This window comes from Tauraco erythrolophus, chromosome 1 (genome assembly GCF_009769465.1).
Source record: "Tauraco erythrolophus isolate bTauEry1 chromosome 1, bTauEry1.pri, whole genome shotgun sequence".
Taxonomy (NCBI): Eukaryota; Metazoa; Chordata; class Aves; order Musophagiformes; family Musophagidae; genus Tauraco; species Tauraco erythrolophus.
The window spans coordinates 38,118,930-38,263,108 of NC_141465.1; the positions used below are offsets into that span (position 1 = coordinate 38,118,930).

General features: G+C 42.2%; 2 protein-coding genes across 3 annotated transcripts in view; both read left to right on the top strand.

The window, feature by feature from the left end:
• Positions 1-2,221, top strand: part of FUNDC1 (FUN14 domain containing 1) — a 13,462-nt gene extending 11,241 nt beyond the window's left edge. For both annotated transcript variants that reach the window (XM_086608474.1, XM_086608482.1), the window contains exon 5: positions 1,427-2,221. In XM_086608474.1, coding sequence (XP_086464600.1) covers positions 1,427-1,504 — 78 coding nt within the window. In that variant the 3' untranslated portion in view covers positions 1,505-2,221. The remainder of the gene's footprint in view (positions 1-1,426) is intronic.
• A 29,466-nt stretch (positions 2,222-31,687) lies between these two features.
• EFHC2 (EF-hand domain containing 2) lies at positions 31,688-98,407 on the top strand. The gene is made up of 15 exons (XM_086615409.1): positions 31,688-31,738; positions 40,781-40,969; positions 45,526-45,676; positions 54,252-54,475; positions 57,264-57,515; positions 59,078-59,188; positions 59,518-59,656; positions 68,528-68,693; positions 69,729-69,871; positions 75,941-76,137; positions 83,599-83,732; positions 87,624-87,821; positions 88,280-88,372; positions 95,754-95,859; positions 98,312-98,407. Exons 1-15 carry the CDS (start codon positions 31,688-31,690, stop codon positions 98,405-98,407), a joined length of 2,250 nt encoding a protein of 749 aa, XP_086471535.1.
• The last annotated feature ends 45,772 nt before the right edge of the window (positions 98,408-144,179 follow it).

The window sequence follows — 144,179 nt, forward strand, 5'->3', positions numbered from 1 at the left end:
TTCTATTTTCTTCACTTTCAAAGGTGACACAGGAACTTCAAAGTTAATACATTTCTACAACTGATACAGCGTAGGGACTGCCAGTGGCTTTGCCATTTAGCCTGTGCAGATTCTTGGAGAGTCAGAAAGCAGTAAGGTCATGACATGGTGAAGAGTTGAGGGTGCTGTGGTTAAAACATGGTAGCTGCGGAGACCAAACCCACATCATCTTAGTCTGCTGATAACACGATTACTTGGTTGGAAAGGACTGACCTTTCTTTCTGGAGAAAAGCTATAACCACTAGAGTTGTGGTTTTTCTCTCATTTTTATACAGTTTGAAGAATGTCTGTCTTCATAATCTGCCAGTTATATACTAAGCTGAAAAGAGGTAGCCTGTGATACTGATCAATGTCACTTGAGGCTATTTCATCTGTCATTTCAAGACTTTCATTTAATTGTTTTGTCTTTAAAAAAAAGAAAGTATGTTTAGCCTGTTTTTACATATTTTCAAATTTCATACAGATGATCTAAGTTTCTTTCTTAGTAACTGTGAATTCTGACTTGGAATATGTTGCAGACAATGTTAACAGCAGCCACATGTCTCAGATTTAACCTGTATGGAGTTGCACATAGGTTGATAAAAATTACCTTAAATTTTAATGTGAACGCGAAGCGGAAGTTCAACAGAGATGGTTTTCTGGCTTCTGCCGTACCCCAGATAGCTTAACCTGTCCTCCTCCATTGCCCTGCAGAAATGTGTGGGACAGGATGAGGGGTTCGGTTATTTCCTTTTTTTTTCTTTTTTTTTTGTTTCCCCCTCTCCCGATTATGTTGCTTTCTTCTAATTGGGCACTACTAGCTAATCCGAAGTGTTTGAAGTGGAGGATTTATGAAATGGCTTGATATAACGTGTTATACTCTGTGCTGTTGCTTAATGAAATATTGTATACAAATGTTGTCATACATAAGTGTTTTTTGTGGAATTAAGTTTTTAGGAAACTGGCTCATAACGGAGTGAAGTGTATTTCTTTTCCAATGATCTAGTCTTCCAAAAGACAATGGGTTTTTTTAACTTTTTTCATGTGATTAAAATTGAAGCTATGCTAGTGCTCATGCTTTTTTGCCAAGGGAGTTTGTAAAACATCTGTCTTGCTTTAATCAAAACAAGAGTGGTATTGGCATGAAATTGCTATGACAATTCCTCTGTATTTTGATTTTTAAAATGCTGTGTTTTAAATACATTGTTAAAGACAGCTGAGAGTCAGTTCCACCCCGTTGGTGCCGGTAGTTGCCATCTAGTTTTATATATTTTTAAATACGTTGCTCCCAGCTGCACCCCTTTCCATAATTTTAGTAGTCTTGTTTCCAGGCAATTGTGATAAGTATTCAATCTTACAGTCAGACACAACTGACTCATTTCTTTACAAATGTTATTTTTCTTCTCAGTCAACAGAATTCATCAAACAGAACATCGTGGTGTCCAGTGGATTTGTTGGAGGCTTTTTGTTAGGCCTGGCATCGTAAGGACCTGAGTCGTCTCCTCCCGATGGCATTCATGTCAGCAAAGACAGTTATGGTGACACGCTGTCGTAAAGCAGTCTGGGTCACTGGGCCTTCCAGAGCAGGATGAGTGGACTAGCTAGGCAACTTGGAAGCTTTTACATTTCAGGCTATTGCCTCTTGAAGCTTGGCAAAACTAGGATTTGCTGAAAAACTGTGCAGTGTGCTCATTATAGCATTTCTGGGCAAAACTGGTTCATCTTCATCATGACTCTTTTTATCTATGACCTTTCAAGATCTAGCATTTTTTAAAATGTTATTCTTGGGATATAGATATGTAAACCATACTGTAAGAAAGAAAGCTCCAGTTCTATGTTTTCAGTTAAATACTGTTTATTTTAGAAGTATTTTTCTTCATGCTGCAGTAGATAGTATCAATGACTACATCATGTATGTGATATTGTACTTTCAGCCTCAGGGCTGTCCATGTTCTTTAGAAGTCACTGCAATAATCTATTGATCTGTAATACCTTTTTACAGAGTATTAAATAACAAAGAATCATGAGCTCATTAAAGGTGAAAATTAACTTTGACTCTGGCCTTTCTGTACACAGAAAATAAGAAAGTGTCATGTGTCACGTTTGTAGCCTTCAGGCACCTGGTACAAATATTTGCAGAGATATTTGTGATATCCACGTGCTAAGTAAATGCATATATGTTATTTTTCCCAGATGCTGGAGAGGTGGGCCTGTGTGAACCTCATGAAGTTCAACAAGGCCAAGTGCAAGGTCCTGCACGTGGGTCGGGGCAATCCCAAGCACAAGTACAGGCTGGGTGGAGAATGGATCGAGAGCAGCCCTGAGGAAAAAGGGTTGGGAGTGCTGGTGGATGAGAAGCTCAACATGAGCTGGCAATGTGTGCTGGCAGCCCAGAAAGCAAATCGTATCCTGGGCTTTATCAAAAGAAGTGTGGCCAGCAGGTCAAGGGAAGTGATTCTGCCCCTCTACTCTGCTCTTGTGAGACCCCACCTGGAATACTGTGTTCAACTCTGGAGTCCCCAACATAAGAAGGGCTTGGACTTGTTGGAACGAGTCCAGAGGAGGGCCACGGAGATGATTCAAGGGCTGGAGCACCTCTGCTATGAAGACAGGCTGAGAGAGTTGGGGCTGTTCAGCCTGAGAAGAGAAGGCTCCGGGCTGATCTTATAGCAGCTTTCCAGTACCTAAAGGGGGCCTGCAGGAAAGCTGGAGAGGGACTTTTTACAAGGGCATGTAGTGATAGGACAAGGGGCAATGGATTTAAACTGAAAGAGGGGAGATTTAGATTGGATATAAGGAAGAAATTTTTTACATTGAGGGTGGTGAGGCAGTGGAACAGGTTGCCCAGAGAAGTTGTGGATGCCCCATCCCTGGAAGTGTTCAAGGCCAGGTTAGATGCGGCTTTGGGCAACCTGGTGTAGTGGAGGATTTCTCTGCCCATGGCAGGGGGTTTGGAACTAGATAGAATCATAGAATGGTTATCAAGATCTTGATGAACTAGATGATGTTTAAGGTCCCTTCCAACCCTAACCATTCTATGATTCTATGCACAGACACGCGTAAACTCATTGATAAAACTGTAGTACACAAATAATCACTGCAAGTACAGGCTCCGCAGTGGTCTCGTGCTTAATTGCTTTACACTCGGTAAACCTCGGAGGTCGTTTCGGACCTCAGTCGGTGGTGAGATGAAGTTCTGTCTGAGCGCTCCGCGAGGGCCGATACTTCATAGGGCTTGGTGGGATGTCAGTACAACGTACCCTGAACGCACTGAGGGCTGCTCTTGGCAGTCCGTTTTAGCTGAAAACAATCCTCACTGTCATCTTCACCTCTGTTGCCACTGTGTTCTCCCCAACTTAGAGATGATATTTTTTCTTCTACAGTTGTCACTTAATTTGACTTTCGATGTCTAGAGTGTCAGCTATGGAAATACGAGGGTACATTTTGGCTTCAGTGGGCTTATTGGAAGAGTGCCTGTTTCTTTGGAAGCCTGGGAAAGCAAATGGGACTTAATCTGCTCAGTGTGTTTGCTGCCTCTGCCTTTGACGGATCAAAGCAGGAAGCAGATTCTAAAGGAGATTGGAGGCATAACTGTGGACGGGCTGGAAAATTTATTTTCAAGTAGGTTTTTGAGGTGTTTTTGGCAATTTGTTACTCGGTCATTCTAAACACGTTGAGAGTCAAACAAATGCTTAATGCATTTTTCTGCATTTCAAATTTGTGAATGTTTTAGAAATTTCTGCCCCAGAAGGACAGTTTGCTCTGCCCCAGTTTCTCTGTTTTTTACTGTGCCAGCAAGTTAATGTGAAGTGGAGTCTCTCTCACACAGGTTCTATTGGGTTCTTGTTCACGTCTGAACAGCATTGGTGTCAGATGTGCAGGATGTGGGATGAACATCCATCAGCTGGGCTGTGTGTGAAAGGTGTCTGATGTAGTAACCTCGTATATATTTAGATTAGTGCATCTGTGCACTTCGGAGATCTGTATTTTATGTTGACTTCATATGAGCATGCTTGTGGCCAAGGTATGTTAGGAAGCACGTCATGAGTGTCTGTGAGGCTTAAGGGTTAAGTTAAGCTGAAGCCAATTTAAAGAAAACTTAAAAACACCCCAAAACAAAACCCCCAAACCCAAGGAATTAAATGGCCTCGCATACCACGTTAGCATCCTAAATGTTTTTTTGAAGGTGAATATCTAAAGCTATGTAAACACAATTGTTGCAGTTTATTCGAAATGGGAAGCCCAAGGAGGAATGTGCGTGCTGGGTCACCTAGGATTTAAAGAAAAATTACGAAAGATGAAAATGTTAAAACATGAAGGTTTCTTTCCCTTAGTGTTCAGTCCAAAGGATAATGGGAAGGTAACCAGTCAGCTCTTTTCTGCTGATGAAGCTAATGGATTTTTGGCATGTCAAAAGAGTTGCTGAAGCCAACTGTCATGAGTCACCACCCTGACTGGAATGAACTCGACGTTCTGAAGGGCATTAGGAATGAAGTGACCACCTCAGCAGCATGAACCTGTAAACTTGCATTTTCAAAAAGAGTCTGCCTCCTTGAAAGCCTTTCACAGAGTATCTTTCGTGTGCTTGATAAAAAGGCTGCTCATATGACCAAGGAATATATTTCACAGGTAAAAGTAGAACTAAAAAAAAAAAAAAAAAATCTGAACAACTTACATAGTAGTATGCAAGACTGATTTCTGCAGAGGAAAGTTGTTCTACTATTGCTGTTATCTGAGATTCTTGGTAAGGCAATGAATAACAAACTGATTGAATTAAATATATTTGGGGTTTTTACTATTTATTTTTTGAAGCCTTTGAAATAAGAAGCGTAATGTTGTGGTACATGTAGAACTGTCTGAGGGACCAAAAAATAAGGAGAAATGGCATCACTGGAAAGGCATACACTGGTGGTTTGTATTAGGATTGGCTGTACGTAACGCATTCATGACTTGAGAAGAGGAATAACTGCTGACACGGCAGTATCTGCTACGTTCTGATACAGTTCCTTAGGTTGGTGAATTAGAGGGGTTGCTACCAGGAGCTACAGCTAGAGTTGACAGGGTGAGTCGTTGATGGAGTGGCAGACTTTGATAAATACTGAGACGAGTAAATGCAGCTTTTCATGCAAATACCTGAGATTTTATATGTGTCAGCTCAGAACAGGAACTTGTGTATCTCTGTACATCAAGGAATGCTCTATAAAGTTATGGTCAAAAAAATGAATGGGATTACTGAGGACGAAATGGAGCATAACAGAAATACGAAGTTTCTGGTCGTAAGTTCTTCTGTGAAATGATTTCAAAGTTACTATTACCCTCTAAGAAAAATTAATGCAGGCTAAGAAAATTCAGAGATGGGTGAAGTAAAGATTGAGGAGAGTTTTTTTGAGGAGCATTTTTGGGAGGAAAAACCCAAGAACATCCATTTTTAGAAAGCAGATGATTAAGAAGGAAAGTGTTAGAAATATGTAAATTAATGAAAGGCTGAGCCAGCATTTCTCTGCTTTTTGTTGCATAGCTGAAGAACTTAACCGAAAGGTGGAAAACACAAACCTAGCGCAGGGAAACAGCTTTTTGCGTAAGGTGTAATTGGGCTGCAGAATTTATTTCCAGCTATGTCCTACCAAAACCAAGGAACAGGCTCCGTTCAGGGAAAGATGAGGCAACACTGAGGTAAATTGCAGGAGTGCGCAGTTATATCCAAAGATGCAAGAAAAGCAAATTCAGGTTCCTCTGGCCGTAGCTAGAAGAAGAAGAACTTGGTGAAGTTCATGATAAAATTATTCTAGCGATCAGATTATCCTACCTTTGCCTTCTATAGGCTTGTGTATTTTCCTCCCCTCAAACAGTTATTAGCAGTCACTTTTCAATGCTAAGCTAAATGATTGACTAAGGCATGCCATATATCCCTCTGTAGTGAACAGCTGTTGAAACTTTACTAAAGCATGAGTTTTGGAAGAGATTGCTACTAATCATCTGTTTTGTATTATCTTAATGGGATAATCAATTTTCTGAAATTATTTCTTTTTAGTTAAAGCAGCATTGGGCAATAAGTTTTAATTAGAAGTGAGATGAGTCAAAACCAGTCTGATCTTACTACTGAATTTCAAGAGGCCAGGATTTGGCTAAATCTTTGAAGGCTGTTTCTGTTTTCACAGCCATACTGAAAATTAAAATGTCATAGTTAAAGACACAGCTGCCTCCTGGATGCACATGTGTTTGTCATAAGGTCTTAAGAAGGGAGGACGCAGTAAGAGTAGGATGCAGAACTCAACACTGTAATTCAAAATTGATGCCTGTGCAGATTTCATAACATACATAGCAAAGAGTAACGTGAAGAAGCATCAGTAATATCTCCTTCTAACCTTTTGAAAATTGTTGGAAAACTCAAATAATTACTTTAAATCCGTGCAATCCAGGAGACTCCTGGAGTGCGCTAAGGATAACTTCTTAAGCCAGGTAATAGATAGCCCTACCAGAGGCGATGCAATACTGGACCTGATGGTCACCAACGCAAGTGAAGCTAATCAGTGATGTCAAGATTGAAGGCAGCCTGGGCTGCAGTGATCACGCCCTGGTGGAGTTTGCAGTCCTAAAGGACGTGGGTCAGGCAAAAAGTAAAGTCAGGACCCTGAATTTTAGGAAAGCAAACTTCCCGCTGTCTAAGAAATTAGTCAATAGGACCCCCTGGGAAACTGCCCTCAGGGACAAGGGAGCAGAATAGAGCTGGCAGATCTTTAAGGATACTTTCCATGCAGCCCAAGAGCTCTCAATTCCACGTGTAAGAAATCAGGCAAGGAAGGCAAGAGACGCGTGTGGCCGAGTTGAGACCTGCTGGTCCAGCTAAAGGGCAAGAAGGAAATGCACAGGCAGTGGAAGCTGTGACAGGTATCCTGGGAAGAGTGTAGGGAAGGCCAATGTGCAAATGGAGGGTGACTTGGCAAGAGACACGAAGAATAATAAGAAGAGGTTCTACAGGTATGTCAGCCAGAAAAGGAGAGACAAAGTGTACTCCCCATGATGAGCAAGACTGACGAACTGATAAGAACAGATGAGGAGAAAGCTGAGGTACTCAACAACTTTTCTGCCTCAGTCTTCACTGGCAACCTCTCTTCTCACACCTCTTGAGTGGATGGAACTGCAAGGCAGGGACTGGCAGAGCAAAGTCCGTCCCACTGTAAGAGAAGATCAGGTTCGTGACCACCTGAGGAACTTAAACATACATGAGTCTATGGAACATAACAAAATGCATCCCAGGGTCCTGAGGGAATTGGCTGATGTAGTTGCCAAGCCACTCTCCATGATATTTGAAAAGTCATGGCAGTCAGGTGAAGTCCCTGGTGATGGGAAAAGGGAAACACTGCACCCATTTTTAGAAAGGAGGACTCTGGGAACTACTGACCTGTCAGCCTTACCTCTGTGTGGCAAGATCCTCCTAAAAGCTATGCTAAGGCACATGGAGGACAGGGAGGTCATTTGAGACAGTCAGCATGGCTTCAAGGGCAAGTCTTGCCTGACCTAGTGGCCTTCTGTGATAAAGTGACTACATCAGTGGACAAGGGAAGACCCACAGATGTCATCTATTTGGAATTCTGTAAGGCCTTTGACACAATCTCCCCCAACATCTTTCTAAATTGGAGAGAGAGGGATTTGAGGGATGGACTGTTCGGTGGATAATGAACAGGTTGGATGGCTGCATCCAGAGGGTAGTGGTTAACAGCTCAATTTCCAGATGGAGATTAGTGACAAGTGGTGTCCCTCAGAGGTCCATACTGGGACAAGTACTGTTTAATATCTTCATCAATGACATAGACATTGTGACCAATTGCACTCTCAGCAAGTTTGCAGACAACACCAAGTTGAGTGTTGCAGTTGATACACCTGAGGGATAGGATGAGATGCCACCCAGAGAGACCTGGACAAGCTCGAGAAGTAGGACTGTGTGAACCTCATGAAGTTCAACAAGGTGAAGTGCAAGGTTCTGCAACTGGGTTGGGTATCCCTGGTATCAATACAGGCTGGGGATGAAGTGATTGAGAGCAGCCCTGAGGAGGACTTGGATGAAAAGGAGTAGGTGGATGAAAAGCTGGACACGACCTGTCAGTGTGCCCTCACAATCCAGAAAGCCAACCGTATGCTGGGCATCAAAAGAAGCATCTTCAGCAGGTCGAGGGAGCTGATTCTCCCCCTTTACTCCATTCTGGTGAGACCCCACCTGGAATACTTCATCCAGCTCTGGGGTCCTCAGCGCAGGAAAGACCTGTACCTGTTGGAGCAGATCCAGAGGAGGGCCATGAAAATGATACGAGGCCTGGAGAAGAGAAGGCTCCGGGGAAACCTTATAGGAGACTTTCAGTACTTAAAGGGGGCTTATAAGAAAGATAAGGGCAAACTTTTTAGCAGGGCCTATTGTGAAATGACAAAGGGCAATGGATTTAAACTAAAAGAGAGTAGATTCAGACTAGATACAAGGAAGAAAGTTTTTACAATGAGGGTGGTGAAACACTGAACAGGTTGCCTAGAGAAGTGGCAGATACTCCATCACTAGAAATATTCAAGCACAGGCTGGACAGGGCTCTGAGAACCGTATCTAGTTGAAGACGTCCCTGCTCATTGCAGGGGGATTGCACTAGATGATCTTTAAAGGTCCCTTCCAAACGAAACCATTCTATGATTCTAAAAATCAACCTTCTACAGCATGCAGCTGCCTGCATGGGGTCTGTAGGTGATAGTGGAAAAAGATAATGTTCACCAAAATTCAGCACAACTAGAACTACGTGACATTTTGGAAGGGAGATTGATCACAGAAGAATGTTGGTTTTGATCACCCTAGGACTGTGCATGGGGCAGGTGAGGGGAAGAAGGACTAGAATCACATCTGCCAAGAGTAGGAGGTGTCACCTTCCCTTGTCTTTTTTATTCTAGCTCAAAAATTAGACAGGAGTGATCAGCTTAAAGAGCTGTTTTTCCCTTGTCTGATTGGGAAGCAGGTCTCACACGATGTGGTGATATCCCAGTACTGCCACAAATGGAAAAGTTGTTTATTATTTTGAGGCAATTTGGGAAGCATGTGGTGAGTTCTTAACTACTGACACAGCAGACATTCATCAGGACCTCTAAGACCAGAAGCCAACTTCAGTTAAGATAATTGTGGGGTAAGTCTGCACGAAGCATCTAGTGCTGATCCAGCACAGCCTGAAACCTACACCCAGGATATTTCATTGCTTGTTTGATAGGATGCTTACCTGAGAACTGGAATATATTGTTATACATCTAATCCTTGATACAGGAGTTTTAGGCTTCACCATCAAACCCTCCGCCTCCCCCCAAAATCAATTGCTCACAGCTTTAAGCTGTAAAAAATCATTTCTGCATATGTGCACTGTATATTTAAAAAACACTTAATAGAAAATGTTAACATCCACAAAGAGAATTAATGAGTGTTGAACCATACAATTCCCGTTTAACATAGATACTTCGAACTTTCATCGTGACAAGAGGCTATCTCCATACACTTGGCAATACGTACTCATGGGACCTAGAGAATTAAGAACCATTATCTCTAGTATGATTTTTAATTACATGTCTTACTTTCTTGAAGTATTAATTGTGAAGTAAAGGTTATGCTGCTTTCTTGTGTGTTTAGCAGGCAATAAACTCATACTGCAGCCAAATATAGGGATTTTTATTTCCAGATTTCAAATCCTCTCCAGTGAGACAATCAAAATGCTTTGATAGTTGATGTTTCTCAGGCAGAAATCTAAGCCAAAATACATCTGAACAAATCTGCAAAAATAAGAAAAACCTGCAGACGTATGAAAAGCCTGTATGAAAATCAAGCATTGCCAAATATTGTTTCAAAATCCACTTGAGACAACAAAGGGAAATGAAAATTAACAGCAATAAGTGATTTTATATTCTTATTGCTCCTATAACTGTATATGATTGTTAAAGTTTAAAATACTGAGAAATTGCCTTAAAGTTTAAAAACATGAAAAAGTGATAGTATTTTTTTTCTATTTCTATGGCATCCAATATGATACTTAGTTTCCAAACTTAAAAGGTTCTTGTGCCAGCTAAATTGCTTGCTGGCTGCTGCAGGAGCTTTGTTTTGAGGCTGTTTGTGCACGTAAAGCTAAGCATACGCTTCGATGTGCTTCAATGACTAACTGCTTTGGATATAAAAGCAAAGGTAGAACAAACGTTGGAAGTGATGTACACATTTTTTCTCTTTTCATGTTGTTACAGGAATCTCTAGTTAGGCTTTGAGACCCTCAGGTAGTCTGCAGAGAATCAGAAAACCAGGGGCTGCACACTGTATAGGAGTTAAAGGTAAGGCCCAAGAAGTAGAATTTGTCTATCTGAACGTGGACGTCCAGCTAGGTACACTATGGCCTGCTTATATAAGTGAAAGAAAACAGGCATTTCTGGGGCAAATCTACCTGACTCTAAAATCGGCATCTACAGTGGCTCAGATGAATCTGACCTAGAAGGACCCATTTTTCCCCATTGTTTTTAAAGGCAACCCAGCCCGTGACTTGCTCACCTGCAGGTACTGAAGGTTGGGTGAGACGAATTCCACGAAACATGTTTGAACTGCCAAGAGCATGAAGGATGACAAGGTGATTTCCAAGGGCAAGCCATCCGAGATCAGCCTGTTCCCCTTCTCTGGTGAAACGACTAGCTAAATAGAGAAGGGGTTTTCTTACGTGGGCTGAAAACTGCCTGCACTGCCAGGCCCCAAGGGCAGCGATCCATGTCTTGGTGTCCAGCTGGAAGCGGTAACAAGCAGATCACATCAAGGGAATGCTGCGGTATAAAGATTTTTCAATATCTTCATCAAAGACCTGTGTGATGGGCCAGAATGCAGCCCCTTGACAAAGGGTATGTGATACTGCAATGAATTCCAGTTTTTTCGCAAAAAAAAAAAAAAAAAAAAAAGCAAATTTATTTATTATATCAGCAGTGGAAATGTTAGAGACCTGCCAAATGCTTTTGTGACATTAGATTTGCTTTTAGAAAATTAAGATCCTCTGGTAGGTGACATACAGGAATTTGTGTACATGTGTGATTTGCTTGATGTTGTTGCAGCAAATTCTCAAATATGGAACAGCCAGAAAAATGCGAGATTTTTTTTTGATAGGCACTCCTACACTAATTTAAAAATAGTAAACTGGAGCAAGGTAAGTATCACAGAGCCTGATGTGAAAAAGTACATTGATAGAAAAGAAGGAATAGAATATGTGATGAAGATTGACATGGCAAATAAAAAGGAAGAGGAAAAAAAATATCAGAAAGTAACGGAAGATGCGAAGTGATTAGGGAGCACGGAGAGAGACAGGAATGGAAAGCTGGTGACAGATGAGGCTGATAAGGCAAAGGGCCTAAAGGAATTCCTCGCCCCAGTAATCACAGAGGCAGTAGAAGGCAACATCCCAGGAACTGGGATTTGTTTTCCTCAGGGAAGGAAGGAAAATGTCAAAAGGTTTTACTCTTGCACTGGAGTGGATAACAAGGCAATTAGTACTTTTAAAAGTTCTCAGAGCACCCAGACTGAAGGGATAAATCACATCCTAGGACTGTAAAAGGAGAGGGAGACGCTGGAAAGCTTCTGTGGAACAGTCGTAATAACTTGAATGGGAATTATTGAGAATTGGTGAGTGCTTAATGAAGTTTCGGCGTTTACAGATCCGTAAGCCTGACTTCACTTCTGCAGGAGAAACTAAATACTGGTGAGTCATGGCTGTGTACGTTTGTAAGTGGCAACATGAATATAGTATTAAAAATACATTGTTTTAACATACATGCCACAGGAGAAGTATCTACGTATCTATAATACAAATGAGCTGGAGTCTGCTGCACAAAAGATTTATGCAAATAATCTCTATTAATAGGACTTCTCAGTGCAAATCCTTTCTTGTCAATATGAGAAGAGGTCTGGGTGATGTTATGCTCCTGATTCACCTTTCTAAAGGGTTTCTGATGTTTCTACGGTTTCAAATGTTGTTTTTCCCTACATTAATATATATGAAGGAGGTAACTGCTAACCTTTCATAAAGCTCTGTAAATATGTGAACTGTGCAGTTTATCATCTTCAGGTTGAATAAGAAGGGAGAGAAATACAAATTCTCCATATGCCGTACCCCCACACACCTTCCCTCTTTCTTATTGCTTGATTTGTTTTAGATAGGAATGTGATTCCTTTATGAAATAGTTTAACTGCTGCTGATAAAAAATAAAATAAAATAAAATAAAATAAAATAAAATAAAATAAAATAAAATAAAATAAAATAAAATAAAATAAAATAACAGGAAAAATTCTCTTGGTATTGTGGGTTAGTTAAATCCAGTGTTGCCTAGGGGAGCAAGATCCTGTTACCCGCACTCATCTCCAGGGACCAGCACCGTGGGGGCTCTCCATGGAGGGGATGACAGGGCAGGACCTGGCAGCCCAGGCCCATCCCACCCCCTGCCCAGGGCAGCCGGGGGCACCAGGGCAGCCCCAGCCCCGGGCATTGGGCACCTCCCTGGGTTGGGGCTGAAGGAGTGAGACCAGGTAGAAGAAGGGCACAGGCTCTGGAGAGCATTTCATTTACCTTCTCCTAGAGCTGCAGGTAGTGCCTTCCTCAGGAAGCACCAGGGGGATCTCTGCTCCAGGGGAAAAAAAAAGAGATAAGGAAATGGGCTGGAAAAAATTGAGCCTCTTGAGGGAAGCAGCCTTTGCAGAGAGCAGTTGAATAAACCAGTCTGTCTCCAGCCAGCAGGAGGAATCATCTGCCAGAAGACGCCTGCTGAAGGACAGCAAACGCGCTTTGCAGAGTGTTTCCGTGGTGCCCAGCACCGGCAGTGCTGCTCTGACCAGGCTGGCTGAGGAATACCAGTGAGGCGAGAGCTGCAACAGACTGTATTGGAATAATCACCACTGGGAAAACGAGAGGAGCGTTCAGGAACACAAAGACATCCTTCAGGTCCTCCCCACCGATAGTGACCACCCAGCCCAGCACACTTAGATAGCACCTGCCATGAGAGGTTTCTTCTCCAGGACTCAACAGATGTCAACGAGACATGGTCGTCACTGCAGGGTGGCCCACAGACCCTCATTAGACACCTGCAATCCTTGTGTGGTTCAGGCACGTGCCCAAGGCTGGGAGACCTCATGGGACTCCCCACTGTGCAGCTGCACTGAAGAGGCAAAAGAGCTGCTGAGGCCAGCCTTGCCGGGACACCTGGAGGCACGGCCACCCAGGGCTGGGACCTTGGGCAGTCCCTGTGTCCTGCTCCCATCTGAGGAGGAGCTCCCCTCCTCCTTAACTCCCCACAGACACCAGCTCATCCCTCAGTACGGCTTCTGCTCTGCTTGGCAGCTGCTGTATGGGTTTGGATCTCCAAACTCATCTTTGTCTGAACTTCAGGACTCAGGGAAAATAAAGGCACAATTGAGTCCCGCTGGAATTAGCCTGCTGAGGGCCAGAAAATCTGGTAGCGATCCAGTGAGTGGCTGTGTGTGCGCCTAGGCAGGCACCATGTTTCTGGGGTTTGTGCAATGGTCCAGCAAGTGTGACCCACCTGCGTCCTTGCTTCACCTTGAGGTGTCAAAATTAATACCTGCTTTTCCACACTGTGCTGCTCAGACAGGACACGGCCGTACCCCTGGAGCTGTAGCAGCAGCATCTCTCCAGTGTGGAACGGAACCTGTGAGGCTGGGAGGGACATCTGGAGCTGAAAGCAGGCTCACGCACCTTTACTACAAGGGATGACAGGCATTTCAAAAAAGCTGGTTACCCCTATGCAGTGGGAGGTAACACCAACAATGTGACCCCAATCATCTCCTAATTTCTACCAGCCCCTAAACAGCCTCACTTTTTTTTTTTTTTGAGGATGTGATACCTTTCCCTGCAGGTGTTTTCCCTCTTGAATTCTTGAGCTCTACAACAAGCCCATCTCAGCATCCCTACCGCTGACTGTAATTTCACCTCTCTCATCTTTGTGCTGACTTTCTCAGCAGCCTGGCTCAAGGTTATGCAGCTGTGCCTTATCAGGGCTGAGCCTCTGGTCCCTGATACACAGCCAGCCGAGCTCCCCAGGGGGGTTGGTTACAGAGATGGGGGGGTACAGCACTGCACTGCCTGTGTTACAGTATGGGTGTTTTGTGACCAAGCTTACAAAACCATGCTTTACTCCTCAGGTCACGTAATGGATTCACATTGCTTTAACTCTATTAACTCAGGGGTGAAAAGGTAGTGCCCCACCGCTTGTCACCCATCACTTTGCTCCTCCTTGCTATCATGTCACACCACCGAGGAGCTACATAACATGCAAAACTGGTGTTTCCTGGGTGAAACTTGAACACAAGTATTTTTCTACAAATGGCTAAAAGTGATGCGATTCCTGTGCATTATCCTCAATTTTGGATTTCAGTTTCTTCCAGCCTGCTCAGTGTCAGGACACACACAGTCTTGTTTGCTCCTTGCTTCTTCCTCAAACCAATCCCCTTCAAGATAACGAGCAGTGATGGACTTGATCTCCCCAGCTCCATAACCTAAAGTGGAATGGCAGTGTGAGGCACCCACAGGTTTTGCATCGCTTTTCAAAGGCTGTCAGCACTTCTCGCGGATGAACGGCAGCACTGCCAACCGATTCTAGATTTCAGACAGGCTTCCTGTTCTTTGACAAACAAGTTTAGTTTTTCAGAAAAGGTAAATCGAGTTTCGTGCAAGAGTTTCTGAAGAGAGGAGGAGACGTGGACATGCGCAGCCTGAGGTTCGCACCAGGGGCCAAACATACGCAGCTGAAGTGGGAGCATCGATCCTACATGGCTGAGAAAATGGTCCTGAGTGATTGCTAAAATCAGTGTGTTTTGATTTTGTTGATTATCTGCACTGCTTTTCTTAATCTCCAGCTTTGTAAGAAGCGGGAAGTCTATTGTGTTACTATCCAGATTACCTAATATAGCTTTCCTTGGCTCAGCAACTAGTCACTTAGGCCACTGCAAGTTCAATAAGGGATCAGAGGCACCAGCCAGTTAAATTCTCCAAACATTTTTGTTGAAACAAAATTGCAAACCTTTATCTCACTAGAAGGATTTACAGATTACACATGACACTGATAAATAAGAGTATCAGTTTAATGTCTGACAGGTCGCCTCTCAGAGGACTAAGACCTGCATTTGCAGAGGGATGGAGATGGTTATCAAATGATCATTGCTGTCTTTTTCTTTTATGAAAACTGCCTGGTTTGTGGCCAAGTGGTACAAAAGCAAAATAATTTGGAAGAGTTATTTTAAGGCGAAAACCAAGTTCTCAGAAAATCTTGTCTCCCAGACTTCCAGTACGTACAAGGTTGTTTTATAAAGATGATTATGATCAACTGCTCATCATGTCCATCAAAAGAAGGACAAGAAGATATCAGCTTAAACTGAAGCAAAGAAGATTTAGGCTAGGCACTAGAGAAAACTTTCTAACGACAGCAGTTGTGCAGCACTGGAACACACAACCCAGGCACGTTTTGTTCAGCTTTTCAAAGAGAAGATTACAGAAACATCCAGCACTGATGGTTCGGAAATGCCCATCTCAATGCCCATCTCAGGAGGCAGCAAGGGTTGGGAGGGTGTGCCTTCCAGCTGTGAATTCCTGGGTCTTCAGGATGTACTAATCTAATGCAGGGAGACGTAGCCTAGTGTTGCTGAGGGATTTGTAGAGGCATAATTAAGTTCTTCAGGCATTTTGCCCTCTTAAGTGTCCTAAAATTTCTCCTAATGGACCCCTTTAGCAAAAAGTGCCATTCCTGCATGCATGCAGTTATTTGTTCAGGATGATGTAGATCTGGGTGCCACCTCATGTCTGATTGGACAACAGAGGGACCACGACCCAGGTATCTGAACAAGGGGGTCCAGTGCCCTTGGAACATCTCAGGATATCCAAGCCATTCATAGGAGGTTTTGTGTCATCTCTAACAGCCCTAGATGGATGACTTGGATACTGCAGGGTGCTTCCCATGGGAAGGGGTTCCTCTGTTCAGACAACCAAATCATAGCCCTAAGAGATCCAGCTTGTCTCTACAGCTGGGAGTCTCACCCTCACCTCTCTACAGCTCCTGTTCGAAAACATACAACCAGCTCTCAATCTGTCTTCTTCCCAAATGCAAAACTGCTGAGCCTGAAATGTTTTTTCAAAAGGGGGTTGGGTTGTTTTTCCAGATATCATCATACTTACTCAAACCTCCTGTAAAAAATCTGCAGCAAAATTGGGCAAACATTGCACCCGGAAGAGTGTCTCAGCTGGGAAAAGGAATCATGGCAGGAATGACCACATTCCACATGAAATGATGCCCTTCCCCTTCCCCAGGAACTTGAGTTGATATGATATGATCTGAAAATGAGATACTTTCTGTGCTCAGCTCTCACTGGTAGCTTGGCCCTGCAAAAATCTTCATACTTTAAATTACCTGTGTCACCATAGCAATCCTCACCGTGGCTGACCAAGCACTGAAAACATAGAAAACTGTGGTCATCAGTGGCACAGGACAAAATGGGACCTGTTTTTCTTCATAATGGGCTGACATGATGCTATGCACGACTTGTCACTTGATGTGCAGATTGTAAAGTTGTGATTAGACAACCTCCCATCACCTTCATGTTCTCACCTAAGAGAGAAACTTGACAAAAAAATGGAAATGTGATTGCAAAGCTATATAAATTAGCAGAGGCATCTAGGATTTGATAGTTCCTGAATTTATTTAAAACGACTTTTTTTTTTTAACTGCCTAATTTCAGTTTGATGGGTCCCTTTGAGAACTAAGCAGGTCATGTAGCTAAACTAAGCAAGAGCTTGTCTTCTTTATGAACTGCTTCTGAGTCATGTCTGTACTCAAAGGGAACAGTGTCATGCATTAATTGAGTCTCACTGGTTTAATTTCCGATTGACAAGTAAATAGTTCTGGTTCTTAAAAGATTACACAACAGAAAAAACTCTCGGTAATACTCTGGTGACAGTCTTCCCAGGTACATTGTTTTTTTTCTTTCTAGATCAGCACAACTTGCAAATGCAGTTGATATTGCATCATTCTGTTTCAATGGATGTTATTAAGGTTCATTGTATTAATCTGATTATACTGAATTTTGGCTCTTATTTACAATTAAATTAACTTTACTTATTTAATACAGCTGCGTGTTTAACATTTAAGAAAATTGCTATCCATTTCAGTGAACCTGATTTTGTTCCAAAACGAAATTAATGAAATCTGCCAAACTGCTGGGTGAGGAATCCAGAAGAAAAGCTGTATGGACACAGTTTAATAGTCAGCCTTTACTAGTTTTTTATGAATGCAGAAAAGAATTTAGGCCTCTTGATCTCTCCACAGGAAACAAGAAAGTGGGAGTGCTTACTTTCCTGATTATAAAGATCACAGAGAAATCAGCCTCTCCTTTCACTGGTTTTGAGATCATGCTAGGGTGAAAGAGTCCTGGCAGAGGAGAATACAAGGTACAGGGCGATTGTGGCTGGGATCTTCTATGTATAGACCTCAACTCATCACCCTAGCACGAACCAGCCCAGGTCACTTTTACCTCAGTTGCATACTTGCTTCTTGTTGGGAGACTCTCAGCACAGGGGTAATACGTGAGATGGCAGCAGCCTGAACACAGAATTTTTGTCAGAAGCTTGGTAGGAACTTCAGGAACAAAGGTATGTGCAGAGGAATGGGCCTCTCAGTTGTGTTGAGCTATGGAGGTCTGTGGGCTGAGAAAATCTGCTATCTCCACTGCCCCATCACCTGCCCACCACACAGCTGGGGTAAGACCAGTGGGCAGTGGTAGACACATCTGCACCTGGAATATCCACAACACTGCACAAATAAACCCTTTGTTAGCAAGCATGAGGTCTCATTTGTGCATATGCCCAACTGGCTGTTACTTTACTTCTATAGGACAATCTAGGAAAAAGATTAGTTAACCATAAATTTATTTATATCCTTGGGGTAGGAGTCTCACTGACCCCCATCAATATAGTCCAACTATTTGAATAAAATAGAAGGCAGCAATGGTCACAGTATACAGATTGCTCCTTCTTGACACTTGCCTGTCCCGCTTGAGACAGCTGATGAAGTGAGAAGGCTTTGGAGGGATATAGCAGTCACCTTCCCACACCTGCAGGGAGGTCACTGAGATGGAGGAGACAGGGTCTTCACAGTGGTGTGTGGCAGGATAGAGAGACAACGGGCATATGTCGAAATGGGAGGAACTTGTTTCCTATGAGGACAAGCTTGAAGCAGAGAGGTTGTTAGAGAGGTTGCACAGGCTCCATCATTGGAGGTTTCCAAGTTCTGTCTTTCTCAAGCCATAAGCAACATGAGTTGATCTCAGAGCTGATGCTGCTCTGAGGCCCCAAGGCCCCTTCCAACCTGAGCTATCCTGTTATCCTATGATTACTTTAACACTCACTGCTGGCAATGCATCTCCCACAGGTGAGATCAGCCTGACTGGAGCTTTGCCCCCCAACCTGCCTCTCTGCTGCTATCTTACCCCCAGAGAAAACAAGTTATCCTCTGGCCAAGGGTACTTGGTGTTGTATCACCATGGTTGCCTGTTGCAAGGTTGCTTGTAGGATCTAGGAGAGCAGTAACTCACCTAGAACAAGATATGGAACAAGATGTGGAAGGGGAATAACATCTGGCAGGCTAAATTTGAGCCTTGTAACTTCAACACTGTGATTTCCTCCTTTGGTAAAACACAGAAATGTGATTCTCCTTCTGTGTTATGTGCCACATTGTGGGGCACATTTTGCAGGTCATCTGTGGAGGTAATTCCCTCATGTCAGACAGTTGTGCTACTGATTATATAGTGGAACTGCTTTTGCAAAAATAACAGAACTGATTATTGGCAAAAATGCGTTTGATTAGGGATATTACTCATTTACTTCACAGTAGCATTGACAGTCTTGATACCATTCAGGAATACGCAACATTAATCTCAAATTTACTATATTTTCCTTAACTAGCAGACAATCAAAAATAAGAATCTGTTCCTAAGAAACTGTACATTTATAAAGTATTTTGCTTCACAGAACACAGATTTTAATTTAATAATCCATATGAATGATGTTCTTGTAAATTTTTCAAAACTGTCCAGTATTTGGGCTGATCATCATAGCTCAGGTGTGACAGCTACAAGTTTTTACGTTTCCAAATTTATGACTATGATTTAGCAGGCACAGAACACAATTAATATGTTCTATTTTATTAAAGAAGAAGGCAGTTTCACTCATCTAAACATGTCCTAAATGTATAAGTCTTAGAAAGATGGCCTCTCTCTCCTCTTCTTCGTAACAAATAGAAACAAAAATAAAATCCAGGAGAGAATCTTTTATTGCATCTCAAAGTCCCTTTTATGTTGTCTGTCCAGCCAGAATGGATCAGAAACAGTGCTGCATTTTCTCTGTGCCCATGTAGCAATAGTGCATTTACCCAGAGACTGCATCCTCGGTCAGAAATATAGTCCATCTAGTCCAGAATCTATACTGCCTCCTAAATCAGAAGGGGTCCTCTAAATAATAGTCTATATACCTGTGACTAAATCCTATATTTCTGTACAGAGGGATTTAGATAACAACTACATAAGAAGCCTTAAATCTCGCATCTCCTATCTTTGTAACTAAAATGTTTTTTCAGCCTTTTTTTTAGATCCTGTCTTAATAAGCCAATGAATTGTATAACATGATGAGTGGTATTTGCAGGACTTCTTTGTGATGTAGAAAAGAGGCTGGGGAGCAACATTTGAAGGTGACACAAAGTTATTTAGGTTAGATTGAGCCAATGGAGAGAAAAGGACTCCCAAAAGTTTTGTCCAGCCTGAGTGTGTGGGCAGTGAGATGATAAAGCTGTTGGTGCTCATTAATGCAAAAATCACATCCAGCGGAGGGACTAGCCTGAAGCACTCTGCACAGTGCTTGGTCCTAAATCACAAACAACAAAGACAGGCAAAGACTGGGACATTCACCGCGAAGCTCAGTGTAAGCCAGTAGTCAAATCATAAAGCAGATGTTGGGGTGCATAAGGAATGGGACAGAAAATACACCAAATATTATGACATTACAGTGCTATTAAGGCTTAGTGATTCACCTGGAACACTGCAGTTGGTTCTGGTCAGCCTAATGCTCTGCAGAGACCTACTCAGAAGAGCTAATTTAGTTTAAGGAGCTTGCTCTCCCTAAGATCCTTCTGCAGATAAAAGCAAGCTTTAGGGTCTCTCCTAGGGGACATTTCAAGCATCTAGCGGTAGGTTACTTTCTCCATCATCCTTCAGAATAGCCTGTTTTTTCCCATTAAAACAAAGGCAGTTACCCCTTTCTCTATCAAGACACACAGAAACATAAGGCTCAGCTAATGAAAACTATTAGAGAAGCTGGGAAAAAAACAAACAAACAAATTAAGATTGAGGAAACTGTTTGATTTGCATAGGGAGCAATCAGAAGTATACAAGATAAGAAAGTCAAGAGAAGGTAGACCTGGCACTTCTCTCAACTTTTTCATAATAAGATAGCAAAACCCATCAGTGGCACTGAAGGCTGTTCCAGTCAATGAGAGGATGAAGCTTCATTGCCTCAGGAGCCTTGCAGGATTAAAAAAATTAACCCACTCCACAACTGACAAGACTGCCAATAGTTACACTAGCGAGGGTTAAAACGCAAGCAGTCTCAGGGCTTCCGTAGCTGTGCTTCACACTACGACTTAAACTTCTTCATGTAGAAGTTGGATTCTCATATTTGCCCTTCTTCCACCAACGAGCCGTTTATTCACTGGTTGCCCACTCACACGGCTTTTGCATTTCTCCCAGAGGCGTCTGGCACAGCTACTCCCAGAAACAAAATATCCCACACGCTGGATCAGACCTGTGATCTCCTCCGCCATTTCTGAGCGAGTATACAGTTCCCAGCTGTGCAGAAGGGGAAGAGACCGCAGGGACAAGCCTGAACGCGCGCCTCAGAGCAAACGATGAGCCAGATTGCCGTGAGAGAAAGGCCACCCCTTCCCTCACCTTTCCAGTGGGGTTCCCGCCTGGCCATTACTGCAGATAAACATGATAATATCCTGCATGAAAAAGAGTGCTGCAAGAGACTACACAAATACAACATCCCACTGACCCTGGGGGTAGATCAGCTGTACCTAAGCCATACCTGGCAGAAATCTGTCTAACCTGTTGTTACAAGAACCAGAAGATGAGGATGCTCTGCTTGGTAGGGGCTCTTCTTTGCCATCCTCACCACTAGAGCATTTTTCTGATGTAACTGGATTACTTTTTGTCTCGTCTTATCCACTATGGCCATTAAACATAGATAAAGAATCACAGCTCCAGAGAGATACTTTGAACATCGGACTGTCTTACGTGCAGCATCTTTCTCTACATTTGGTGCTCCCCTTCAAGCATTGATCCAAGCATCCAGGATGCAGAAGCATGGTGAGATGCTATCAGCACTGGGAAGGTTAGCTTCCTCTTACCTGCAAGGTTTTTGGAGTCTTCTTCTTGGCCATGCCTTGTCGTGCCATTCAGCTGAGAAGCACAAGATGCTCAAAGCTACGCAGCAGACAGCCCCACTAGCCTCCAAGTGCTCCCTGCCTCCTCCCTTGCTGTGCTTCCTCTTTTCCAAAAGGACCACAACGGCCCTAAGTGGCAAGAGCACTGCAAGAGTGCACCCACTGCTCACATCTCTCTCTTCCAGCTCCTTTCAGCTCTGGTGCTCCCTGCATTTTACAGCTATTACAGACCACATGGTCCTCAGCACAGGCAGCTGCATAAGCGCTGGTAGCAGGAACCAGCGGGGATCTCATGTTTTACCTCTCTTTGAAAGCCCCCTCCAAGCGTATTTGTGGTAGGTCTCTCCAGTTCCCCCTGACTCCCAGCACACACACACACACACAACCTTGTGTTTGGCCCATGTTGTTTGTCTTGCACCTACAATGTCTGTTTGCTTGTCATAAAAGGAAATTTGGTGGATTTGGAAAAGGCAGATCATATCAAGCTGCATCCCATTTTTAGATTTCATGAAACTATAAATCATCTGATTATATGTTTCAGTCTTTTCTCAGGAGTTATAGGGATAGTGATTATTTCTAATCCCTGGCTCCACAATTCCCTGCCCCTACTTTTAACAGAAGCACTATGTTTGTCCTCTTCTAGTCTTGAAAAAAGGCTCTAAGCTCTCTGAGCTTCCCAGCATCATCTGCCAATTTTCCTACCCATAGAGTAATTCTTCCCTTGGTTTCCCTTTTTGTTACTATCAAAAATGCCCTTAAAATGCCTTATTAGTATAAGCAAAGAATAGGAGAAGCATTTTATTTTGTGCCTTAGAATTTCTGATTTTGTCTCTGTATGCTCATGCTGAGTTTTTTTTTTTAACATTCATTTTTAGATATTTGACCTAGTTTCTATGTTCTGTACACTCCCTTCTTGCACTTGAGATCATTGAAGAGCTTGTGATTTCACAGATAACTCTTACTGCATTTTCCATCCTTTCTACACGCTGGGATATTTTGTGATTCTGCTCCTACTGTCTTTTGTTTGTTAATTTTTTTTTTTTTTAATGAACCATCAGCTCTTTCTGGAGCTCTTTTCTTCCATAGATTTGATTCCCAGAGGAATTTACCTGCTAATATCCTCTGTGTTCATCAAAGTCTGCTGCTTTCAAGTCCTTTGCCTTCACGTTTATGTTATCCTTCCTTCAGTCACTGAGGCTTATGAATCCTGTAACTCTCTCACCAACATTGTCCTCCACCTTCGCACTCCCCAGCTGTTCCTCTGCCGCTGTAGGAACCGACTCCGAGACACCACCTGGGAAGCTGCTTTCTGTACTGCTGCATGACAAAATGCCAGTGACACACTCACCGAGCAGGCTGTGCCCTAGTTTATCATGCTCTTCGTAACTGTTGGAGTAGTTAAAGATGCCCTCCAAAACCAATCATCAGCCCTGTTTTTTGTAAATGATTCTGCTAGCTGCCTCATCTATCTGAGTTTCTTAGGGGGAAGAAGACAAGTGCAATGGATGTGATTTTTTACCATATTATTTCCAGCTACTATTTAGAGATCAGGTCCATCACATTCTACACTTTTTGCTTGAGAAGAAATGTACGTATCTGCTTTTCCCTCGCCAGTTCGTATTTCTCCAGTGAACTGCTTTCCGTTTCTTCCTCATGTATGCAGTCTCATGTAGCCTTTGCGGAGCATCCTAACGGGAGGCGAGGGCAGAGCTCTGGCAGTCGCTGAACCTTCCCCGCTTGTGAGACGTGACAGTTGCACAGAGAAGCGCCTCTTCACAGGCAAGACCTCTACAGGAGATTACTTCACCCTTCCAAAAAGTCACATAAATTAGACAGTAAGATTTTGCCCAACCCAGTAGCCATGACTTGACTATCAGGACTGTTTTATGCCCCACTTCTTTAATAGGCAGCTTTTCTTCTTGAACATACACAGTTTAAAATCTGGTGCTGATATCAAGCTGGATCACCGAGTTTAGTCTGATTTGATCTTGTCTTCTACATTATGAAATGACCCTACAATCTGAAACAGAAACATCACAGCTACATTACGTACCAATAAAATTACATGCAAATACAAAGATTAACTCATTCCAACTTGACTTTTCTCTGCATGATCCTGTCCTCCTCATCCACATAAAAATTATTCAGCCGCAAAAGGCCCTTGAGCATAACATGACATTTACAGCATCTCTGAGTATTTCTTGTTTATTTCTCATAAATTTCCTTTGGTAATAACTTAGTCACTCAGCAACACTCTATGGTATACACATACATCACATGATTATCTCATATTTTATACAACACATGTTAAAGTAATTAATTTTCCCAGGCAAATGTCATACCATTTAGTTCATCGTTAGGAGCCAAATATTTGTGCAACCATTTGTTACAAATGTATGCATAACCACAGAACACTTCAGCTCTGTGGTATTTATTAAGTGTAATTTAAAGGGACGCTGTCGAGGTTGTTAAAGTCTCAACTTTCACATTAGTTTTTGCTCCACTTGAAATTCCTTTAAGGATTCAACCTCAACTCATTTATTTATTTGTTAACTATCCTTGCTACAGCATTTAGCACACAAAAATAAATACGGCCTCACTGTGGCGTGGAACGTGCTAGTGACCAGCTAATTTCATGCCCTGTCATGACAGAAGGGTTTCATCTCTCACTTAAACCTTCTTTATCCTTTTCCGTTACAAGATCTGGAGTTTGCCCCATCTTTAAGGTAGAACCATAGAAAATAAGAATAAGTACCTCTTTCATTAAAAGAACTGAGCTTAATTGGAAGTTCAACTGAACTTCAAGTTGAGGCATTTCTTTCTGTGCTAACACAGGTTACCTCCAAACAAACAGACAAAACTCCATCAGGACAGCGGCTCTAATTTCAACAGATGGAAGACAAGTTATCCATGCAACATCAGGACAGGTTGCCTTGAAAAATACATTTTAAGGGCATGAAACCACCTCTGACAGATAGTGAAGTCTGCTTCTCCCATCCCCTAAATTAGGTCTTACACATACTCCTCACGCACTGATACAAAAGTCCTTCAAAGTACATTTAGAGAGAAGAAGAGCAGCAGCAGAGCTGTGCAGTAAGAAATTGTGCTCAGAGACTCGACAGGCTGAACCAGACGGCTCCATTCAAGCTAACAGCCCAATAAATCCTGTTCCCTACAGACCACTTATTCTTCAGCACGTTCAATCAACAGGTTTGGAAAGGGGGACCCGACACTTTTCTCACTTATTTTGGCCTTCGATGAGAAAAGCAGCAGTGAAGAAAAGAAGCGGAACCAAAAGTGGTACAAGTGGGAATAAGAAAGGGTAGGAGGAAGCGCAGAACCAAGAAAGCAGAAAGACAGGAGAAAAAAATATTGAGAAGACACAGCAGAGTGACAGCAGAGATGAGAGTGAATGTAACTGTGCAGCATCTTGGTGGGACTTCTTTTAGGTTATTGTGAATAGTTACCGTTATTCAAGGAAGATGCACTCACACTGGAACAGGCAGAGAGAAAAGCAGACCTGGGCGTTCAGAAGAAAGATGAGCTATCACACAAACAGAGTGCCAAAACGTCTGGTTCGCTAGACTTGGCGAAGAGCTGAAAGGAGATGTGATTGCTATCTGCCATTACGTAAGCAGCAGGCATTGAACGGCAAAAAAGAGACACCTTATTAAAAGGACAATGTCAAACAAGGATGAAAAGATATGTTTCTCTTAAATGCCTTTAATCTGGAAGTTCGAATAAAGTCCTAATCAGCAAAGGGATTAGGTTTGGGGTAAACCTCGATTCCTAACTTACTCGTAACTGAGTGATTTCAATCAGTTTTGAGAGGCTGGTATTGACCAAGACTTTTGATCCATACAGATGTCCTCACTATCATTAAGACAGAGCTTGATTAATTTAAGAAGCAATTTCTGCTGCGCTGTCTGCAGCTGCCAACATGTAGGTCTCTGTGGTGGAGGAGATTACTGTCACTCCCGTTCCATTATTATTCTGGCAGACTTCACCAGTTTTGAGACCACTGCTTGGAAACCCAAAATGTACTTGCTGCTTTGATATCTTACACTGCCTTAATTTTTCCTATGGACAATGAGCTATCATATTTGAAGCAGAATGGATGAGTTATCAAAGCAGCTTTGATCTGTCCTAGATCCAAAAAACCAGCCTGGAAGGATAGCTTGAAAGCTTTTTATTTAAAATAAGTGGCATTTCCTCCCCTCTCATTTTAATTGAAATAGATGCTGAATGCAGGGCAAATTGTATTGTAAGCCTGATTGCAGAAAGCAAGTATACTTCTAAACCGGCCTTGATCAATAGCAGTTTCTGGTAATTGACTGTAATCTATCTATCTATTCATTGCCATGGGAATTTTAAAAACTGTTAGGTTTTTTTTTTGTTGTTTTATCCATTGGCTGAAAAGATTAAGTTAGTAAATGGAGGATGGGAGGAGAGGGAGGAATTGATCAGTCATGCAGCCTCAACCGACGGCGTATCTTCAAGGCAACTTGCAAGACTTGAAGAAATGCCGACAGAATTTTCCTAGGCAGAAGCAAGCAGACTGGCAAGTCTGGCTGAGCAGAGCCAGGGCTGGGGTTTTTGAGCGTCTTGCGCTGCCTCGTTGGCTGTATGGGAGAGCTTTTACAGCAGGCACAGAGATTCAGGCTACAGGCGAGTTACACCACTGGTACAAAGGAGGAAAGCTGTGTATTGACACTCCTGCTGAGCCAAACCTCTCGTTTTTGTCAGCAAGGCAGTGTGAGCGAAAAAGAGGAAAGTCAAGAAATGTTTGTGACGTGGATAGGTTCAGTCCCACTGACATCCCAAACAGGTCAGGAGGGCAATAGCTGCTTCCCTTTTTTTACTGTGGCCACGAGCGCGACCCACCATTCTGCAGTGTCTGACACTGTCATCAGGTGTCTGGACACCGCAGTTGAGGCAATAGCGGCATTTCCCTGACTTTCGCAGGGCTGTCTAGGGGTGGCTGCCCCTTTAGGCTGCTGCTATTAGAGAGTCCTCGTGCCCTCCTGCCACGGGGCTTTGTGTTCCCGGTGATAATCCGAAATAGATGTTATCTGGCGGAAGGAACGTCTGCTTCGCCCTTTGCGCAGGTGATGACATAACTGGGAGGCCTCAACTGCGTTTTGCAGAATAGCTATGTCACTGCCGAGTGCTGTATCCGTACCTTCCTCCTGCCCGTTTGTGAGGAATCAGGGGTTTTTCCTACTCTTTCCAGCAACTACTGTGCACCATATTAAACGCATGTCTGTGGCTCAATTGCAAAAAAATCTGCGTTCTGCTTCTGAATTAAATTAGAGGTTTTCCTGTCAGGTTCATTTTACGAGTGTGGCTGCATCTCAAACCAGCCCATGTAAGGAGGGTGAAGAGGAACCGAACAGCTACTCTGTACTGCAGATCTCACTGAATATATGCAGCGGGAGCAACTCAAAGGTATCTACCAGGCCCAGAATATTTATTTTTCACGTACTTTCAGAAGTGTAGGGGACTTAAGAAAGGGGCCTCTCATATTCTCCCCGACTCCAATGACAGGGAAGTCAGGCTGATAGCAAATGTCCCTGAGAAGCTCACACCTTATGTAAAAGAGCTTGGTATCAGATGAGCAGGAACTTCAAAATGCTCTAAACAGGCACGGCGAAGGGAAACACGCCCACCAAGCTTGTTCTGCGAGACAGCAAACTTCCTCCATCAAGTTTCCAGGGCCTGATGAATTTCTGAGATGGTGTGATGGGGTGGGGACAGAAGAGGAGGGAAACCAGCCTACTGCATGGCCTCTAGCAGGCAGGCTGCACCAGGGACGTAGCACCACAGCTCCCACCTTTCTCCCTGCCCAACACCTCGCTTCCCCAAAGGGCATGGCAGATCTGAGCGAGGTGACTCACGTGCAAACATGCCTTATTAGGACACACTGAATTGGAGCAATTAGCCATGGAAAGGTCATTGCAGCTAAGGAAACCTTCCAGTGAGACCAGGCCGGATGTAACTTTTTTTCTGTTCTCCTATCCCCTGCAGCATCGCCAGGAGAAAAAGGTTATGGGCCATAAGCTGTGGAAATTCATGTTTAATATCTTGCCTTTTTGGGGCAGTGGGCAGCTGCGGCAATAATGCACCAGGCGTCCATGTGGTACATGGCCACCACAGGCCCACAGCCGTGAAAATGCCGCAGTTTCCCTGTGTGGGTTGCCTGGAGTGCTCCACAGCTGCAGCCAAAAATTACGGTCCAGGCGTTGTTTTCTGGCCACTGCAGAAGTATTTTCAAATGCTACGTGTTCACTGACTGGTTAAAACAAAACAAATGAGGTAATAAAAGACATGGGAAAGCCTAAGGAATTGACATCTCTAAGGATCTTTCTTTGATGGTATCAGTTGAACCACCCTGCACTGGGACAAACAGCTCCTTCAAGATTTGCCCTTTTCCTAAGCTAACTGCCCTTTTCCCCACACTAACTAGCTATAGGTAGGGCTGTAGCTGTGTGTGTGTGTGTGTGTGTGTGTGTGTTTAATTCCTTTATTCAAGGACTGTTACAGAATTTGATATTTTTCTCAGACAGGCAAAAGGAAGGTAATAATTTTCCATTCTTAATTTCTGGTACCTAATTAAGTGTATGCCAGAGTACCTAATTAAGTGTATGCCAGAGTTTGGTTATGTTGAAGTCTTAGTGTGCTTGCATGATGATCCACATAGGGCCATAATTCACTCTAAACTAGGCAGCCTGGGAACAATCTAATTTTGGCCATCCCAGCCTTAACATGGGCTGTAAAACCAGTCCCAGAAAGAGGATGAAGTAACACATATGATGGGAACAGAGACATGTATTTTCAGTGAAGTGCCACTAAATTATGCTGATTTAAGTCAAACTTTCCTGGTCTCCTCTTCTTTCCAAATTTTCCTATTCTAAACTGACACAACTTGGAAGTGGAAGACCTGGTCTTCCACTCAGATAAACGGACTAACGAGAGCCTGGAGCCAATGGCATTTGGTCAGAGTAAAAACCAGTATTTTTAAAAAAGTTAAGCCTTTTCTGGAAAGTTTTGGGTTGCTCAGAAGATTACAATTTGAATGCTCTTACTGATTTCGAGTTTGCCAGTAAAACTCCATACTAATACAAAGAGACTAGAATCTCTTTTTATAACGAAAACAGTATTTTCCATGTTTTTCCAGCTTTAGCTCCCCTCCTGCTTTCTTCCTCCTTTGAACTGTACAACTAATGCAGTTACATATGTTCACCACTATTATCCGTAGAGTACTGTCAGAATAGACAGCTAATTTACTACTGCCAACTGCTTGCCTTTGTTGTCATTAACAATCTTCATTTAATAAAAAGCTTTTATCAAAAATGGTTTTCCTGTAGTACTTCCATTTTTCCTAGAAAAGGCATTAAAATTAATTTGTTTTCACTTGGTCTGTATTCTTGAGCGAACATAGCAAGGAACAAAAAAATAAACATGTGAGAGAAACCCCAAAGAGAAGGTAATGTGGTAAGAAAGAATTCTGTTCTAAGCAGAATATTTTTCTGCTTCACTTCTTTTCTTCTCACTTTTGAAAGCACAAAACGATTGAAGACTTGTAGAAAACACCACATTGCAACTGTGCTTTTCATGCACGAGGAAGACGCTCCCCCCTCAGCAGCTCCCTGCGGCTTCTTTACCGTGTGAGGCAAAAGGTAACTCTATGCAGAAAATTTTGACCTGAAGATCAGGGATGATTCACAAGATTTTCTTCTGGAAATACATTGGACTCTCTACTGAAACCGTGCACTTCACTAACCTTCCTAAAGAAGTGCTGCTGTTTCCCTTCATGTTTTTCACATACAGGCTCTACCGGTGCTGCCTGAAACCTTTGGAGCAACAGTTTATTATTGGTATCAGAAGAGTATTAAGACATTTTGAACACCCTGCCATTAATGAGTTACAAAAATTAAACAGGAGATAAGAATTCTGGAGGAAAAATGAAGTTAAGAGAGACACTAAGTCTTCATTACTGTGTGTTGACAATGGCTACTATCCCAAATGAGAAGTTGTGCCATTAGTTGCCAGGGGCCTACGGAGATTCTGCGTGAAGCCACAGCTATGCTGGTTCACTAATCTCAGAGGGACACATTGGCACAGACATGGAACAAAATGCATTGGATCCACTTTCTCAAGATCCTAGCTCTCTAACAACAGCTGCCAAAATGAAAAGGTATGTTTTATGATTATGCCAGCTGTCTCCCATGCACTGTTTGTCAGGTACATAAAGACACATTGCAAGGATATCGGGGGATAACATGAATGTGCAAAGAACAACAGGCAATGATGAAGAGCTTCACTGCTGAAGTATGGCAGTGTCGCGTGCCCTGCAACAACCCTTTCAGAATTTGCATAACTTGCTTTCCTTTCTTTCTTCCCCTTCCCCTTCCCCTTCCCTCCCTTCCCTCCCTTCCCTTCCCTTCCCTCCCCTTCCCTCCCTTCCCTCCCTTCCCTTCCCTTCCCTTCCCTTCCCTCCCCTTCCCTTCCCTTCCCCTCCCTTCCCTTCCCTTCCCTCCCTTCCCTTCCCTTCCCTTCCCTTCCCTTCCCTTCCCCTTCCCTTCCCTTCCCTTCCCTTCTTCCCCTTCTTCCCCTTCCTTCCCTTCCTTTCCCTTCCTTCCCTTCCCCATTTCAAACTTTGGGCAAAAAATAAAGAATGAAAGAATTTACACCGAAATTACAGTTTTTGAGATCTGAACATCTTGGCCAAAGACCAATTCAGACAGTGAATGCTGCACAAGCGCTCCATGGGAGCTGTGCGGGGAGTGCCTCCTAGAATTCAAACTGAACACATCACCCATGCTGTTCTATGAGCCTCTGTTTCAGGGAGAAGAGATGATATGTTATGGGAATTTCATGGTCTGATGCATCATAGAGTATGAAATATGGCAGGGGAGATCCACTCCATCTATGAGAATAAGGACATTAAGCAACTGAAGTACAGCTCCTCTGAGACAGCATATGAGATGGCATATCACAATTGAAATATCTGGGTTTCAGCTAACTATTTTATCCGTAAACTCATTTTTTTCTGTAAAAAGCAGATCTAATTAAAAAAACGTATTCACGAACAGCTTTATGTAAAATGGAGGAACATAACGTTAGCATGGTTGCTGTTCTCTGGAACAGGCTTTGGAGGCGATCTGGAATGCATCCTTCCTTATTAACAAGGAAAATATTACTTCCCTTAAAGAAACAAATCACCCTTCCCCCCCAAGCCATCCGTGAGAAACTCTCAGTGTATTTTCTGTTTGAAATTTAAATTGAGCATAATACCACCCACTGTATGAAACGAATGTGATTAAAATGATAGTTCCTTTTATTTTCAATTAAAATACATTTTAAACGTTTACCTTTCCGCCCTAAATGCAAATGCAGGTGCATTACACAGCACTGAGAAACCAGAAAGTGGAAACCCACTGACCTAGTTTCACCATCCCAGTGGACTAAAATGCAAAAAAAACAAAACAAAAAGACGTAAAAGCATCCCACCCCCCAGTCCCCCAAGCCTGACAAGGCCCCAGATTAAAATGTGCTGCATGAAAGTCACAAACCGAAAAACATTAAAGATTAATTCATGCAGAAAACAGCAAATGTGGTCAGATTTGCCCATCCATAACCCCGGTTCCAGTTATTTTTTAGGGGAACTATGTTTAGAGGTTACTGCACCCCAGCACGTGGGAGGGAGGGAAAGAGACTACAGAAATCTTTCAGCCTGAGGTAAATTTTGAGAGATTTGTGAAAAAGACGGCAATGAATTCCGAAAAATTAAATAAATGTATTTGTATTTAGTTCTAACCGGTCCCAAAGGCCGCAAAGCCCGACTCGCCCCCCGTTCTGGGCCCGCGCCGCCACACTCCCCGCACCCCGCAGGGCTGCGGCGCCTCAGAACGAAGGCGGGGACCCGCCTCCCTCCGGTACCGCCTGGGCGGCTGATAACCCCGGGGGAACCGGCGGCGGGGCCGCAGCGAGCGGCGACAACCAGGCCTGGACCAGCGCCCGCCGCCATCCCGCCCCCGCCCCCCGCCGCCCTTCGCCCCGCCCCCCGTGACGTCACCGGCCGTATCCAGGCAACGACGCCCCAAGCGGCGCGGCGCGGGTGTCCCGGCGGGCCGGGGCGGCCATGGCGCTGCCGCTTCTGCCCCTCCTGCCCGGGGCTTCCCGCGACCGGCATGTGAGTGAGAGCGCAGGGGACACCCCGATTCTTCCCCTCCCCTGCCCCGGTGCCGGGGCTGCTGTGGGGGCGGTGCCGGCCTCGGCTGGCCCGGCTGCCCCCCTCAGGCCAGGCCGGGGCGACGCGGCCGCCACACGGCGGGCACCGGCAGCGCTCCGCCGGCCCAAGGGGGGGCGAGGGCGGAACAATGTGCGCTTTGGCTGTCGGTGGGGCCGGCAGGAGGGGGTCAGGCGCCAGGTGCCCCCTGCGGAGTCGGCCTCGGGGGTGGCGAGCAAGCGCCGGTGCCACGGCGAGGCCTTTCCCCGCCCTTTCCTTACCCGGCAGGTGGAAAGCGAGATGCTGCGGGGTGTACTAACCTCCCCCAGTTTTACCTTGAGAGGGAATACTTTACAGCTAGGCCGGGACTGAGGGAGCTGGCAGCTGCCGTGGTTCGGTTTGAGCTCTTGGTGCATCTCTAACAAAGCAAAACAGGAAGAGGCCAATACCCTCCAAATAACCCAAAAAGTCTTTGTGGGGGTCGGGGTGGGGGGGAATGCTAGGGATCCTAATGTGCTTTTTCAGAGTTGCCAGTACTAATAAATACCGATGGCAGTCTGAATATATAAGATGGTATTTTTATCATGAGGTACAATAGCAAACAAAAGAGAAGGTTGCCATCACTACTTCAAACTTGTTCATCATGGATAGCTAGAAATTTGCTGAATACAATCTGTACTGTGAAATAGTGCAGGAGGTAAGGAAGAATTCGGGCACGGCACTATAGCTGGTGCCTTCAGGAGGCAGATGAAACAGTGTAGACTTTCTTAATAATGCTAAAATACCTGGAAGGGAATCTATCGGTTTTGGACTATGAACACATTGTGGCTGTTAGAGCTCTTGTTTCCGCAGCCTGACTGCTGGGGTGCTTTACTAGCTCCTGAGTCTGGTCCACCCTATGAGGAAGAGTGTAGAAGGTGATAACGTGTTTCAGGGACAATTTGCAAATGATGTGTCAAGACACATCTATTAATGCCAATGATACCATGAGCATCAATACCCCTTCAATGTGAGACTTGTCCACCCTGATAGCATAGCTGGGAGTCTACTTCATGAGCTATGAGTGTAGTCCAGTGTAAAACCTCTTGCAGCTCCCCAAAAAACACAAGACAAGTGGAGTAAATCGTATCTCCCCAGGTGCTGGTACAGGGAACATGAAACTGTGTAGAAATATGTGGACTCCCCAGCCTCACTTTGTCAGCATTGCATAGGTGTGTGCAAACAAAGGACCTCTTGCAGGAGGAGCCCAGCTTACAAGTAGTGAGGATCTTTCAAGCACCTTCTTTCCCACAAACAGCAGGCTGGGTGCCATTGTTTTAGAAGGGGAAAAAAATGTGTGGTGGTGAATACTTAAGTCTCTCTTGCTGAATTCATATTTGTATTGTAAAGAGTTGGTTGTGTATATAACGCTTCAAGTAGCTGCTGAGTAGGCACATCAGCAACATTAAAAGAGGTGTGTACCATTGGTACCTGGTGGGTGAAAGCAGAATAAATCAGCTCAGTGTTATCCGGGACTTCATTGTTCTCCAAATTTCAATTTAACTTAATTGATAGGGATTGTTGGTTTTGGAGTGAGTTGTCTCCAGAGCTTCACAGGAGCCGTGAAGAGGCTTTGTGACAGACACGATGCATCCTTTTTCAGAGAAAAGGCACAGTATTTGGTTTCACATTCTTGGGAAGAGTTAGATATAGAGAATGTCGAACACCCCATGCTGAAATACTTATAGTGTGTATATGTGTTATGAGAACTAAAGGTGCAAAAACCTAGTCACAATTGCCACAAGACAGTGTTTTAAAACCACGGTTATACTCTTGCTAGGGCCCTGAATTGCTGATACTGATAACTCGTCCTTCTCAAAAAGCATTTCTGAGCTTAGTTGTTGGCTATCAGATTTAACTTTATTTTCATATAGTTCCACAAACGTGAGGCCAAGAAGTGCATATGTAAAGGAGAGAGAAAAAGTGTCACTGCTGTAGATAAGTTGAAAAGGGAGAAAGTATTTTCACCTGTTAGTACTCAAAGCGTTGCCATCAGTGCCTCTTTTTGCACAGAAACAACAGTAGCAAAGCACTCCCTGAAGAAGGATGAGCAGAGGGCAGGGGATTGCTGCTGCTGTCAGCCCTTGGTTTATCATTATGAGTATTAATTCCACTCTTATCACTGTTTGAGCTCCTACTGCAATCCTCTTTTCTCTGCCCCTAATGCTTCCCCTGGCTTCATATATAGGAACATGAAAGGCAGTGCAAGAGGAGTACATATACGTTTTGTCTACCCTGGATATGTGTAATAAGGCAACTGGGCTGTGTCTGGAAAATCAGAGCTTTGAGGTAGTTAGGGACATGGAGTCTAACTTCAGGGCAGCAGGGACTGCGCTGGCAAATGGGAAGTAAGAAATCTTTTCACAGCGCTTAGGTCTCTGGATCTAAGAGCCACTGGCCCTTGCATTACCCCTCCGTTGCAATTTTTATTACTTCTAGCTCTCTCTACCAGGAACACTTCCTTCTCCAGCCGGGAGCAGAAAGGCTTTATCTCCAGGCGGTAGCAAAAGCAGCGAGGCCGGGCAGCTCGCAGCCGCCCCTGGCGCCGGCTCTGCGAAAGGCAGCAGCCGCTGGCTGGTTTTCAGTATTTTTCCTTCCCTTAAGTGTAACCAACCGGCGCCTGATTCAGCAGCGTTCCCCGGAGTGGTGCTGCCGCTGCGGTCCTGTGTAGCTGGGATAAAAATCTTGCTGCTCGGGCATCACAGCTGATGAGGCTGGAGGGAAACGTAGGGAGGCGATGGGTGCTTTTAAAACAGGCAGGGTGGTTCCTACAGTAACATAAGGTCATGTTTCCTTTGCGCTAAATGAAGAGCAGAGATGAAAGGGACAGGCGTAGCACAAGCAAGTGCCGTGTTTGATGTTTGGTTTGATGCGATAGGGAAGAATGATGGCTAGCAGAAGGCGTCAGGAGCATAAAATATTTGATCTCTACAAAGAGAGTAAAAGGAACAGCCCCTATTTTTTAAAATCTTTTAAAAATCTAATTTACAATAGTTTGCATACACGTAAGTCCACCCATCAAATAAACCCCCTTCACTTCCTCTAAAACTCCTGTTCCTTGAACAAAAATCCAAAGATAAGATGCTCATCCGCCATGCCTGTCGTGTTCACATGTGGGTGATCAGGTGATCTAACGATAGACCAGGCTGGCGTTTTGAGCACAGATTAGCTCATCTCCTGCTCACTTGCGAGGCCCCTCTCTTCAGGGGGCTGGCTGATGGGCAGAATCAGGCCTTGTCCCTTCGCTGAGGCTGGGGAGGCCAGAGTCTGTGCTGGGAGTGCTGCTGCCAGCAGCAAGGCTGGTGCTCCTCTGTCCTGGCAGCCTTAGAGCAGTGCCCTTGTCTGCCTGGCACACATTGTCTACTGTCTGTGGAATTCAAGAGTTTATTAATTTCTTTATTTTCCCAAACAGTAACTCATGGGTTACCTGTTTGAAAATTTCACTACCTGTTGCATACCCTTGGAAAGGGGAATTCCTCTTTTCTTTCGTTCCTGCCACTGAAGCCAATGGGGACCCGCGGGGAGACCTACATACTGTAGCTTCTGTCTGCAGAGCCCAACTGATACTGAAATTGTGCAACAGCGAGATTTTCAGCTTCGTCCATGAGAATTTGAAATCTCTCTCAGTGAGAGAATTCGGTGCGACAATTCTGCATGGCAGTTCTCGAGAGAATTGGACAATGAGTTTATAGATCTCAGTGGGAAAATACATCCTTGAGAATATCAGTTTCTGTTGCACACTTCAGTGGCGCAGCACAAATTCCCCATCTTGTTTATCGCAGGAGCTTGGAATTGCCCTTAACTGTGCTGCTGTAGTTGTCTCTGTGTTTCCTGTCTGGAGTATTTTCTGCTGCTCTGTAATCATTGGTGCCAAAAAGGGACATTAGTTTTTCTGGGCAGAGAGCTTGCCACCTTCTTTGTAAGTAAGCCTACCTGCTGTGCCTTCCCTTCTCCTTGCCTTGGCTTTCTTTCCCAAACACCTTCCGCTACCACCTGCCCCTCAGCCCCACTACCCCAGATCTCTCTCTGTTCACAGCCCCCAAACCCAAATCTCCCTGTAGCTGCCCATCAGGGTTACGTTTTGGACCCTTTACTTTATATCCATCTGTTGGCTTCTCTCAGGCTATATCAGCTCAGGCAATAAGAACAAGCTAATAGAATCATAGAATGGTTTGAGTTGGAAGACGTCTTTAAAGGTCATGTAGTCCAACTCCCCTGCAATGAGCAGGGACACCTTCAACTAGATAGGTTGCTCAGAGCCCTGTCCAACTTGACCTTGAATGTTTCCAGGAATGGGGCATCTACCGCCTCTCTGGGCAACCTGTTCCAGTGTTTCACCCCTTACTGTAAAAACTTTCTTCCTTATATCTAGTCTGAATGTATCCTCTTCTAGTTTAAATCCATTACTCCTTGTCCTATTGGAACAAGCCCTACTAAAAAGTCTGTCCCTGTCTTTCATTTAAGCCCCTTTTAAGTACTGGAAGGCTGCTAGAGGGTCTCCCTGAAACCTTCTCTTCTCCAGGCTAAACAACCCAACTGTCTCAGCCTTTCCTCATAGGAGAGGTGCTCCAGCCCTCGCATCATTTTTGTGGCCCTCCTCTGGACCCGCTCCAACAGGTCTTTCCTGTACTGATCCAGGCTGTTACTGTTGATGCACCTTGTTCTAGGATGTGTTAGAGGGGCACCACAGTTGCTGGGAATAATGTCTTAACGTAATCCTCCTTTTACAGTATCACTTAACTTCTGAATATACTGAAACCTCTGCAGGAAGCCAGGGATGATTCAAGATTCGGAAACCAGTGGCTGAATTATGGCTTTTCACTAAGAAGTGAGTGCTGACATTGTGAGAGATGCTACTTAGAAGTATTGCAGGAACTTCTCCTGTTTGTCTCACCTCTGTCTGATGGTGACCTGCGCTTTCCACAGGGCAGGAGGTCACATGAATTAGACTGGCACAGTGCGCAGCATTTGCATTTATTTCTATTGCTAGCATAGTTCAGAAACTCCACAGTTCATCCTGATACAGAATTTGAGCAGGATCTCCACAGTGAAGCTGCTGTTCTCAAGGTGGGAATTAGAAATGGATACAGGGAAGAGAACTAGACTACTACCAGTGGCTTCTGCTGTAACTCTGCGGGACTTGATTAAAAACACATAGCTCCTGAGAACAGTGTGTGTCACAGGCCTCCCTCATCACTCCAGCCGCTGTGGTGAGAGGTTTCCAGTTGTGTTTGGTTCAGCTGAAACATGCATCTCCCTGATGAGTTTGCTGTGACTCTATACCAGGGTATTAAAGGGCGAGATGGAGAGAGCACGAGGCAGTGTCCCCAAGGACTGCAGCGGCTGAGTTTACAAAGCCAATAGCTGCAGTCAGAGAATCCTGACCTTTGCATTAGTCACTATTGAATGTATCCTCAACATTTATTTCAGGCTCACCACACAGAAAATGGCCAGCTTTGTTCAGCAGATCTACAGCCTGCCCAGTTTAGCTGCATTAGCACAGCAGACACAGTAAAGCTCTTTCCCTGCACTCTCACAGATTTCTTTTAGAAGTCATTTAATATTGCTGTAGAGGTAACATGATGTTCTGCCACTATTTTAAGGCTGGATGTGGTCTGAGTTCATTAGCTGAACTTTCCCAAATGCCATTTTTCTCTTTCGTGATCTTCAATTATAATGACTCTTTTTCTTAAACTTTCTTTTTTTTTTTTGTTTCTTTGGGTTTTTTTTTCTTTTTTTTTTTTTTAAGAAATAACTGTACAGACCTTTAGAGGATATTATTTTGCATATGGATTTAGGTGGTTTTCATGGAGAAGGGTCTTATAGGTAATTCTGTGATTAGGAATCTAAAATACTCTTTCTGTCGAACTGTAAAAAGTTACAAGAATGCCACAAAAGATTCTTAACAGAATTGCAATGTTCAACTATGTATTTTTCCTATGAAGTTGTGAACAATGTTGTGATTTCATCTCTAAATTCTGGAAAATGTCTGGGAGGAGCAAACATGGATTACTTTGATGAACACTTTACCACTGTAGCTTGCTGAAACCCAGAAACAGATGAACAGCAAATGCTTCCAGAAGAAGCTTTGAGAACATGAAAAGCTTTCCTTTGCTCAAGGAAACTGCTACCCTCCCTGTGCTTTGAAAACTATGCCTTTCTCCCTAACTCATGCTTTGGTAAAAGGGAGAAAATAATTAAATACTTGCTTTGCCAAAAAGTGGATCTGTTCTTTAGCACCTTCAGTATAAATCAGGTGGTTCTGCCTAGAAATTTCCCTTTTAAAACTCAGTTTGGCTGTAGTTATTCCACATTTGAACCAATAAACGCAGAAAGCTCCCTCCTATTCTGTCTTCTCCCCACCTCTTTATCAGCTTACCAAGGAAAAAAAAATATTAAAAAAGAAATAGAAGAAGAAAGGGCAGCTCAGTAGCCCCCAGAGGAGAGGGAGACAACTGTTCCAAGTGCAGATGTATTACAAAGTAGGTGCCAGACCCTGTCAGTGTCTGTCTGTTCCAAAGTCCTGTCCCAGGAGATCACCTGTGTTCACTTCTTCAGGGAAGGGTGGGATGACCACATGAAGATCTGCTCCTAATACCTAAACGTCAGTCCTTACACTGCACACTGGAGCATGAAATTTTATATCACGGCTCAAAAAAAAGCGTTAATATGAAATACTTTATTTTGGGCATTATTGCTGCAAATATGCAGCTCTTTTTGTAATCTTGTTAAATTCCTGGCTTGAGCAATGCTGTGTGGCAGGGGGCCTGTGGGCTAACTGGTCGCGACACAAACAAATTATTTCCTTTTATCGATTTTCTCTTTTACTCAGTAACCCTTGTTTGTGAGCTATAAGCACATGGTTCAGGAGTACTTATTTTCCTTTGTATTATTCTTTCAACTGTGATACTTGCCATGTGCCCTTTTATTCACGTCTTTTCAAAACACTGCTTACCTTTTAAATGTCTTCTGTGGGGAAGTCCTTCGATACTGCTGATCGTTACTGTCCCCAGTATGTGAACCTCATCTCATTTTGCGGTGACTTTTTCAAAGGGTGCTGGCTAGCCCAGCTTTTGTTAATTTAAGCAAGGCATGGCCATTGATTATTATAGCATTAAAAATAATAATTTGTAAAAATAGTAAGTCATTTATTATTTTCCATGCCACTGTCCTTGCAAAAGGACACAAGTGGTATGTAAAAGGATTTTAAACAGGGGTTAAGCTAAGGTAGTGATTGAGTTGTTCATGTCAAGGACAGCTCTCCATCCTGTGTCATTGAATTTAGAGAACTGCAAGGCAGATGAGCAGTTCAGATTGTAACCTTCAGTGCACAGTAGTTTGTCTGTACGCACGTTGAATGTTGCGAGCCAGGAGGCTGGGTAGCTGCCTTTCAAATTCCTTGCTCTTTCATATGGGCAGAATGAAATAACTACTCGGTTACTTCCAGGTTTTGCTGCTTTGTTGCTTGCACTTGTTCCTGGAACTGCTGTGCTGAGTGTGTGTTATCTTAGAGCACTTGAATGTTACCATGATGAAAAACAATGATCTGTTCCTTTTCTTTGTTGTTTTTCTTGGCTGTTTTTTGATTCCTGATGGTAACTTAGAGTTGTCTACACCTTTTTGGGAAGTACTGGTCCATATATATATATGATAATTAGTTTGCTCAGTCTTCCAAATGAGATACAGTTTTGGCCCTCTGCTACTTTGCCAGCATACCTGCTCTGGTACTGCTATTAAAATTTTACTGTCCAGCCTTTTTCCCTACCCATGGCCTTCTCTATGCTGACCCATAACATCAGTTCCTCCTCCTCCAGTCTCATCTTTCCTCACAGTCACCCAGTCCCAGGCTGAAGGATGGCACAGCTGCAGTAGTCTCCGTCTCCCTTTACTAGGTGCCCGGGGGTGCCATTACTCAGTGGCCCTTCTCCGCCTTCCCAGACAAATGGCTTTGAGGATTTGAGAGGGCAAGGAAGGGAGGAATAGCAGAGCAAGAGGAGCTAACGAGTCAGAACTGCTGCTCACAGGAGGAGGGGTTAGTGGAGCTTTCTGTTGGCTTTTCCTATTTCCCTGTCCTCTCGTGTGAGACTGATGTGTGGAGTTGTTAAGGGATTGCTGCTCGAGCACAGCACACACTGGCTGCCTCTGTTCAAGGGAACTGGCCGGCAAAGCAGGCAGCTCGTTAGGGGGAGCATTCCCACAGACAGGACTGGTATTCCTGTGAGGCCAGAGTCTTTTCTGCGTCACTTCAAGACGGGCTCCAGCCCCAGCCAAGAAAGGCGAGTAGGCAAGATGGGTTTCTTTGCAGTTGGTTGTGCTTATTTTTTTAAGCACTCTATCCTTAATTGGCTGAAAAAATAGTAATAATATAAAGAAATCACTACAGAGACCTTCTTTTGGAATAAGCCCAGATGGAATAAATATTCTGTCTTTTGATTCAGATCCAGCCTCCCAAAATTCAAGTGTATTCACTAGTACAGAGCTATTTATTTCACACTCGGGGATGCAAGTGTAAATAAGATGTTTTACATAAGTAATGAGAGCAGGCTGTTCTCTAGGTGCTCCTGAACCGTTTCCATTTGTCCTCTGAGATCTATAGAAAGGGCTTTTCCCCTCTACCTTTTGCAACAGTTCTTGTGGGTGACTTGCTTCTTTCTAGCACATGCTCTAATCCTTGGTGCAGGGAAGGAAGGATGGGAAAATGGCTGGTATCATCCTGTCTCTCAGCCTGGGTAAATTACTGGAATATTTTTCCATTTTTTGACTCTAAGGCTGGCAAATTTACCACTGAAATACGTCATTTCACTTGCAGCATTCCAGTTGATAGAGGTTTTTAGACTCTGTATTGAAAGTAATTATAGAAAAACTTTTATATGATTAATCCTCCTTGCCTGGATAGTTAACTCTTATGGATTTAAAAACAAACACACAGATGTTTTTTTTTCTTCTTTTCTTCCAAACTTTTGACAGATAGGGAAAGAAAAGTTCCACAAGTCGCAGCACTGGGGTTACTGCAATAATGTTGCTATGCTGGTTGGAGAAGATAAACCTGGAATAGGAGGCGAACCCTTACCTGGTCAGAAGCTGAAACCTAAATACAGTGTGTTTCCTGAAGAGGTGGGAAGTGATGCTCCTGCTTGGTTAGCATTTGACAAGCAGGTACGTAGAAATCTGTATCTGTATGTTTTTTATGAATACCTACAATATGGCAAAGACAAAGGTGAAATTCAGTTCATCAAATACTTCAGAAGATTGTTTTGTGCATGCAAAAAAAGCTTCTAGATAGACAAAAAGAGTGGTAACATCTTTTTCCATCATTTTGGTATACGGACAATTAATATAAACATATGTTATGCAACAACATGTAAAAATATTTATAAATATTTATGTATTGGCATACATCTCCTACAGGATATAATAAAATTACATAAGTGGTTGATATTTTTTTTTTTTTTTTGGTGAAAATGATGACAGTAAAGGAATTATTTGGCAGCCTGGTAAAAATGAGTGTGAGGTTGGCCCCAGTCCAGGAGAAAATGTGTGTGGGCATTCAGGAACCATTAACCACAGTGGAGTGCTATAGGCTTGGAATTCACTTATGCTGTCATGTTTGCTTGCTCAAAGTCCTGTTGACTTTTGTGTGATCTGTTCATGTGTAATATAGGTAGATTGCGTCCTTTATCGACACAGGAATTTAAAATTAATATTTTTTATTTTGTAAGAATGTAGCAACACCTTTAAAGTTGGAGAATTATTAAATAACTGTAATCTGTGATGATATGAATTTTGTAGCACACTGTCATTACTTTCCATGTTTAAATTTACATTAAATTCTACTTAGCAATGTTTTATTTCTAAAGCAAAAAGCCTACAATCAGAGAAGAAAAATAATCCAGAAGAAGAAATCACTCAGTAGATCACGGAAGTGTTGCATGACTAAATGATTACGGTATTTAAATATTGGGAAGAATGGCTAATCTCATAATTTTTGCTTTAAAAGAAAAACCATGCAGGTAATTGCAGTACAATTACACATTCGTCTCTATGGCAGACCAGAAGTACTACAAGAAAATGTAAGGCTTGGAAAGATACATGTGACTTTGATTAGCATTACCTCAGAAGCCCTTAGTATTGCTTACATAGTTTTCAGCAATGTGCTCAAGTGTGAATTGGTCTAACGTGCTGAATCATAGAATCATAGAATGGTTAGGGTTGGAGGGGACCTCAAAGATCATCTAGTTCCAACCCCCCTGCCATGGGCAGGGAAACCTTCCACTACACCAGGTTGCTCAAAGCCTCATCCAACCTGGCCTTGAACACTTCTAGGGATGGAGCATCTACAACTTCTCTGGACAACCTGTGCCAGTGCCTCACCACCCTCAGAGTGAAAAGTTTTTTTCTTATATCCAATCTAAATCTGACCTCTTTCAGTTTAAAGCCATTGCCCCTTGTCCTGTCGCTACACGCCCTTGTAAAAAGTCCCTCTCCAGCTTTCCTGTAGGCCCCCTTTAAGTACTGGAAGGCTGCAATAAGATAAGTGTTAGCAGGACTTGGACCTAAGTTTATGAAATAAAGGGGCTGGGTAGGATGCAGTGGACACTTTGCACTGAACATGGCTGGTGAGATGAACTAGCACGCTTTTCGACATTCCTTCTGTAATCAGTGCTTTCCTCCACAGGGCAGTACAGGGCAGGAGTTTACAGGCTCGGAATTGGCCTCTGGAGGGCTTATGTGTTTGTATTAATTGCAGACAGTTAAAGGGTCCTACCCAACTGGTTTAGCTTCCTCAGTTAAGAGCCTAGAATCAAGCTACGTCCTCCAGCGCTGCAGTTTGTGACTTGGCAAAATGGACTACATGAAAAATGGTTTGAGTAGGTGTTTTTACATTTAGTCTGCTCTCTTACCATTTTTCTTTGGTTTCTGACTTTCAGCAGTACTATAGTAGTTGGAGGAAGGTCAGGCATAAAACATTATTAAGTAGGTTAAGAAATAGTTTTTTCTATTTTATATGCCTAATAGGAAGCAGGTGTAAATTTAATTTCTTCTACGATTAAGTACACACACAAGGCCTCCTGGGCTTGAAAAGATGTTTATAATTTGACTGCCCCAGGTGCCAGGGAAACCTTGTGCCAACTTTACAAAATGCCTTAGAGTTTATTCAATATTTGTTACTTTTGTTCTTCATATGTAACATCTATTTTTTTTAAGAGTGGGGTGGAGACTTGGTACACAGCAATGTATTACAGATGAGGCATGAATTAGGAAGTGTTACATTTCAAGTATTTTAAAAATTAAATTTGCTTTAAAATGAAAAGTAAGTCATCCTTTTTTTTGTTTCTACCTCTCCTTACCTTCGTAAGTCATCTGTTTTGATCTGCAAAATTGCAGTTGGCTGCTGCATATTGTTTCATACACCAGCATGTTGTATAAAGAGAATAAAGTTTAAATGCAAAAGAACATGCACAAACTCCTCAAATGGAGGAAACGAGAACATAGATGTACACACGGTGAAAGAAATAAATACAGTGTATTTAGGACCTGATTGTGTTTGGAGATCTATGGAAACAGACTGTTTCGCCTGGCTGGTGTCTCACAAGACAACCGTTCTCAGAAAAGATCATTGACAAAATTAAGAACAATTAGTAATCAAATAGGGCACTTGAACAATATGTTTGTCAAACCACTATAGTCTAGTGGGACTAGCAGAATAGAGAGAAGAGGATACAGCATCTAAGGAAATTTCCAGTGGTTGCATGGCTTAGCAGCAGCTGGGCAAGGAATGGAAGTCAGCTCCTTGTCAGCTGAACCCCAGGATGTTCAGACTAGGGTATAGTCGTTCCACCATAGTACCTTTTAAGTCCTTCCAGAACAGTAGCTGGAGGCCAAGAAGGACACCTTAGTCACCAAAAATGGCACTATACACCAATGTTTAGACAATTGGAAGGAAGGAGAGATGTTAGAGGACGATAGAGTTGTTTGTGTTTGGCTCTGTTGTATGTCAGATGTTTTATTCAATGTTTTTGTGTTTGATACAGGAAACAGTGAAATCCACAGTTAAAAATTACATGTGGCCAGAATGAATTTTTTATTTATTTTCAACTATTTCATCTGTAGGCTGTTTGGAAACTTGCATGTTGTGCTACTTAAACAAACCGTAACTGATAGTGTCTAGATTCTTTAGTGTGAAGATTTAATGCCCTCAGGTTTAACAGGTAACAGTTATATCATTTGATTATAATTTAAATTTTATTTCTCTAATGGTGATGGGTAACAGTGCAGGAGAGTTGATGCCAAAAACGCGTCTGTCATATTGTTTGATGCATGCTGAAAATCAGTGGGATCTTAGCCTTTGAAATAGTTTCTAGAACCAGAGATTTCCTCATCTTGCTCTTACCTTGCCTAGAGAAGGGAGAGCGGCCTATTGAGATGTCTGACTAGGACACAGGTGGCTGTTCTTGTGTACTCCTGAGCAAGCTGCTCTCTCTTTCTCCCCAGATGTAGAAAAAGAGATTGTGTTTGTCTACAAAGATGTTTTAAAATCGCTGTTGTTAGTATTCACAGAAGTACTTTGAGGTCCTCAAAGGCATGCGCTAAAGGAATACAGACTAGAATCAGTCTGTTCTGTGCCATATTGGGATCTTGGCTAGCTCACTAGATTTCAAGCATTTTCAGGCCATGGTCTGCCAGATGCTCATTTAAACATAGGGAACAGCTAAGTTGTCTTTCCCAGTGCTTCAGTTTGTCTAATGAATCAAGAATAAAGGTAATTGAATATATTAAATAGAATCATTGCAAAGAAAGGAAGTGTGGATTAGCACTGATTTGACCCAAATGTGTTGGGGTGGCAAGATGGAAACTTTGTTTTAATTATTGCCTCTTTGCACATACCACATCAAGCATCCTGGCAGGTAATGCACTACTCTAAGTAGATACTTCTTGTACATTCCCTTAAAATTGGTCTTAGTGATTAAATACCATAAATGATACCAGGAAGTGCAAAACTTGTGTAATGGTTTGCTGAGCTTGAGTTGGGATCTCCAGACATAAAGGCCACTGCAGTAAACCACTGAGCACCTCCCTGTGAAGGTTTTTTCCCTTGCATTACTGCTATTGCAAGAGACCATGAAGACCAGCTGGTACACTCTCTGAGATTTCCTCACTCGCTGAATTGCAGAACCAGGTAAGTTTTGAAATGCCAATATTGCAGAGCTCTAAATGACTCCAGAAAAACATAATTTCTGATAGTTTTCAGTATCATTCCTTAGACAACTTGCAGGATCTCCTTAAAAAGGACTCTCCTTTCCGCTTACCTCAATGGTAAAGCCATTAATGTCATAATGCCCTTTATTTTCCAGCAATTCATTGAATAGAAGTCTAAAATTTGCTTCAGGACCTAGGTAGCTCATTGTGCTATCAAAAGTGCTTTGTTCAGAAGATTTTCCAAGCAGCCTGCTGGTAGTTTTATATTTGATTTATTTCTTTACTTTAGAGTTCCATCTCTGCTTATATGTTGTGATAATAAAAATGCCAAGCAAAGAATTTTAAATTTATGTGATTTAATGTGGATTTCTATTCTTACATTTCTGAGAAATAAATCTACCTCCTGAAATCCATACAGTTAGTTACTTATAATCTATACAAGTTTATTTTATTGACATATTTTGCAAAAGCATTGAAGATTTTGCTGCTTTATACTTATTTATTGTTTCTAATAGGTATTGTCTTTTGATGCCTATTTTGAGGAAGAAGTGCCTGACAAAATCCAAGAGCTATATAGAATCAGACATTGTAAAATATATTTCTACCTTGAAGATGATACGATTCAAGTGATTGAACCCCAAGTGGAAAATAGTGGCATAACTCAAGGTATCTATTTTTAATAGCACTCTTTTTTATTTGCCCTGTATCTCTTTCTTCAGTACAGTCTCGGTCCATTCTAATGGATAACGTGACTTCTTATGGTTAAAATGTGCTGTAAGTGAACAGCTATAATTTCTTTTCTTGTTACGGATCATAATGTGAAATTTTTTATTGTCTTAGTTTCTGAAGATGTGGGTTTTGTAAGGTGAAATCCCCTCCCGCACTCACACGTACAATTTTTTCTCTAATACAGCTGTTCGAAATCATATGACAGTGGGTCTATTGTCAGTGTTGTGTCACTTCTGCAAAAACCATTTATGTTCTAGATCTCCATTACTGAGCATTGTTCCTCCCATCTTGGCACTGGCAGTAAGCTCTCTGGCTGCAGCTTTGTAATTGTTCATCGGCTGCTGCAGTGTCGCTGCTGTTGTCGAAGGAGGGTGCCTTTTGTGCCTCTGGCCGTTGGTTCTTTTAGGATTAAAGTGCCCTTGGCACAGTAATTTTTCCTTGACGCCTCTAAGTTAAGAAGCCTCCTTGCCTCAGTGTCACATCACAGCACTGGGGCCAGCCTGAGGACTTTTGGCGGAGAGTTTACTAAGCTGATTTACTGCAGTATTAATAGACTTGGTTTACATTAAGAAAATGTGATCTAGAGGTCAACATCCTTTTGCAGAAGGGGAGCACAGCTGCTGCTTCTTGGTGTTTATGGGTCACTGCCAGAATTAAAAAAGTTTTCAAGGGATATAGTCCAGATAAGCAGGATGTCTTGGGATAAGTATCTTGGGATGACTGCGCCTCCCAATCTCCAAAGATATTTTGTATGATCTGGTGGATCTTAGCACAGCAATTTTCAAAAATAAGTTAACCATTTAACTACCGTATTGTTTTCCAAGATGAGCGGATACTATCAATTTCTCTATCTATAGAGTAGGATAATATTTAAAGGTGTTAGGTGCATCATTACTGTTAGACCTGGGATAAAATTACCTGGGAATCTTTTCTTAAACCGGTACTTCAGGCCCTGCTGTCCCTGTGTTGAGTGGTTCTTCTTGCCTGAAGTCTTTTTGGCTTTTCAGCAGGAACTGATTTTGAATTCAGAGGAACCTCGTCTAACTCCTACCAGGGCAAGTGCTTTTTCAAGACCTGAAGAAAAGCATGTTAGATCTGTTCTCCTGGGAACCTAGAAGTTACTTACGCTCTCTCTGCACTCATGTGCATGAGGCTGGAGACATCATTTGGTTTAGATTTTCCTTGACTTGTGTGTCACGGGAGTGGGAGTGGCTGTTTCTGGATTTTGTGGCTTAGAACAAATGACCATCGCCAAAGGAAGTACAGTTAACCTGAGAGGCAGAGGCCATGTCTTTGAGAGGGAAAGTGAAAGCCAGGTACATTAGAGCAGGATACCGCAAGTTCAAAGCTGATTCCTTTGAATCTAGCTATAGGAATGAGTCATTTTCATTGTCTTTGCAGTATGGGCTGTGCAGGCTGCCCCTTCAGGCCTGATGTTCCTGGAGGTCTAGTCATAAGCCTGTGGTCACAGGAAGGCTATGATATCTCCCCGTTTCCTTGGTTATATCTTATGTTAATGATTTTGGAGTCACCTTTGGTACTGGATCTAAAATTAACGGAGTAGCGTTAAAGAGAAACAAGAATTCTCTGAGTCTTCCATGCAAGGATGTTTTGAAGGCCTCTATGGCTTTATATGAGTACTTTCTATGGGATAAATGAGTGTACCCAATGTATTAAACTGATGGATTAGAAATAAACGTTCTCAAAAGTTCTCAAATTTATGTGTTGCTGGTGCCTGGGCTGGTAAGGAAGATCTGTATATTGATTGTGTTTAGGAAGGAAGAGAAACTGTAAATTGAAAGGCCCAAGGACTATTTGGGATGTGATTAGGCTTCACAGCTGATGAAAAGATCTGGAGCCTATACTTTATGATAAGCATCTACATAAATACTTTTATTATCCTCGAGATTAAAATGATGTAGAGGGAAAAAGATGGTGGAGATAAGTGAGGATTCTTTACTCACATGCACTTGGGCAGTGACTTCGTGCTGAGTAACTGGAGAACAGTCACAAAGCTGTTAAGTTAAAGACACTAAATATTTGTTGTTGAATATATGCAAAAGCAGCGTTTCTTAAAAAGAAATCCCAAACCATTAACTGCTAGTCTTATTCTATTTTCAATTAAAAATTGGCCTATTGCCTCTTTTATTTTTTGCCATCCAGAGGGACCTTGATAGACTTGAGAAATGGGCCAGTGCTAACTGCATGAGCTTCAACGAGTCAAAATTCAAGGTCCTTCACCTGAGTCGGGACAATCCTAGGCACAAATACAAACTGGGCACAGAGTGGGTTGAGAGTAGCCCTGAAGAGAAGGATTTGGGGGTGTTTATAGATGAGAAGCTCAACATGAGCTGGCAGTGCACTCCTGCGGCCCAGAAGGCCAACCGCATCCTGGGATGTATCAAGAGAACCATGGTCAGCAGGTCGAGAGAGGTGATTCTCCCCCTTTACTCTGCTCTTGTGAGACCCCCACCTTGAATACTGCATCCAGTTCTGATGTCCCCACCATAAGAGAGACAGAGATCTGTTGGAGCATGTTCAGAAGAGGGCCACAAAGATGATCCGGGGGCTGGAGCACCTCTGCTACGAGGACAGGTTGTGGGAGCTGGGATTGTTCAGCCTTGAAAAGAGCAGACTTCAGGGGGACCTAATAGCTGCCTTCCAATACCTGAAGGGAACTTACAGGAAGGCTGGGGAGGGACTTTTTACAAGAGTGTCCACTGATAGGGCAAGGGGAAATGGGTTTAAGTTGAAGGAGAACAGATTTAGATTAAATCTTAGGAAGAAATTCTTCAGTACGAGGGTCGTGAGACTTTGGAATAGATCACCCAGAGAAGTTGTGGATGCCCCCTCCCTGGAGGTATTCAAGGCCAGGTTGGACGGAGCCTTTAGTAGCCTGATCTAGTTGAGAGGCGCCCCTGCCCATGACAGGGAGGTTGGATTAGATGGTCTCTAACGTCTCTTCCAGCCTATGCCATTCTATGATTCTGTGATTCTATGATTATAATTATATGTCTCTCTTATAGTATTCAAATTCCTTGTCCTGACTGGGAATTTGTAAGCCTGAGAACAGACGTATAACTGTCTGCGTTGTGAAGCTGGTAAACTGAAGCACAAAGAAATGAAAATCTTGCCCATGATCATGCAGAAAAGATCATTAACAGGATGAGGAACTGAAGTGAAGTTCAGGATCTTAACCACAGTGCTGTCCTCTGCACATCTCCTGAAATACGACATTTCAGTTAATTAAAAGGCCAGGGGTTTGTGGAGGTAAGCTCAACTGTAGGAGAGCTCGTGTTGTTGAAAGGCAAACCACACTGAACGAAAGAGCGCAGGTGTGGAGATGTGGGTGAAGAAAGAAATGTGGAAACATCAGGAGCAGGATAGACTTAGTCCATATGGACAGTTGGAGAGTTGCAGTGGCAGGAAAGGGATTGTGTAAAGGAGGAACAGCAAAAAACTGTGATGGAAAAAGCGGAATTGAACTGTTGAAGGCAGAAAGTGGTAGTGATCTTAATTTGGATGTTTACTCGAGCAGAACCAATGTAAAATAGACAGCTCAAATGCCTGTTCTCAGCAGTCTTCTTGTGGAGTAGATATAGCAGTGGTGGGGTAGATCAAAGGCAGGTGGTGGAGTGATCAAAGGTAGATCTTCTTGGCTGGTTGATGCCTTGAGGCCATGGGATTACCAGTGCTTGTGCTGTAACCCACAAATGAGAGCTTGATGGTCTGAATGGGTGTCCCTGGGCGTGATGGGATCAGAGAAATGTAGTAGTTCCCCACTGTATTCTCTGCTGTGAGTAGCGCTTGTGGCTTTGCAGAAGAAAAACTTGGAGATGCTTATGGACTACAGGAAGATTTGGTGAAGAAATAGCTGTCAAAGAAGTTAGAAGAATTTCTAACTTCAAATATGATTTTACAAAACTAAAAAAAATTGGCTTCAGAAAAAAAAAAGTCAGAAAATGTACTTTTATCATTGATCAAAATCTCAGAGTGACACAATAAATGATCTGTGGGAAATGTGTTTCAGTGACTTTAAAAAAGCATGTTATGGAATTGGCTGCTGTACTTGGACGTGAATTTGGACAGATAAGGTTGCTACCAAGTAACTGAAATTTAAACTGTCTTGCTATAGTTTGAACTTTGGAAAATATTAGAAGCATTAGAAGAAATTTATACAAACAGAGAAATTCAATGCAAAATACAAAGGAATGCAGAGGCCAATCTGAACTTGAGAAACCAGAATCAAAGCAAAAAATACCAGGACAATCACAGTGCACAAAAACTTAACTAAAGATAAGGGGAGTACAGAGTGAAGAGGAGGACAGTAAACTGAAGCACACAACAAACTCCACTGTGTTATTCCAGAGCCAGAATGCTAATTATTCTTCCCATATAAAAAGAAATTCTCCCATAGAGAGCCAGGCTAGATATGGCAGTGCAAGTGTTTTGTAGATCTAATTCCCAGTTAACAGGACTATGGCTGGCTGATACCGTCTTATCAAAAGGTCATTTATGTCCCATGGGGTTGACTGTGGCTTCCAGTGCAATCCAGGCCCTGCAAGCCAGAGCGGAGTGGAGCAGCTGGCTGGTTTCCCCAAGGTCAGCCAGCTGAAAAAGAGAGTGGAGCTGCTTGCTGGCTGGGTTCCCAAGGCCGGCTGGCTGAAGAGGAAAGTACAAGCGGGAAAGTGAAGCTGCAGTCGGCTCTGCCAATATAACCAGTTATCTAAGAGTTTAAGACTCCCCCTGAGGCCTTGAAATAATTGTGATATTGCCATATTTAATGGTGGCCAAATCATGACCTTGCTATGTTCTGAGACGGGTGAATAAGTGAATGTAAGAAGCCCCCTTGTTTACTGGGGTGAACTCTTCACGTTGCAGGAACAGTAGTGGTTGCTTCTCCTGCTTTCTGTGCAAGCAGTCAAAGAGTGTACAAACTCCAGGTGTTACCCATTCCTCTCCTCTCTCTAATGCACTCTGAGTAGAGCAGATGGAGTCAGAAAGCTGTGCTGAAGAAATTCTTGATACCACTTTATTTCTTCTGCAGTGTAGCAGCGAAGACCGCATCATTTGCTGCCCAGCTTCATGAGCTGCCTCATAGTGAAAAAGCCTTCACTACTGTTAACGTCTCCTTAAACTCCTGCTGTAGTTGCCAAATCACCAGGAGCCCTGAGAGAAAAGAAGAATACTACAAATCGTGGTGTGGGAACTCAATGCCACCACCACTGTCACAGAAAAGCAGTACCCCAGCTCCCTTTACGAGGGCACAGTAGAGGAGAGCTTTAGCCTGACCAGATGCAAATATTTAAAACAATGCTTGGTGGTGCAGTAGGATAGCCTGCTCGATAAACCAACAAAAGAAACCTCAAGAATAGCCATCCATTCTGAGCAACCTGACTGTTGCACATGCCTAGATCCTCTTTTAACAACTTGTAGCAATTTTCTAGAAGTAGAAAGGTAATTATTTTCCAGAAGGAAGGACAATTTAAAAAATGCTGAGACCTAAGCTCAGCTGGGAAATTTCAAATTCAACAATATGAAATGTGTCCTCTACATGTGTAGATCAGGCACAGTGATATCTAATAAAAGCAAAGGATTGCTACAGATACTATCTTTCAAGACATTTTCCATTAGGAAAGAAATTCTTATCCCTCAGAACAAAATGGGCATGTATATTGTACTTTGAAAAGTGGTATGAAAAACTAGCTGAAGGCTTACTCACCAGTTCTGAGGTGAATATACCCTCAGAAAACACCTCATATTAGAAATTGTCAACCCTTATATTTTCACTAAAATTATGATTCAACAGAATTTGCATTTATGTGGAGGACTGTTCTGACTTAGCACATTATTTGTTGATTTTTGTAGCAGTGATACAAGACTTAGCCAAAATCAGGTAACATATTTTAAAGTACGTGGTTTTGTTAATGGTAATGCGATGCGGTTTTACATAATTTTAGAATGTGCTAATTACCATGGTTTCTAACTAATATTTCCATGAGGATGCATGTTAAATATGTGTATAAGTATGTTTAAGCAGATAGAGGTTCAAATTTATTATACAAAGGTCAGTAACCAGAATGTTGGATTTGGTATGTGCGGAACATCAGGATGCTGAACGGGTCTTAAATAATTATTTTAATGGGATGTAAAGTAAATCTGCTTTGTTGCTTTATTCCCCTGAAAAAATAAGGGTATGTTTCCATTGTAGGAGTTAGAATTTAACAAACAACTCTCATAATGTAGTAGTGGAAGATATTTCATACAGATTAGTCCCTAGGGAAATAAAGCGAACAATAAAGAATTTCCATGAACTAACTCAGAAATAAGGCCCTTTGAACACCGAATAAAAACCACGCAGTGATATCTTTCTCCCTCCTCCTCTGCCTCTCTTCCTCCTCTCTCTCCCCAGAGCCCTCTCCATCCCCACCTATCCCGAAAACAAAATAGCAGTGCTGGAAAATCATCAAACGGGACTCGGTGGGAAACACTACCAGATGCACAGCTGAAGGGCACTGGAAAGAGATCCACTTCTGTAATAAGAGATAATGAGACAGACCTTTTAGATAATTGTGTCTAGTAAACTATTACTGTAGCAGTAAGTTAGTACTGGAACTATTTTTAGTTTGGGAATTTTTGTGTTTACTGTAGTTGTTCTAAAGTTGCACCTTTTGTAATTACTATAGTTTTAAAGTTGTTGGGAACCTATGGTGGCAAGGGATTCTTATAATAGTATGGGTTGGTGGTTCCTGTCTGGTCTTAGCCGGTGGGTATCTGCTTTACGAAGCTGGTGTTACAGAGGTGTCTGGGTTGGTAAGCACAGCAAAGAGCCTGAGGTTGACGACTGGACCATCTTTTTATTCTCTGCAGGGTATTTTCACACAACTATATTGAGATACTGATGTGGCAAAACTTTCACTACTGTCCTTTTTGTTCTCTCATAATGTTGAAAAAAGGAGTTTAGTCCCAGCTTTGCCAATCTGCTGTTCTTTATGAACTCTGACTTCACAGAATAAATCATAGCTTGTCACACATGCAGCTGCATAGCTTTCTCTAATGTATGCATTACTTTTTTTTTATAAGTTGTTTCTAAAATACTTGTAGTATCACAGAATTGTTGAGGTTGGAAGGGCTATCTTAAGATTGTCTAGTCCAACCCCCCTAACCCAAAGCAGGATCAGCTAAAGCCAGATGCTCCAAGGATGGAGACTCTACAACTTTTTGAACAGCCTGTTCCAGTGTTTCATCACCCTCACAGTAAAAAAGTGTTTTCTTGTGTTCAGAGGGAATTGTGTATTTTTAATTTGTGCCTCATGTCCTGTCAGTGGGCACTACGGAGAAGAGCCTGGCTCCATCCTCTTCATTCCCTCCCATCAGATATTTATAATCATTGATAAGATTCCTCCTGAGCCATCTCTGCTCCAGGCTGAACAGATCCAGCTCTTTCAACCTTTTGGTATGAGAGATGGTCTCTTAATCATCAGCAGTGAGTACTTTTGAAGCATTACCCAATTCATTAACGTATTTGTGAGTTTTCAGCTGATAGACCAATAGCAGATTCCTTCTCTTTTGATGTGGTAAATGTAAACAAACACAATTCCCCCAGCACAACAGCCCTTTCATTTAAAGATTATAAAGAAGAAAACTTAAGTGTGTACTTACTTTAACAAAGTTAGAATGTCTCTATTTTTTTTCTGTGTTCTTTTTAATTTCCCTTTCTTTTCCTTTTGGATAGTGTTCCTGTTAGACTATGGAAGACATATAGACTCTATGTTACGAGTTCTTAGCTGTGTGGTTCTGAGATGGATCAATATTTACATTTCTCTACTGCAGCTCAGCAGTCAGCCCAACTCATCTCAGTTGTCTCCACTTCCAGTTTGCATCTTTAGGAAGCTCCGTTGAATGCACCAGCTTCTCTGCTTGATAGATGACACTTTTTTCCTTGGCAGGGCAGTTTTTTCTCTAACCTTAGCTGTATATGGATCTCCTCACCCTGCAGAGTGTAGACAAATCTAGCGGCTCTTATAGACCCCTGCCACATGTTTTTTTGCATAACTTTTTGTGTGTTTTCTTTAAAAGAAAAATTAATGATACTAACGAGTACTGGAGACTGCTTTATTCTCAGTAAAAGTGAAAAAGACATCTCTTTTCTTAATAAGAGCAGTGTCTTTGCTATTCTTGTTGAAAAAATACTAACCTGTTGTGTTTGCAGCAACACATGGCGATTTATTCCAGTGGTTTCCTGTTGGGTCCAGAAAGTGGTAGTTTTCTGTATTAACTTGAGTCAAATACTAGAACTTGAGGTTCTAGAAGATGATCAGCGTAAAGTATTGTTGTTAATAAAAAGAATCCTCTTACCTAATAGTTCTTTTGCTGAATGAAGGATAATTTTGTTTGTCCCATACGGCTTCATCTGTTTTGGTCATGTCAGCATAGAAAATTAGCACGTCTATGAAGTGATCTTTTGAGCAAAGGATATTAATTCTATTAATTTATTCTAATTATTTCACAGGAACTATTATTCGACGGCATCGGATTCCACTTCCACCTCCTCATGAAGATCAGTTCTATACTATAGATCATTTCAATGTCAACACAGAAGTAATCCTCTATGCCAGAAGATATAAGATTATAGATTGTGACCAATTTACAAAATATTTCCTGAGGAAGATGGGAGTTAGATTAAATCCTCCCTCAGGTCGTCCAGATGACCCGTACACCAAACAGCGGCAAAAGGTCAGATGAGGCAGTAATAGTAAAAACTTGATTTTGATAAAAGTGCTATTAGTAATATGCATTATATAAAATATTTCTTTAATAGCAAATAGAACGTATGTAGAGGTAGCTATTTCGACATAATGAATCACAAGAGAAAACTTGCTTTTTAAAATTTCGTTATATGACTCATTGTACCAACATAGTGAAGTCCCAGATATAGCGGGTTCTGTCCTGATGTCTTCGCACACCTTTTGAGACAGAACAAAATAATTGGTAAAAATAAAAAGTGTTTAAAGGAAGATCTAATTGGAATTGTGGTTCAAGCACATCAGTGGCTTCCTGCAGACTCATTTACTTGGTCTATTCATATGCCGCTTTCCTCTCTACCCTACGTGTTATTAACAGCTCTTTGCATGTGTAAAGCAAATTCTTCTGTCATGCAGAACCCAGCATTCTGCAGTTTTAAGACTGGTAAGGTTTTGTCTGAATGCAGTTCCCTCTTTTATGAGTATATAGGAACACATACACACATCCTCCAGAAATCTCACAGCTCCTAGATGCTATGTGGATTCCTCTCTGCAGGATTCGGAGTCTTTTCTCTGGAAATAGTGGTGGGAGTGATGTTTTCTGTAGGCAATAATGACAGTTTCTTTCACTTATGTTTTTCTTGATTAATATGAGTGCAGACGGCACTGTATTTTTTTCTTGACTTGACCCTGTTAGGACTGTTGGCCCATGACATGCAGCCTGTTGTGATAGATTCAGCCAAGTACTCTGAAAGCAATAAACATTCCATGTGTCTGTTGCATTCAGCTTAATCCTCTTACAAAAAAAAACCCTGCTGCATCTCAGAGTAGCAAAATGGAAGGTAATTATGACTGATACGTGTAGGACACTTTGCATGTGTTTGAGGCACTCTCAGGCCAACACGTTGGTTTCACTTCATTCATGCTTTCAGGCTTTTTGCAGTCTCCCAGTGAAAAGTAGCATTTGTAATACGTCTCCTGGTTCTGTGTAGTGGTGACTCAGGTTGGCTGTGGGTTGCTTTTCCCTTACTCAGGCCTTGTAGGTAACAGGTGTGCATTAACACATGCTGAGTTGTCTCAGTATTGGTAGACTCTGTCAGCATTATATGTGGTACTGCATAACGTGCTTGGTGGGTTTTGGGGTTGTTTGTTTTTTTTTTAAAACAAGCAAAACAATCAAGTATTGTGCATATGTATGCCTAAAAAAAAATGGAGAGGGGGAAAGAGTTTTGAGAAATAAGAGCATCAGAAGAACAAAAATTACTGGAATCTATGTCCTAATAGTCTCAGTTGTTGAGAAATTGCAGAAAAGTTGTCTAGCAAATTCTGGCTGCTTTATGCTCTCGCTTTCCTATGAGTAATTTGTGGAAGGTAATTTTTAAAATTTATTAAGGGTGGATTGCTCTGGACTGCTTTGAGGAAAATTAAATTCGTTTGCACTAGACTCCTAATAGTGCAGATGGCCAGAAAATGAAGGTATGAAGGAAAGGAAGGAATACAATGAGATAGAAAATGAGATCAATGACAAATGTGGCAAGACCCTAAGATTCATATTTCTGTGCTGTTGGAGATGATATCCCACAGAAGGTGATGTTATCTGGCCCTGTGGCTGTATTTGGTAGCTCATTGCATCTTCAAGGGTCAGGAAGGAGGAAAGATAGTACTGGGTTGGTAAATACCACGCATATGAGCATGATGATGCCTGAAATGGAAAGAATGCTCCAAATCAGCAAGAATGTTGGCAGGCAAAACTTGGTTCTGCTCTCCTTAATTTAAGATTTGATGCACTGAAAGAACGGGCCTTTTCTCTCTCAGATTTTTAAGGCCAGAAGATGTATCAGTGGATAAATAGAGATTTAGACAATAATATAAACTGCCCATAGTCAACAGTTCTTTCTGGTCTGACAGCTCAGCTTACACTGTCTCTTTGATGTCTGTCACCATCCTCTTCTGGAAGCAATTTTGTAGAATTTTGTAAATTAGAAGGACAGTCTTGCCCCTTTAACCCACTTTGGACATGATGGATTTTGGCTTAGGAGAAACACCCTGTTCAGGTCACCATTTATGCATGTGATTGTAACTGACAGTAAGTAAATGCAATTCTTGGATTGGATCATCATCCTGGGATCCAATTTAATGAAGTGCTACTGGTTTTGCAGCAACGTGGCTGTAGCTAACATCTTGTCATAGATCACATCAGCTGGAATATATCTTAGTTGGAAATTTACTATTCCTTTTCAGACCTATGGGGGTATATTGAGAGGAAAACATAGATACCTAGTACTTGCCAACTATATGACATGAATCAAAAGTTGATTAACTATGTTTTAAAGCTAAAAGAAAGAAAACACCAAAGGGAAAAGAAAGAATTAGTTCTTCATACTGTATCGTCTTTAAAAAATAATTTTTGAGGAAGTAAATCAGGAAGGGTGATACTATTTGGAGTTGTAGTTGTCTGATTACCATGGGCAATTTGTTGAAAATGTGAGCTGTACTATAAATAATTTAACAATTCTCTGATCTGAAGGACCTTATTACAAGAAAAACAAGGATCAAAACCAATCCAAAATTGTTTTCATATATTTTCTGAGGGCACAGCAACCCTGCAAATAGTTATTTGGTAATGGCATAAGTAGTGTTTCATGTATTGTAATTGTGTGGTGTTATTTGAAAATCATAAAAGCGAGTTTTAAGATTAGGTGGTACTCTGCAGCCTGGTATGCTGTTTTTAGGATCGAACAATTAAAAGGTATTTCTCTTAATTTCTCCTTTATCTGCAGATTCTGGATAGTATGAAGCCATTGCGGCCTTATGAACGCATTGACACTTTGAAACAATTTCTGGAGCATGATAGACATGTTTTACGCTTTTTCTGTGTGTGGGATGACCCAGAATCCACATCCCGTGACGCACAGGAACTTGTCTTGCACTATTATTTGTCTGATGATACTATTGACATAAAAGAAATTATACCAGTAAACTCAGGCCGGGATGCAGTTCCACTTTTCCTCAGAAGAGATAAACTTCCAAAGGTGAGGAATGAAAATTTCAGCTTATTTCAAATTCTTCCACTAATTAAGAAATATGGAATACCTTGTTTTGAAAATCCTGTATTAGGATTGTAATGATATTTAGAAAGTGTTATCAGAGTATTATTCATAATTGTATGATTTAGGTTTTGCACACATATTCATACAATAATAAGCAATGGAAAAAAAAAGTTTAGGCTTGTCATACTTAAATTAAAAGGAGAGAGAATTTAGGCAGAAGGATATTCTATGATTTCCTTTCTCTCACATTAGTGTAAGAAGGTAAATGTATTAATAAAGCTGTATAGTAAAGGAAGTCCAGAAAATTAATTAATATTGATAGATAAACTAATGTAAAACTCAGGTGAATTCAGAATAGATCCATAGGACTTATACATGGAACCTTTGGAGAAGTCCAGTTTTTGTATTCCATAACATTACTTCTTTGTAGCAAATCTAGAGTGATTTCTTAAAATTGAGTTCCTAGATTTGGGACCGTATGCAAAGCTAGTTAAAATTGATAGGAGTCCATGAATAAGCTTTGTCAGGCATTAATCAGGTGCTTATTTGAGAAGACTCCTCTCATAGAAATCTTCAAGGGGTTTCAGTCCTCTGTAACATATAAAATTAATGAGCTGGATACATTCCTGTGTTGCTGCAGACAGATCTTGATGATAGAATAATGGTCAACCCACAGATGGAGTAAAACACTGGGGAATTTTTCCCTCTTTTCCTTCTAATACCGCTAATCTATTTGTGATGCCATAGATGTATGTGAGGTTTTATGGTAAAAACCTAATAGCAAAATATTGCACTTTCTCACCTTGTGCATCTTGTGTTCTGAGAAGGTGATTTTCAGTGGCTCTGTATTGACTGACTGCTTCTGCCACTGAAGTGCATGCTGCAATTTTAAGGGCTGGCTTCTTCCTCTGAATTCAGTGGAAATTTTGAGAAGGACAGCAGAGGAGATCAGTCAAAAGTTGGTGTGTTGGGGAAGGTGGTATGACAAAATAACCCATTTTGGTTACCCTGCATCAGCAGTTTATTCATAATTTAAAAAAATAATATGTTTGCATGTTAAGTTTGATATTACTGGAATAAATTACTATTAATTCTGCAACTTAAAATAGAAACAAAAATACTTACAACTTTGCCAATAGAATCATGCTGACTTGAATCTCCTGTATTTGGCACAGTAGGACCAACCCTGAGTGGTTCTTTTGCATGTTTTTATAATTATTGCCAATCAAAATAATAGCCTTTAGAGCAGATGTTGACAAGGATGTGATAGTTTGGATGTGCTAACCTTTATATTTTCTGTTTACTTCCAAGAGAAAGGAGACTTTGCTCTCGGATACACAGTAAGATTCTGAATGCATCTTCTGGCATACACACTGACTTTTAGGTTCAGTAGTGTACTCTTACCTTAGAATTTATGAAAAATTCTCCCCAGAAAATACGACAATAACAGTCAGTGCATAAAAAACCTGCTAGTTCTAAGGTAACTGAGTTCTCTTTCTTCACTGTTAACTGTATTTCTTAAGAGTTGGTCTCTTTTCTTGCAGCGTGCTCCCACTGGGCTGTATCAGCCAGGCGCAATCACCAGTCGCACTGTTCTCAATGTGTTTGGAAAGTCAGTAGGAAACGGAGGCCGGTACATTCTGGACAATCGTAAGGTCAGCTATTATTGAATGCCTCCAGCTGTTGAATGTCTTTATAGTATTTTTTGTAATTTCTATGGTTGTTATCCTCTACAACAAAAAGAGTTATTTACAAAATTACGATACCACTGGAGAATAGCTCAAATTAAAACTACAGAGATTTACTGTATGTAAATTCCATGTTTGTGAAAATGACGTGGCTTAGCATGGGGTGAGAAATACTTGCAAATGGGCTATGAAGGTTATATTTTAAATCACACGCACTAAATGACCTAGATTTTAAGAAAAGTTATGGGATTCTGAGATTTATAGAGCTGCTATATAAATGTTCCCTCTTTTATTAGACGGGAGCAGTGCATCAGGAATTTTACAGAGACATTGACCTGAAAATAGGGGCAGTAATTAATGTTTGGGGAAGGAAGATAATACTCTGTGATTGTGATGAATTCACTAAAGAATATTACAGGACAAAGTACGGAATCGGTAAGTAGCGATAATTATCCTTTCCTTATGAGCATTTTTATGCTTCAGAGTTTGACAGAGCTGTCTTTGAATTTTATTACTGACAAAACATGTTCATTAAAATCTTCAGCAGTAACAATCTGTTGTAGGCTGTTAAATGGCAAAGCAGTAATTTTGCAGGTGATGCAGAAGGGCTTTCTTATATGTTACTCCATTGAAAACTAACACATAACGTATATGTTCTGTTCCTAACTGCCTCTATTCTAAACCTAGAGCGACAAAATAGTCATATGGATAGACGGCCAAGTCTTTTTCTCTTCTTCCCCCTCCCATTCCAATAGCTGTGTTTGCAGTCAGAAAATAATAAAGGGCATGTAGTGAGTGGGTAAGTAGAATGAACTCAATTATTCCCCATTATACTATGTTTCATTTTATAGATGTCAGAATCCTCACATAATAAGATTTTCTGACACAACAGTAGTAGTCTATCCCATTATTGGTTTTTACAATGCAGTTTTGTGTATTCTGGAGCATTAGAGTATGTATCCTGTAAAGTTTCAGCACTGAATTCCGGAAACATTTAGCAGCTATGTCCATAATGGAAAAGCATTTTGGAAATGTATAACAATAGGGGCTTTCCTTTATCTGTCTCTGAATTCCCTCAGTCAGACTTGCTAATAGTTCTATTATGGACACCTTCCTGCAAAAACAACTTAGTTAATTTTTGGCAGTTTATTCATTCAGTAAATATAGCTAAGTGTCTGACTGTTCAGACATGGTTGGAAAAATCCTACTATGGCCTTTCTCTGGCGTTGTGAAACAAAATACCCAGGTAGACTATTTCTTTCAGCTCGATTTGTGATCAGATATAGTGTTTGGATCAAAGCGTGTCTGCTGCATTGGGGGAATTAAATAACGTAGTTCTACCATTACAACACTAAATTTCTTAACTGGCAAATCATGTCTCATTCGGACTGTTTTAATAATAGCTTGGCATGTTTGTACCAAAACAAATCTTTTCTTAAATACTAGCCAGTGTGTGAGGAAGCCATATTTGATAACCATAGTATTATCTATAATAACAGTGAGTCTAACTTCAGAGATGTAATACTAGGGGTTCTTCCCTGAGAGTTTTTTCAGCCAAGATTGCTGCTGCTGTTTGGCAGGAATATCCCCTGTCTGAGCAAAATATCCTGGAACAGTGAATGGGGATTTCTTACTCATGGCAGGCAATAAATGAAATGCAGCTGACTGTTCTGTATCAACCAAGCAGTGCAACCAAGTGTTACGCAAATACAAAGGTTCTTCCCCTCTTATAATGCCGGCTCAGTAATTACTGGTTACGTGTCTGGATGTTAAAGTTAGGTGGTTTGCAAGTTAGAAGAAGTCAGAAGTTGCTAATGTGCAGAATTCTAGAAAATTGGGACCCTAGGTGATCTCGTCCATTCCTGTTGTTCTCTTCTGAGGCAGGGTAATGTATATACATGAATTGTCACTGACTGGTGTTGATATCATCTTTTATCTGCATCCTCCAGTAGAGGAGATTTCTTTGCCTCCTGAGATATCTTGTCCTAACCTCATAGTTAGAAATGCCGCTTAATAGCTACTCTGAAGCTGATTAGTTTGAACTGAGAGAGTAACTCTTCAGTCTTACTTTTGCTGATCATGGAGAACAACTGCTCAGTATCCTCTTTTATAACAACCTTGTACATATTTGAACATTATTCCAATACACCATCTTACCATCTTACCCCCTTCCTGGGCCATTTGCTGCTAGGGGAAACCTTTCAGTCTTTCTCCATAGTCCATTCTTTTATATCTGTGATAATTTTTCTGTGTTTTTCTCAGTGCTCTCTCCAGTTTCTCAGCCTCCTTAACACGAAACACACAAAGATGTGCTCTAGCTGAGACCTTTGGAAAACTGGGAAGTGCTTTGCACATACCTTTAAGGATACATGATGGCAGAAACTCTGGCTAACATGAAAAAAACATCCATCTTGATGCAGCCTGTCTTGTTGACAGAAAATACACACTAAGAGATTCTCACAATTTGATGTGAAGTTCTTTCCCGTTTTCCCTATCAGGATTGAAAAAAATGTAGGTATGACTTTTTAACTGGAAGGGACTAGGAGTAGAATCAGGGTAGTTTTTGGCTTAGAAGCAGGTTTTGAGAGAGAAAGGGTGAGGGTTCACCTTTTATTCTTAGTGAGTTACAAGTTTTGTTTGTGTCTGGTGGACGTACAAGGTGCTCTCAGTGGGTTCAGTCCCACAAAGTGCCCGGCATTCTGCTCCCATCCAATTAAACACTCAAACATGCTTAATTGCAGTTTGAGTCCAGGGAGACCATTTACTTGAGTAAGAGTAAGCAAGTGGATAAATTAGTTCTTACATCAAGGCACAGTGCTCGGCACCTCACGGCATCAATCCAGCTCTTTGTTATTGTGTTTTCACATTACTCCTCTTCAATTTATACTCTTCTGCCAAAGCCAGTAAAGAGGCCGACATTTATTTTTGACTCTGCAGTTTCAGCATAAGTTGCTTGCCGATGGAATTTGCCCTTTAGGAGAATTAAAGGCAGTTTAGATTTCCCTTGAAATGCATGATTATGATATCTGATATATTTCCAATGGTGGTTTTGCCTGTTTTGCTCTTTATACTGTTTGTGAAAAGCAAAGGAGAGTTTTTCCATAGGTAAACAATAGCTAATGCCCTTCAACAGCAAGCTAATGACATTACTATCATCTAACAGTGCTGTGAATGCAAGAGAAAATGCCTTAATGTGTGATATTATCCGTCTAGTATTGCTAGTGCAGCCTCGGAGAAGGAGAAAAATATCCTAAATTCTAAATTCTATAGTCTATATGCTAAATCCTATAGTCATGTAGGTGTTATGGTCACCCAGCTGAAACCTGAAATATGTGCAGTGGGAGGAAGCTGATACTCGTTTTTCTCGCTAAACACAGTTATCTTAGCAGAGTTGAGTATAAAGTGTAGAGTTGAGTATAAAGTGTTCTCTCTTAAATAACAGATTGCTCCTGAAGGAACAAAACCAGTAAAATCTGGTTTCCTACTGATTTTTATTCAGTGTCCCGGCACCTCCCAAGCCTGTCTGTTATGCCTTTTTGCAGCACCCTGCGATCCCTCTCCTGTCCCAGCTCTCCTCGCCCTCCCACCCCCTCATTTCTCAGGCTCCCTCTCTGACCTGCTGCCTGGGCAGAGCAGTGTGCAGGGTGATCGGCTGGCCGGTACATGTGTGCTTTTGGCCAGGCAGCTGCTGCTGGACAACAGCTGACTTCTTGCTTTTCCCTCAGTGGGGGCATTAAAGCCTGCTGCCAATTTTCCCTAGACTCGTCAGAGATCAGAGTCTCTCTGGCGTCTAACCTCTCTGCTACATGTGGTGGAGACTGAGCAGCAGCTTCTAAATATACTTGTGCATTTACAGATCACTTTTTTCCTCAGGTAACTTGAAAAACCATGAAGTAAGACTCTGTAAAGGAGATTCTTTTTTTAATCAGGATAAACACTGTCATGTTTTAGCTGCATGGATGATTCTGTGAGCACTACATTTTCTTTAATCCTGCATGTAAAAGTTGTGAAGATGGTGGTATTGCCTTCTTATTTTACTTTTTACCTAAACTGTGAAACAGATTCTCACAAAAAAACAGGTCTCAGCTGTTTAAAATCTTTGTTGGTTCCGTGGACAGTGGGATCGAGTGCACCCTCAGCAAGTTTGCTGATGACACCAAGCTGTGTGGTGTTGTGGACACACTGGAGGGAAGGGATGCCATCCAGAGGGACCTTGACAGTCTGGAGAGGTGGGCCTGTGTGAACCTTATGAGGTTCAACAAGGCCAAGTGCAAGGTCCTGCACATGGGTCGGGGCAATCCCAAGCACAAGTACAGGCTGGGCGGAGAATGGATTGAGAGCAGCCCTGAGGAGAAGGACTTGGGGGTATTGGTTGATGAGAAGCTCAACAGGAGCCAGCAATGTGCGCTGGCAGCCCAGAAATCCAACCGTATCCTGGGCTGCATCCAAAGAAGCATGGCCAGCAGGTCGAGGGAAGTAATTCTGCCCCTCTGCTCTGCTCTAGTGAGACCCCACCTGGAGTACTACATTCAGCTCTGGGGTCCCCAACATAAGGACATGGAGCTGTGGAGCAGGTCTATGAAGACATGCTGAGAGAGTTGGTGTTGTTCAGCCTGGAAAAGAGAAGGCTCTGGGGAGACCTTCTAGCAGCCTTCCAGTACCTAAAGGGGGCCTGCAAGAAAGCTGGAGAGGGACTTTTTGCCAGGCCATGTAGTGATAGGACAAGGGGCAATGGATTTAAACTGAAACAGGGCAGATTTCAATTCAGATTCTTCTCTCTGAGGGTGGTGAGGCAGTGGAACAGGTTGCCCAGAGAAGTTGTGGATGCCCCATCCATGGAAGTGTCCAAGGCCAGGTTGGATGAGGCTTTGAGCAACCTGATCTAGTGGAAGGTGTCCCTGCACATGGCAAGGGGGTTGGAACTAGATGATCTTTAAGGTCCCTTCCAACCCAAACCATTCTATGATTCTGTGATCTCCTCTTAAGCATAGAGAACATCACGTTAACAATGTCATCTCTCCAGGTTATTACTACCTCTTAGATTGTCCAAGGGTAGTGGGATTTCTCTCTCCCATTCTTGACTGTAATGCTCAGAGGTGTCTGTCCTCTTCCTCTAAAGGCAGAATTTCTTGCCTGCCTGCTATATACTGATATTCAGTGTGGTTATCACTCTAATCCAAAATATGCTATCCAAGCACTTGACTCTTCCTCAAAATCTGGTTTTCTCTAACACGAGTGTTTTCTTACAGTTCTTCAACTGAGGGCTGAAGGTAATCTTACAATATATACCAAATCTTACAGTGAATATTGAAACTGAAAGTGGACAAGCTCTTTCAAGCTGGCTTAATGCTGCCTCTGTGGCAACAAATTCTTCTTGAGGAATTTAGTATTTCCTGTTGAGAAGGCTATGCCATCTTTGAATTGTTTGTGTGCTAAAGATGTGGCTGGAGCTGTTTTGTTTCTTGCTGTTCCCAGTGCTTGCTCAAATCTCACCAGGTTTTAACGTTGTGAGAAAAAGTCACTAGTAAGTGATAGATGTTTGATATACTAGGTGAAAAAAACACCACAGCACCAGCCCATCTCCTGCTGAGCATCAATTGGTCCAGTAACAAGTGGTGAAACTGTCCATGGGGAAAATATCTGTGCTGTTCTTTCTCAAAGTTGACTTTCAATGTACCCTCTACCCACCGTACATCCACATTGAAGATGTTACCGCCTGGAAGAAGAGGGCATTGATTCTTTTTCCAGATTGGAGAGAGGTAATTTTCTTAAGAAACAGTGATAACCTGGAGAGGAGTGCAGTTTATGTGTAAGTGCAAGTTGTCTGTCTGATTCTACCCTGATGGCGCGTGACAGAGCAAAGACCAAGTGAGTTTTGAGCTTATGTTTGGCTAGCAGTCTGCTGCGCCTAGCTGGCTGTTCAGAAGTTGCAGGAAAGAGTTTTTAACTAGTTTCATAAACTGTGTTTCTCCATGGCAATGTCTTTGTGAATTTTCTCATTGATGGGAGAGAATCTGAATACATAATCCTTTAAATCCTGGAAACTGTAGGTGGCACAAGGCTAGATGTTTGTGTTCAGTGAATCTGAATGAAGCAAGGTCATTTTACATCAGGGGAAGGATCAGAACCAAAGTGCTGAACTTCTCTTTGGATTTTGTTCACCCCAAACTTGGGTTATGAGGGATTTAATATACTGTTGGGGGCTAACACAATATTCCTCTTAATTTGTAGTTTCCTTTTAGTTTAGAAATCTAATTTTCATCCATATGTGAGGACCTCTCCTAGGAAGACAGGCTGAGAGAGTTGGGGTTGTTCAGTCTGGAGAAGAAAAGGCTCTAGGGAGACCTTTGAGCAGCTTTCCAGTACCTAAAGGGGGCCTACAGGAAAGCTGGAGAGGGACTTTTTACAAGGGCGTGTAGTGATAGGACAAGGGGTAAGGGATTTAAACTGAAAGAGGGCAGATTTAGATTAGATGTAAGGCAGAAATTCTTCCCTCTAAGGGTGGTGAGGCACTGGCACAGGTTGCCCAGAGAAGTTGTGGATGCCTCATCCCTGGAAGTGTTCAAGGCCCGGTTGGATGGGGCTTTGAGCAACCTTGTCTAGGTGAAGGTTAGTTGGAACTAAGGGGGGTTGGAAATAGACGATCTTTAAGGTCCCTTCCAACCCAAACAGTTCTGTGATTCTGAAGTGCATACAAAGGGAAATTCTTTAGTATTTCTTCATCAGTGCTTTACGTGTGAATGTTGGTGTGCATACACTGTGACCTGCATGTAAACATTAGCTTTTCTTTTGAGTTTATCAGTTCAACAGTGTCCTGCCTTCCCAAACTTTTCTGGCAGGAAGTGTATTATTTGCAACCATGCAAAGAGAAGAGGTTTGTTTCTGCTAAAATACGCTGTTAGAAACCTCCAGACTTTGAAGGAGAAAATATCAGTGCAGGTTAACATTTTACTTAATTAAAAAAAAAAAATAACGTTAAGGTTTGTAAACAGCATCAAGACCCTGATGAGAAGAAGCCAAGTTGGGGCTCAGTGCCAGGAGCCGAGGGGCGCGGAGAGGAGCGGAGGGGCGTGGACGGGAGCGGAGGGGCGCGGAGGGGCGCGGAGGGGCGCGGGGCGGTGGTCGCCTCTCCGCCGGCCCTGCCGCGCGGGCACAAGGTGGCGCTGCGGGAGCGCGGGAACGGCCCGCGTGGGGCGCGCTGCCCTCGTGCCCGCTGCCGCCGGCCGCGGGAAAGCCGCGTCCTGAATCCCACCGCTCGTTCCCGGCGGGCGGGCGGGCGCGGCGGAGGTCGCGGAGTGACGGAGCACACACCCCCCCCCTCAGCGCCTGCGGGCGTTGGGGTTTTCCCTCTGTCTCCGTGTGCGTGGGTTTGCATAGTCCGCGTTTGTTGAAACAAGAATTGTGTGCATCAGTGATGTAACGTGGCGCAAGGGAAACGTCTCGAGAGGCAATTTTGTCACAGACAGTATTTAGAAAATAGTATTTTGGTGCATGTTTGCGTGCACACATACTCCATTGTGAAGATGGCTTTGGAAATTTCTGAATGGACTTTTCTTTTGCATACGGGCTTGGCACTTGTGCTTTGGAGTCACAGAAAGGGCACATATAGTTTTTATGGAGAAAAATGTTGGCATGGTTTTGCAAAACCCCTTTGTGACTGATTCAGGTGAAGATACTAGGTTTTTGAGTCAGACCATATTCTTCTAAGAGGTAAATGCCAAAGGAGACCTCGTCGTGTTTTCAAGTTAAACTGACATCTGAATGCTTTCTATATTTTTCAACTTCATACTGCTGTTAGGCAAGTCAGATTTTAAGAGAGTATGTTGCTTTGTTGTTCTGATATAGCCATTTTTAAAACATTTTAATCACAAACCAATTCAGAAAATGTTTCAAGTGACAGCAGTTTTGTCATTCCCCTCTATTTGCACTGAAAACCGTGCTACAAGTTTAGGTTATTCATCTCTCTTCAGTTCTACGTAGAAAAGTTAAGTTTTAAAGAAAAAACCTTTATTTCATGGGATCCACTTTTATACTCTTATCACTTGTATCACTGCCCCCAGGCTGTGGTTTGTGATCTGTCTTCTTGCAGTTTGCCTCATGTGTTTGTCTTTCCCTTACTAGCCCAGCCAGCTCTCCCTTCTTCAGGGCAGCATCTTCAGCCCCCCCAGGTGTGGAAGTGATGCCATTCCACGTGGGCAGTGCTGCCCTGGTTGGTTCTGACCATCTTATTGCACCCGTGTTGGTGCAGGAAGGGCTCTGAGGGTTGTGGGGAGCAGCAGGCTGGGCTTGGGGCCACAGCAGAGACGGCCATCCACAGCCTGGGCTACCTAAAAATCAAGGAAAGTGACTATCTCCCTCTGCTCAGCGCTCGCTATACCTCGTCAAGCTACTGTGTCCCCTTTTGGGTCTGCCAGGACAGGAAAGACATGGACCAGCTAGAGTGAGGTCAGGGGAGGCCCCTGGACGGTCAGGGCTGAGGATCACCCTGGGGAGCAGGGCTTGCTCAGCCTGAGAAGGGCCCTGAGTGGCCACCTGCACCCTCCCATGGGGAGGCTGCTGAGACCAGGCAGCCTGACTCTTCACAGGGGTACCTGGCAGGAGGACAGGAGACAACATGCATAAGTGGAAACAAGAACCTCAGAGTTGGATATCAGGAAAAACTTTCCTCCCTGGGGCAGGCTGCCGGGGCAGGCTGCAGAGGCTCTGTCCCTGGAAGTGTTCAAGGCCAGGCTAGATGAGGCTTTGAGCAAGCTGGTCTAGGGAACAGTGTTCCTGCCTGTGGCAGGGGGATTAGAACTAGATAATCTTGAAGGTCCCTTCCAATCCAAACCATTCTGTGATTCTGTGATTCTATCTATGATTTAAATAATGAATATTTTTTTTTAATTTATGTATTTATTTTCTTCCGGCAAAAAACAGAAGGCAGAAAACTCATGAGCCAAGTATTTACTTAATCATGTTGTCTCAGAGTATAAAACTGAAAAATTAATTTAGAATTGTTAATTTATTATTTTATCCCATTTTGAAGCTATGTTTGTCTTTATTTTTGCTTGTGTATTTTAATGATATTTGTCACACATTATAGATTATAGATTAAATCCTGAAACCCTTGAAGAAACAATAATTTCTCTGTTGGCTTCTATGGAGTCTTTTTTCACCCTTCAACAGTAGGAGGAATCATGGTTTGGATTTGATCAGTGGTCTGTTACAAAAATGGGCTAATAAGTATTCATATTGGAAGTTAAATCCTCAGTAAAGTGGCTTCATCAGAACAGTATTAAACCAGTCTTGCTGTCTTTGTTGTAGAGGATTTCACCCCAGTTCCGTACAAGGCTCCACCACCTCCAAAACCAGAAAAAACGTTTCCTCCTTATACTGGATTTGGTTCCGAAGAGGATTCTCTCAGCTCCTGTATGAGTCTGCTTCCCAAGCCTCCGCAAAAAGATTTCAAGAAATTCATGGAGAAAGACAGGTATCTCAGTGAAAAAATAATTCCAACTTTTTAAATTATGTCTTTTTGTGAAGGAAGTAAATGTTAAGTAAGGATGTCATTTTTTCAGCAAAATATACAGCTCCTCAGACTTTTAAGGGGCAAGTGCATGAGGACTAGTTTAGTAACATGATACTCTAATTTTCTCCGAATTCAGCAAAATTTCTCTTTTTTGGGAAAAAAAGAAGGCAGACATTCTGACCCTCCCATTCCCTACCTCCTTCTTTTCTGCTGTCTTCAGTGGGAGTTTGATGGAATTCTTAGTTTAGGAATTAGTCAGGAATTTAGTGTGCTTCAGCAGTCCAACACTGATTTGTTTTTCTGTTTCACTTTCTGGCATTTACTTTTTTTTTTTGTCTGCTGAATTTCATGCAGTTTACTGTAGCAATATTAAAGCATTAACCCTTTACTTTCCACTATGAAATTGTTTGTCGGGCGGTGGCTGTTAAAGCCTAAATGGAAAAGTCACATGCTAGAGATTCACCTGTAGAACCCCCATAAAAGAATAAAGCTACTAGAAGAAAGCTTGAGAATGTATTGATAGTGCATATAGCAGTACGGTAAATCATTTAAAACACAATCACTTAACAAATATCCAACTAGTAAGATCATCTGGTGGGCTGATTTTGTGGAGATAATCCTAGCAGCTATTGCTATCCAGAGTTTGATCTGAAAATATACATACCTAAATGTGTTCTTCCTTTATAAATTTTCTGGAAGGTAACTTGGAGCTCGATTTGTGATTGAATTTCAATACAGATTCATTCCAGACCTGTGGCAGAGAAGTAATTTTGCCCTGAAAATGATTCCTTTTTATCTGGCTGCCTCTAGCTTGTTCTGTTAAGTTAAGCTGAAAATGGTTTTTGACAAAGTAGAGAATCTTATGCCGTTTCCCTTCTTGGTCCAGAAATAACACAATTAATATATGTTACAAAACTCAGGAGGATGCATCTTTTAGTGATGAAAACTTTTCTCATACTCTGTTTTTTATTTCTTACCTCTTCTTTTGCTTTTTAGAAGTGCCATGGAAAGTAACATACTGCGCTTTCTTGCAAAACTTGTCACAGACAGTCCTGTTGACAAGGACCGTAAGTTCATTATTTCCTACTTCCTGAGTGATGACACCATTTCAGTTTTCGAACAGATACAGCGAAATACAGGTAAGATGTAGTAATGTCTTGCAACCAGTCCCAGTTGCCCTGCTTATTTGATTAGAGCTTACAGTAAACATTGCGGCCAGTCTGAGCACTAGCAGAAGCAGGGATGTGGATTTTTAAATGCAATGGGAATTACATCAGCAGATCTACTGCATTATCTTGCATAGCTGTATGTCAGAGTAATTTGTAATCTTCATCACTCAGAATAACACTATTCATTGTAAGACAGTACTTCACAATATCCTTTGGGAACTGGAAGTCTAATGCATTAGAACTTTTATTACATTTTATTTTGCAAATTTGGCCTTTTGCTTTTGTTGTGGATAACATACAGGACTTGAATTGTAACTAGTGGTAAATAGGGACAGGAAACATAAGACATCTAGAATGAAAGAGTAAATCCTTTGTTTTGCAAGATTGTGTTATGATGTTATGATACCTGTATAGCATCCTTTGTATAGAAGTGGCTCATGAAAGCAAAACAGGTGTGGTATTTTTTAACATACTTTATCGTTAATCATGTGGTGTTAAGCATGCAAAGAGTCTGAGTGGTGTTCCTCAGGGGTCGGTACTGGGACCAGTGCTATTTAACATCTTTGTTGGAGACATGGACAGTGGGATCGAGTGCACCCTCAGCAAGTTTGCAGATGACACCAAGTTGTGTGGTGTTGTGGACATGCTGGAGGGAGGGGATGCCATCCAGAGGGACCTTGACAGTCTGGAGAGATGGGCCTGTGAGAACCTCATGAAGTTCAACAAGGCCAAGTGCAAGGCCCTGCACATGGGTCGGGGCAATCCCAAGCACAAGTACAGGCTGGGCGGAGAATGGATTGAGAGCAGCCCGGAGGAAAAGGACTTGGGAGTGCTGGTGGATGAGAAGCTCAACATGAGCCGGCAATGTGAGCTGGCAGCCCAGAAAGCCAACCGTATCCTGGGCTGTATCAAAAGGAGCGTGGACAGCAGGTCGATGGAAGTGATTCTGCCCCTCTATTCTGCTCTTGTGAGACCCCACCTGGAATACTGTGTTTAGCTCTGGAGTCCCCAACACAAGAAGGACATAGAGCTACTGGAATGAGTCCAGAGGAGGGCCATGAAGATGATTCGAGGGCTGGAGCACCTCTGCTATGAAGACAGGCTGAGAGAGTTGGGGCTGTTCAGCCTGGAGAAGAGAAGACTCTGGGGTGATCTTATAGCAGCTTTCCAGTACCTAAAGGGGGCCTACAGGAAAGCTGGAGAGGGACTTTTTACAAGGGTGTGTAGTGATAGGACAAGGGGCAATGGATTTAAACTGAAAGAGGGCAGATTTAGGTTAGATATAAGAAAGAAATTTTTCACTCACAGGGTGGTGATACAGTGGAACAGGTTGCCCAGAGAAGTTGTGGATGCCCCATCCCTGGCAGTGTTCAAGGCCAGGTTGGATGAGGCTTTGGGCAACCTGGTGTAGTGGAGGGTTTCCCTGCCCATGGCAGCGGGGTTGGAACTAGATGATCTTTAAGGTCCCTTCCAACTCTAACCATTCTATGATTTTATGATTCTAAGATTGCCCTGTGCTAATGTCTGTATGTGTGTGTGTATAATACTGAACTGAATTTTAAAAGCCAGACTACCAGTGTTTAAGTGACAAATGCTTTGTTACTTCTCAGTTTCTTGATCACATTTATCCTGTTGCTGGAACGTGGTCTCCCAATGTTGTCATGGTTAATTTCCTTTGACCACTGTTGTCTGTTGTAGGCTGCCTCCAACTGAGGATATAAAGGTTTTGTGCTTTTCAAGCATCTTTTTATTTCCTGGGAGCGTCTTGCACACGGATGGGAGGACACAGCACTGGGAAGGAGTAATTCTGTAACTCAGGGAGACAGGGAAGCCTTGGCTAAGCATGACCCTGTTGGAGGGAGTAGTGTATTTCTGTGAAGCCCTCAAAATATCTGGAGCAACAGTTTCAGAGTGGTTAACATCCAGAAGTGCTCTGACACCTCTCAACATGTGCAGTTGAAAGATTGACTCTTAAAAGCTACTGTCAGCCTCCAATAAAACCATAGAGAGAAAAAAATCAGGAAATCACATTCTCTGAAAGACAAGGGAAAAAGACTAATAGAAGGTTTCCTTAGTTGCCATGTTAGGCTCTTGTGGAACCTCATGACTAGCTCTTTTGATACTGCTTGAATTGCCCTATATCAACCTCTTGGCACAGAGCACCTTAGTATGGTATTTCCAGGTATTTCCACTCTGCGGTGGTGACCAGCTCACTGTGCTCAGTGGTAACCTCTTTGGTACTCCCAGCTCACTGTCTAGAGCAAAGACTGTCCTAGGGAGGACTGTTCACTCCCCTTTGCTTCAGGGTCTGGTGCCAGCAGTTGACTTTCTGAGGTCCAGTTATTCAGCTTACAGTTAAGGACTAAGTATTCTTGTGATCCTACACTTAAGCCCTTACTGAAAATAATTTCTGATGATAACCCTTTTCAGACCTACAATGCACATCACATCCATAAAAAATAAAGGTGTGGCAAATATCTAGACCCTCTGTATTCCTAGAGAACTCTTTCTGTGCCAGTGGTGCTAAGTCATTTTGAGTGCCCTGTACATAAAGAGGTTTTTGGCAAGGCCTGAGCCGTTTCAATGGAAAGAACTTCTACTGGGATCTCTGCTTGTATCCAGCTATATTATGAATGCCTAAATAGGGACCTCACGCCCAACTAAAATACAAGAAATTCTCTGAGAAATGTTTTGAAAACGTGTAGATTGACTGCCTAGGCTTCAATGAGCTCTCCTGGTTAGCCCTGCTCCACTGCAACATCAAGGTTTAGCACAGCTTATGGCAGCAGTGTCTTGGCATCAATATTTTACTAGTTTCCTGTCATCCAGTGGCCTGTAATTTATGCAGCTTCTTTTATTACAGCTAAAGATACATACACTTATGTAGATATTTATTATGTAATGCTGTTGCAAGGCTCAAGAGCAGCTCAGTTCTCCACTAGTGAATGAGGCGTTTGATTGGCATTCTTTATGTCCAGAGACATAAAGGATGCTAAGGGTATAGCTGCACTGTTATATTAAAGAAGTCCAGGGAACAGTTTGAATCTTGCACCCCAATCTTATATATTGCCTGTTCAGTCACTCCTGGTTCTCCTTTGCACTGCTCCAACTAGACAAGGCCCCAGAGAGCCTTGGACACCTCCTGGAGGATGCTTAGCTCCAGGAAACTCTCCTGCAAGGCAGTAAGGACAAGACTGCATCAGGTTTGACTTACTCCACCCTTACCAGTCATCTAACACTATCCCAGCAGGTTTTGCACACTCGAAAATTCAGGTCCTGCTGCCACACCCAGGGGCTGCAATACACACCGTCAGTTTGATGCTGTAAAACACCACTCTGTTTGACTGTAGCACAGCCCTCACATACCTTCAAACAGTTTGAACACACAAAAATAATAGCTGTGTCTTAATACCATGGATTTATCACATAGCACCCGGAGCAGAGCCAGAGCCACACACTGTGCAGTGCAGATGTGGTCAGTAAGTCAGGCTCTCAACAGCACGGGTGCCAGGCTAGAGATTGCTCTCTGGCTTCCTTTTATCTTGGAATGAGAATATATGCTGGATTCACATCTTGAAGCTCATTGAACATTGCTAGTCAAACAATATGTGAAACAATAAATAGGCAAGTTTGCATCCCAGCAATAACAAACACTTTAAGAGGCATATGAAAGGCAAGTGTCTGTAAATGGATTTTTAACTTCCCTGGGATGTTAAAGTGGATGGAGTAGCTGACTTTCAGAGGTGGTAGAAAGGTAAAGTGGAAGGATGTGGCTAAGAACTGGGCATTGGTGAGTTTAGTGAGAACAGCCTCAAAGAGGCAGGATAAGACATATGGATGGAGGGAGGTAGAGCAGCAGTTGGAAAGAGGCCTGGGACTGCAGAAGTTTCTTTGTTCATACCTTCCTTCTTTTCTTTCTTCTTTCTTTCTCTTCTCTCTCTCCCCCTCATTTTAGTCATGTCTGAAGGAAAAGTGAATGGGTTTCTTCGAGGTTAAGGATGAAAAGGCTTTGCAGAGGTTGAATAAGAGCAGCTAGGAAAAAGGAGTAAGGCATGCAAAATGGTAGCAAGAAGGACATTCATGTGTGAGAAGCAAAGGTGTTGAAGTGGATGGGGTGGGAGAAGAGTAAGGTTGAGCACACCTGGAGAGTGGATGAGTTATAAAAGTAAATGGCTTCCAAAACAGCAACTTGACCATCCCTTTTGTGCACAGGTTCAAAGGGCTATTTTTGCCTTTTTATGAATCAATGCAAATTGGCAAGTAAAAATGTTCCAAATCTGAGTCCTAAGATGGAACTAATAAAGTTGCTCTTACTTTTCTCAGTCCAGCAGCCTGAAGGTTGCAGAGAAGTACTTCACACTATTAGTAACACTGTGAAACTGTCTTTGAAATGCACAGGGCTGGACATCTTGAAGCACTTGTTGAGATGGAGGTCAAAATATGAGAACTTTGGCTCCCCTTGTAGAAGATCACAACTCCTTTTTCACTCAGAGTAAGACCAAGCCAACAGCTGTACAAACACCTTAGAAGTCTGATCTGATCTTAATGGAAGAGAGTCTTTGGTTGTGGTGTTTATTTTGTGCTTTGAGCCTGACTCTTGAAGATTTCCATCAAAATTTCTCATCAGGTTTCAATGTAAAATCTCTAACCTCATGAGATATTTTTGATTGTTTTTCTTTATACCATGTGAAATGTACTAATTTTTAACATTTAAAAAACAATTATAGGACAGAGGTATTAAGGTAAGTTTCCAATCTAAGTGCACAATTGCAGGGAAATATGGAGACAAATGAAATTCCAGACTTACAGGGACCAGTTCTGTTTAAATATTACAAACAGTTACCAGGATTATATAACCTAAAATTTCATATTTGTTTTAACAGCTAGGTGAAAAAGAATGTTTTGAGATTAGAGTTACATTAGTGATTCGAATATTTTTTTTTATTCAAACTAGATCTGACCATTACTATAGTATATTTTTAGTCTTTTGCTTTTATGGTGCTAGTAAAGCAATTAAGACAGACATCTGATCCAAACTCTGGTTTAATAAATAGTTTGGGTTTCACGTTCATTTATAATTTTGACTATAAAAGGCATTTTATTAAACTGTTCATCAGCCTGTTATTGGGCTTGCATCACTACCTAATATGTAAGACATCATAAAATGTTATAAAGTTTGCTTTTTGGCTTTTGGCTTGGAAGCTTAAACATAAACAGGAAACGAACCCCAGGCACTCCAGAGTTGCAGGGTACATATCCTGATGAAACTAAACATGTGACAGACTTTTCTAGAAAGCTTAGTACATGCAATGCAATCTTGTGGTGCACCAGAAGATAATACTGGAAAGCGAAATGTTCCTTTTAGTATCTTACATACCCTTGAGCACCATGTGCAGTTTCCAGTGGCACGAGTAAAATCATTATAATGTGAAAACAAATAACATGACATACACAGCTCACAAAGGAAATAGCAGATCGCAATTAAATTGCATTGGCAGAACAATATGTGGAAGATAGTGTTATGTCACTCCTAGTTTTTTTATAGTCACAAGCCCTTAAAACCAAATTAGTATCACAGTGCACCAGAATTCACGATCTTTGTAGGACCGTGCTTTCCCAAGTTGTGAATTTTTTGTTTTCTTTTTTGATTTAACTGTTCAAGGATATTCGCCTGCATCTTACATTTTGCATCTTATATTTCCCAAGGGTCAATCCCAAGGCTGGCGACAGGGTTATGGGAACGATTTGAAGAGGCACATTTCTGTCCCATTTTAAAGAAAAGAAAACAAGAGAAGGTGTTTGGCAGGCATTCAAATGAGACATGTCACAGAATATGCACAATGTAACTGTTGCTGTGGACACTGGCAGAGACAGTTCTTTTAGCAATGAGAGGGAGGGGAAGAGTATATTATGAGACAAGAAACTGAAGGATGAAAACTAATATTTAAATACAAACCAGCTGATATGGGGTGTCTTTTGAATTTTTTTTTGTTCCCCAAGTAAAGCCATAATTAATTATTTACAATTCTGTTCCCATAGGGATACTTGGTGGGAAGTTCTTGGAAAGAGGTCGCATTAAGAAGCCTGGTCAGGAGCTCTTTAAGAGTGAGCCATCTGAATACTTCAAGGCTCAGAATCTGTTTGTTGGAGCCAGAGTTTGTTTCCATGGTCACAACTTTCTTTTGGTGGATGCCGATGAGTACACGTTCAACTACATGGAGAAGCATGCAAATGAGGTGAAGCAGGCTCTTGTTATTTTCTATTATCTTTAAGGATATATATTTTTCTGAGTTATTTATACCTAGTTTCTTCACCCAAGTTTCACAGTGCACTCTGTCTAACAATGGATTTTGAAGATGCTGGCTAGGGAGTGCATGCAAGCCTGATCTCTCTTTACCATCCGTTCCCCTTCTACTTTCTCAGCACCCACTCTTACTGTATCAGAGGTTATTAGAAGCTATAACCCTGCCTATTCCTTCTTGAGACTGTTTGTGGACCTCTTGTCCCTGAATTGATCTAACCCTTATTGAATCTACAGATGCTATCTGCTTCCACAGCTTTCTGTGGCAGCAAGCCAAAAAGTTCACTGCCTGCTATGTAAAAAAATAAATGATAAAAGAAGTCAGTATCTTTTATCTGTTTTAAACCAACCTCCCACTAATTTCAGTGCCAGTTCTAGTGTTCTGGGGTTTGGTGAAGATCCCTATTCACCTTATGCACCACCTTCATGGTTTTGTAAATTGCAGACATTCTTCTCCCTCAGCCTAAATCCTATCCAGTTGAGAGTCTCTCTCTTTTTGGTCTGTCCTTGCAAGGCAACTGTGAGATGTGGAGACGGAACAGTGCACAGTACTCAAGATGTGGGCACATCCAATTTAGAGTCTTACTGATGAGGCTATTTTATTCCCTGATTTGAGTTTTTGAGTTCATACATATTTATCTGCCCAAACATTTCCCTAGTAATGTTAGAAATTCATATCACAATCAAGAATTCAAGCTTACAGTTAATACTGAGTTTCACTGTCTTTTGGCGTTGCCTTCAGAGGATAGAGCAGCAATAATAGAGAGCTGGGATACCTCTGCTGATGTATGCTTTATGCTACCAGTCATTACACAAATGGCTGGTAAAGAAGCCCTCATTTGCCAAAGCTAGAAACGTATCCAATAGAAGGAAACGGATTGTCCTACTGCAATTGTCACAGAGGTCGAAAAAGAAAGGCTACAGGGAGAACCGCAGAAAAAACACAGAGCGTTTTGTGGGATTTCATGTTGGCTTGGTAAGAAATGTAGGGTTTTGTTTTTTTTTTTTACAATGAAGTTTGTGCTGCAGTATTTGAATAAAGGTACCCTGGTATACTTGGAAATTCCTGTTATGTGCAGCTCTGATTCAGTCACTCTGAGATGCATCTTAAGAATGCATCAGCTCAGGAGCCAAGGAATTTCTGCATCTCAATCCCTTGTCTGGATTGTTGCTTTGTCACAGTGTGATTTGAAACATCAGCCTTTGGACTAGACTGTGCTCTGAGGACTTTGGAAGTGTTCAAGGACATATTAGATGAGGCTTTGAGCAACCTGATCCAGTGGAACATGTCTCTGCCCATGGCACGGGGGTTGGAACTAGATGATCTTTGAGGTCCCTTCCAACCCAAACCATTCTATCCATGGTGCTAGTGCATATGCTTCATAGCTTGTGGTGAGGCAGCAGCGTGAGTTGTGCCTTCAGCAGACCTTCTCCAGATCTACCCTTTTGCTTAGGCTTGTTGAGAGTACCCCCAGCGAAAATATCCAGAAGAGTGTATCAAGCTACACGATACTATCCTCTGCCCTTTTGTCCAGGTCTTTTGTGGGTGGAGAAGGGAGAAGGTTCTTAGCGCAAGTTTTAATTGTTCACTGTCTGCTGGCTCACAAAAGTGAGTGAACCTGCAGGACTCCCAAGATGCCAGTCAGCCTAGCACAGTCTTGGAGATTGCTAGTCTTGATGCCATTGTGCTGCTGAGGCAGAGGTAGATGCAACGTGACCCTGGGCTGCCTTTGGGCCACACGCACTGTTCTCACTCAAATGAAACTAGCAGAACGGTGTGATTTCTTTGTAAATTAATGTGGAGTTAGCACCACCTGCCTTCCCTGGAATAATGAGAAAGGTCTGCAAAACGCTTGTTGATGTAAAATACTACGACTGCTAAATGCTTTAAGCAGTAAAATACGAAGCTATATACATTATGTTTTCTTACTGCTGGACTGTTTCTCCTTCTAGTAGAATCAAAACCAAAGCTGTTCTACAAAATGCAGAGCGCATCATTAGATCGTAAATGTTCTTTGAAACTGCTGTTTGCATTGATTATTTTGGATCAAACAGATGAGACCTTAGTTTTCCAGACTGAATGATTGTATATTATCAAAATAAAATCTGCAAAATGAGAAGAAGCAACACTAAAAATACTTCTTTAAAGTGAATTTTGAAATGTTCTTTGCACAGCTAAGATTTTAAAACAGCTGGTAGAAAAAAAAAAGGGTTTATTCTCTGAGCGATAGAGGCTTTATTCACATCCTTTGAATAGAGCTCCAGAAGTAAGAGCACGCTTTGTTTGCATCACTGCGTCAGAGGATTTCATACTCAAATCACAAGAACTTCAGCAGTTATTAGAGAAGAGCAGAGCTGGAAAATGATTTGAAGAAGGGGAAACAATTTTAAGATTACTGTTTGTCAGTCATTTCTAAAATTAGAAAATAAATAATTTTCCTTCTGAATAGACAGAGGTTTCCATTCAGCAGAATGCATCAGTATGTTTTCTGAAAACTGGTGAAAGAAATCCAGATGGGATGTTTTTCTTCTGGAAAATGCCATTTTGACCACATTTCTATAGGCATATGTTGATTTAGATGAGATTTTTGGTTGGTAATCATAGTGCAGGTGGGAACAGATTTTGCTAACATTGAAACATTTGTTTGACACCATATGAGATATTTGGAAAGTTTTAATTTTCTAGTTCAAAATTGTATTTATTGTATTGGTTTAAAGTTATGGGGCTAGGAAAAATCATTGAGTCGTGTCATTTTGATTGCCACCTGTGCTGAAAGTAACCTTAAGGATCTAATTCTCAAAACTTTTCAACACTTTTAGTTTCTTCTCCAATTTGAGGAAAAAAGATGTACTTAGAAAGCATAAATTTGCTTGCAAAGCAGAACATGTGTGTTGTGCACAGTCCTACCGGTATTATCCAGGTTTGAGAAAGACTTTTCAAACAAGATGTCACTGTGCCTCCTTGGAAATGAATCAATCATCTCTGAAACAATCGTAATTGTTCAAATTTTGTAGTCTTCTGCAGCAGTAACATGGAGGTTGATTTTACCTCCATGGAATTCCACATAATAACCTCTGACTTAAGCAGGACAACCAAACAAAACTAGATTGTGACTACTAGCATGTCAGCAATTACGTGAGAAGGAGGGGAAAGCGAGTAAAGAGTTATTGCCCCGCTGCTCAGATACTCAATGTGTATGTAGGTGTTTGGAATATGTACTTTAGAAAAAAAATGTAAAAATAACTGCTGTGATAATGTAGAGAAGGCAGGCTTTTATATAGACAGAACAGTTTGTCCCTCTTTAAATACCTTGCTGATTGTTTCCTTCTGCCCAGTGTTTTCTCAGCGACAAACAAGCAACAAACATGAGGAGCTGGAAGCCATTGCACAGTGGGAAAACTATGATATAGTTGCCATCTCGGAAACATGATGGGGTGACTCACACAGCTGGAGTGCGACAATGGATGACCATAAATTCTTCAGAAGGGATAGGCAAGGAAGGAGAGGCAGTGGGGTAGCCCTGTATATTAGGAAGTGTTTTGACTGTCTAGAGCTTGATGATGGTGACAATAGGGTTGAGTATTTACGGATAACAATCAGGAGGAAGGCCAACAAGGCAGATATCATGGTGGAAGTCTGTTATACACCACCCTACCAGGATGAGGAGGCAGACAAAATACTCTGTAAGCAGCTGGGAGATATCTCACAATCACTAGCTCTTTTTCTCGTGGGGGACTTCAAGCTACCAGACATGTACCGGAAATACAATACAGCAGAGTGGTAAAAGTCCAGGAGTGTGTGGAAGATAACTTCCTGACACAGCTGGTGAGGGAGCCAATGAGGGAAGGTGCCCCGCTGGACCTGTTGTTTACCATCAGAGAAAGACTTGTGGGTGATGTGATGGTTGAAGGCTGTCTTGGGCACAACGGTCACAAAATGATTAAGGGTTTTTGATTCTTGGAGAAGTAAGGCGAGAGGTCAGCAGAACTGCCACCTTGGGCTTCTGGAGGGCAGGTTTTGGCCTGTTTAGGAGCCTGGTTGACAGAGTCCCTTGGGAGGCAGTCCTGAAGGGAAAAGGAGTCCAGGAAGGCTGGACATTCTTCAAGAAGGAAAGCCTAAAGGCGCAGGAGCAGGCTGTCCCTATGTGCCGAAAGAACGGCAAGAAAACACGGAAGAAAATTGGCCTGGCTGAACAGAAAGCTTTGACTGGAACTCAGGAAAAAAAAAAGAGAGTTTATGATCTCGGGAAGAAGGGGCAGGCAACTCAGGAGGACTACAAGGATGTTGTGAGGTTATGCAGGGAGAAAATTAGAAGGGCCAAAGCCCAACTAGAACTTAATCTGGCTACCGCCGTAAAAGACAATAAAAAATGTTTCTATAAATACATTAGCAACAAAAGGAGGGCTGAGGAGAATCTCCATCCTTTATTGGATGGGGGGAAAACAGTGACAAAGGATGAGGAAAAGGCTGAAGTACTGGATGCCTTCTTTGCCACAGTCTTTAATAGTAAGACCAGTTGTTCTCTGGGTACCCAGCCCCCTGAGCTGGAAGACAGGGACGGGGAGCAGAATGAAGCCCCCATAGTCCAAGGGGAAATGGTTAGTGACCTTCTAAACCACTTAGACACACACGTCTATGGGGCTGGATGGGATCCGCCCAAGGGTACTGAGGGAGCTGGTGGCAGTGCTCGCCAAGCCGTGTTCCATCATTTATCAGCCGTCCTGGCTAACCAGAGCAGTCCCAATTGACTGGAGATTAGCAAATGTGATGCCCATCTAGAAGAAGGGCCAGAAGGAGAATTTGAGGAACTACAAGCCTGTCAGTCTGACCTCGGTGCTGTGGAATGTTATGGAGCAGATCTTCTTGAGTGCCATCACGTGGCACATACAGGACAACCAGGTGATCAGCATGGATTTATGAAAGGCAGGTCCACTTGACTAACCTGATCTCTTTCCATGACAAGGTGACCTGCTCAGTGGATGAGAGAAAGGCTGTGGATGTTGTCTACCTAATCTTTAGTAAAGCCTTTGACACAGCATTCTTGTGGAGAAGCTGGCTGCTCATGGTTTAGACCGGTGTACTCTTTGCTGGGTAAAAAACTGGCTGGATGGTCAGGTCCAAAAAGCTGTATTGAATGGAGTTCAATCCAGTTGGTGGCTGGTCACAAGTGGTATTTCCCAGGGCTCAGTAGTGGGGCCAGTTCTGTTTAATATCTTTATCAATGATCTGGAAGAGGGGATCGAGTGCATCCTCACTAAGTTTGCAGACAACACCAAGTTGGGTGGGAACATTGATCTGCTTGAGGGTAGGAAGGCTCTACAGAGGGATCTGGGCAGGCTGGATGAATGTGCCAAGGCCGATTGTATGAGGTTCAACAAAGCTAAGTGCTGGGTCCTGCACTTGGGTCAGAACAAGCCCATGCAATGCTGCATGCTTGGGGAAGAGTGGCTGGAAAGCTGCCTGGTGGAAAAGGACCTGTGGATATTGGTTGACAGCCAGCTGAATATGAGCAGGCAGTGTGCCCAGGTGACCATGAAGGCCAACGGCATCCCGGCTTGTATCAGAAATTGTGTGGCCAGCAGGACTAGGGTAGTGATTGCCTCTCTGTAATCAGCACTGGCGAGGTCGCACCTCGAATACTGTGTTTAATTTTGGGCCCCACACTGCAAGAAAGACATTGAGGTGTTGGAGCATGTCCAAAGAAGGGCAATGAGGCTGGTGAAGGGTCTGGAGCACAAGTCTTATGAGGAGTGGATGAGGGAATTGGGGTTGTTTAGCCTGGAGAAAAGGAGGCTGAGAGGAGACCTTATCGCTCTCTGCAATCACCTGAAAGGAGGTTGTAGCCAGGTGGATGTCGGTCTCTTCTCCCAAGTAACAAGCAATAGGGCAAGAGGAAACAGCCTTAAGTTGTGCCAGGGGAGATTTAGATTGGATATTAGGAAATTTTTTTTCACAGAAAGGGCTGTCAAGCATTTGAACAGGCTGCCCAGGGAAGTGATTGAGTCACCATCCCTGGAGGTATTTAAAAGATTTGTAGATGCGGTGCTTAGGGACATGGTTTAGTGGTGGACTTGGCAGCATTAGGTTAATGGTTGAACTTGATCTTAAAGGTCCTTTCAAACCTAAATGATTCTATGGTTCAATCTCTGTTCCTTGCTTTTTCAAAGAAGTTGTGTGCTTACCGTCCAAACAATAACAGCTTGGGGAGAGGTTTGAAAATGTTGCTATCTCTGAAACTTTTCTACTGCTGGTCCAGCTGCTTCACACTACTGCCTTGCATGGCATTGCATGCCAGGGTTGTGCCTGGAGCAATTTTGGCATATACAGCAACTGTTTTCTCTAAATCTGAACGTGTTACCTGCAACCACTGATGTGGTTATTAAACTTGGATCACTTTATACTGCTCTGGCAGTGTCATAGGGACTTTAAATATGCTTTTCTCCAAATATGCTTTGGACAGATACAGTGCTGGAGACTTCAGCATAACTGAGTGAGGCCCCATTTCTCTTGTGATTAGGTCCTTAGTATGAACCATACCAGATTTCAAATAATTACTAGTTAAAACAACATTGCTTACTGGAAGAAATGGGAGAAAACTATTTCTGGACAGTTCATTATGCTTTGCAAGTTAGGTTGAGCATGGCAGATGTAAGGGCATGTCAGATACTCGTGTTTGGACTCAACCCCTATTTGATGACTAGATACATAGATGTTTTCTGTTAAAAATAAGTATAGCAAACAAGTCTTTGTTGGAGCTCTAACACAACAATCTGAATGTAGGGTGGAAGCTTAAGTGCTCCAGTTCTGTTTATCTAAATTTAATTTTATTTTAATGGCCTACATTTAGAAGAAATAAGCATTCTTCTTACATGATAGAAAAAATTGGTTCCTAGCAAATTTCTAATCTGCTAATTCTGAATACATAAATCAGCATACTCAGTCTAATATGAATATCTGTTCAACAGTTCATTGAAGCCAGCGGTGAGAAGATTAGTTTTAACACAGTGAATTTTATTAATTGAGAATTAAGTGAGATGCACCAACATAAAGTGAGGACCAAGTTATTAGAACTGTACTTCAAATGTTTCTGCTTCTGCTGCAACAATTTAACATTTGAAGCAAAAGTGAATGTCCTTTTATGTAGCTGCAGTAAGCTTTCTGAAAGTGCATGATCTGATGATTTTTGTTTAATTTTTATACTTTCAGTAGGAAGCAACTTTTTTCAGTAGCAAGCTTCCCTCCAAACTTAACACAGTGCTGATTTATGCATTTGAAGCGAGACAATGAAGAAACTGATAGTACTTAGCAGTTCAATGTTGCCCTGCACCTTCACATGGTACATGCATCGTTGGCTGCACAGAGCCTTTCTCCCTAATCTGTCTTGCTTTTGTTAAGTTCTCTGTGGCTGATATTGGTGTCATCCTCAAGAAACTGAAAGATGCAGCTGAACCTCGTTCCCAAGAAATCAGACAGATGTTTGCAGCCACTGACCCTGAGCATTCCAAGGTGATTGAGTACGATCCTTTCAGGTAAGACAGTGGATTTTGTTTTTTAATATTTAATGAAGGCACATTCCCCCAAAATGTATAGAGCATGACTGTTTCTTGGTGTTTTCTGCATATGTAAGCTGACAAATGGTGCACATTTGCTTTGCATTTACTTGAAGACTGTGTGTGAAAAAGAAAGTGAATCCATGCCCCAGGAAAAAAGAGAAATGTGATAGTTTCAAGTAAGCTGAAAAGCACAACTAAAATCTGTCTGCTTTTTATGGAGCTGGCACAGGGTGTAGTGAAGAAGGGCACATCAGCAGTAGTATATACACTGAAAGACAAAGAAAAGTCCATCCTAGGAGTCAAACAAATTAATTAGTAGTTTTGAAATTCAAGAAAGAATGCTTGAGTTGCCTCTGAAAATGGTGTTATTTGGGTTTTGAATCGTTGATAAAGAAGAAAGTCTTCATGGAACCAAGATGTATTGAAATTATAGGATGCAGTGGTGAGCATCTTTAAAAAAAGACTGGAAAGCAGTAGTGAGCGTTCCTCCTAGAGTGGGAATGCAGGAAGCATTCACATTGCCAGAGGAAGAATTTGCCTCTAAGGAACATTTAACTTCTGTGCTTTATAATGATAGTAGATTTTGTTTCTGTTCATTCGTATGATCTCCAGTAGTCTAAAGGCTTTTTAAATCTGTGTATCTTATTTTAGAATAAAAGAAACATTTTTAATGCTGAAGGTGAGAGCACTTCTTTGCATCTATGAAAAGTCTCAGATATTTTTCCATGAATAGAATACATATTTTTCTTTTAGTTTCGTATTTTCTTGTGTACATGACTGTTTATTTTTCATCTGTTGTGGCATTTCATGATTATAACTAATTACAAAAGATTATTTTTAGTACAGACAATTATCAGTGTGGCAGCTTCAACCAGCATAATCCTCTTTTCTTATCTTAAATACAGCTAAAGCTTTACTGTGCTCTGAATTTAGCTGTTCATATTTCTTCCCTTCTACCTATGTGATTTTGTATGAGCTGCATTTAAAAATACACCTATAAGTATGATGTAGTGAAGCAGAATTGTAATTACACAATTTACTTAAACTACTTTCAGAACTACTACAGCACATCATCCAGGAAATAAATGCGATGACGTACACTGAAGCTATCCCCTAAGCTATCGTTAAAACTATTGAAAGCTTTGTTAAAAAGAGAAGGGAAAAATAACTAAAATGTAGATGCCTGTGCATCACATGGTCCTATCCTACTGGCAAGACTGTTTGCTTTTAGAGACAAAGAACCATGTGGGTTTAACAAAGATGCCTATCTTCAATCCAGCTTGAGAAACAGCTCTCTTAAGCAGTTAATTATTATTTCTTCTTTCTCTACCAAATTCAGATTGCAATCTTCTAGAAAAAAAAAAAAAGTAAAACAAAAGATAACTAATCTATGGGAACAATTGTTGCAGCTCGTTTCTTTTTGTCAGAAAGAGTTTAGATGCAATTCTGTTTGCGAATCTTGGGTCTCACTCGTTAGTCCCTAGCAATCACTAGAATACTCCTTAATTCCCAAACGAGACAATAGTTTTATCTGGGGGTTTTGGTGACTTAGTTGTCACTGTCTGCCTTGAGAAAATAAAAGACCTTTAAAATCCTGATACTGGAAAAATCTGTGCCATGTGTGGAAATCCAGTCTGTGCAAATACTCAGATGGGTGATGTTATCTACTTGCTTTCAGCTTCGCCAGCCTGGAGTGCCAGGTTTATCAGGCAGTATTGTCCTCTTCTTTGTGTTTGCAGTAGTATTACTGCAGACTCCAGGAAAGAGGCTCCAGTTTTTACTGGATCTCTGAATGCTGCTACGATATAAATAATTATAGTCAGTAAGTGGAATAATAGTACTGACAAGATAATAGCAGTATTAATAGATGGGCCAAGTTTTGGTCTTTGAGTTTGCATGATCTCCAGTAAGGTTTGCTACTGTCAAAAACTTGTCTTCTCCTTATATTTATCTCCTGCCACTGCACGTCAGGATCTTTCTGATTGATTTCATATGAAAAAAGCAGCAGTTGAATCAAAGTAGACACTATACAGTGTTTAGCATCCTTTTTTGAGTAGCTGTATAAGTGCAATCATATTCCATGAATGAATCTTCCAAATGAATCTTCATTTGAACAGGACTGCACATTCCTGCCTCTGAGAGGAAGCAAGTGCAAAATTATGTTTGTTGATAAAATTTTGCGATTTGGAAGGATACTAAGTTTCTGTGCTTTCAGTTCACATGTGAATGTTAAGAGACCCATTATCAGATTCATTCAAGAATTTAACTATTTAACTGTTCTTCAGCCAGAAGTTTGAGTCTTGCATCAGAACTTTGTGCATCACTAGTGACTTCTTCCATTTGTTTTCAAAGATCGGTACATAGTCACAGTGATGCAGTACCCTCAAGGGTACCACAAGGTGCAACTCTAATTGTATCAGCAATTATCGTGAAGTTTATTCTTAGTGCAGTTTATCCAGAAGTATCGTATGTAATTAATCTAATTTTGACTGAGGCACATAGGTCTACGTTGATGCTTGCTGTTAAAAACGTCCTGTTGAACGTGAGTTCACCAGAGGCAGACGTTTGGGATCACAACACCAATGTTGTTACACTAAGTCAAGTTTGACAAGAGGCCTTATAATGGCTGAGGTAACCTACAGTTCAGGCCAGTTTTTTTTCCAGGAAAGCAGGAAGCCTCCTAGGTTTCCTTGCATACCTCACTACTGGTGTTTTTCTTCCCTTATGTTCTGTCAGCATCCAGGACATGAAGAACTCTGTAATCATTGAAGGTAACAAAACGCCTGCTGCAAAGACAAAGTAGTCTTTAAAGTTAGTCCTTTTCCTCCCCTCCACTGACAATATAAAGCAGAGGGAGATTGTTCTGAACTGTAATTACTAGTCTTGGTTCTTCAGCTCCAAAGCTTGTGTCCAATTGCTGATATACTGCAGGTGCCTTCAGGAGCTTATCCAGAAATCACTCCAGCTCTATTACCAGCAACAAATTCTTGGTATTCACAGGAATGACTAGTTATTCAGTGCCAGCACTGGCCCATTAGATGGATCTCAGGAACATTTCTCCTTCCTTGGATTGGGCTGATTTGTCTGAGCAGCACAAGTGATCTTGGCAGAGCGCATCTCAGGCTCTTCCTTGCATGGGATTTGATTCTTTGCTGACAGTGTCCGAGCATAAAGTGGTCTTACTACTGCCTCCTGTCGTCCATTCTTTCCAGGAGGGCTTGTGATTATAATATGGGTGTAATTTTCTGCCCTCTCTCTGGGACCAATTTCTGTTTCCCTTCCCCCAGCTTTCCCCTGAAAGCCACTGAACAGGGCCAGCTTTCAAAAGGCTTTGTAACGTGTTGCTTGACAGTTGATTAATGTTCTATTCTCTGTTGAGATCTTCTGCCCCGCTTCTCCTCTACTGTTAATTTTCTCTATTTTATGCAGCTGTTGTTATTCATGCTTTGTGTTTACAGATGTGCTGCAGAATGCAAAATATAATTAGGAACAAAACATGATAACACCTTGTTAATTCACTATCTGTTGGATAAATGCAATCACAAAATTAATCTTTGTTAATATTCCATACCAGTATGGCATCTCCAGGTAAAAAGCTTCAACTATGATTTTTATGTATTTTCGTACATACAGCCAACTACTGAGGAAATGTGGACATCCTGTGAAAGTTTAAGAGTTCAGATACCAGTATACCTCTTTGAACAGATCTGGATTTCAAATTTAAGTGGATATATTCTTTAAAGATCTAAATACAGCATTTTATAATAAGTGCATTTTAATCCTTTTTTTCTCCCTGAAATTTAGTGATTATTAATTGTTTTAACTCCTTTACTCAAAACTAATGTAGGCTGTTGTTTTTGTGAACAGAAATTTGATAGTCAGTATCGCTGATGGAGTGTTTTCAGAACATGAAATTATGACTCTCGGGCGCTATTATGGTGTGAGAGATGAATATGAAATGGACCTCCACTTCCTCCTTGCAGTGGCTCAAGAACAACTAAAGAAAAAAAGCTTTGAGAGTTTTGAACAGCTGTCTGCAGTGTTTATATACAACGACCGTGAAAAGTTAGTTTTCTTCATTTATCCTAAGCTGTTAATTGGGAAGCTCTGCTTGGAAACCTACCTACTTTCTGTTTGTTGCTGAGCACATGATATATTGCAGCCAAAGAATATTATTTGTGATGTTAAGCCTCTCTCAGTGCTTGACAGTAGACAAGAAAAGTATAGCCTTTTTGCCTCTTTTTCATTTTGTTTGTGGACTTTTTATTATAGCTGCTGTACTGAACATTCTGTGACATAACCAGTTGCCTGTTCATGAATGAATGAATTTGTATTATGTATTATAATTATTCATAAACTGAACCAGTTTATGAATTTGTAACAGCAAATTTCATAAAACCTTGTTTTCTTTACCTCTACTCTGATATTCCTCATGTGTTTTCCTATTCGCAGCAACATTCACTTGAAGTAAATCTGGAAAATATCTAATGTACACTTCTCCCTCTCTCTTTCTGTTTGTGTAGATGTGGAGTGCTACCCCATGAGACGTGCAGGACTATTTGCAAGTCCTTTAAGTTGCCACTGGCTGATGATGATCTGCAAGCTTTACTGACCATGTAAGTTAAGGGCAGATAGTATAACCTGCATGCATGGGTGCAAATCAATGCTAAGTATCTACTGCAGATACAGTTTTTAAGAGTTTGTCATTTGTATACTATTAATAATTTCATGATGCTGATTTTGTCCCTATACACATGCAGATTTTCCTATTTATAGAATATTCATAATCTACTAAGGTGCATCCATCTTAGAAACTTCCCTTCATTTTGTCTGGCATGATAGATCATCTGAGTTTTGCCAGAACTCTATGGAATTAGTCTTATGGGAATCAGCTACTGATACTTATAGTTATCAATAAGATTCACTTTTGCCTTAGTCATTCCTGTGTATATGTAAGGTAAACCCAATAATCTTATGAAACACATTATGTGAGTTTTAAGAAACATACCAAGATGAATACAATGAAATGACCTTGAATCAAGTAGACAGTATCATTAGCAAATAGAAGTGGTTTGCTGCTTCTATTGATCTCACCTGAAACATATTTGATTATAATTTTTAAAAAGGAAAAGGAATGTTGGCATGGTTTGGGTATTTTTCCATAGCACATTTAATTATGTTGAGACAAATTGCTTGGCTAGCTCTGTTAATGGAAGCAGAAGTGAAAAGAACTAGTATTCAGTGCACTTGTATTAAAGGCTACAGTTCAGAGTAACCTGTGATGTTTTGAATGCTCATGTCATGTTGAGTTTGGTTTTCATGGCCAGATTTTCTGGCAATAGGTTTAAATGCATGCTCATTGGTCTCTTCTTTCCCATAGGGGAAATGCTTAAATGTTTTCTCTGTGTATTCATGCCATGTAAAAAGCCGGAGCAGATCTTGTCTTCTGTCATGTTTAGGTGCTTTCAGGTAGCATCTTGATTAGGTAGCGTCCTGCTGCTTCTTGATTGCAGGACGAGTTACAAACTAAGCCTCTGGATTTATAAGATAATGAAAAGACTCTTGTCAGGCAGAAATGTGGAATCCATTTTAATAAAGCATCTTCGTACTGCAAGCAAGACTTCCAACTTAAGTCAGTATCAACAAGATGGCTTTAAGAAGCCTAAGGGGCTATTTTTCACGAAGCCTCTGTTTCCAGACCCCAAACTTTCAGAATATATCTGGCAGTGGCCAGATAGATGACTTTGGCAATTTATTTGCCGTTCGTCACTTCTGACAGTTAGGTTACAAGCATTAGTCATCAGAAGCATGTCTGAATTTTAGCGTTAGTCTAAAACTTATTTTTTAGAACTCCCACCAAGCTGCCCAACACAAGAAGTGTTGGAGGACAATTGACATCCAGTACTAGACAAGGAGTTCTCATAGTTTCCACTTCATAAAGGCTGAAATTGAATAGAAGCACAGACAAGGGACTGGAGATTTTCCTTTATGTACTAATTCAATGCTAATGAAAAACAGACAAGCATGACACATCGTACACTCCAGAGATGTGTTTATTGGTTGTGAATTTATACCAGGGAAAGCTTTTGAGAGATGAACCTCTTGTCTCCTGAAGAGTCTTAGTGTAGGCAGTGAAGAAGAAAAAGCCCAGTACACTATAATAAAAATTAGAGATAAGCTTAGAAGGCAAGGAGGAGACTAAGGACTGGATTGCACCCAGCTTTAGCCAGGTACCCGTGACATCTGAATTAGGATTCAGTCACTGTAGGTCCTTTCTGTAGGTGATGGAGAAGGAGACAGTTATCTCCTCAGCCTGTATAAGAGCTGGATTTCTAAATCACCATCCATTTTCCTTTGTTTCTAAAGGGGCTGTGGCCAGCCTGTATTGCAGATTTCTATATGAGAAAGGTAAATGGTGTGAAAGCTGGACCTCAGAAGTCCACGTAAGAAGTACTTCAATGACAGAGTGCTATGTGTAATGCCAGTTCTAAGTTACAGCATCAGCACTGCAAATAAGGAAGATTGTCACATTCTTAATAGTGTGTGCAGTTGGTACTGCTTGGCAAGTTTATTGTTTCATGAGTGTGCAGAGACAGGGAAAGATTTTGTTGAAGTCTATTTAATAGGAGTTAATTTCCAGTAATCTGGAAATCAAAGAGTAGAGTTGACTGAATGAGATTTAGACTTTTCCTTTCCTCCTACTTTCTATAGTTTTCTTTGAGACTGAAGAATCATAAAACAGGCAGGTTTATTGTTGATGAAGAACAGTCTCACTCCTGGGGAGTATGCAATTCAGTGTGGGCAAAGTTTGTCGACATTCTCTCCCTGGTTGTTTTTTGGATGAGGAAGCATGTCGTTTTGTGTCTATTGATGTTTCTGAAGCAAGCGGTGGTGTTCCTACTGTGTATATCTGTATTTAGGAAGGAAGAAAGTGGTACAGTAAAAGTTGTTGGACCGATTCCCACAAAATCAGTATATGTAACTAATGCACTAGCTGGACCCTATTCAGCTATAAAATGATGCTAGACAATGTGATCAGATAATAGTTGAAGACTGAAGCTATATGTTTATTCAACTTTGCTATCTGAGATTAGGTGGCAAAGACTTTCTTTATGACTTAATGGTTCTATTTTTCCGTTTTGAAAGGTAATACTCTTAAAGTATTTATTATTTACACTTGTAAATTATACTGCAATGATCTGTCACTTATTAAAAGCATGAGATGGGACTAGAAATTACTATCTAATTTTGTGATCACCTCCAGATGACCCAAGGCTTTGTTTACTGTACTGAAAGACCATTGAGTTTCCACAGAGTGCAGGGAAAATTAGCACAAAGACTGTGAGGTTTCGCAAGACCCTTTCAAATTGTCTGTCCAGAGTAAATTTATATTTTTAATTGTGGGATGATGAAATAGTAGGATTTAGGTACCCAACAATGTGTCCATTTTTCCAGTTTACCTCAGCTGGCTTATTAAAAGGTATTTCCTTTCTCCATCAGCATTTTCTCACATAGTTAATCACAGGGCAACACAGACTTTTAATCACAATGTATTAAGCAACGCAGATGGTACACAATTGTTTCTGCCAGAATACTACAGTAGTCATTGTAAGCATTTCTTTAAATTTATGCGGGCATGATGAGCAATTATCGTTTGTTTAATAAATAAATGTTGCTAAAGTGCTTAAGTAATGAATTTAGGGATTTTTTTCTGTTATTTTTATTTACTGCCATGGTAAATGTATGCTAACAAGGACTTAAAAAAATACAGTCCTTCCCCAGAGGGTACATAAACAGCTGGCAGATAAGGAAAGAAAAAGTGGAGGGAAGAAAGAATGGATGACAACTTTGCAAGTATTACATGTTGATTTTTCTGCATGAGTTTAGTTGTTTAGTGTATGTTCCTATTTTTTAAAGTATGTCTTTTAATTTCTGTTAAAAGTGACTGTGTAGTTCTTCACCTCTCCACAGTATCAGGGTGAGTCTGTTGGGCGCTGGAGAGGAGCTTCTTGTTTTGAAAAAGTTAATCCCTAGTATCTCAGGTAGCAGTGCCTGATAACAATGGACTTCCTACGTGGTCATCCCAGTTCTAAAGTCACTAATAGGCCCGACCAGGCCACTCCTGCATGCACAGCTTTTTCCTGGTTTGTGACTGGGTAACAATAATTTTTTTTACCTAGATGCCTACCTCTAATGTTTTTTTAGGGCTGACCTATTTCTTTCAGGAAGCAAACCCTCTTTTCCTGCTACAGCAAGCGTCCTGGTAGCAGGAGCAAATTTGGAAACAGTCACAAGATCTTTCTCCTGCACTCCGTCTTCTGTTCATTACCTTTGATGCCTGAGACTGCCTGTGGCATTTAGGATGAAGAGACTCTCTAACATTAGTACCTGGATCTCTTAAAAGAAATTATTTCTGTCATTCAGTATGCTGAGGAACTGATGGTTCAATTTATAGTCGTTCAAGACGTCAATAAATATATACACAAGATGGTAGCCATTACCTAATTCATACTGATGAGCAGCATAGACTTCCTTGTCCATGCTTGCTATTTTAAATCTTTTCATATGAGCAGTTTATGACAATTTAGGCGTATACCTGTGTATGAAACAGGCTGAAGAATCCTCACGTTTTCTCTAAGGTTTAAGTAGCATGGTGCTTCTCCTCTATTATTATCAGATTAACTTCTTAACAAATGTTATTCAAAACTAAGGAATTAAAAAAAACTGCATCTTCATTAACTTTTCACGTAAATGTTTGGGTTACAGGTTTCTTGATGGGAAAGAAAAAATATTTGTAGATAGCCTTTACTCACCAAAGCGTCTTCAGGGATGGTCATAATGTGATTTAACCAGATTTTTCATATATCTGGAGTATTTAATTATGAATATATTTTTAGATGCAGAAATGTGTGATTATTTCTGAAATGTCAAAGAAAAAAAAACAACTCTGCAAACGATAGGAATGGGGGAGTGACTTTCATAGTCTAAAATCACATGCATTGGTAAAGTCATAGGGCAAAACTGAAGAGAAGCATGGTTTCAAGGGATCTTTGTTGCATCTTCTTGATAAGACAAATGTAATTTCCTTTCCTGAAGAGCACTGTCAGTTTCGGTCATATTAACTCCAGCCACTGAAATGTCTGACCTCTCTGTCCTAATAGTGTGCAAATTGATAACATCTCAGTCCATCTGGATGCTGTGTGCCAAATTGCAAGCCTGTGCTTTTAGTGGATTGATACAGTAAGTCATAGCAGGAAAGAGATCTAAAGAGCAGATTTTTTTCTTTTCTTTCTCGATTATTCTAGAGTAATATTTTAAGCTGCTTTCCGTAGCTATTTGAATATGGGATTTAGGAATCCCTTTTCCTCTGCCCATGTTAAAATCTTTGGTTATAGTTAACTTCATGCTCAGGTTGTCATCTCAGTTTGCTAGTGCTGTCACATCAAAGGGCTTTTCTCCATGTAAATATTTGTCGAAAGCGGAAGCGATGCTTTTCTTGACTTCATTGCCTCAGCATAAAGTGTAAGTAGTTACATGCCTTCAGTTTTTCTTTATTTAAAAATCCTGCTTATACATCTCTGCATCTTGACAGCAGGCTTAATCTTTTGACTTTTCACAATGAGCAAAAGAGAAATACATGTATAGTAAAAGAACAAATCTCTGTGCTGTAGTTTTTTTTCCAAAATTTTTAAGGTTTTTTATTGTATTGTTACTTCTAATGCAAAACTCCTTTCTTTTCTCAGTCGCCACCTGAAAAAACCTGAAACAAATAAAAATTCCCTAGAAGTGGGAATGATAATTTTCTTGTATATTGGATATATTCTCCCAAAATAAGGTTTTATGAAAATGTTAACTTGCATGTGAGCTATTATAAAGAGGCGAGCTATTATAAAGAGGCAAGCTATCATAAGAGGATTTCTTATGGCAATGTTTCAGACTCCTCTTTAATATTAGTAACAGTAGCATTCTTTTCTGGCTTTGCTTTCATCTTCAGCATAACTCACTGTACTTAACGTTCCAGTTTATCACTAGCATCTCTGTTTATGGCTCTCAGTATATTTTATTATTATCTCTCCTGCTGACTATTAAATGCAAGGTATGGGGGGAGGAGAAGGAGAGGAAGAGTTGCATTTTATTGCAGTTTATTTTTGTCACTAGATTTATTTATCCTCTTCTCCGGTATTGTTTTCCTGGTTTGTGCTGTAAATTCTCCCTTAAAGTACCTTCGTCCTTAATTTTTACCAGAACTCTTTGCAGTGATTGAAAGGGTTTGAGGCTGGTATTTTGTGCAGTGCTATTTCTTTAAGAACAAGATACAATAATTTGCTAAAAGACTTGTTTCCTGGAGATGGTCTTATTCCTGTGCACTAGTATTCGTGTCACCAGATTACAGGGCAGAATTGTTTAACCTCATGTTTCCCACCAAAGAATAGGTATTGAGTCTTGCTAATTGTATATGTCTCCATGGACCTCAGTGAAGCAGAAACACTTCCAGGGTGTGCTTGTATGCCAAAACCAGGTGCCTTTTATGTGTCGATAGTGTTACGTGAGTCATTCACAGAAGCTGCTAGGACAGTATTTATAGTGGAGCAGTTAAGCTGTTCATTTCAAAAATGATTTGCATGGTAGCTTCAGCTTGTGGATATCTTTCAAGCATTTGATTAGTCTCACTGAATTAACAGTGGTTCCTAGGTGCCTTATAATCACTTAAGTGTTTTGCTGAATTGAGGACTTTTTTTCTGAAGCTGCTTCATCCAAACCAACAGCAGAAGGATGACATGTCTTACAAATCTGCACCCATGGGGTTTATTAGTGCTAGGTAATGATTTTAGAAATTTGAGGTAGCATGTTCCACATGTACCTGTAGACCTTAGTGGCAGCATATATTTCATGCAGTTAGTGGACCCTCATAACTGACACAAATATGTACTTATTTCACAGAAATAAAGAACAATGCCATAAAACAACTACCAAATAAAAAGGGTTGTGATATTTTTAAATCTGGCTATTATTTGATAAGTTAAACAGCTACATGTTTGTCAGTTGTAAATTGATTCCAAGGTGTGTGCAAAAACGTTTTTGAAGGATTGCTTATTTTCAGGAAACGATTGTAGAAGCCATGTAAAGCAGGTCAGTTGTGTTATAGCACAGCTCTCTCGTATCATTCTACCTATCAAGCTATCATTCTATCTGTCAAGCTGGTGAAGGGTCTAGAGAACAAGTCTTATGAGGAACGGCTGAGGGAACTGGGGTTGGTTAGTCTGGAGAAAAGGAGGCTGAGGGGAGACTGTATCACTCTTTACAATCACCTGAAAGGAGGTTACAGCCAGGTGAGTGTTGGTCTCTTCTCCCAAGTAACAAGCAATAGGACAGGAGGAAACAGCCTTAAGTTGTGCCAGGGGAGGTTTAAACTGGATATTAAGAAAAATTTCTCCACCAAAAGGATTGTCAAGCATTGGAACAAGCCGCCCATGGAAGTGGTTGAGTCACCATCCTGGGAGGTATTTAAAAGACATGTGGATGTGTCACTTAGGGACATTGACAGTGTTATATTTATGATTGGACTCAGTGATCTCAAAGGTCTTTTCCAACCTAAATGATTCTGTGTTTCAATGTCTGTTTCTTTTCTACATAAAGGAATCGTACACTGAGTATCCCAGCTCTATGTTTGTCACCAATTGTGAGATCTCACAGTGTTGGGAAAGGTTGGGCAATGCTTAAAAAGTAAAATGAAATTAGTTGAAATGTAATAAACCTCAAAGAAGTTGAATTTTACTATGAAAGACAATAATAAGATGCAAGTATACTGAAGAGAGTGTATGATATAAAGTCCTGACAGATTGGGAGTGTTTTTCTGTACTCCTGCTAGTGTTTGGTAATAAATGAGTAAATAATTATTATCCAAAAGGTAATGTATTAATATGCTGTAGATAATGTGATACAACTTTGTTAAAAATTTCTTTTAACCTTGAGTCATCTTATGGATGTTCTGCTTAGGTTTGAAGATGACCATAAGCAAGTGGAATATAAAAAGTTTGTGGATGGATTGAACTGGAGAGAGAATCAAATCCCTGCTTTCCATATAATAAAAGTTCCTCTTAAGGTAAAACCAGTGTATCTGAGCAAAGGAACAGTACAGTAGATTGGTATAATTGGTCCAACTTTAACATGAGTGCTTTATCCAAGGGAGACCACAACAGTTTTCATCTTTGCATATTTGTGCCTGTTTTCTTCAAGTTATTTTTTTTCCTAGGAGATTTAGAATGAAACAGAGAAGTCAAACAGGGTAAAGGAGCCCTGTAACACCACCATGCCTAATAGGTGTCATATCTCTATGACATTTTTCTGGAAGGAAAAAAAAAGAGAAGGAGAAACAGATGTACTTGTCCGTGAACAATGGGTGTGAATACCACTTCTGCCCACAAATATCATTGTCATATGTCAAACGATCTGTTCACTTGTTGATATAGTCAGGAAATACTTAAAACTCCACTGCCACTGCAGAAAATAGCTATGTATTTTCTATAACTCCATAGAAACTTATACATCATACACCACATCACTGGTAGGCGTACAGCAAGAGTGGTAATGATGGATCAACTTCGTATATCTCCACCAGGCTGCTACTTAAGGTAAATTAAAATGCAGTATCAACAAACTGAAGAGATTAATCTGATCTTGCCATCTTGTGCTGAATGGAAAATTTTAAAATAAGTGGTGCATAAGGCAATTATACTGATTTTTATGAACTTCATAGCAGATCAATCTGAAGCCTTTCTGCCCACACGTAGTTTTACTGTTCCAACCTAGCCAATGTGTTGCTATGCTTGTACCAAATGTGCTTGATTGTATTCAGTCCATTTAGAAGCATAGCATTCCTTTAAATTTGATTTCAACAGTGACACAGTTTAAACCAATATTCCTCAAGTACTGTGCTATTAACCTGGCTCCTCTCTGACTTGGTTTGCCAGCTCTTTTTCCTGTAGCATCTCAAACTGTCAGTGATGTCAAACAAGGACCCAAAGCTGCTGATTTGCCCTGCTTTCCATGGTGGTTTATTTTTCACTTTGTCATTGAAAAGAATTTTTCCATCTTACACAGATAAAATCAAAGCCCTTCCATGTGTTTTATACAGCAGCCCTGTAGTTCAAAGCGTGCATTAGGTTTTGTTCAATGGGTGTTCTTTGTTTTTACAGAAGAATTCTGTGCTTAAGTTATGACTCAATATTTAAACAGTGACTGCTCTCAAGAGATTGTGCCAAGATAAGGGGTCTTGTGAGCCTCAGTACCACAGAAACAAAAAGAAGGTCAGAGGATTTTTGCCTTGATGATGATGCTGAGCTCTGTACCAAAAAGCAAGGGTGAAAGAAGCAGAAGCACAGATGCACTTGCTGTTGAATATGTTTGGCCATTTTTTTCCCCTCACAGTTGCATGGCTTATCTAGCCGTTGAGCATGACCTGATTTCTGACAGGCTAGGGAAGGAGATAGCTCCTACGGGGTGAAGGTGGGGTGCAAGGGGCAGTGGAACCAAGAGGCAGCCTTCACAAGTTGAAGGTGTGGAGGAAAAGGTGCTTGTGAAACAAGCAGGAGGGTGAAGTGGACATTTGTGGTGAAACGTGTATTCTGATCAGCATAAGAGATGAGGTTTTGTTTCGATACAAAGAAGATGTTACCTTTGCTTGGAGGACAGCCAGTGGGTGGGCTTTCCAGGAGTGGCTGATGCCCGAGAGCCTCAGTTGAGGATGGTACATGGAGATACGGGAGGAAGGTTACAGCTGAAATCAAAAAAAGAAGAAAGAGCATCAATAGAAATTGCAATCAGTCATCATCATGCTGGGATAATCAGTTCCTCATCAGCTCCAAAGCCTTGCTGTAACTGCCATACTGGTGCATAGCACTGTTTTTAGCGAACTGTGCCTAAATTGGTGCCAGTATAGTTTATTCAGTTTTATTGACTTTATTATTTTGTTAGTTATCTACAATACCTAGGCTATCTTTGCTACAGTACAAGAATATTTTCATGAAGAGATCAGTACGAAATGGAAAAAATCAGAGAAAGGAAGGGATTTAAATCTTGTTCAACCTCAGAATCCAATTGTTATTCTGCTCATGACTTACCATGAATTAACAGCAGTATTTGGGGGCTACAGTACCTGTATTTGACAGATAGATTTCAGCAACAGAGTTGTGCTTGTCTAGCTGACTTTTTTCTTCTTTCTCTCTGTCTCCTTATTTGGTATGACTTTTGTGTTGAGACATAGATGACTTGCAAAACTTTGAAGTATAAGCATCTTAATGAAGACAATACAGCATTTTTTAATTTGAAAATATCTGCAAAAAGGCTAATGATAGAAAATATTCTTAATAAAATATTCTGCAAGATTGATAAAAATGTGCATGTAGTAATATTATAAGAGGAAGTACTGTATAAAGGTTTACTTTTTCACAGATTTGTGAAATGAAGCAGCTAATTCAATCTTCTGTTGACCAGCTTTTAATTGTTCTGGTTTTTAATATGACATTCTAAGACATTCTGTGGGTTACTAATTTCAGAATGAAGATGACTGGAGGAGACAACCAGCATCCCTTCCTGTGAAAGGGATCAAATACTTACCTCTTCTGGATGATCTGTTTGGCAAGGAAGAATAATCCGATCTGCGCAAGGCACTGCTTTTGGATTAGTGTTTCGGCTCCAAAGCTTACTTAGGCAGATACTGAAAACATTCCTTGTAAAACAAAAAAATCAGATATAGGTTTTATTGCATTTAATTTCTTATTCCAACTTAGATGCATACTTTGTGTGGTTTTGTAACTCCTCCTAAATCAACAGTACTCCTTCATACTTATACAAGCATAATTAAAACTGTATCCTCTAATCTTTGTGTTTGGTTATATGGAGAATTTACAAGTATTGAGAAATATTTGGGTCAAACAGTGCAAAATCTGACTGACCCTGCTTTGTTCCACAAACAAAAGAGATCATTGGATGACCTCTAAAAATATTAGGTCGGACTGTATTAGCCCAATAAGGTAATTCCGTTCAAATTTCCTCTTTTGCTCTTCAGGTTATATCTGTGGTTTTGCTATATCCCTGTGGTAATGCTTAAGTACTGTTTGTGTCAAAGTTTGTTATTTTATGGAGGAAATACTAGCATCGTTTTAGCACAGTATAAAGTTGCTCTGGTATCAGAGATAATTATAGCCTTCCAATGTAGAAGTAAATATTTTACAGGCACAGCACGGAAGCTATCAGTTCTTGCTTTTTGTTTTAAATGTGACTCAGATTAGTAGCCACCCAAGTTTACTTGGGTGAGACATGTATGAAGAGAAGGTGTTTCAGAACAATTTTAGTCTGCAGCTTTCTTGCAGTAGCACTGTTCTCGCCCTTTGAAAATTAATTGATGCTCTTCTCTTTGCTCAAAATCACGATGACTAAATGGAGTTCCTGTTAGCATTTTTGTATCTTTTTAATCTTATGCCAGCTCAAAGCCATGATTAGATCTGAATTTACTGCATACTTTCATGGGAGAAGTAATTACTCTAGTTTGAAGAATGAAAGAGCTGAGGTGAAGTAGAGAGCTGACTCATCCATGGCTGTTCCACAAGGGAAGGGGAAAAGGTATGAGCCCAAACCTCTACCAGTGGCTGGAAAACTCACACTTTCAGTGGACTGAGAACCCCATGTTTTCTGTAATCTGAAATTACAATTTGTGGAGGAAGTGTTTCATTTAGAAGGATGAGAATTCAACGTATCTAAATCCCCAGACTGAGAGAAAGACAATAATTCAAAGAATAGCTTAATTTAGTAAATCTGTATCTTTTTGGAAACTTGGAGATACCTTTTAGAATTATGATTCCATTTAGAAATACTTTACTGCAATTTTACGTGATAATGTAAATTAAGTTTCTAATTGTATGTCTTCTCTCTAACACCCCCCTCCCCCCAGCTCCTGAGAAGAAATTCTTTTCCCTCCATATGGTAAAATATGAAGCTTTTAGCAGCTTTTTACATTTTTTTGTCGGCAAAAAAGGACTTGAGGCATGGCAAAATTATGTGTGTTGCTAGTACTTTGGAATAATGGGGAAGTGATGGTCTGTGTCCAGGAGGTCAAAAAGAAAACTATGAAAACGTTGTTAAAGTGCTCAATTTGTAGACAAGACCATGTACTGCTTTTTGATTCAAAAGAGAAAAATGGTTTCTTACATGACAAGAAAAATTTCTGACCATGAGGACAGTGTCAGGAGCCAAAACAATAACAACTTGCATTTGAAGCCAGCTTAATGAAAGCTGAAGATTTTTAAAACATGCCACCAAGACTAAGTTTGACACTTTAAATGAATGCCAGTTGCCCTTGTAAACTTTTAATGTTCCCCAGCCTTCAGAAGAATATGTTTCAGTTGTGGAAATCTTGTACAGCCAAAGGTTTCCAAGAAAGATTGACTCTGAACATTTAGAACTTCCCAAGTAGCTTTTAGAGATGGGAAATTCACTTTAATTTGTTTTTCTTTATGTGTATAGGACAAAGAGAAACCTCTTTTGAGGGGAAAAAAAAAAGTAATTAGTACAAGAAATATAATTTCCTCTAATTTAATATGGAACCCTGTGTATAGGTCTGATCAATCATGATCTGGTCTAGTTATGGTCAAGAAAGGTGACTACAGACAGACTGGAACCAGTGCAGAGAAGAACTGGAAAGGTGACCAGAGAATGGAGATAAGAAAGGAGACTAAAGGAGCTTGACTTGTTAAGCACATTAAATTGACGTTTCAGAGAGAAAATGACGCTGTCTGTAAATACCTTATAGCCAGGCAAGGAAAATGATCTGTTTCAGTTAAGAACATTGATAGTCTACGAACAAATGGGCTTAATTTGCCATGAATAAATTTAAAGTGGACAACAAAAGGTGGTTTCTCACTTCTAAAACAACAAAGGTCTCAAACAGCCTTCCAAGACTGAAGTACTCCGTTAGTTTTAAGGTTGAGATGGGTCACCTGATGACAGTAATTTTAGGATGTTTATTAATACCTTCTGAATTATTATTCTCGCTTCTCTTTCTCTTTTCCCATGCATCTTGCATAACCCTGATGAGCACAAAAGGATCTCCTAGGAGCAGGGCAGACAGGGTCTGAAAAATATTTTCAGTGCTTGTCACCGTGCTCACAATGTGTCATATGCTGTGGTCTGGAGTGTTATAAACACTTTTCACCAGGTTTTCTGTTTTACAAGCAGCAGTGCTTCCAGAAAGGAAAGTTCTAGCCAATGAGCAGTCCAATAATACTCTTTCTATAATGCGACTTACAGCATATGCTGCCCAGAATATTTCAACCTCTCCTCTAATCCTGCCACCAGCTTCTTCTCTCTTTTCACATTGATGATGAGGGGCCTGAATGAAGACAATACCACAAGATTATGTTTCAAGATGGCAGGAGGCCACAGCTTTAAAGCATGCATCACATAAAGGGGAAGGCAGCCCTCACAGTTGCCATTAATCTCAGCTCTCGATCTCTGTAAGGCAGCCAAAGATATCTTCTTTCCACAAGTATCTGTGCTGTCCACGGCAGGAGCGAAGAGATTCACATTACAGTACCAGCTCCCCATCTCACTGCTGGGGTCTGCTGCATGTTCAGTGTAAATTTTTATTTCCTCAACTTGGCATTTGAGAATAAGAGGCTTCAGGTTCTCTGGAATAGCTGCTGTTGCAAGCAAATGGCAGGCTGCAAATGACAAAGAGGACCAGTCCTCACGTGCTGGTTGTGCGCTGCTTAGCTCATGACCTCGCATCAGCTTCTGCTCCCGTCCAGTTCAGAGTGCCTGCTCTGGTCATGAGCAGATGGGCCCCCTCAGACGTGGTAGTCACAAGCAGCCATTGACAATCTGTGGATAAAAAATGAAGTTCCTCACCAGGCAATATTTTCCTGTGTCCTGCCCATCGTACAGGCATCTACTGTATTTTTCAAGACAGAGCCATTTGTACCAATGTCAGACAGATGTTCATCTACATAAATGAAAAGATCTTGAAGCCTCTTTCTGCATTTGTCCCTCTTGTGCTGATGTGAGTTGATCCTACTTCATGGCAGGAAAGATCTTCACAGAAAAAGTTTGGGCTCAGCAGACTCCTATGTCTGCTCTCTCTGTCTTGTCCTCTTAGCCCAGGAGACATTTCTGCTTCCCAAAGGCAAACTGGGGAAACTGTAGGGATCCTAATTACACAATAACCAAAATACTGGATGTTTTCAGTCACTTGACAGCGTTCAGAGAACAGAAATCCATCTATGACTAGTAATTCACTGGTCTCTTGCTTGCTGGACCCTTCTGTGTGTTCCTGTGGTTTGAGACATGGAGCTAATTGTTAGAAGAATTTTCCAGTTTTTAACGTCTTGTAGTCATACATAGGTTATTCAGTGACATGGTGGGAAACTTTAGTTCTTTAAGCAATAATGTCCTATACCCTCAGTAACTTATCCGTTCCATATTTACTCGCAGCATTTCTTCTTCTTGGAGGCAACTTGGCCAGCAAGCCCCAGTACAATGAGAAAGACAAAACTGCACCGTGTTTGTGAAAAGTTACAATATCAGGACAAAAGAGTATCACAATCTGAGCTCAGTCAGATTTTTTAAATTATTTTTAGGTTTTAGAGGGCAGTATAGCTAACATTTGAGAGAAAACTATCTGGAAAGAAGACTTTTTTAGGTTACTGTTTGCTTTGAATTAAGTTCTCGTTGTTTGTTTAGGGTGGTGACTCAGACCCAGTCGGAAGCAGCACTCGTGTTTCAGGCAATGGTCAAACAAGCCAGTTAGGGGTATGGGGAGAAGTCTGTGTCCTTACCAGTTTCCAATGTAAATTTTAGAACCAGAGAGGGAGCATAACCAAGAAGAGGAAGGAAGTTAATATAGATATAATATATTAAAGTTATGGATTGATTATATAAACTTTTTTTCTGCACAGCTGGGCATTTCTGAATCATCTGGAAGTTTCTTCTGGTATGCATTGCACACAAATAAACTAGCTATCCTCATCTGCCCTTCACCCTAGCCATCTGTCCTCTTTGCTCTCCTCTTTCGTCAGGCTAGTTTCGTATTAAGAACTATGAACAAAGAGAAGTAAAGGAGCTGATTCACAAACTTCTCCGAAATCTGATGCGGATCCTTGTCAAGCAGCATGGTGGGATGATCTGTAACACCAAAAATTTGTTGTATCACCTAACAGTACTTGAGAAAGCTCCCACTTTTAAAGGCAAATCTGTCAGAAGAATGGCATTGTCTTGCAAGACAAGAGGAATACCTTTTGCAGAGCTGCTGGGGTGCAGGTGGGATGCAGGCTCCTCTAAATTAGCATGAGGTTTATGCCTTCAGATGTCTACAGTGCAGATGTCCACCCCTGCACTAACTCTCTCAATCACTTACTTGCCAATGGAAGGGTGATGGGCACCTTGAGGGAGTGACTAGCCTACAGGAATATCTACAGGAGGCATGATATCCACACACTGCCCCTTCCTCTGGACTGACTGTGAAGGGATTTAAAATAACCAGTTAAACGTAGATGTTTACATTGCTGTTGAGTGAGATGAATCTCACCTTTGGAGTCCATCAGCGTTGCTAGCGAAGGACTGCAGTCAAGTATGGTGACTGACCACTTGGCTGCTCCCTATCCTTGCTGCAGGTTGTGGCTGCACTGAAGTAAGCACAGTATGTGTAGGAAAGGCTGAGCTTCAGACAGCTGTGTGTAGTCTGGATTGAGCTGGGCAGATGGAGCAGAGGAGAGCATGAGTCCATGGTATGTGCTGACCATGCACATGATCCCTCTCGTGGGGTATTCTGGAGCTTAGGCTGAGCAGAGACTCAGGGCCATGCTTAGCAGAAGGACCTGACTGTCCTCAATGAGCTTGACTCAGGCTCTGGCCAGTGGGACTTGGTCAAATTTCACTCCAACTAGGTAAACAGGAAAACCTGTTTTAACGTAAAACCTGATTTAAATGGAACTAGGATTTCTTTTGTTAATGCTCTCTGAGAATCTCGTTTAGCAAAATATTTAAGCGTATGCGTGAGGCTGTCCCTTTTGCAAAAAGCCACTCAAGGGTGTGCAGAAGACTTGCTAACATCTGTCAAATGAAGCACTAGTGGAAATGCTTTCCTGACAAAGAGAAATTCCTAATTTGAGGCATTTAGGAATTAAAGCATTGTGATAAAAAAACCCACCATATGAGAAGGTAGCAGTGAAAGGAGGTAATATAGAATTGTCTGGACATGTTTATACAGGCTATATATTGTGTGTTGTTATTGTAGTTCTGCAATATAAGCTAGCAATTAGCAATTAAATTCCCATTATGGGATCATGTTGGTAATTGAGATAAACTGTAAGTATGTAACTGTTTTAAACCTTTCTTTTAACTCACCCAAATACTGTAGTACTTATATAATTTAGAGATAATATCCCCATTAGTAGAGTTTATGACTCAATAAACAGCTCCCGCAAGTTCATAAAAGCCAAAACCGTAAACACCAGGACTATTAATGCAATAGAAATTTTGTGCCTCCCTCTTTTCATGGTGGTCTAGATAGAGCAAAGGGAAATGCTATCTCAGAAAAAAAAAAAAAACACACATCTATTCTGGCTGTATAAATATAAATGAATTGTCTTAAAACCCATCTGGAAAGTTCTTCTCCTCCCCATGTCCCCGGTGGTCTGGCAACAGTGACGCATTCTGCTTTTGTCTGCAGGCAAGAGCAAGAGCTCTCATTTGAAATAATTTACATGGAAGGATTGTGTGTAAAAGCACTGGTGGTATCCTCACCCCACCTCTCCCTTCTGGACAAATGAGAACAAAATCATCTCCAGAGTTGGGTTTCAGTGCGCTTTTCTATTATTATTGTTTTTTTTAAAGGAAAAGCCTCATCGAATTTCCTAGACTTGACAGTTTTTGAACCTCTCTGCTGCTGATGTTTTTTCCCCATTTTGACTGCTAAATTAATTTTAGGGAAGAGCATTTGCTTGCCTGGAGGTTAACAGAAGCAGAGCTTTTGTAGCTCAAGCCTCTTCCATTTGGAGCCGAGGGAAGTGATTAATTAAGCCATTTGCAACAAAAAATGAACCTTTTCCTTTGTCTGAAAGAGCTTGATTTCACAGTGTGGCAGGGTGCTGTTCTGCTTAGCAAATCGTTGCGCAATGAACCACCTATGTCTGGTCAGTCACTTTGCTGCTGAAGGACATTTCTTCCTGGGTTGTTAAAATCATATTGTTTGAGTTCACCAAAATGCGTGAATTTTGTGTCATCACTAGCTGGCAGGGTACAAATGGATGTGGAAAGCTAGAGGTACACAACAGAGCCACTGCTCTTGTCCTCCCTCTCCCAGTAGGTAACTCATCCTGGGACAAAACACATGGTTTTCATTTGTTTTACTCTCGCATCATGTCTTCTGTTTTGCCACTTTTGTGTGAGACTTTGTTTCCAGAGTAAGCAAGTCAAGTGGCTGTTGGGATTCATATCTATCACCTTTCCACTGCTGGATTCCTGACCTTTACGCCTACGAGGAAGTCTGGCCTTTAGGACCTCAGGAAAGCTCATTTTCACAAAAGGCAGAAACTCAGACACTTTGTTCTGCAGAAGCATGGTAAGTAGTGAGCAAATATGGTCTCTCTTGGGCTTTGTGCCATTTGCATTTCACTGGCCTTCCCAGTTTATCCTGAAGCTTTAAGTTTCCATAACAATGGTATCAAACAGGGAGGCACTCCCTTGGGAAGGTGCCTGCCCACTAGCTCTGGACCCACATGTAATACTCACTTGGTAACATTTCACAGCCTCGCAGTATGTTCAGAGATGCCCCTTTTGATTCCCTGCTGGCAACCACATCATGAAGACAACCCAAGACTCGAAACAAATAAAATATTGCAATAAAATATTCAGCATCTTAATGAAGCAAAATTCTTTTTAGGAGGCAGACAATCATGAAGGACCTGAACTGTTGTTGCTGAGGTCCCGACAGTTTCACCATTGATTTGTGTGGGAACAGAGTTTGGCTTTACTTTATGAGAAAAGGCATTTGTTTTGCTGCTTTCCTACCTTTGCACACAAAATCCTCAACTTGTCTCAGGGTAGTCCACATGCTTCTGCTGCAGTAGCCAGGTCCTAGCACTGGGGCAGATCCTGGCAGGTCCCAGCTCAAAATAAAGTACTACAGGTATGCAAGTATGGGAGTCTGTCACAGATGCACTCGACTCTTTAACCAAACTAATGGTAGTCTGGTACAGGCTCCAAAGGAGGTAACGGGCTAAGCCATAACAGGGCCAAGAACTTCTCTAGTTCCCATATGTTCTCTGAAAACTCACAAACGAGCAGCTTGATACAGTGAGCATTGATGCATATGAACTTGGAACACCAATCATGCGATTAACACATGAATAGCAGGTGGCTTTTCCAAGACTCATTTATCAAGAAACAAAGTTGTGAGTACAAGGAGTCTCATGCCTACCTTTTCCATCACATGTAATTTGGCTACAAGCCAATCACTTTATTCCATAAGTACGACAGCCAAAGTGAGCCTTCTTTGAGCTCTCCCTGCTAAGCAGCCTTGGTGCATGGTGGTCATCTCCTTTGAGCTGAGACGCCTCGAGACGGAGAGACCTTTCCCCAGAGGCAGATCTTTGGTAAGTGACCGATATCACACGTCACTTTGTGTTATGGTAACTTTGATTTTGTCTTGGTAAGTTTGACTCTGCCTTGGTAGTTCTGAATCATTTTTCAAATGATTGTGCAGTACAGTGAACCTTGACATCAAACTTGAAGTCTTACTTTTACAACGTCATATTTCAAGAAAACCTCTTTTGCTGGTACCTTTGACTGTTTTTTTAAGCAATCTAAATTGCCCATTCATGACAGGGTCGCACTGCCTCCTCTGTGGCTGCAGCATTAGCAGATCTGGTTCCCGGCACTGGGTAGGACAGAGAGCCAGGAGGAGCTGTGCCCTGGCTCCTAGCAAAACAAGACACTGGATCAAAACCTCATGCAGACAGGAAAGACGGATGTTGACTCCAGTGCCTGCTTCAGCCTGTGAGTAGGGAAGTTTTGCCAGTAACACTAGCAAAACTGCACAGATATGGGAAAAGGAGTAATTCCTACATATGATATAACATTCCTGATGCCATGTGAGTATGTTGATGAGCAGGACGGGATTTGAGATTCTGCATCACAGACACATGTCCATAGTATTGTCTGCCTGACCCTGTCTACTACATCTCTATTATCCTGTGTCAACAGAGGGGATTGATGGAGTAACAGAAATTTTCATAAGAATCTCTTGTAAGGAGCGAAGTGATGACTCTTCATTGTCCTAAAGTATACCTTAATCTAAGTATGTGGATGGGCTGTTACTTGAATTGCAGAGGAGAAAACTGGACTTCTTAGGTTTTGACTCCATTGTATGCAGTTATGAAATGGTCCAAAGCCTGCTGAGGGGTTCTGGGTTATTTAGAGGGAGTAGGATTGGGCCCTTCTCTCAGGGTAGAAATCCATCATTTGAAGTCTGCGAGCGGCTGCGGGTCTTGTTGGTTGCCCAGGTCCCTGCATGTAGCTCAGGAGGCAATGGGGGGCTGTCTTCCCAAAGGAGCCCCAGCAATCACAGGATTGTCTCCTCACTGAGGAAAGGTTTCAGGTTTTTGATTGTTCTTTTTCCTCCTGGATTGCTCGAGCCTACCACTTTCCCTGGGTAGGAAACAATGCTCCCTTTCTTATTGGTCAGGGCAATTGCATAGTCTTCCTCCTGCTTCATCAGCTAAGCCTTTCGGATACTCTGAGACTGTTTAGCCCTGTCCTGCAAAGGCTCTGGCTGAGCTTTTCCTACTGATGGCTCGTGGAGAGCTGTAGAAAGAGTGAATGGTGTGGGTATTAACGTTTGACAAGCAGGAGGAAGAGCTTCACGACTAAGGCGTGGATGTCGTGAAAGCTTCCCTCCGCTCACATTCTTTTTATAAAAATGTCCCATTGGTGGCATTTGAGACAACTCTGCCTCAGTGTGCCCGAGGCCTCTTACATTGCAGGAGGTAAACTCTAAATCGCAGTGCGAGATGCAATTTTTTATTTAATATTGCTAATTTAATCCTTGTTAGTGATGCTAAGGATGCATTAGCTAAGGAAAGCAATCAGTTGGGCATCTCTGGGAAACATTTTCAGAGTGTTTCCAGGTCCAAAAGGTGGAACCCAAGTTTATGGAAGAGGATGTTTCCAGTACAGGTGAGTGGAAATCATTCTCTGAGTGATACGGTATAATGTTGCATTTATCTCAGGAGTACGATAGATAGTGTACCAGTGAAATAGATTTTACAGTATGATGTCATAGCAGCCTTTTATCTGTGTGCCTAAATATTCAAACCAGAGTAGCATCCTTGAGAGAAATGGTTACTGTCCTGGAAGATGATAATACAGGATTCAGCAGAAAACAATGGCCTCGTGCAGTAAACTGGACTACATCAGTTAAAACAGTGGTGGTAATGTAAACAAAAGATAGGTGGATAATGAATAATAATGGGCCTATTGCCTTTTCCCTCCCTCTATTTGCTTCACTCACTGTATCTTCTCTGGTAATACGGTGGAGAGAAAATATGGACCTCTGAGTCTGCCAGGAAAGAAAGGGTGGCTTGTGCCAGGGGACGTTGTTTCCAAGAGTCAGGCCATTTTAGGAAGGATGAGCAAGAAGGACTGGGAAAGACTTACCACAGAAAGATGGTTACAGTTAGGCAAATAAGCCTTGCTTTGCCTGCTGGGAACTCATGGCTTTCGTTTCAGGAAAGCCAATGTGTGTCAGATGGCTGAAGGCAACTCGCTAAACAGCATATGCTAAAATTACACTCGTGTTGTAGAAAGAAGTACTAGGAAGGGAAGGAGAAAGAGATAATCAACATTTGTTTTCTTTTAACAATACTGAAATTAAGCTTTTTTTATTTTCAGGGCCAGCTCCCGAGGTTGCTGTGCTCCCTGAACTTCTGTTCATGGCTGTGGTCTTCCACATAAGGTGAAAGCCAGTGTTATGAGCTGGGTATGGGCTGGTGTAACCAAGAAAAGCTATGTCTCTGCCAGGCTGCACTTGCCGTTTAAGTGGTAAAGATTTCAATCTGTATTTTTTCAATTCAAAGTGTGATGCTGTAATGTTGGACTGGTGGGAACACTGCTGCACACAGTTGCTAGGGAAACATCTCCAAGTTCATTTTCCTTTGAGTTTTGTCATTCAACTCACAGCATGGCCGTAATTGTTCTTTTAAAAGTGGGACGTGTGAGCCATGAAGGGGTGCCAGTCACTGATGTAAGAGCTGGCATTGACCAAATGCTCTGGCTTGAATCTCACCAAGGGCCTTAGGGTCAGCAGAGAGGTTTCTGCAGGTGCTGAATGCGGGTGGGAAGCAAACCAGCATCAACATGGATTTGAATAATGTGTTGAGAAAGCCCTGCATTTATACCAGCAGCAATGGTTCAAGTTCAAGCTTATATGCTTGAGATGTTTTGCTAGAGTTTGTATTTATGTTTGAGTAGCCTTTTCTTCTGGCAGTGATGCCCCTTGTTTTGTTAATGAGTCTGCTAGCAGTGTATTGGTAGGTTCTGTAATGAAAGAAAGTATGACAGGAGTTATTGACACAATATTCAAAACTGCTCAGAAAATTATCCTCTAAAGAGAAAGTGAAATGACGAGCCTTTTTCTATTATTCAACCTTGAATGTCATTAAAATAATCCCTCTTCAGCATGCCACAGGGACAGTGACGGAAGTTGTAAACACCAACTTTTGTGGAAGAAGAGGCCTCTCAAAATAGAGGTGTCTCCCAAACATTTATATGTGTAAACTCTCCCTTGAAGAGAGAATCAGGCACAAAATCACTCACTCCTCTGTAGGAACTGAGCTGGGGACTGATTTTCTAATGGACAATTCTAGGAATTGCTCTGTGAGCAGAGGCAAAACAGATATTTTGGAAAACCAATTGCAGTTTTGTCATCATCTCTCTGTAATGCCTGTATGTCAGCAAAGCTGTGCATGGAGCCTCCTTGTCTTGTTGTACAGACACAGCAGGAGTTGGCTTGTGATCCGGAGATACCGCCCTTGAAGTAGATCAGGCAAAAGTCGGGAAGGGATCCTGAGAAGTGAGGTGAAGTGGCACATCCAAGATTCGCACAGCAGACCCGAAGCAAAATCCTAACCCTCCAAACCCCTAAATAGCACCTTCTTCAGCGGGCTTCATCTTTCCATTTTTCTTTTTGGGTCTACAGCCCAGGTAACATGTTCAGAGGACAACTGCTCTTGATCAGAACTTGACAGCTGAACTGGGATGGGGTCTTCTGTGGGTTTTGCCTTCCTAGGGCCCCCGTGTCCTATTGTGAGTGATTATTTGCATCAAGAAGAGAGAGTGATACAAGGGACGCCCCCACAGACCCTGAGGCCGTGCAGGAGGGAGACCCCATCTGGTCCATGAGCCGCTCCCAGCACACTTGACCGCTTCTCCTGCTCCTGTCCTCAGTCTCCTTCACAGCCACAGGCTGCCAAACACAAGGAGACTTTTTTTGAGTGAGAGGAGATCCTGGGCATCAGGAGAGAAGAATGATCCCACACTGGCTCCTCCGTCCCCCCCTTTAACAGAAAGTTGGGTCAGTGTTGGTTTTGTTTCTGCTTCTTTCTCTCTTGCCAAAGAAATCATTGTGACTAACTCCTCATCATATGTGTTCCACAGTGTTTCTGGGATCAGGTCCTTCTCATGAAAACAAAAATAATCCCTCTTGCCTCCCCTCCCAGCTATCCCATAACATACGTAAGTGTTCAAGGAAGACAGGAATGTATTTTAATTAAGATCATTATTAATAAGTTCAGGAGCTATGAGTGTTCCCCTCTTCATTCAAAATGAATTATGTTTTGGAGAAAAATATATCCATCTTACAAAGTTTTAATCCGAAGGGACATCTCTTAATTAAATTAACCAGTGAAAAGGAAATACTTGTAATAAGGGTGCAAGATAAATATTTGTACCGTGCACATTCTAATTTATCACAGCCTTAAAAGAGTCCATAAGGTTTGTTTTTCTTCACTGAAATGTGACGCATTCAGATATCACTCTCATTTATAAATTAGTGTATGCCACATGGGATATCTCCCTGTGGGTTAAGGGTATTGGCCTGTGAGTGATATACTGCAGCTGAGCGAGCTGTGAAGTGAAGATGAGTAGTCCTGAAACACAAGCCCTAAATTTAACATTACCCAGAGGCAAACACAGCCCTGAACTGCATTAAGGGTGGAGGCAAGGCTGCACAGCCCTGATGTGTTATCATGTGGGAATGCACAGTGTGGTGGTGCTGCTAATTTTAAGGTAGAGAGGTGAAAGCACCCACACTCCCTCCATTAATCTGCATTTGTTTACCTAGGTGGTACTATGGGCTACAGAAGCCCTGGGTAGGTGAAATATTTAAGCATGAGCCTATTTTTAAAGCACCTGATAGGCTGCATTAATTTCACAGACAGTGCTTTCATATTTGTAATTATGTTCATGATTAAATACTTGATGCCTTCATTGCTATAGGTAACTTCTACCTCTTTGGGTTCAACTTGGCATTTATTGAAATAAAACACAGTTCCTGTACACATACCTTTGTTCATGGATTTACCTTCTCTGATGCCTGCAGGAATGCTCATGCAGTGTTATGCACACACACGCACGTACACACACTCAGGTGTATGAGGCAGGCAGATAAGTCAAATATAAACTTGCATAATTTTACCCTATGTTATACATTTGACTACTTTTTAAAGGGTTTGGTATGCAAATGTCTACTTTGTAAAACTGGGAGTAATCATGCTGAAGGAAAATATGCTTAAACAGCAACAAATATGCACAATTATTCCAGGAAAGGAGTACGCACAGGGAAAGCTGTACCAATATAATTGAAATTATAGAGGCAAAATAATGCTAGTGCAGCGTAAGAGGGCTCGAATTAATTGTGAACTCAGATCACAGCATTAATTGCGGATGCCAAACTATATGACAACTTCCGTCTGTTCAGTTGATGCCTTGTATGATGTTTGACCCACAAGAGACTATAGGAGCAAAATTGTGAATACAGAAATTGAGTTTATGGGGGAAGAAATTGCCCGTGCGTTTTGGTGTGCAGAAACTAAATCATCACTTTATTCAAGGAAGAAGGGCAACTTTCCAAGTATTTTAGTTGTGGGCATACTTTGGCCCAGTTTGTGGAAGAAGTTACGCTTTCAACAGGGAAACTGGCAAAGGTAACTGAACTTGTCTACACTCAATATTTGTTGTCCTTCTAATTATTAATAAAACCTCACATTTGAACCATTTATTCCAGATATATTAACTATAGCTAGAAATAATTCAAGAATGAACCTGAGAACTGCAAACTCATGTGCTGGCCTTCTATACTGGGTAAAGTGTTGGAAATTATATCACAGATTAGAACTGGTAGACCCGGATGGGTCCCACGTGTCCGAGATAGGTGGTGAAAGGAGAGAAATGTTGCTTCTGTGGGGGAAATTCAGGCTTTGCAAATCTGTTGGCAGTCTTTGCAGATGTCAGTAGTTCTGTGACTAAGCAAGATATCACCAATCAAGTGCATCCAGCTTTCCAAAAATGGTACTTTGCCCCAGGCACATTGGAAAGCCAAGCTGTGGAGGGAAAAAGGCCCAAGTCCTCCCGCGGAGCTGCTCTAGTCTAGAAAACATTGTAGATGCATGTGGTATAATCCAGTGTGTTAATCAAAGATCTGCAAGAAGGGACAAATAGTTGACTCCATTTGCCAACAGCAAGGAGTTGCAGGAGGATCTCACACTGCTGAGTGACTGGGATATAAGATGTCAGGAGAAAGTCAGTGCAAAGTAATGAAATAGAAGGAAAGCAACAAAATGACCACTGCTTATCCAACAGCCGCCTCTCAGCAAGCTGCTGGCATTTAGAAAGAAGTTTGGTGTAATGATGGAAAATTCTCTGATAGCATTGTCTGCTACTCAGCAATGGAGGGGAAAACCAGGCAAATTAAGTACTAGATACTACCAGGAAAGGAAGTTGTTTAAATCTTAAGTCCAAGCCATGCCATGCTTCAGCCTGAAATGGATACAGGAGAGCCAGAGGTCCAGAGAGAAGAGAAACAAGAACGCGGAGGGCTATGACCAAGTTTGCACAAGAGGAGGGATGAAACAACTTATGCAGAAAGGCCTATTCAGGGAAAGAGCCTATTCAGTGTTTCTAGTAATGTAAGAACTAAGAGTCTTCCAAGGACATTATCAGGTTTAAAAAGAGGACAAGGAAGTATTAATATCACATGCAGCGTAGCTGCCTTGTGCCTGTGTCTTTGCCACAGGAAGCTGCAAAAGCCAAGAGGGTAGAGGGGCTCAAAAGGGGATCGGACAAATTCGGAGAAGACCTGGCCGTTGGTGACTGTCAAGGGCAGTGGCCCAGCTGCAGCTCCAGCTCAGGAAGCCGTGTGACCACTGAGCTCTGGGAGCGCAGTGGGGACACCAGGAAAGCCCCCTGGGTGCTGGTTCTGTTTCCTCTGTGCTTTGCTCTGAGCATCTGCTACCGGCCACCATCGGAGGCAGGATACGGGGTTGGACCGACCCTTGGTCTGACCTCGCAGAGCAGTTCTAATGTTCCTCTGTCTCACTGAGAAATACAGATGTGCTGTGCTGACATCTAAATAAAATAAAATAATCTAACTCTAAATAAACTGAATGTTCTCCTTGAACTAAAAAAAAACCCAAACAAAACAACAAAAAAACCCCAAAATAAAACTAAGATAGTGTTTATATTGGGAAATGTGCATTTTTTTCTTCCTGGATAATTCAAAAACAACCGTAGGGGTTTTATTCAGACTCCCCCTCTCCAAAGTTCACTTTTAGGTTGAGACAAATGTTTTCAGTGCCAAAGAAGACATCTGAAGAAGGCTGTAAATGAGAGGAAACAGAGTTAAGATGCAAATAGCGTTTTACTGCAACCTTAACCAGTAATCTCACGATTTACAGTAATTTTGCTAACATTTGCTTATCTTCAAGGAGAGAATGGCTCTGGTTTAGCGGAAGCTGTGTTTTACCAGGAGGATAAACAACGATCTTACTGACTAATCAGAATTTCCCAATGTCTCATGAAGATTTCAGGAAAAATCTCTTCAGAATAATGCTCTTGATACTAGGGCTGAGAGATTTGAAAGAGAGCATTAAATCCAACAATACTTAGCAGCTGCTGGGCCAGGCCTTGTGCATGTCACAGAACCTAAGGAAATCTGGAATTAATCCTGGTGGCAGGCGCAGCGGGGGATTTTGCCTTCAGTAAAGATAGGATTGCCCAACACTTACCATTATATGCTCTTGCTTATGCTTTCTCATAACATTGGCAAACGTTAGCTCTTCAGGCTATAATTATGCACATTGGATATCTTTCCCTGGCTTACAAGTTTAGGAAAATGTCAATACAAATGGAAACTTCTGAGGAGGAGGAGGGGAGAATGTAGACAGAAATGGGGGCTTACAACCCACCTGCCAACTCGTTCCCGTAAATGTTGCTAAGTCCCTCTGGAGGTGCTTGCAAAGACTTGAAACCTGGCAAAGGAACTGGTGTCAAGAAAGTGCGTTTTCTTGCTGTCACCACAAAAACTAGCTGTCATTTAGCTCTGTGATGCGATAAAGTCCTGTTTTTACATGCTCGGAGATGAGCAGAGAGGCCACTAATGCGTCAGCAGAACAGGGAATGCTCCTATCCCATTGTACAACTCCTGTTCAGTGGGCACTGTCCTAGAGAAGAGGAAACACCCTGAACAATGTTTTGGGGGGTAGGAAGAATCATGCATTCTCGATTTGCTCTTCCCCTTGCAGAAGCTGATTTTGTAAGAGCATCAGTGGTGTGACTTGAGGCCCTGGCACATTAGGGAGTGCTGGAACTGAGTGTGCAACCTTAGCAAGGCTGGACTTCAAGGACAAGATGCCAGAACTTCAAGGAGAAGTCCCAGCACCCTCCCGTCTTCCAGGTGGGGTCATCCTGGTGCTCCAGTGGTAAAGTTACAGGCAAGATTGTGTGATAGCAGCCACGGTTCTCCCCCTCTAAAGAGAAGATGAGAAATGAACAAGGATGGTAAGTACCAAAAAGGTGCTGACATGCATTGAGGACTCTGGGAAGGGACATAGGAAATTTGCGTTTCCTGTTCTGCCAGAGGCACATTTGATGAAACTACTATAATATGTATGTGCAGAAGGTTTGAATGAAGGGTCATTATATGTTAAATTAACTGTATTGCAAGAGCATTAAAGAAAACAAGAACAGGAGAAACTCTTCAATCCGTGAGAGAATTTGTGTGATGTCTCAGAAAAATAGATCTTCTTGTTAGCAGGAGGCCTATCATTCTTGTGGGGTCATTGGAAGAGACCCAGGGCCTTTTGCACTCTGCACGTGCAGCTTAAAACAGCTTTGCGTTTGCTTGATCTTTTTCATTATATTATACAACCTTGAGGAAAGAAAAGCAAGCATCGAATTTGTGATTTATGGCTTCATATTTACTTGCCGTATCCGGGTGCGAGACCTAGTCCAAGAAACAAAAAGAGACTGTGAGCCCAGAACAAAAGCTACACGCTTAAGGACTAAACGTATTTTTCTTGGAGCGCTGTCATCACTAGCTCTGCTTGGAAAGCCGACCGCCTGCACACCCTGCAAGGGTTTCCAAGCTCATGTGCTTCCACACTGAAGTTTCTCTCTCTCTCTCTCACCGCTCTTCGCACTTGGCTCAGTAGACCTTAACCCTCATCCTCACTGCTCCTTGTGGAGGAGATTCCTGCACCCCATGGCTGGGCTGAGAAAACCCCTTTTTAATAAATTAACACAGTACGATGGGATGCGGGAGCATCTGGTGCTCCCAGTTCTGATTTATTTCTGCAGCAACACACAAAACATCGAGTGATAAATTATTGAAAGTCAATGGGCGCTTGGAGAACTGGGCCATGATGAATAGTGAGCAGTTGGCATCCCACATAACCGCATGTCCCGGAGGGCTACCTAGGGAGACAGTAAAGGCTGAAGCCTTTGAAGGATACAGCTGTTAGGAATGTCTTCCTTTCAATGAGAGATTACTTTGATTTTTAATGCCTTATTTCAGCAATGGGAAATGGGATTAGTAGTCGGCTGGGAATAAATAGTAACCACTAAACTCACTTTCACCTGCAGCCCGGTCTGATATAGGATGACAATGAAGCCGAATATTGATTTACTCTAAATGAATTTTTCATTAAGGACACCAGGGGCTCCCTTAAAAGATGCTGCAGATATCAGAGCTGTCTTTTGCAACTACCAAGGCAGGGAAATTCACAGTCAGTGCCTCACCAGTAAAGAAGCCACAATGTGCTTGTTTGGTATGGAAATGAGAATTATTTTGGAGTCAGTGTTTAAAGATACCGGAACAAAAGCCAGATAGTGTAAACACTTCCCGATTGCCCTGGTTGGGGAGAAACCACTGAGAAATACCTTTCCTTAATGATCCTGGAGCTTGTGTTCCTGGGGAAAAGATCTCCAGGCAAGGGGATGTGGTGACTGGGATCACTGCAGAGGGCTTCTTACTGGGACTGCTGGGTGGTACTGGAGCAGGTAATAGAATTGTAGAATCGTAGAATCATAGAATAGTTTGGGTTAGAAGGGACCTTAGAGATCATCTAGTTTCAACCCCCCTGCCATGGGCAGGAACTCCTTCCGCTAGATCAAGTTGCTCAAAGCCTCATCCAGCCTGGCCTTGAACACTCTGTGCCTCCATCCTGTAGCTTGGGAGCTGGCTGCAGAAAACGATCTGTCGATCATGAAAGCCCAGTTGATGTTTGGTTTGTTGTACATCAGATTGTTACGTCAGCCTTTTCCAAGACTGTATGTACCGTGAGCTTCACTACATCCTCTGAAGTAAAATATGCCTGTATCCTGCATACATGGATGTGAGACTTAAAAGGAACCCTGTGCCCAAAGGTAAAAAATTGGAGCCAGGATGAGAGCAAGAGAGAGTAGTGCTCTCTGTCCTGACCAACCCAGCCCGACTCCAGTTTTTCCCACTGGATTTCCTTTCAGGAAGGCATGCAGGTAGATGTGAATGGACATCTAAAGCATCCTTGTGCAAGCCCTTTGAAAATCTTGAGCTGGTGCTTCAGACTGTCATGCTTTCTGAAGGATATGATTATTTACCAGTATTACAGCTGGCAGCCAGGGTATATCCCAGAGTCTTATTTGAAAACACTCTTATTTGCAAAGATTGTACCTGGCAACTAGTGATAACTTCGCTTAGGCTCCAAAATTTTCATTTAAGTTGCCAGAGAAGCTATCAAATGCTACATCTTCCTGTCTGATTCTGCTTCAGGCAGCTCTGCTTTCAGATATATGAGTTTGAGGAAGTTGGTCCCATGCATGTCTACCTCAATAAGAAAAAAGTCAGTACAATGTTTTCATGTTCCTCTCCTCTCCGCTCCCCCTCTCCCTCTCCTCTTATTAGTTATTATTTAGTAACTGGGGAATTCCTTGCTGGTAGTGTTTTTTCTGCTTTGCTTTTGGCTGAACTACATGTTTTGGAAGTCCCTAAAAATTGCTAGTTAGATGATTCTCATAAACCACTATGAGTTACTCTAAACAGAAAGGCAGAAACACCAAAACACCAGTGTAATTTACAATTGCTTGTTGGAAACCTCCTTGTGGGTTTTTGTTGTAACTGTGAATTGCTCAATGAGGCGGTTGAGCTGTTTGGATTGAAACATCACAGGCAGTTACAAAACTGCAGGTATGGAGTGGGACGGGTGCCCACAGGGTGGAGGGGGTACGGGAGGAGCCAGTCACCTACATCCCGTGTGCATCAGTGGCAACTCTGGCTTTCCCTGCCTGGCCCAGGCTGTGGCAGCGTGTTGGCTGATGAAAGCTAACTTTGACTGCACTAACTTGGGAGTCACTAGGTATGGCGTGGAGTTTGGAATAAATGAATTTGTAACTACCTCTCTGCAGGGCTTCACAGCCCAGGCTGGGCTCTGGGCTGGCAGGAGGCAGTTCAGGCTGCCTCTGGTGTTTCAGCCACTTCTATTTACACCCTTAGTGCTGTCTTATTGCAGCTATCACAAGGCAATGACTAGTGAGTTGCCCCTGTGAAAGCGCTGATAACACAGCCATGTCAGGGTATTTTGTTGCCCATTTAAAACCTTCCTCCTTGCCTCTTTGACTCCCTAACTCTCTCAATTTCCAGCCTCTCTTTCTTCCTCAGTGACATTGGCGCAGGTTGTCCGTACTGCCTCACCTCCCTTCCCCTCCATCCTTGCTGCTAGCCTGTGTTTGAAGCTCCAGCAAAGCAACCAGGATCTGAAGGGACATTAGAGTTGGAGTTACTTCTGACAACCTGTTCTCTGCTTCCAAACACACCTAGCAGCACTGACTCTGCCTCCTGAGCTGGGAGACAGCATTGGGGTGCAGTGAGTACCTACTCTGCTCACGCAGGACATGGGTTTTTCTGTAGCTAAACCAGTGGTTTTCATTAGTGCACTGCATGAAAGAAAAACACAGCACAGATATGTCATTTAAAGTACTTTAATTAGGATAAATTCACCACTGATGATATCGACAGTATCCTCCTTATAGCGTGAAAACAAAACATTTATTCTTTTTAATGGAACTTTTTTTTCCTCTGCTTCTCATACGAACAGGGGCTTATTATCACCATTTCCACTCCTATATTCCATATGTGACTCCAAATCAAATCCTGAGTTATTTCATCTCTTGCCTGGAAGGGTCAGTTTAACTTATCAAAATCAGCCCGACTTACATCTGCTTTGCAGATCATCACTGGCATACTTTAAAAATTGTTATATGCCTATAATGACGCCTTCCACCCCTCCCCCAATGCTCCAGTAATGTCAAGATTTATTGAATCTGAAGGTCCAGTTGTGACCTTGGCTCTCACTCTCTAAAGCTGAACCTCTGGGGTCTATAAATCTTTGTGCGCTGTTCAATTTATAGAAGTGAACATCTGCTTATCATACAATATTTAAGTTGCAGGTGTATTCTACCAGTAAAATAAACACAAGTTCACAATTGCCTGGGCTATAGGACATTAGACGGATGTTGAAGAGATGGTAATGGTTTTGCCTGTTGGGAGAGCCCTCAGCAGGAGCCCTCACCATTGGCAGAGCTGCTGGATGGCGAGTTGGCTCTCGGGGGCTGTGCTTGACCAAGAAGCGAAGGTGGCGTGGCTTTTACCTCAAAACATCAGCCTGGTCGTCTTACTGTGTGGAGAGCAATATCTGGCTGAGATGCATACAAATCACATAGGGAAAAAAAATCTCATCTTCCTGGCACTCCTACGTCTGGTGGGAAAGGAGTCAGCCCACGTAAGGACGGTTAGCTTTCTGCACAACCTGGGGAATGAGAGGCAGAGTGGTGACTCTGTTTTTTCACTCACATGATGAAAAATACAGTGCACAAGAGAACACAATTTCAGATCATGAACAGAGATGGAGCGACCTACGAACACGTGAGTATGATGAGAAAGGCTGAAGAGTCCTGCTCTGCAGTGTGAGGAAAGCATTACTGACCACAAATCATTGGAAAGAGAAAACAAAAGGAGCAGAAAGTATCCACTGTGAGTGGAAAGGAGGAAAGAAGAGATGACTAAGCAAATATAATCAGAGTCAGTGATGGCTAAGCTGGGAAACAGAAAGGCAGCACAAAACCAAGATGACTTAATATGACCCATAGGAGATGACCAGGACAGAAGATTTTTGACAACTGAGGAAGCCAGAGGAGACAGCAGTTTCACTAGCAAAAGGAGGAGACAAAATGAATGACTAAAATGACTGAAAATCTTCCTTGTTTGGAACGAAAATGTTGAGCTTTAAATACTGTTTGTATTTTAAGGCTATCTCACACTAAAGCTCCTGAGTCCAAGCAGGCATCTGGTTAGATCCTAACTCCCCATTGGGAGCTTATCCTCGTCCCTGTCTCCTTGCCTTCTGGGAAGGAAATGTGGCCATAGAGGCCTTCTAGGAGCTGTGGTGTGCCTGGGACCTCCTCAGGCTTGTGCCCTGATGCCCCACAGAGATGAAGGAGGCTGATATAGTCGTTCCGGACAGTGAGATCACACCACTCAGCTCCTCTGCTCTCCCCATGGCTTAGGGCTGGTCACACCACACACAGAAGTGCCACTCCAGTGCCTGGAGAGTAACTGAAGTCAGAGCTGTGGTGAGCATGCACAGAGGCTGGGGCAGCATCCCTGGTTGCCCTCCATCCCCATGGCTGGCAGAGGCAGAGCCTTTCTCCTGGGTTCACCCAGGAGATTCCTTGTAAAGGGCTTTGGCCCTGCACTGTGTGAAGTGTCAATTGCAAGCAGGTAGAAAAAGTGCTTTTGTGCATGAGACATTTGAAAAACCATATTTGCATTTAAAACAGTGCTTATACTCCCTTTTTGGGATAAAGATCCTCTCTGCAAGAAGCCCATCTCACACGCTGAAGCGTGGGGCTTTCTTCTCTCAGCCAGCAGCCGGCTGGCGAGGGAACCAGCTGCGATGGACACAGCATGGCATGGTTCTGGTCTGAGAAACTGGTTGGGGTCCTACAGCCCATGTAGCTGTGTCAGGAATGGACTGGCCCTCAGCTAAGTAGCCTTGTTTTACAGGAGAAGAAAGGAGGACCAGCACTGCAGTATTTTCGAGGCAGAAGCCTGGACCTATTCTGCCCAGGCATGTGGCTGACCACTGTGCTTCTCCCTGCTGACTGCTCCCTCAGTGCTCCAGGATGTTCAGGTGGCCTCCAGGGCAACCTGTGACACTGCTGGAGCTACTTTGCACAGCCTTGCACTGAAAATGTGAATTCACTCATTGGAAGGGTTGAACATGACATGAAGAGATGCAATGGCACAGGATGTATTTCACTTTGCTTTTATTCCTACATGTCCCTGTGGAAGGCAGAGCCCTGCAGCTAGAGACAGCCTTGTCAACCTGTTGCATCCATTTTGGAGGGTGACCAGCTCAGTTCAGTAAGTCACTCATGAAGGAGTGCAGGAGGGCATCTAGTTAACGTAACAAAGCACCTGAAAAAAAAATATTGTGAGATATTTTAGCTCTGCTTCTATCAAAACATCTATTAATATATTTCAAGACATTCTAGTTGTTTTCTCGTCCCTCCAGGCTAGTCTAGCCTGAGCCATAATTTAGCATGAGGCATGAATATCTTCACTTATTTTACCCATAAAAGAAGAAAATTGGGAATTTGTTCAGACTGCCAGGAATCTGGAGTTTGTTGATGAATGGACATTTGGCTGAACATAGTGAATTCCCAGCTAATTGAAAGCAGATAACAAAAGTAATGCATTTACCTTGAAAAACATAATTTTCTTAATAAATAATTGAAATGGCAATCTTCTGACAGATGAAATATGAAAAAAATACTAAATAAATTCAGGATTAATTCCTGTCCTATATATTATAGCGTACTTAACAGTCATACGTTATGAGGAGATTAAAAACCATAAATCTTTTTTCAGCACAGTCCCAGAGAGTGCTTTGGTCTAGAAAGTGCAAGGGCCATCCTGTTCAGGGGAGTGTGGTTTCAGTCATCATCAGCCCATGTTTCTGTCTCCAAATATCATACCTAGGGAGAAGAATGCAGAAGCTGAGGGAAAAAAACAGCCTCAGAAAAATGTAGGGGGTAGCCAGCGTGATCACAAACAATTGAATTAGCATCTTTGTAGGTGTTCACCCTTCTTCCTTTCCATGAGGGTGGGCCAGAAAACCTGTTTCACATTGCACTGGTGAGGAACTGTGGCTAGATATTACACTTCAGTCAAGGGGCAATGATTTTCAGCTAAAGGGAGGTTAACGACTGAAAAGATGTTAGCTTAAAACACTTGCAGATGATCCGAGCACGCCCTCCATTTTAAGGCGAAAAAAAGTGAAGGGTCCAAACAAAAGCATATGGGTCCAAATATCCTGATTTGGGTAGGGCTATGCCTTGGAAACCCTTCTGGATCTAGAAGCAGGTTCCTCCCATCTTTATGCAACAGGACAGAATTAAACTACTGACCTGAACTCCACCAAAGTGTAGAGCTTTCAAACTGCAAAGGTGGACTCTTTTTATAGCTTTGGTTTGGTGGTAATAATTTGTTGTGGGATTGTGGTTTGAGTAGAACAAAATGTTCACAGAGAGACATGAAACCTGACAATTTTTAATGTGTTAAACTGCAAAACTTGGCCATACTAATTGGAAACATTATTAATCTGGGTTAAGTTTGGAATTACTTTTCAATGAATTTGCAGCAGGTTGAGGTTTTGGGAAAAGGCCAAGGAAAACTCAGTAATTTCACAAATTTTTAATGGGAAAAGAGGGAAAACCATGGTGATTTTGCTTGAGTTGTGATTTAAGACTTTAGATTTGGTCAAACTGATAGGCTGCAAGGCCATGTGAACTAAAAGAATAAGTCTTACAAAGGGAAACTTCTCCACTGAGTGCAGCAGAGCTGCTCACAAAGGTGCGTCCCGTCAGATCAGCTCTTTAGCTTATAAGCAGCAAGAGATGCATCCAGCTTCTTCATAAAATCAGTGGGCAAGAAGTTCTACAAGGCCACAAAAGGAGCTGAGGAGTATGAAGAAATGGCATAAATGGTTTTGAAACATTAGCTTCCTTGCTACTAAGTGTTCACTAATTTGCAAGATCTGTAAGGCCTATTAGCATGGGGAAATTGTCACACTCTCAAGATAGAGTTAAAAGAACCACTGTTGAAAAGCTTGACAGTGCCTAAACATGGTGGCTGCACTAGCCAAGATGTCTTTTTTTTTGTCTATCTGTGAGAACATCTAGCTGGTAAAAGCAAACGGTAACTTTGGGAATGTTTGAGCACTCTATGGTGTAAAGAAAGGTCGTCTTAGTTGTCTCAGTGGTGAGACAGTCTACTGGATGAAAGACTCACTGAAAGTGTACTTATATCATCACTGACAACCTGTTTTCTCAGATTTTTTAAGGTTAGAATAGACCTGAGGATCTTCATTGTAACACAACCCATGAGACCTACCTGGGTTTCTTCCTGCTTGAAATTTCCCAATCTCAATGTTTTGCACTTTTTTTTTTTTTTTTTTTTTTTTTTTTTTTTTTAGGGAATCCTCCAGGCTTTATTAGAAACTGATCAATAACAAGAAGCCTATTGGTGAGTAATTCTGGAAGTTAATTATTCTCTCCTCTGAAAAACAGTGTTTTATTTCTGTCAGAAGGAATCTAACTTCAGCATCAGACCATAAACTTTGTTAAATATTTGTCCAACAAGTGAAGGAGCCCATCTTTTGAAAGCTCTGCTATCTGTGCAGCTGTAACTCATTAATATCAAGTCATCCTCGAGCCTTCCTTTGGACATGTCACATAAATTGAGTTCTTAAGTCTCTCAGAATAAGGCATGCTTTCCTATCCTTTAATCGAATTAGTGTGTTTTTTTTTTCTGAATCCTCCCCATTTTTTTTTTCAGGACCCTTCATCTGAACACCAAAACAATTGTAAGAGTCATCACACTATTGTGAAACACAGAGGATACCTTGCTCCTTAACGGACCCTGCTTTGCACAGCCAAAGCCTGTCTTGACCTCTTCAGACACTGAGCTCATGTTTGTCTGACTGTCTACCAGGATCTGGAAATCTCTTCAAAATCACCCATCTCCTCACTTGGTAAGCCTGGCCTGCTTTGCTGTTCCCTGCTTGTGCAGTGTCACTGTTACGGAGCAAACCGGATTCGTCTCCCAGATTAGCTGCTACATCTTCGCCATTCACTGGTCCCTCCCAGTCTTTGTCTTATTTGCCAACTTCATCAGCAGAGAACAGTTGTTAAAGAGTGAAGGGCCAAGAACCCAGCATATGATATTGACTGCTTCCCCAAAGACAGTTTTATTTGAGGACCTATCAGTTGGTAAAATAGTCCAACAGTATTGTTTACATCAGCACTGTTACCTTTACCAATTAAACTTGTACATGCTCCAACATTACAAAATTATTTGGATAAGGTCTGCTTTTAATAAGTTTGTTATAATTTCAATTTAATTCTATTTTTCCCCTTCTTAATAGACTCCCTAAATAACCATTCTATTATTTTGTTCAGATTGATGTCAGGCTGACAGGCCTATATTTATTCATGTCATCCTAGTTACTCTCTTTCGGTGTTGGCACAGCGTTATCTTTCCTTCACATCTCTAACTTCTCTAGTGTTCCAAGACTTACTCAAAATCAGCAGCAGGGGTTCAGTGAACATCTTTGCCTCTTGGATGCAAATTATTCAGGAACTGCCAATTAAAAATCTCCAAGTTTAGAAATTATTGTTATAAAAGAAAGAGTTGTTTTTCTTACATAAGATGTGATGCATTATCTGGCTTTTCCCTGATATAAGTGGGAAATATTTACTCAACGTTTTTACTTCTTTGGGTTTATTATTGGCAGTCTTAGCATGTCCATGTAGAAGAAATGTGGTACCTTTATGATGATCCCATTTGTAGCTAACATACTTTGAAAACTCCTGCTGACCATAGATTTCTACTTGTGTCCTTTCCTTACCAAACTGTGGTAATTTACAGCCTGTAATTACCACTGATTTACTCTTGTTTTAATTAGCGACTTCTCTGGGCGAAAGCCTTTAGTACAGTTTCTCAACTTATTAGACATCAGAGGACTAACCCCAGAGAGACCTCGTATGAATGACCAGCAATAAGCAAAGCTTTGGCCAGGCTCAAGCCTTATCAGACACCCATAGTCACTTAGAGGTGAAAGACATTCCTCACAAACCAGGATTCATTAATTTTAGTCATCACTGATCTGCTGTCATTAGGCAGTTGTCAGTCATCCATGTTCCTCTGTTTAAATTCTTCCTCATGATATTTTCAGTTTTCTGAAGCCAGGCTTTTCGAAATACGCAGTCCTGACTGAGGCTATATGATGATGATCCCAACAAACGTGATCCAGCTGTGATGGCTTGTATCTACGCAGCCACTACGTTGCACTGTCTGATCAGCCGGTAACCTGTGAAGAAACAGATCTAGCACATAGTATGTTACGTACCAGATTTTACACAGCAGGTGTTATACACTGCACGCATTAAGTTGTGATATGTCTTCTTTATGGCTGGACATGCCATAAATATGTTGGTAGATGCCATAGGAGGTCTCTCACTTGAACTACACAGGCTGCAGCGCCCATAACAGTGCAGTTGTTTTGTCCCTGTGCATCATAATCCAGTGAACTAAATTCACTCTTCCCTGTTGGCTCTGGAGTTGATGCTGGTTGCACCCATCTGAGACGCCATTTCTGAGGACACTAATCCATGAAAATATGAGAACATTTGTTCCCAAGTTGCTAAAAACTTGGAAGCAGGCCAAAACACTTTTCACAAACAGTGTGGGTTCTCCTTAGCTTTTGCTCAGCTGATCCTCCTGAAATACGCAGTAAAGATTGATTTAAACATTCCAGCCATGGGAATCTTCCCACCAGATTTTCGCAATAACAACCAGGTCAAGCTTGTGTTTCTAAAGGAGCAAAAATTTTTCCCAATTCGCTATAAAAGCAATTACAAAATTTCTTCTCCTGATATAGAAACGTTTTTCCTCAACTTTCTGGTTTTATACTAAAGGAACAGTCAGATCTTCTCTTGCTTATGACCCCTTTGCTCCAGCATGGGACCTTCCCTCCTTCTCAGGAAGGTCGATTCCTTCCTGAGATGGATACTTCCCAGCCCACCACAGCCCTTGCACTGGAGAGCAGAGCCAGCTGAACCACAATCTAATGATAACTGCTCTTGGCATTTTAAAGTGGTGAGTGGTAATTTTGCTTGTGAAATAAAGTTTCTAGCTGTTCCTCACATAGCACAGGAGACAGCCTGTCTCAGTGCAGATTGAATTATTATAATGAAGCAATCATCCTTTTACTGCCATTCTACCCTTACTCTAACAGGATTGTGCCAAGTGATAAACAGAGACAATAGCAAATGAAGCTAAGGTGTTGGCTGGCTCCCTCCAAAAAGTCCCCTCAGGTCTTTACAGAGGCATGGAAATTGTCTAGGTTGGGCAAACGTTCTGTGAAAATTGGGATGACGATTAAGAAGTGAAGCATGAGGTAATTCTTCTGTGAACACCAAATTCATTCATTGCGTTTATTAGGATAATCTGGCTGGTTTTCATATTGATTTGATGGAAATGCGTCACTTCTTGATATTGCCAGCTTTATTTGCTTGTTGATATACAGTTTGGGGTGAAAAGCACAGAAAGAATAAGTTAACTCAAAACAAACTGGTCATCAAAGCATTTGACACTGTTCTGCACGACATCCCTGTCTCTAAATTGAAGAGACATGGATTCAATGGATGGACCACTTGATGGGTAAGGAATTGACTGGATGGCTGCACTCGAAGAGTTGCGGTCAATGGCTCGATGTCCACATGGAGACCAGTGACGAGTGGCGCTCCTCAGAGGTCGGTATTGGGGTCAGTGCAGTTTAATATCTGAACATGACAATGACATGACATGGACAATGGGATTGAGTACACTCTCAGCAAGGTTGGAACTAGATCCTTAAGGTCCCTTCCAACCCAAACTGCTCTATGATTCTATGATTCTATTATCTATTAGCAAAGGCTTATTCTGCTTTTTTGTATGTGTTTGTTGGATGACAGTGGTGAGGCTGAGGCCAGTCATCTTAAAAATCATTCTTCAAAATGAAACCAAGTTGTACTTGGGGCTGATGGCTTGCTCTGACCTCAGAGGTGGAGTCTACCTAAAGCAAGTAGACACCTCAGGCTCAGATAAACCCAAGGCAGGATTCATCTCACTTGGCTTTAGGAAGCTAGAAGGAAGCTTTTGTCTTCAGTGGAGAGGAGCAGGTTTGCCTGGGGCCTCAGTTTTTCCTTGCCTATAGTAGGTGTGCACACAGATGTCCACTTTTAATTAAACACCATTACTCACGCTCCGCAGCCCCAAACTCTGTGGGCAGTGCTAGTCCCCCCATCAGGACTGCCCAAGGAGCAGAGTCCTGCCCAAGCTGGGTGAGGCTGGCAGAGTGCAGGTCTAAGCCAGCTCATCATTTTGCACTGAATGTGTGGTGATCTGATCCATTTCTTTAGATTTCAGAGTTTGAGAGAGAGCAATGCAGTTCTCGCACCTCTTCCCTTCCGACTGTCTTGCCAGACTTGGAATGCTCTTCAGCCGTTTGGGAAGGTATTATACTTGCAGATCCATTTATTACTTTGACTTTGGCATTCTCATCAGAGCCCTGGCTGTACATCCGAACTATTACCCCAGCTCGGTTTACCTTCTTGTAAACTTTGCTGATATGTGAAGTGTTGGATAGGTCCTGTGTAAAGCATATTGTCCTATTAAAACACATTTAAAGAGTCTTGTAAACCCTGGAGATTAACCCCAATGTTTATAGAGAGTTATAGATGCTAATTCTTGCATACTTGTCATTCCAGAGCATGGCCTGGTGGCAAATGTTCTTGCTACCCCACAGCATTTACGTCAATGGGATTTGTCCGTGCTCTGATTCCTTAGGACAGAGAAAAGAAATAGTGGGAAAGTGAGGAATATGGGCATTTACCATCCTGGACTACATTAACTGGTCATAAAAATCTTATAGTTATCTCATAATAGGAGACTTCAGACTGGGAAATAGCAGAAGAACCTTCCTCAGAGGACAGTTTTGATTAAGAGCGCATTGATAAGAGGTGGTCCTGTCCTGTTGGAAGAATAGTTTTCTCTTTCAGTTTTTGTTAATGTTCCTGTGATGGGGCATATCTGTGTATGATCTCCTCTCCTCCTTGTCCTGCCAAATACACTGAGTTGGCAGCAGCAACTTCACAAACTTTCAGCTTCCTCACTAGCTGTAGACGTCTTAATTTGCACAGCACCCATCAGTTTCTTCTCTTCTAGATTTAGCAGGTTTTCAACATCTACAAGCTTCTGTCTAGTGGTAAAATAGTAAATAAAAAAAAGTGGTGGACTCAACTGTTTGGTGTATATGGGTGTAACTGCAGGAAAATATGTTCTGTGTGTTCATATAGATATGTATATATATTGGTTCAGTGCATTCGTGTGTGTGTGTGTGCGTGTGTGCACACACGCATGCACAGTTTGGCGCGTGTTTACGTGGCTAAAATAAATCCAAGTAATTCAGTTTGCCTGAGCTGATGCCGAGCTACACCACTGCCTTTGCTGATATCTTAAACAAGTAACTTTGTACATCTCCATAAAGATAATCCTGGCAACTTTTTGGTGGAACAGAAGGCACATTTTGGATGATACCATTTCTTTGGGAGACAACAGATATATCAATTACGACACTCAGTGGGGCCACAGCTAGCTCACAAATTTGAACTTCAATAGGTGGCCTTTTTGGGGAGAACGGAGGTTTATGAGACGGACCACCATGGAAAGATACGATGAGGATGGAAAGGTAGCACAGCTTTGACCAAGCACTTTGGGAACAGCTGCCGGCCAGAAAGGTTGTGAGGGGTGCCTGCAAGGAATTCCTTTCCCGATGTTGATTATTCCTGTCTTCAGGAGAACAGGTCTTTATAGTGTTTGTTTGGTTTTTTGTTTGTTTTTCTTTTTGCCTAATTTGATAAACAAACAGATGCCATCAATAAATCAACTGGCTTTATTATCTTAATTTGACACAATCTTCTGGATTCCAAATTTTGGCTGACCACCGTGATTAAGACGAATGAGGTAGATGGAAATTAGTAAACCTCACACTAGCCAACTCAAAACCAATTTTTTTTGATGAAGAAAGATTTTTTGAAGCTTGAACGAAGAGAAAAAGTGCTCTGTACAACTCGGAAACCAAGAGGCGATAGGACTATTAAAGGAAAGCAGATCATACAGTCCTTTTTGGTTAGGCTGCTGCTTGACAAAGCTGGGCTGATAATTTGTCAGCAAGAATCAATCTGATGAATTTGATCTCTTTTTTTCTTTTCAATGTGCTTCCAAGAGAACTCATTATTTTGAATGTGTGCATTAACCAACAATACTTTCTGGATAAATTTTGAAAAATATTTCTTACTCTCTTGGCCTAGAGCAAGTCTCAGTGAATAACAGATACTTGCGATGCTTTGGTTGCACACTTCACCATGTAGCATGCTGCTGTGATCTGCCGAAGGAAGTGCAGCTTAAGGAATCAGCTTTCTAGTAACTGTATCTATTATCCAGCTATACCTATGATGTGCCATAGAGGAAGGTACATTCATCTGTATAAGATGATTTTGTGTGCGACATAGATGGTAAAAAAGACATGCTCCCTTTGGCTTTTGGAGCATGCTGGGGCTCTTGGTTTCTAGAAGCAGTTAAATCTTTGGAAGCTCTTTCCCATAGTCCACTTGCTGTGGCCAACCGCAGCAGAATCATAGAATCATAGAATGGTTGGGGTTGGAAGGGACCTCAAAGATCATCTAGTTCCAACCCCCCTGCCATGGGCAGGGAAACCCTCCACTACATCAGGTTGCCCAAAGCCTCATCCAACCTGGCCTTGAACACTTCCAGGGATGGGGCATCCACAACTTCTCTGGGCAACCTGTTCCAGTGCCTCACCACCCTCTGAGTGAAAAATTTCTTCCTAATCTAATCTAAATCTGCCCTCTTTCAATTTAAAGCCATTGCCCCTTGTCCTATCACTACATGCCCTTGTAAAAAGTCCCTCTCCAGCTTTCCTGTAGGCCCCCTTTAAGTACTGGAAGGCTGCAACAAGATCACCCCAGAGCCTTCTGTTTTCCAGGCTGAACAGCCCCAACTCTCTCAGCCTGTCCTCATAGCAGAGGTGTTCCAGCCCTCAGATCATCTTCGTGGCCCTCCTCTGGACCCGCTCCAGTAGCTCCATGTCCTTCTTGTGTTGGGGACACCAGAGCTGAATGCAGTATTCCAGGTGGGGTCTCACGAGAGCTGAGTAGAGGGGCAGAATGACCTCCCTCGACCTGCTGGCCACGCTTCTTTGGATGCAGCCCAGGATACGATTTGCTTTCTGGGCTGCCAGTGCACATTGCCGTCTCATGTTGAGCTTCTCATCCACCAGCACTCCCAAGTCCTTTTCCTCAGGGCTGCTCTCAATCCGTTCTCCGCCCAGCCTGTACTTGTGCTTGGGATTGCCTCAACCCACGTGCAGGACCTTGCGTGTGGCCTTGTTAAACTTCATGAGGTTCTCACAGGCCCACCTCTCCAGCCTGTCAAGGTCCCTCTGGCAGTAAAGAGATATGACTAAGAGAGGTGTGTGAAATAACTCTTGCCTCCATGATGACCTGTCTGCGTATCCCTAATATTTGATTGTGCTCCCAAATTAAAAACCTAAAAGGATGCCTTTGTAAAGAAACACAGGCATCCAGCTCCAGGTGGTGCTGAGCACACCCATTTTACACAGAGAGCATGCAGCTAATGCTTTTTTTCCCAATGTTTAGTCCGGTCAGAAATACCCACCAACTACCTTATGATTACCTAGTGCCTCTGAAGGCAAGCTTTGCCGTGCCTTGTTAAAAAACAAAAAAAAAAAGGAAAAAAAGAAAAAAAAGAAATTAACAAAATGTCATCCAGGGTTCACTTAGTATTTAAAACTACATCTGCCTACCCTGCAGAGTGATTCTTGGGGCACTCGTGAGAAGACTATCTCTTGACTGTGCTTCTAACCTCCAGGTGCACCCTCAGATTGGACTGTCATGTAACTCCTGGGAGGAAACATGGGTGCCCATGGTGTTTCAGGCCCTCTTTATAGTGCAGCCTGTGAGCAACACTGCAAAACCTACCACTCTTTCTATCAGTCTTTCTTGGTTATCCTTTGTGCTGATTACATCCTCCTGTGAACAGTTGTGTGGGCGCTGCTTGGAAATGTCACTGATAATGTTTGAATTTCACCTCTTGTCCTTCCCCAACACCTCATTTAGGAAACTTGCCTCACCTAGGAGCAGCTTCTGTGTCTTGCTGACCCACATGCTTACACCCAGAGCACAAGTTACAGCAAAAATGAAGCCATAACACCAGCAACGAGCTGAAGACAGTTTTGCCTTTGGATGACTAAGAATTTTGAGGTTTTTATCTCAAATAGCTAAAATGCAGGGAGCCAAAATTTCTTCATCTTGGAGGGGTGCAGAATTGGATGAAGACAGCTCCTACGCAGAGGAAGAAGAGGAAAATCTCCCTTGCCAATCATTTATTAATTTCGTGTCCGACATGAGTTGGCTGCTAGCTCTAAATAACAAATCCATTCATTGCATTTGCTTGTGGGAACTGACTGTAGTGGCTGATCTTGCTGCAGGGCATGGACCAGTGTGTGTGTTTCCCGTGGCTGTGCAGCATCCTTCTGATCATCACAACTTGGACCCTGGGGCTACCAAAACAGCAGCCAGACATGGGCTAAGTGTGCTGCACCCTGCCTAAGTAGAGAGTCTTCCCCAAAAAAGAGAGAAAAACTATATAACTGGTAAAGGGTTTGGTGACAGAAGCCTGACAAGTTTTGCTCTCATTCTGAGAGCTGTAGTGGCCCCTCAGGTTTGGTTTCCTCACTGTTCTTCTCTCAGTGGAGTTAATTTAGACCTTTGTTTTGCAAAAAATGTTATGTACAGGACCCGTATGTTCCACTTGAGCAGGAATTTCTTCTGTGGTCACAGCAGGTCTTCATGGGAGCAAGGGTGGCCATGGGAGCATCTGCAGTCTCACTCCTTGCACGTGCCCGAAGGGAGTGGAAAAACCTCTGGGCTACTGTGTGGGGCTCCCTCTACAAAGGCCTTGGTGGTGAGGTGAGGTGGCGGGTAGCAGGGATCGGGCTTTCAGCATTACTGGGAGAGTCCAAAACTCCAGGATTTCCTAGTCACAAACAAATGTACCTTGACAGGATCTGGTCTATTTCTTCTTCAGTGTAGAAAAGAGAAGATGTTGTTGATTGAGTCTATAAAAAAGACTAATAGACTAATAGAGAAGAAACCAGCTGAGTGTCTTGCAAGCTAAAGCAACGTGCAGCTATGGAGTTTGGTCTGGGTGAATGATTGCTTCATTGTGCAGTTACTGGAAAGCATGATTTGAGTGGCAGTGCAAATGGTTTGTCAAAGCCTTGGGAGATGCTGGGTTCCTGCTAACTATAGGCTCCCTTGCATCCACTGATGAGTGGGGAGCCTCTAGGGGGGGAGCACAGGAATGCATGGTAAAGGGTGGTGAACAATGCGGATCCTGAGGATGCTGGCTGCTGGCGGGAAAGCCAGCCAGCGTTCCTGTCGGAAGTGCAGGCTCTTTGAGGAAGCCAAGGCTGCAGCATCACCAAGCGAACAAAAAGTGGCAGCCTCAAATGAAAACAATGAATGGTGAATTGAATGAAATTGGTAAAAGACTTATGTTGCTTAGAAACATGCCACTCTGTCTTTCTGTTTGCGAGGGTGTTGAGGTTATAGCCCACAATGATGACCACAGAGATGGCAACCAGTAGCTCATTGTTTGTGATGAAGACCCTGTGTTAATTGTTTGTTGTCCCAAGCAATTGCTTGTTGCGATTAGTCTGTGACTGATTGGTAAAAAAATCTGTTGCCTGTTGTTTGGGAGCTGGCTGAGCACAGGAAAAAGAGGCTACTAAGAGGTTGACTTGACTCTGTCATTTATACCAGCCCCAGCTTGCCTGGGCTTGGGTTAGCATTGAACAGACTGTGACTTAGTTGGAGTCACCCACGGCTGCTTCCCTGCTTCAGCTCTGCACGAGGGCTCCTTCCGACAAGCGAGGCTGGAGTGACATGTAAGTCAGCTTGTCTGGTCTGACCCCTGAATGGTGTTTTCCTGCTTGGATGAGCGCAGCAGAAGAAAGAAGGTACAGATCATGGGAAAGTGGTGAGAACCTCCCTCAGTGAGCCAATTACTCAGACTTTCCCACTCTGATTTTGTCAGGTGCCTCTTTCGAAAACCTTAACTCACACTGTTAGGAGTATAATTTTAGGCTCATGCCTCCCACATATGGCTTTTATACTGTGGGAAGCCTTCAGACATATCACACTTAATCTGTTTATCCTTACTCTTTCTTGCCATGCTTGATATTTGTTTTTAATCAAGAACAACTTTTCTGTCTCATGCTTCATCCAGCTAAATGATAATGTGCAGTTCTGCTCCAAGAAGTCACTATGTGCTTGCTGCATCAGTTCAAAGCCGGGCTTACTGAGTTGAGTGGCAATATGGCTTTTTCTTCTGAACCCCTGAGCAGCCAGCACAATTCTAAGGCAGTAAAATAAATTTTATGTTATTTTGTGGCACATCAAAAGAAATGGCAGATAAATTCCCTATCTGTGGCCAGCTGTCTAGCACTTTGAGTATGCTTGTAGGACTTTTGCTAGGAGGGGATTTAGTAAGGACGGAGAGAATCCTGTTTGAGTGACACTGTCTACCTGCTCATTAGAAAAACCACAGCGAGTGAAAGCTTGGCCCTTCAGAAGACAGCAAGAGCTTTGCTACAGACTTTCATAAAACCAGAATTAAACTCACCTACTTTTAAAACAAATAAGGCCAATTTTACACTCAACGCATATGACACCTTTCCCATTGAATTTACTAGTAGCTGAAGTGGAATCTTGGGTCTGAAAGATAGTAAATGCAGAGCTGCAACCACATTTCACTGGGCAGCCTATGCTCTCATACTGCAGCTGATGTTGCCAAGGCAGAGTACATGAAAGACAAATGCAGATGTTTTAGCTCTGTAAACTTTGGAGTCAAACGAGAGGAAGAACTGAATTAAAAGAAAATACACTCTTGCTTCCCTTACAGTCATTGGAGCTGTGATGGAGACAAAGGAAAATGCTTGTCCACAACATGTATCCATACAGCCATAAGTTTGCAGGGTGTTAGAGGAAATAACTTCTATGAAAGCAGCTTTGTGAAAAGATAAGCAAAAAAAATGTATATGTTTTTTTTGTTCAGCCAACACATTTTAATCTGCTCCTTTACGTCTGTTGGCTATTTCAGGGAATGTGAGCTATTTGGAAATATCTGACACACGTATCAAGTATTTTCCATGTCAGAATCACCATTTAGGATATATCATCATGTTTTTCAGCACTTGTTTTTATCTATTAGTGAAAGAGATGAGTGAATGAATCTACGTTCCCAGCAGAGCTGCCCAGCTGGGATGGACATCCTGTACAGATAGCCTCTTCACAGATGCTGCCAGACGCCAGAGCTTTAAAACTGCTTATCTTTCACCATCCATTTTTGCATGCAAAATATCCTGCAAAAAGAACATGCTTTGCAGAGGTCAAGGGTTAGGTGAGACATAACCATACCTAATTTCTCTTTTACCCTCCGCCTCTCGCAGAAACCATCCTTCAAGCCTCTCCTTTTAACATCAGCCTTGCTATACTTCATAAAAGGTGTTTTTCTGCACGGCCAAGTTTTACAGCACCCTCCACTGATGTCGGTCTGCTCCTTCTCTGCTCCTTGGAGCATCAGTTTGGACGTGGTTGACTGAGAGGGGCCGCGCTGCAGAGCTGTGGTGCGACACTGCTGGTGCATGGCGGGAGGATGGAGCACACGTGGGCTCACGTGTTTCACTCAGCTGTAGACATAAAACAAGCTTTAGCCGCTCTGTGTGTAGCCCCAGGGTGAGCAAAGCCCTGGCCTGGTGCTTATTGCCTTCTCGGTGCCCAAAGCCCTTGGCACTGCCTCGATTCTCATGTGGCTGCTGGGGTAATTAAAAAATTACCTACGTTTTGCTTTCCTGGAAGATGCTACAGTCATGGGACAGCTGGAAGTGGTGACGTTACAAACACCAGAGAGTGACCGCGGGGCAGCTGGAAGGGAAGATGAGGCTGTGTTGAGTTTGTGTGGCGGGATTTTGGTAGCTGGGAGGGGATACAGGAGTATCAGAGAAGCTGCTACAAGTGCCTTCGTTCTCCCTAAACTGAGAGCTGGGGAGAGTTCCGAAGCGCCCCTCTCCCAGAGCACCCGCTGGGCAGAGCTCGTCCTGCTGGGATCACCAGGGTTTGTTGGGGCGGTCGGGCCCAGCATGGCAGTGGGGAGAGAGGGCTGAGATCTGAGAGAAACAGCTACATGGACACCAGAGTCAGTGAAGATGGAGCAGGAGGAGGTCTGCCGGAGCTGGGATTCCCCTGCAGCCCGCAGTGAGATGGCAGGTGGCCTCCCTGCCACCCATGTTGGTTAACAATGGAGCAGAGACCCACCCACAGCCCATGGGAGAGGACCGCATGCTGGAGCAGATGGCTGTGCCCGAAGGAGGCTGTGACTCTGTGGGAAGCCCATGCTGGAGCAGCCTGTCCCTGCAGGACTGCACCCCGCAGGAGGGAGCCATGCTGGAGCAGTTTGTGAAGAACTGCAGCCCCTGGGAAGGACTCACGTTGGAGAAATTCATGGAATACTGCCTCCCATGGGAGGGAATCCAAGCTGGAGCAGAAGAAAAGTGTGAAGAGTCTTCTCCCTGAGGAGGAAGGAGCAGCAGAAACAATATGTGATGAACTGACTACAACCTCTTCCCTGTTCCCTTACACCACAGAGGGGGAAGAGATAGAGAAATTGGGAGCAAAGTTGAGCCCAGGAAAAAGGGAGAGGTTGAGGGAAGGTGTTTTTAAGATTTGGTTTTATTTTTCATTATTCTACTCTGATTTGATTGGTAATTAATTGATTTTTTCCTCCAAGTCAAGTCTGTTTTGCCTGTGACAGTAACTGGTGAGTGATCCCTCCCTGTCCTTGACTCAACCCATGAGCCTTTCATTATATTTTCTCCACCCCATCCCACTGTGGGAGGAGTGAGCGAGCGAGCAGCTGCATGGTGCTTAGTTGTTGAATGGGCCCAAGCCACAACATATGCTTAGTCAAATGGTTTGCTCTTCTGTGGGCCAGAATTTCTCCCCTGCTGAGGTATCTCAGTATTAATTCAATGTGTCTCCTGTTATGGCATCAGACAGTTTTGGTTTTGTCTTCTGTCAGCAACTGCATAACTCAATACTACTTCTTTATAGAAGTAACCATTAAGGTCTCAAACTGCCTGACAGTCCACAGGCAGGTGTACAAAATGACAAATAAAAAATCCATAACATCAATAAAACTTCTAGAACAAGGATGAGATTTGAATTTTTTTTTGTACTTCAGACAGAAACAGAGAGCACATCTTTAAACTTTGATCTTATATGTCATTAGCTAAAGTGATGATAATCCTAGGTTAAAATAAAGTAGCCTTCTTAAGTCCTCTTTAAGTTAGTCTTACCCACATTTCAGTCAGGTACTGAAGAAGCAAAACAAAGCAACACAGTTTTTTTCCAGTCTCATAAATCAAAAATCTTTTCCCATCATGCTAAAGCTTTGTGCCAGAATTTATTTTACAGATAAATGTACACATATGCTCTGCCTGAAACACCCACGATTGCTAGAAAACACTGAGAGGCTTTGAAGGATTAAAACAGACCATGGGACCTGCAAATAGAGTTGGCTAATAAGGATTTTTTTTTTCAGTTCATTTGCAGTACTGAAAGAACTAAAACACAGTTTGTTTCAGGTTGCCCCAAAATGAGAATATTCAAAGTGTTTTGGATTAACAGAAGAGTGAAAAAAATCATTTGTGGCTGAACAAAATGGCTTATTGTGCCTGAAATCAAACATTACAAGTATTTAAGTGAAGCTGGAACCCTGTTTTCAATCACAAAATACAGCATTTCATCTTAAAAATACGAACATTCAATTGTTTTTTCACTTTGTCAGGGTCTTTTAAGGTCTTATTTTTCTGCCCAGTCCAACTAGGCAATGTTGGACATGAATTAGAACTATTTTTTGTCAATCTGTGTCAGCATTTTCCAGGAAAAATCTATAGCCATAAATGCCATCCATCTGTCCAGCCAGAAACCATGATGTTACCTGCTCCTAATTTGTGTGTGATTCACTAATGACATGCAACTGTTACAAAGTTATTGTGAACTCTCAGTCTTACAGCAGACCTCTAGTTTTTCATCCTTTTAGGGTAACATTGTGCTGAAAAAAAGAAAGACGACATTGGTCTCCGCTGCATCTTTGGGGAAAGATTTTTCGCTGAAGTGTCAACTCCATCTCTCATGCAGCTATGTGAATTGTGGAATCTGCCAGGTCTGCCTGGCATGAATAAGTTTGTAGACCACAAGTGAGCAAGTTCTTGAATATTGTAATCAACTAGTTTTTTTGATGGTGGGAAATCTTCCATCTTGCAATGGGCTCTTACCTAAAGCACATTATGCAACAGACTTTTGCCATTCAATCCTGAGGTTTTGCAGAAAGCTATTGAAAACGCATAATGCATGTTATTTTACATAATAATGTTTTACGTGCAGCACATATTCTAAGTTATTTGCTCTGCAAAGACCTGTGGTAAAACATATGTTGACCTTAGTAACAGTGCCTTTTTTTTTTTATAATTTGCAGCATATATGGTTGTGGGAGAGCCAGCGTTTTCCTGTGACAGCCTTGCATTTGGAAGCTAATATGAGAACAGAAGACTCGTACAATGGGAAGTGAATATATCTGTCAACTTCATGTTTCTTTCTGGCATATTAATGGGCATCATGGGGTGAGATCCTCAGTTGCTGAATATTGGGCCCCTGTGTGTTTCCTCGGTATAGCGTACTGTCCGACGGTTGTAAGGCAACAACAGAGCAAACCCACTAAGCCTGGAGCAACGGCAGTGTTTCATAACCCAGAACACAAATACAGTGGTGCTGCCAGGACTGTCAGAGCAACTGAGCAGACTCCTGGCCCCCGTGGAGTTCGAAGTTACACCTCAATGAATGGAGATAAGGACTTTGTGAGAGTCAGCGTTTGCATTTATTAGAATAACTGAGACGCTTGTCTGTTTTTTTCTTTTGATCTCTGTCATCCATGGATATGTGTGCTCAAGCTGGAGAGTGTTTCTTTGACTAGGAAGCCCACAGTGCCTTTTGTTTCTTGGTATTGTCCCACAAGACTAGCCCCCTGGACACAGTGGAGGAGAATTTTCAGAGGGTTACTCAAGATCTTGTCTTGGCTGGAAATTGTGTACAGCCTCAGGAAACAAACTGAGAGGAGGGCATGGAAAAGCAGCAGACATTAAAAGCACTATCACATGCTTCTCCTCCATTCTCAGAAACCCTGGTAGTATACTGTTCTTGTTTTCTACAAGGAAGAAGTGGTGGGGGTGAGGGCAGGGGAGAGCATCTTTCAGTTCACTGAGGAAATGATTTCTCTCTGCCCTTCTCCATGTAGGGATGGGAACCCTCCAAGGGAATCCAAAGGGATGCATGGTCCCAGAAGAATGTGCTTTGGGTAAAATACGATGCTTTGCACAACTTAAGAAATGTAGCAGACGTGCATTAAATCATGTCCATTGATGGGAAAGACATTTCTACCCTGGGTAAGATCGTGGTTCTGCAGATTTACTGCTCGGCTGTGGGGGGCTCATGGAAAGTCCTGAGTATTCTGGTATGAGCTGTGTTGTGGAGGTAGGGAAGGTTCACACCTGCCTCAACCTAGACCAGTGTCAGAGGGAAGTGTAACTCTGACACGATCCAAATCTCCAAATCTCGACTACAGAGGATAGCTACTCAGAAAATGGGCCTGGAAACTGCAGGTTGATGAAAAATACAGAAACCAATTTTAAAAAAAAAAAAAAAAAGAACTTATTTCTTTCCAGTTCCAGAGAAGTCTAGGCTTCTACAGGAGCTCAGTTTCTGTTATTTATTTGCATTGTGTTGCTGCCTGCAGGTCCTGCCAAAATACCAGCAGCACAATGTGGCTGGCACTTTAGTGGTAGAACCAGTGGCAGAGACTTTCTGGCCAGCTGTTGAGCAGAAAGTAGACAAAACAGATGCAGAGGTTACCACAGATGGAGAGGCAGTTGCTAGTAGGCTAAGCTCTTGCTGTTTCACAGTAATATAATACAGTATAAAATTGCTCAAGGTACAATTTTGGCATGTCATGTTCCAGTCTTCACCCTGGCTGAGGAAGACTATGCCTGACAATGTGAAATGTGAAGACTGAGGTTTTTCTGCCATGGGTACTGTTGTGCAAAGTGAGGACTTGAGCCTCCAAGACTTTGGTGGTCCACACAGCCTGGCTCGACTTCCTATGGCACTGCAAATGGCTATGCTGGAGATCTCTGAGGGCTAGGGCCCCTCACCACTCAGGGTGGCTGGAGTCTTGAATGCAAGAAGAATAAGGGAAAGAAATGTGTGGATGAGGGAAGAATGAAGGACGGTGTAAAAGCAGCCAAGGTGCAGTGTGTGAGTAAGAAAATCACTGGACATGTCAGTCTTCACAGTTTGGCACCCAGCCAGACTGCGATACTGTGCACTTTTTATCATGGGCAACAAACTAAACAAACTTCATGGTCGCTTTGCAATTTTTTAAAAAAGACCCAGGCAGAGAGACATGTCATGTGAAGCACAGGGAAAATGGGATTTTGATTTTCCAAAGGCAATCAAGCATCGTTTTGGCAACTGCCAGAGGTACACGTGATCTCACCCTCACTCTCCTACCACAAAGTGAGTGGCACTTGGCAGAGACAACCCCAGCCAGTGATGCTGGGGGCAAGGTACCCCATCCTCACCCTCCAGACTGATGTCTGTTCATAGGAAGAGAGTCCTGAACAATAGCAATAACCCCCTGCTTAATCTTTCTCAGCTGAGTGGTTCACTCTTTTTATGGAGCTAACCCACCCGCAGACGTCCCTTGCTCCACAGCCAGAAATTATTTGCTGTTGTTTTCTTTTTTCTTTTCAGTAGAGTGTTCTTGCTCCACACCTGCCCAGCCCACCTAGGGTGCCGTGTGGCAGACAGACTGACAGCTAAGTCCTGTCTTTCCCACCCTGCATGCCCAAAGTCCATCACGGCACCCTCGGGGGCTCATCATTTGCCTAAGAAAGTCACATGTTGAAATGTATGGCATGGGACTTGGTCTCCTTTGCTCCTTTCACCAGCAATGTCAGCTCAGAGCAGGGCTTTTATGGAAGCTGGTAGTTCTGGTGGGTTTTGATCTCGGTCACAAAGAGGGTGGGACTGTGAAGCCATAGAGCAAGGGCGGGTGGGTGGCCCGGGAGGTCAGTGGGACCATTCCCTGCGCTGAAGCAAGTCCAAGTGTATCTACATCAACCCTGGCAGCCTGCTCATTCCCAAGCATTTTAGACCAGCTCCCCACTTCTGTGCCTGAAGTCTCTCAGAGATCCCCAGCGTAGCCACTTCATGCCAGCAAGTCTGTGAATTTCAGCATTTAATATTGTTCTGACTATTATTTATGGCAGAACCCTTTTTCTAGCCTACATGAGTTTTTCCTTCATCTTTTCCCCATAAATCATGCATTGCAGTCTCTTGCAGCTCCTCTGGCTCCTCTTTCCTATGTTCTCCTAACTGCCCGCATCCTCTGCAGAGCCTGGTGCCAAGGTCTGGGCACAGAGCTGTTGTTCAGGAGTCCTCAAGGCAGAGCAGAGCGGAGTAATTGTTTACAGTGCTTGCTGGCATGTCCCAGAATGACATTTGCCTTTTTCCAACAGTATCACATTGTCGATTGATAGTCGCTCCCCGCTTCGCTCTGAACCCCAGACCAGTTTGTGCAGCAGCCCAGTCCATCTCGCCAACTGTCCTTCTGGGCACCCGAGTTTTCCTTCCTGAATGCTGCCCTCCACGTCTGTATCGCTGAGTTTTACCCTGCTGATTGCAGATCTGCTTTATTTTATTTTATCAGGACTGCTTTGAATTCCGGTTTTGTCTGTGAAAGTGCTGCTCAGGCCTCTCCAGCCTCACGCTGTTGAAAATCTTATTGAAGCCAAGATATACCACATCTACAGCACACCCGTACCCAGTAGCCCTGTGACTCTGCCAGAGAAGGAAATTCACTTGGTTTGACATAATTTGCTCTTCACAAATCCACATTGACTGTTTCACTTCCCCTTGTTATCCTCTGAGAGTCACAGACTGATTGTCTAATAATTTAGCTGAGTATTTTTCAGGGTATCAAACTTCTGTTGTCTGCTCTATCATTCCCTGGGTGGTCTTTCTCTTCCTTCTAAATCCAGGTACCATTCTTTGCCCTCAGTTAGTGAATCCCACGTCTCAAAATTCATTCACACCTGGCTTATTGGGAGCACTCTCCCTGGGATTGCCAGAAGCGCTGGCAGTACGCAGTGAGTACGCGGCCAATCCCGTAGGTAGATCTACGCACACTTAGTGGCCGGCTTTCAATGAGCCATGGGTTCACAGAAAGCAGTTTGCTGCTTTTCAATACACAGCAAAAGTGGTGTCATAGGAAGAAAGGCTGCTGCAAATAAGTCAACTCAAAATCTGCTGTGTAATTCCGGGAGCTGAATTCGTCCCACGAGAGGGGGGTCTCCATACCTGAGTCTGGGAGCGATGCCTGAGCTGACCAACAGAACCGCTGTCTTTTGCTGTATTTTTGGAAGGTGTCACAGGGAGTTAGCTCCTCAAAAAAACCAAAACCAAAACCAAAAACAGTGCAACATCCTCACGTTCATCCCTCCTGAAACATCTTCTGATGGAATTCTCCCCCATTCCCTTGAGATTCTGCTGAGTTTTCTGAATTTGGGAATGATGTAATTTCCTTGATCTTAGTCTGGTCCCCCAGCTATCTAATCCTGTGCTACTTGCACCTACCCACCTGACTTAAATCCCTGTGCGATACCTTTTACAGACGCCTTCTTTAAAGATAAACATATGTTATAATAATAGTAAAATAACACATTACTCTCGCAGGCCTTCACACTTGTTAACACTCATCTGGATCTATGCAACCTCATTTTTATGTCTATAATTTTATTTCCATAAATTTTAAATCCATACCTAGGCTGTGGGATTTAATCACCGGTAACTAATGCCTTTCTTTATGAATCTTACTGTTGGTGCACTTAACTGTAGTGCAGAGAACAAAGTACAAGAGAAAATTTCTTTTCTGGGGACCATATGTTAAAAGAATAAAGCTCTGACTTAATGCCGTGGCCTTGCAGAGTAGCACAGTCAACAAACCACTATTAGATCATGGGATAAATATCGACAAGTTCCAGTGTATTGTTTAAGCCTGTTGCTATAGTAATTTGCAATTTTGTTCTATCAACTACTTAATAAAAGGGGATGAAACAACATGTTGGTATTTAATTCTTCCCAAATTTGCTGCGTTTGCAACACTCAAAGTAGAATCATTTGCTTTTAAAAGAAAAGTGGAGCATGGGCATCTCTAGGCCAAGTTACTCTGCATAGGCTTCCACCCTGGAAATTATTTTTTCATATTCATGGATAAGAACAGTGTTTCCCTGCTCACTCAGCCGACGCTTTAAGGTTCACAACTCCAAACCAGATGACGCTGCCTATATTTGAAGCCACATAACTTTATAATTTCATGTGAAGGTTAAGTGTTTTAATGGGTATTCGCAGAAGGGCACGGGGTCATGTAGTGAGCTTTCCTGAGCAGCAAACGCTGAGGCCCTTAGCGTGGTGCAGGAAGGCATGTATCATCCATAATGTATGGATGACCCCTGAGCAGACTTTCTGCAGGGTGAAAAAATGGTGTGAGTGCAGCGGGGAACAGCAGACAAGGTCAGGAACCTGGGCAAGCCTGAGGGGACTAGATTAACTGTAGGATGCAGCAAGGGATTAAGCGTCAACCCTCATCCAAGCTAATTCTTCATAGCTGTACCAACTGTGTGAGGCTCATGTCCCTTGGCAGGACCTGACAAACTGACCAGTAATAATTTTTCCTTGTTTCTTACGCATTTCCTTCCATACCCTTAGTAAACCACAGTGCAATCTTCTGAGACTGCATCGGTGCCCTCCTGCATGTACAAAGTTGCCACAAAGAGTGTGTAATTTGAGAAAAAGTTTCTTTTACATTTTCTCTGAAGAAGGCAATATTCTTCTGCCCCTCTGTTTTGCTGTTACTTCTATGACCAGTTAGAGGTGTCATGCTAGGTAGTTTCTTAGGGTTTTAGAGTTACTCTTTCTTAATATAAAGCTGTAGTTTAACTCGTAGCATTTTTGTACACTAAGGCTCTGGAAGGGAAAGAAAAGTGCTTTTCAGTCTGTGGTACCCACATTGTGCTGGTCTGTAAGGCAGCAGATGGGTGGTCTGTGGATGGATGAAAGGAATAAGAAAATCAAAGCACACCCATACACATCCGAGAAACAAACAAACTAGAGGGGGAAAACAGACTTAAAAATTAATGTCTGAAGTTTAGCATCAATTCCATTTGGCTGCAGAGGAAAAGCAAATTGGCAGCACTACACAAGCTGGCTCTTGAATTTTTTTTTCAAGACGATGCATAGCTTTTGCAATAAGGAATGTTAAAAGCACTGTCGGGCACTATTGCCCACACTGTTGCATAAGAGTTATGGAGACTGCAGCACCGCCATGTGAAATTTGGTAAGTGCCTTTGTCTAAATGTCTGGCGATAGTACAATTGCTGCTGTGTCTTTGACTAGGCACCATGCTGCAAATTATTAAATAGGTCGCTGTCTGCTATGAAGTTACTGCGTGAAGGCCTTTGATGGCACAGAGTGATAAAAGTGAGCTTCATCCGCTCGTGCAAACCAGGATTTGTCACTCTGGTGAGTTTTGGTGCCTGGGCGCGCTTGCTGTCCCCGCGACTCTCTGCAAGAGCATCGCCTGGCAGGGTTAAATCTTTCCAATGCCACTGACCGACTCACACCCCTGGGTCCAGCCTGTCTCTGAGGGGCAGTTGGCGCCCTGCCCACGGCTTGTTTGTCAGAAACTGGAATCCTTTCTTTTCCGAGTGTGTGGCCGAAGAGCAGCGAGCGTGCCTGGCCTGGCCTGGCAATGTCCTGCAATGTTCTGGGGCTGAAAATGTTTCTCGCGTCTCTGGTGACTTGCTGCTGGTGTGGTGACAGCTCTCAAGATCCACTGGATGACATTTTTTCCTTTTCCCCTTACAATCCTAGCAGGTACAAATTTTCTACTCATGGCTCATTAAGCAAGCTTTTTCACAAGAAAGGGTTTTGTCCCCTCCTCTGCACAGATCTTGACATGCATCACCCAGGAATGAAGACAGCCTGATGGAGGGAGCGGAAGGAACAGGGAGCAAATGCTCTGCTCTCACGCTCAGGACTGCTCGCCCTCCACAACTGCCACAAACACCTCCCAGGGCTTCCTCCGCTAGCTGAATTTCTTGCAAAGCAAGTAAAGAGAAATTCAAACAATCTTATTTGGACTTGCAACTCCTTTGGATAGTGCAACTGAAAGGTTTGAGACCGTTGTTTTAAAATAATCTATTCTGAAGCACCATTGCTTGGACTGCTGGCAAAATCTCTAGTTCAGTGATGGGGCCAACAAATGCTTTTGCACATTCGTTAGGTCTCATGTTTGTAGGGCTCCGCACATAACTCTCATCTGGATTCTGACACATAGAGTTTATAAATATTGAAAAGGTGACAATCTAGTTATTTTTGCATGAGTAAGTTGTCTGGGCAGTA

Excerpts from the sequence above, each read along its gene's own strand:
- EFHC2 (XM_086615409.1), top strand. The coding sequence starts at position 31,688 with ATGGCGCTGCCGCTTCTGCCCCTCCTGCCCGGGGCTTCCCGCGACCGG. Across the intron at positions 40,970-45,525 it reads GGTTAGCATTTGACAAGCAG|GTATTGTCTTTTGATGCCTA; the intron begins GTACGTAGAAAT and ends TGTTTCTAATAG. Across the intron at positions 87,822-88,279 it reads ATATACAACGACCGTGAAAA|ATGTGGAGTGCTACCCCATG; the intron begins GTTAGTTTTCTT and ends CTGTTTGTGTAG.